The sequence below is a fragment of the Aplidium turbinatum genome, chromosome 18 (genome assembly GCF_918807975.1).
Source record: "Aplidium turbinatum chromosome 18, kaAplTurb1.1, whole genome shotgun sequence".
Classification (NCBI taxonomy): Eukaryota; Metazoa; Chordata; class Ascidiacea; order Aplousobranchia; family Polyclinidae; genus Aplidium; species Aplidium turbinatum.
In genome coordinates, this window is record NC_137489.1 from 2,415,438 (window position 1) to 2,559,616 (window position 144,179).

The 144,179-nt window shown below is 37.8% G+C and overlaps 7 protein-coding genes, 2 long non-coding RNA genes and 1 pseudogene across 10 annotated transcripts; 5 read left to right on the forward strand and 5 right to left on the reverse strand.

Moving 5' to 3' along the window:
- The first annotated feature begins 1,351 nt into the window (after positions 1–1,351).
- LOC145787778 (uncharacterized) lies at positions 1,352–7,800 on the forward strand. Its single transcript, XM_082599605.1, has 7 exons — positions 1,352–1,376; positions 2,062–2,159; positions 3,594–3,763; positions 5,391–5,509; positions 6,455–6,553; positions 6,957–7,072; positions 7,533–7,800. The coding sequence occupies exons 2-7, from the start codon at positions 2,157–2,159 to the stop codon at positions 7,701–7,703; spliced, it is 678 nt and encodes a 225-aa protein (XP_082455731.1). The 5' UTR covers positions 1,352–1,376; positions 2,062–2,156; the 3' UTR covers positions 7,704–7,800.
- Positions 7,801–12,317: 4,517 nt separating this feature from the next.
- LOC145787596 (uncharacterized) lies at positions 12,318–17,573 on the forward strand. The gene is made up of 6 exons (XM_082599367.1): positions 12,318–12,410; positions 13,795–13,964; positions 14,836–14,954; positions 15,562–15,660; positions 16,049–16,164; positions 16,621–17,573. Exons 1-6 carry the CDS (start codon positions 12,408–12,410, stop codon positions 16,789–16,791), a joined length of 678 nt encoding a protein of 225 aa, XP_082455493.1. The 5' UTR covers positions 12,318–12,407; the 3' UTR covers positions 16,792–17,573.
- An 8,698-nt stretch (positions 17,574–26,271) lies between these two features.
- LOC145787346 (uncharacterized) lies at positions 26,272–39,002 on the forward strand. Of its 2 annotated transcripts, XM_082599071.1 has the most exons (12): positions 26,272–26,477; positions 27,468–27,549; positions 28,776–28,944; positions 29,634–29,778; positions 30,522–30,659; positions 31,369–31,717; positions 32,701–33,068; positions 36,045–36,183; positions 36,707–36,805; positions 37,366–37,519; positions 38,215–38,411; positions 38,718–39,002. In XM_082599071.1, exons 1-12 carry the CDS (start codon positions 26,386–26,388, stop codon positions 38,853–38,855), a joined length of 2,070 nt encoding a protein of 689 aa, XP_082455197.1. In that variant the 5' UTR covers positions 26,272–26,385; the 3' UTR covers positions 38,856–39,002. The 2 variants fall into 2 exon arrangements, with proteins under 2 accessions (XP_082455197.1, XP_082455198.1); XM_082599072.1 differs by lacking the exon at positions 26,272–26,477 and having other exon boundaries at positions 27,468–27,564.
- A 290-nt stretch (positions 39,003–39,292) lies between these two features.
- On the reverse strand, positions 39,293–44,222 carry LOC145787348 (proteasome subunit beta type-2-like). Its single transcript, XM_082599073.1, has 4 exons — positions 44,070–44,222; positions 42,677–42,870; positions 40,488–40,697; positions 39,293–40,039 (listed from the first exon to the last, which is right to left on the reverse strand). Exons 1-4 carry the CDS (start codon positions 44,158–44,160, stop codon positions 39,929–39,931), a joined length of 606 nt encoding a protein of 201 aa, XP_082455199.1. The 5' UTR covers positions 44,161–44,222; the 3' UTR covers positions 39,293–39,928.
- A 4,513-nt stretch (positions 44,223–48,735) lies between these two features.
- LOC145787692 (aquaporin-like) lies at positions 48,736–56,455 on the reverse strand. The gene is made up of 6 exons (XM_082599492.1): positions 56,263–56,455; positions 55,416–55,520; positions 52,490–52,616; positions 51,488–51,681; positions 50,871–51,011; positions 48,736–49,870 (listed from the first exon to the last, which is right to left on the reverse strand). The coding sequence occupies exons 1-6, from the start codon at positions 56,400–56,402 to the stop codon at positions 49,735–49,737; spliced, it is 843 nt and encodes a 280-aa protein (XP_082455618.1). The 5' UTR covers positions 56,403–56,455; the 3' UTR covers positions 48,736–49,734.
- A 10,937-nt stretch (positions 56,456–67,392) lies between these two features.
- On the forward strand, positions 67,393–67,773 carry LOC145787799 (large ribosomal subunit protein eL36 pseudogene; annotated as a pseudogene).
- Positions 67,774–73,091: 5,318 nt separating this feature from the next.
- On the forward strand, positions 73,092–94,425 carry LOC145787489 (uncharacterized). Its single transcript, XM_082599240.1, has 13 exons — positions 73,092–73,353; positions 73,809–73,879; positions 75,536–75,627; positions 76,237–76,604; positions 77,729–77,848; positions 78,102–78,373; positions 82,348–82,621; positions 83,139–83,288; positions 84,011–84,140; positions 84,443–84,525; positions 87,336–87,467; positions 89,633–89,737; positions 91,658–94,425. The coding sequence occupies exons 1-13, from the start codon at positions 73,191–73,193 to the stop codon at positions 92,164–92,166; spliced, it is 2,469 nt and encodes an 822-aa protein (XP_082455366.1). The 5' UTR covers positions 73,092–73,190; the 3' UTR covers positions 92,167–94,425.
- A 2,221-nt stretch (positions 94,426–96,646) lies between these two features.
- LOC145787701 (uncharacterized) lies at positions 96,647–124,420 on the reverse strand. The gene is made up of 27 exons (XM_082599501.1): positions 124,231–124,420; positions 123,420–123,490; positions 122,342–122,433; positions 119,565–120,523; positions 118,204–118,323; positions 116,465–116,736; positions 115,863–116,196; positions 115,251–115,400; positions 114,887–115,016; positions 113,265–113,347; positions 112,367–112,512; positions 110,569–110,687; positions 109,003–109,096; positions 108,682–108,834; positions 108,070–108,210; positions 106,787–106,924; positions 106,104–106,182; positions 105,535–105,686; positions 104,005–104,123; positions 103,476–103,569; positions 102,868–103,020; positions 101,440–101,583; positions 100,818–100,955; positions 100,526–100,604; positions 100,256–100,378; positions 99,382–99,458; positions 96,647–98,050 (listed from the first exon to the last, which is right to left on the reverse strand). Exons 1-27 carry the CDS (start codon positions 124,391–124,393, stop codon positions 97,955–97,957), a joined length of 4,419 nt encoding a protein of 1,472 aa, XP_082455627.1. The 5' UTR covers positions 124,394–124,420; the 3' UTR covers positions 96,647–97,954.
- A 7,975-nt stretch (positions 124,421–132,395) lies between these two features.
- On the reverse strand, positions 132,396–136,022 carry LOC145787963 (uncharacterized). The gene is made up of 3 exons (XR_014291462.1): positions 135,726–136,022; positions 134,573–134,710; positions 132,396–133,974 (listed from the first exon to the last, which is right to left on the reverse strand). It is a non-coding gene; the product is annotated as an uncharacterized LOC145787963 (long non-coding RNA).
- An 861-nt stretch (positions 136,023–136,883) lies between these two features.
- Positions 136,884–137,529, reverse strand: LOC145787330 (uncharacterized). The gene is made up of 2 exons (XR_014291386.1): positions 137,382–137,529; positions 136,884–136,991 (listed from the first exon to the last, which is right to left on the reverse strand). It is a non-coding gene; the product is annotated as an uncharacterized LOC145787330 (long non-coding RNA).
- Positions 137,530–144,179: the final 6,650 nt, after the last annotated feature.

Sequence of the window (144,179 nt, forward strand, 5' to 3'; positions counted from 1 at the left end):
CTACAATGTTGAGTGGAACATCAATGAAAAACATGTACTGTAACAGAAACCGTCACCATACATCCCAGACAGCAAATCCGTCATTTTTACATTGATTTAACATCTGTCGACGTTCAATCAATGTAAAAATGACGGATTTTGTTGTAGTGGTCAAGAATGAACTTCAATTTTAAGAGTAGCTAGACTCTAGCCAGTGCCGGTCTTTGGGGTGTGCAAACCGTGCGATCGCACAGGGCCCGCAAATTAGGGGGCCCACAATTTACTTAGAAGATGCAGTAATTTTTGTCATTTTCAATGGAAAAATTCAACAAAAAAATTAGCAACAAGAAAACATAGAGACTCAACGGGTGCAACCTATTTCGTCCCCTAACATTTCGTACCCTGAAAAGATCGAGAGAAAAAACAACAGAGCCGAAGTCGCTGATCGGAGTTGCCGCAAACATTTTAAAATTTCTCTCGATCTTTTCAGGGGACGAGATAGGTTGAAATTCGATTTTGTTGACAGCGGACAGCACCATTTAACAGTAATATTCATACCCAAATTTTTGTTGAACATGCTCTCAGAATGCCCCAAATTCAAAGTAATTGTTTAAATTTTTCTTGGGGAAGTCCCCCCAGACCACCTGCCGCTGGCTGTCGCCTTCGGCAAACACGCCATCAGGCATCGCCCGCCAACCGGCAAACCACCCCCTCCCCTTTCAAAATACCCAACTACGCTACTGAATTGGATCATTGTCATTGGGGCCCGCAAAGCATATTCCGCACAAGGCCCGAAATACTCTAAGACCTGCACTACTCTAGCTATGAGCCACTGAAATGCCACTGAAAATGCCACTGAAACTTGCGACATGAGCCACTGAAATGTTACGCTACTAAGTTCTTTCTCCGTTTGATAAAACTTGTGGGATTATGCGTTTGCGCCGGTTGAAAGTGCCTCTAGCAGCTAAAGGCTCATGTCGCAACCCTTGAGCAATTTCTGCTTGGTGATGACGTAGCTGCTTCGTGAAACGAAGGTCGACTTCTTTATCTTTCTACAGTCCTAGCCTGGATACGACATGAAAATAGCAGTTTGCCAAGCAATTTATAAAGAGGACAGCTAACTTCGGTGCCTTGGTAACCGGCGGTTATATTTAAGGTTTTAGAAAGACACTCACATTGATACTATCATTATGCTTCATTTGTTAAATCTGCACTCTAATATTGGCCTAGCCATGGCCACCTTGAGATGCGGCCTGATTTGTCACATTTTGCAGATTTTGATTACAGCTGCTGCTAGTGTTTGACCGACATATTCTGAGATTATTTTACTTTTTACTGTCTCCTAATGATATAAAAGCTTTTTGTTGCCTTGGGGAAGCAATAGCAAATGAGAAAAAGTAAGTTGAAAAACGCCGAATCAGACTGTTATTGAAAAATTAACAGTCTGACTAAAATCTTCGAAATCAAATTTTCTTTGCTTTTCAACATGTGATGATGTTAAAACCTATTGTATCATCTGGAGAAAACAGTAAAGAAAGCGTAATAATAAAATTTTTGAAAAATTTATTTAAACATTCACCCAAAGTTAGAAAAATGTGGAAATTTCTGCAAAATGTGACAAATCAGGCCGTATCTTTAGGTGGCCATGGCCTAGCATAGATGGAGATTTAGATAAGGTTGACAAGGTAATAAATAATTAAGCTTGGTTTTTTTGGTTTGGTTGAATCTTTATCCTCGGACTGACAAAGCCTTGATAGGTTATTCCTAGCAGTTTCGCATATTTGTAGAGGTTTTGTAGCAGGGCCAGTTACCGAGATTAACAAAGTGAAGTTCCCGATTGTTGAAGTGTTGTTGCCGGGAAATTATTCCATTCATTAGATGCCGCTGAATGGAGAGCAGTCCTTAGAATGCGTTGCTCAAGCACACACTCCGAAAGTCGAACCAGCGCCGCTTGATTTTGAAGCTTCTTCGTTCACGAAGTCACGCGCTACCAGCTGAGCTATCGGGGCAGACATGGCATTCTTGTCAGTTTATAGTTCCAAACTTCCAACATTTTTACGTAAGTTTATTTGTCTTTTGCAGGACAAATTACGGTATTTTACATCTATTGTCACTTCTGCAAGGACTTTTGCATTTGATCTCTTCAACTGTAGTTAAAAAAAAACAATAGCCTGGAAATGGTAAGTTGCTGTAGGCTACCACAGACAGCAAAATCCGTCATTTTTACATTGATTCAACGTCTGACAAGACAAGCGTGTGCAGATGTTTAATCAATGACGAATGTTGTTGTCTGGGACATCTCAGTGACGACAAAACAATGAGAGTGCAGTAGTGGTCGTGCAATCGCGGATGATTTCTACAAATTTATGCTGTTTCTTGTAAAGAAAAAAAACATCGTTGAAAAGTTGATCCTGTCAGTTTCGTGCCAAGAGTTGGGTACCCCAGGTTGATAATGTAATGCAGTGGTTCTCAACCTTTTCGTCTTGGCGGACCCTTTTTGGCACCATGCTTTTTTGATGCATTTTTCAGAATTTAGCTTGAACAAGGCTTTAACTTTGAACTGCTGCATTCTGAGAACGGCAACTGTCAGAAAAAATCAAAACATGGAAGTTGTTGTATTTTTAACTGTCTTTACAAATTTTGTGTATTTTTTTAAAAAATGTCCTAAATGACTAAAATTTTTGACAAACTACAAAATTTTGCGTTTTTTTATTTTTTTTTTGTTTTCGTTTGGACATCTAAAAAAAATCTTCAAACTGCGGAAAACTTCACCGCTAGACGTCGGGCAAGTGTCAGGCTTTCCACACAAACGTCGCCACAGTGATGTCGCCACAGTGATGTCCATGTCTTATGGGAAGAAAGAACCGAATAAACTTCACATTGCAAAAAAATTATAATTTCTCTGTAAATGATTGAAAATTGCAGAAAAAATTCAAAGACAAACCTAATAGTTTTTTTCAACTTTAAGAAAATATAAGTCTTCCTCTTTCTAAAAGAGTAAGATCCATGCAGTTTGGCAAACAAAGACCAGAGTTATGGTGATTGGCTGATTGCAATTGCAAACTAACAGGAACTACGTTGTTTGATTAGATAATTGTCGGAATATTCATCCTCGGACTGCGAAAGCTTTTTGCAGAGCTTAATCCTGGCAGTTTCGCATACTTGTAGAGGCTTTGAACCACTGACGCAGGCCCGGTCACCGAGATTGGATAAGGAAAGTTTCCGATTGTTTGAAATATTCCATTCACTGGATTAGTGAATAGAGTTGCCATTGACGTGTTTGCGTAACTGTATGCCCAGAGAGTTAAACCGATCGCTTTCAATAATTCTTAGTTTTGAATTTTAGTAGCATAGTGCAATGAAGAGATTCGTTATTTCAAGCAATTAGTATAATTTATAGTATGGTACTTGTTAATTTGTCACAATGAAGTTCATGTAGTTGACCATTTGAAATGTTGTTTTTCACATCTGTTGAGACAGTTTGGATTACGTTTTCAAAACTAGTGGGCCTAATGTCGGCCTAAGTCAATAATAAGTGGGTCTACTTTATGTAGAGATAAGTCTTTACTGTTTATTCTCCAAAATTATATTAGATTGTTATGCATTCTTTACAGAGCAACTTGACTCCTCTTCCCGATCGCTACTTTTTCTTCAATATTTTTGAACCTCCTCTTCAATTGGATAAATTTAAATCAGGTTTTAACAAAGCAGCAGACCACGCGGCAGCGAAGAAAGGGAGTTTCATCAGCACTTACTTGCACCATTCCAGCGCGCCAGACGCAAAGTTAGTACGCACTACCCATACAGCAAAATCCGTCATTTCTACATTGATTCAACGTCTGTAAGAGCGCTGTAAACGATTTTACAGAGCCTGAAAACTGTTCAGAGAACTTAGAAACAAATAAATCATATTTGCATACAATAATATACTGTATTGGCATCCAATCCTTTCTTTACACAGTTGCTAGTTTGAGGAAAAAATACAGCTCTCTTCAAGAGTCGTGTTAATTTGAAGATCGAATATTAATTAATTGGTGCCCAACTTAAATTGTTTTCCTAGTCACCCTGCATTATAATACTACAAATATAAAAGCAACAATTACTAAATGCGCAAGCCACGTGAGCTGGTCGAGACGATTACAATCAGTTACTTGTGGCATCTTTGATACAAAACGATGTTTTTGACGAAAATATAAACAATAAGCAACGTTGTTATTACTATTTGTCACGGTTCTTTCTATCTCTTACCAGGAAAGAGTCTTGGGAAAGATTAATGACGTAGTTTAATGGGATATCAACGTAAAACAGTCAAATAAATGGTCGAATAGTTCTAATTGTGAGATGACAAATAAAAATATTTGAAGAACCTTAACGAATGGCTAAGCACTTCCAACAAATAATCAAAGTAACTGTGAATACCCATAGATTCCAACACCTGTAACTCTTATATTTGACTTCAACGTACTTCACTCACTGCTTCTCATACAACTTTAATCTCGATCACAACTTATAATAGCACCAACCCCGTCCCCATCTACTCGCATTCAATAACTTCAATTGAACTCTCAATCAATAATCATCTCAATAATAACCTCCATCTCTATGTGAATTACGCAAATTACGCCACTATTTATAGCAGGTTTGTTTTGACCAGAAACTTCCAGAAGGTACGATAATGTTACGTCATAAGGACACATTGTTCTGGTTAAGTTTTACTACCCGTAACATTTTTGTGACGTCATAACAACCTACCACCTGACAAATTGTTCGATCCAGTTGGAGAACCTTCTAGTCTTGCACGTATGCAGATTCTTCTCTAGAAGTACATTACATAATAAAGATTTCGTAATCAAAGGTCGCTATAGGAAAGTAACCGATGATAATATTTTGTAAGAATTATACAATTAAAACAGTACGGTTAGTTAAGACACATAATGTAGTCTGTCGTGAGGCTTCGCAGATTGATTGTGACACTATTATTACTAGTATTATTATTGCTATTATTATTAGGATTATTGTTGCTATCATTACTAGTATTATATATTGGTATAATTTTTCATATTATTTATTATTATTATTACTATGGTCATTATTTGATTTATCGGGCTAAAACCTTGTCCAGCTTGCATTATGCTGCAGCCCCTGGTAATCACATTTTCAAGCTAATACATTGTACGAGCTTTACTGTCAAGAAATATTAGTTTTTTTCAAGGTGTTTTATATTTTGCAAATATTTGAACAATATCTACAAGGAAAACAACTTTGACAACATGTAGAACTTTGTTTTCATTTATTTCCAACTGCGGTTGCTGTAAATTTGCCTTTTTACTTTTTTTGCTTGTGTTTTCGATTCTGTATTTAAAGTTGTTTTTTATGTGAAGTGTTTCTTAAGATGAAATACGTTTTTTTAGATTTCCATACTGCAACTTTGCTGTCACAAGTTCTCCTGACGGTATACCCTTCTACGGTGATGAGGACTTTGACAAACTTACCCGCCAAGCCATGGTGGGGGTCGCGAAATCGTACCCAGGTAGGTTGATGCGCCACCTAGTGGCCAGAAGTCTAGCTTTTGCAAATGAATACAATTCAGTTTTGGTCAATTTTCTACACAAGTCTGTATCTTAAAAGTCTTTCAAGCGTATATTTGAAACACTTTGGGAAAATTTTGGGGACTTAGTGGTCCTCAGTTGGTTCTCCATTGGCTGCAAAGATATTTTGGGGGTTGTTTTGACCAGGGATACCTACTAAGTCCAATATCCCTAGTTTTGACAGAGACTAACGGGAAAACAAATTATATACACAGTTTTTAAACAAACTTAAGTCCACACTGAATCAAAGTCCTAAATGTTAACGACTGGAAGAGTTTTCCAATGATAGTGACTTGCTTGAAGCAGAAACGAACAAACAGTAAGGCATTTGATGGTTCCCTAACAGATGGATTGAATTGTATATGAATAGATTGAATTGTGATTGAATACATTGAATTGTGATGGAATACATTGCTACGTGCTGTCTTTTGAGGATGAAAATCAACAAGGACATACAAAGAGAAACGTATTAACATTTTTACAAATGAAAGCTAAAATTCTTCTAGTTTCCACCATCTTTCAATGTAAATATGTAAATGTTTGATGTTTACGTCATGTATGATTACATCACGATCTCGTCATCATGTATAGCCAAGTTGGCTGCATGCATAGCCTACTCACATAGCTTTGTCGGCTGCATAGCCGAGTGGTGAGAGTACTGGAACGGCAGTCGAAAGGGCGCCGGTTCGACACCGCTCAAGAGCATGCGGCTGTGTCTGTGGCAGCACGTTTAACGGCACGCCTGAAGGTGAACACAAAAATTGGCTTCCTTGCCTTCCCGTCCACTCAATCTAAATCTTCAACCACCGGGTGTAAGCCTGGATACGACAAACAACAAAACAAAAAAGCAACAAAACATCATGTATGACATCAATGTTTTGTTCTAGCTGGGTTCTTAGAGATTGCGAGCTACACTGGCAAACCACTAGTTGCTGACAACAAGGACCCTCCAGAAACATCCAGCTTCTTCATCACTGTGATCAAAGGTAGGACATATTTAACAAAACTGCTTGTCTCAGATGGACTGACGTATTCGATAAAATCATAATGCCTGGTAAAACTATTTATTTAAGTTTTAAAATCAAAGCCTGTTGGTTGATTGCGAGAATTTTCATCCACTGATTGCGAGAGTTTTCATCCTCGGACTAAATAAGATTCTTTGGAAGCGTAGTCCTTGCAGGTTCGCATACTTGAAGAGGCTTTGAACCGTTGACGCTGACGCGGTTACCGAAACTGTCGCAGTGAAGTTTCCACGTGTTCAGCAAACGTTTCGACAACTACAAAATTTTTCCACAGCACTGGAAAGGAAACTAGTTTAGTTTTGGAAACGTTTGCTTAACGAAAACAGTCTGTTCCATCCTTTCATTCAGCATCATATTCCTGTTCCAGTGAAGGACGAGGTGAGCGATGAAGATTTTGACGCCAATTGGAAGCAATGGTCTGGAGCAGATTTACTTCGCCAAAAAATTGACGACAAAAATTTTGTTGAAAGTTTTCTGTACAAGGTAATATGAAAAATGAACGGGTATAAAATATTTCTTCAGTTTGTCCGTAGATAAAACCACAGCTTTATGTAACGTTTTTATCGAGTAATTTAAATTAGTTTACTAAAATATTGCAATTTATTGAATATTGAAAAATAATTTGTCTTCATCATTTCAAATCGTAGTGGATCGCTTAAGAAATTTTTCCATTTATTTGGAATCCTTTTGTTAAAACAGAAAAGTTTCTTGACGACTCTTAGATTTCACAAACGTTAATTTCTTCTTCTACTCTACAGGCAACATTCTCTTCGGTTTTTCTTTAACTTTGTAGGGACCTGATTGATTGAACAAATTTAAAATGTCATTCATATCAACATTTTTGTTTTAGTGTCTGTGGGGAAAAATCACATCACAATTACATTGAAGGGATTTTTAATTTAATTAATTGAAGTAGTTCATTCATAAGAAATTGAATTTTCAGCGCTACACTACTCATATGGCTCCAGTGTTCCGATACACCGTGAGAACAGAAGTACAGAATTTATCTGAAGCTTCCGGTCACGTGATTGCCAAAGAAGCAAATAGTCGACAGTTTCCCGACGGCGTCGAAACGACAACCGCCTTTTACAACATTGCTTTTTGTCGAAAGTAATATTGACTGCACACCAAGCAATGAACTATCAATAAATTGATGCAAAATCAGTGTTGTCTTTGAAATTGCATACTGCTAATAAATACACGAGTGCATTTTGAAGAAAAAAGTTTGTTGACATTTTTGTTGCTGTTGAAATATAAAGTTATGGCTGCTCAAAACAATAACAATTTTGACAACATTTCAGAATTGCCAAATATTTCGTTTCGAAGCAAAATTCCTTGTTTCGTTTCGAATTAACTTTCTTGGTGAAAAATTCCCTGTCGAATTTCAAATCATTCCACACAAAGCGAGAAGAACGAAACATGTCGCCTAAGACGCTTTATAAGCAACTGAAGCTTTCAGTAATGCGAAGGGGGTCTGGGGGGCGACCTCCTAGAAGTATATGTGATGCGATAATCCAATAAGCCCCCTGTCGATGTCAAAACATCGTTCCCGCCCCTGCTTAAATTACCCCCCCACGCTCAGGAAGTGACCGGAGCCCCTGATTGTATGTATCAGTAGCTTAATGGCAACAAAAAGAAAAAAACACCTAGGCCTATGATGGAATGCTGTCAATCGTCAAGAAGTTTCCTCCTCTTGGGAGAAATGTGAATCATTTATTCCTTTCTGATTGGTCAATTCTGCCTAACGACAGTAGGTTTGACAAACACGAGTCAGGCAACCAGGGCCGGATTTAGCTGATGGGGGGGCCAGGGCACTTTTAGATCGGGGAGCCCCCGTGCACAATTTTTTTCGCGCCGTCGAAAAACCACCTCTACGTCTACAGTAGCATTAATCCAGCACTGCACAGCATTTTGCAGAAACTTCAAAGGCTAAAAAAAAAACACAAAATTACATTTTTTCAACGTCGGGGGCCTTTAAAAGGGGGCTCCGGGGCATCTGCACCCTCTGCCCCCTAAATCTGGGCCTGCAGGTAACAGTCCCGTTGGTTTAATACGAACCAAAAATCCAATTATTTCAGCAAGCAACGTAATATATTGCATGTCTTGATAAAGCGTTAGAAAGTTAATGATGGAATGATGGAAGATTGTCTTCCATCCCAGCATCAAGATCTTCCTTTCCATCCTTGACATCTTCCATCCCAAAATCTGTCTTCCATTCCATCCCATTCCCTGCCAGCCGGGGTGATTCTTTACGTCCTGAAAACGGAAATGTTGAACTTAGTTGATCTTCCTGTCACGTGAAAGCGAATGGCCAACAGTTTTCCGACGGCGTCGACACAATAATTGCATTTTCAAACATTACTTTTTATCAAAAACAATTTTATTTTAATATTAAACAATTACTTCATCGCATATTGATCTGACAGCTATGAAGTTGAAAAATCGTCCGCCCCGATAGCTCAATTGGTTAGCGCGTGACTTCTAGAACGAAGAAGCTTCAAAATCAAGCGGCGCTGGTTCGACTCTCTGGGTGTGTGCTTGAGCAACGCACGGGACTGTTCTCCATTCAGCGGCATCTAATGGATGGAATAATTCCCTGGCAACAAGACTTCAACAATTGGAAACTTCACTCTGTCAATGTCGATGACCGGCCCTGCGTCAGTGATTCACAGCCTCTACAGTCTACAATGTACAAGTATGCGAAACTGCCAGGTGGTCACAGCGGTAAACCATAATCTCTTCGTGGGAAAATTGTACATAAGATTCCCGGATCCGTTCGTCTGTATGTAATGACCGAAAAAGAAACACTCCTTTGAAACGTCTATTCAAAAAGTGTATTTCTGTAAAATTAGCCTCCGGCTATCGAAAATGGGATGCAACGCGATACACCACTAAAAACTTGTCACTACAATCCAAACTACTTAGATAAAGACGGAACTTTCGTCCAGCTGGCACGCACTAACCAAACAGTTAAATATGCGACTAACTTTCAAGCAACCATTTTACGAATGACTAGAATACATTGCTATATATCTCAAACTCACGTACGCAGTTACTGTGACGTCATAGTGAAACATTGTGAAGCAATTCTCAACAGGTGTGATACAAGTCTTACGAACGATGGTGCAATCTTGGCTCATTTTTAGGAAAACTTCCATGACGTAATACGCTAAGATTCAGTAGACCTGAACGGCTTTATATGACGTTTGATTTGGTGAACCATTGTCGGGAACACCAGGATTAAGCTCTTTAAGACGCTTTCCCAGTCCAAGGGTAAAGATTCAATCAATCAAAATGATCTGGAAGGTGTTGCCGCATTTAGCGACATTCCCACTCAAAAAGAGCATAGCCTACTTCAAAAAGATTGCGAAACTACCAGGAATAACCATTCAAGGCTTTGTCAGTCAGAGGAAAAAGATTCAAACCAGCCAGATACAAATCATTCATGTCTTTCATTCAGTTGGCTTCCAGCACGCACCAATGAAAGTGTTTATAACTGATTTATCAAACCTGTTAGTTTAACTGACTTGAGGTATGGTTTTGAGCTTGATGACGTGTAATAGGCCTATTGAATCAGTTTTAACATTTTGAAGATGCGAACAAAATTTTCCTCAATTTCGCATCATCATCAATCATCATCATGTTATCAAAAGTTTTATTTTTGCAAAAATATTTTTAAAAACTCAGCAGTTTGTTACATTTTTTCCAAATTCGTTTATTTTGGAGCAAAGGAGCTACCACTCCCTCTGCAATCTCACCTCCTATGATGGCCGGTTTGACAAAATACCGCAAAATCATAGCAGATCTGTGGCTTGAGGTTGCCCTGTGGCATTGAGCTGTGACGTATCGAGACCTCCAAAAGCTATTCCTTTGTGAATTATTTATTCTTGCCAACAAAAGCCTCAGAATGGAGTGATTGCTTGAAAAGATTGAAGATAGACGTTGTGTAACCGCTCACGTCTTATCTATCTTTATATCTAATACAAATAGAGCATTTTCCAAAAATCAAAAAAGTTAGCAAAACGATTTCATGCGTGACGACTCTGTGAAATATTGCGACGACGTTACTAAGTTCTTTAGCATTACCAGGGATGCAACTCAAACTTTCATGGTGCCACTAGTTTCACGAAAATGTTTTTACCACGATCGGCTGTGCACGTACGCAGTGATTAATGAAAACATATGGAAGTTGGGTTAGTTACCAACTTAATCCTATTTTTCATGCAGTAAAATTTGTCATGTGTAATCAAAGTAGAAAACGGTTGGTTTTCTGTCTGGGATCTATTTTTTGTGCGAGATTACTTTGGCCACCATGCTTTGGGGCATGCTAATTGTGCATTGTGCAAGGTAGATCATGTTATAAAATCAGCAAATATTCAACGTCTGTTTATATCAGACAAACAAGATGCTGTTTTATAAATTGAATGCTTTGATTAATTAGTTTCATTTTACAAATAATTTGGCGGGTTAGAAAAGCAATGAACGGAAAGAGAAAATGCAAAAGAAATTACGAAATAAGTTTTACTTTACTGCTTAGGCTGCAATGCAGTTCAGTTTGTTTTTTTATTTCTGACCATCACAACGAAAAACAATATGTAGCCTTTATGACAAACATAGCAGAGGTCTAGAAAAAGGTAGAAGCGACAAATGCACTAGCGATGTTGATGAGAATGCAAACAGCATAAACAAAGCTCAGCAAAAATGTAGACTACAGCCAAGTATTCAAATTCATACTCAGCTTGGTGTTGTACAATGTTGAGTTGGAACACCTATGAAGGTCACGTGACTGAAAACCGTCACTATCCATCCCAGACAGCAAAATCCGTCATTTTTACATTGATTCAACGTCTGCAGACGTTAAATCTAGTGACCTGCGTCTGCAGACGTTAAATCTATGCAAAAATGACGGATTTTGTTGTCTGGGGTGGTCAAGAATGAACTTCTATTTTAAGACTAGCCGGAGGCACTTCCAACCGGCGCAAACGCATAATCCCACAAGTTTTATCAAACGGAGAAAGAACTTAGTAGCGTAACATTTCAGTGGCTCATGTTGCAACCCTTGAGCAATTTCTGCTTGGTGATGACGTATCTGCTTCGTGAAACGAAGTTCGACTGCCTTACCTTTCTATAGTCCTCGCCTGGATACAACATGAAAATAGCAGTTTGCCAAGTCATTTGTAAAAGCGACAGCTAGCTTTAGTGCCTTGGTCATCAGCGGTTACATTTAAGGTTTTAGAAAGACACTCACACTGTTACTATCGTTATGCTCCATGTGTTAAATCTGCACTCTAATATTGGCCTCGCATAGATAGAGATTCAGATAGGGTTGGCAAGGTGATAAATGATTAGGCTTGTTTTTTGGTTTGGTTGAATCTTCATCCTCGGACTGACAAAGATCGGTTATTCCTAGCACTTTCGTACACTTGTAGAGGCTTTTGTAGCAGGGCCAGTTACCGAGATTAACAGAGTGAAGTTTTCCGATTGTTGAAGTGTTGTTGCCGGGAAATTATTCCATTCATTTATTAGCTGCCACTGAATAAAGGAGCAGTCCTTAGAATGTGTTGCTCAAGCGCACACCCCGAGAGTCGAACCAGCGCCGCTTGATCTTAAAGCTTCTTCGTTCACAAAGTCACGCGCTAACCAACTGAGCTATCGGGGCGGACATGGCATTCTTGTCAGTTGATAGTTTCAACATTTTTATGTAAGTTTATTTGTCTTTTGCAGGACAAATCACGGTATTTTACATCTATTGTCACTTCTGCAAGGACTTTTGTATTTGATCTCTTCAACTGTAGTTAAAAAAAACAATAGCCTGGAAATGGTAAGTTGCTGTAGGCTACCAGACACAGCAAAATCCGTCATTTTTACATTGATTCAACGTCTGACAAGACAAGCGTCTGCAGACGTTGAATCAATGACGAATGTTGTTGTCTGGGACATCTCAGTGACGACAAAACAATAATAATGCAGTAGTGGTCGTGTAATCGCGGATGATTTCTACAAATTCATACTATTTCTTGTAAAGAAAAAAACATCGTTGAAAAGGTGATCCTGTCAGTTTCGTGCCAAGAGTTGGGTACCTCAGGTTGATAATGTAATGCAGTGGTTCTTAACCTTTTGTTTTGGCTGACCCTTTGTGGTGCCACGCTTTTTTTGATAATAAGTGGGTCTATGTAGAGCAGAGGCGTGCAACATACGGCCCGCGGGCCAGAGCACGGCCCGCGGTGCCCATTTACATGGCCCGCACATTCTTCATCAAGTAGCCCATTATTTTGAAATACTTTACACTGTTAGATCGGAGGATGTTATTTGTTAACATATTTCCTCATTTCAAGCAAAAGTACAACTCTTTCGATCTCAGTTGAGCAAAGCATCCCTGACTCACTTTCCTTGTCTGGAAAGTAGACGCGTTCAAATTCAAGACTGTGAAAAATATGTTGGAATGGTTGAAAAGTTAACTTCGGCATTTGAAACTCGCTTTGAAGATTTTCGAAAACACAATCCCGACTTTCAACTTTTTGCTCATCCATTTGACCTGGTTGTGGGGAATATTCCATCCAGCATTCAAATAGAATTACTAGATTTGCAAGCAAACGTCGATCTCAAACGAGCCTACAATGAAAATGATTTGCTTACTTTTTACTGAAGCTACGTGTATAGAAATTACACAAATCTAGAAAATCACGCGAGAAAAATGATCTGTCTTTTCGGAAGCACATACTGCTGTGAACAGTTCTTTTCAAAAATGAAGCTGTTCATAACAAAATGCAGGAATCAGCTTACAGATGAGCACTTGTCCAGTCAACTTCGAGTTGTCACTTCTTCCGTCAAAGCTGTTAGCTGACATTGACAAGATCTCTGGACAAAGAAGATATCAGACATCTCACTGATCACTCACTCAATGTGTAACTTGATTGTGTGTACTTTTCCATTAAATAAATTGTTCATATAAATTCATGTGTTATTCGGTGGACTGGCCCTCAGCATCATTATAATTGTACGTTGTGGCCCATTGCGATAAACAGTTGCACGCCCCTGATGTAGAGATAAGTCTTCACTGAAACGTCGGATATAAAAGCCAGGTATCATCTCATCAGGAGGTAACCTAGTAGCCTATATAGTCACCAGAAGAACGCAAGTTACTTTAATTACGTCTTCACTATTATTCTCCAAGATTATATTAGATTCTTACACATTCTTTACAGAGCAACTTGACTCCTCTTCCCGATCGTTACTTTCTCTTCAATCTTTTTGATCCTCCTCTTCAATTGGATCAATTCAAATCAAACTGGAACAAAGCGGCAGACCACGTGGCAGCGAAGAAAGGGAGTTTCATCAGCACGTACTTGCACCATTCCAGCGCGCCAGACGCAAAGTTAGTACCCAGACAGCAAAATCCGTCATTTTTACATTGATTTAACGTCTGCAGATGTAATATAAAACTGACGGATTTTCTGTGTAAGAGCGCTTTGAACAATTTTACAGAGCCTGATACTGTTCAGAGGACCTAGAAACAAACAAAATAACTGCGTATATTTACACATATATATTACCATCTAATCATTTTTTTAAGACAATTGCTAATTTGAAGAAAAAGAAAACAGCTCTCTTTAACTGTTGTGTTAATTTGAGGATCGGATATTAATTGGTGCCCAACCAAAATTGTTTTCCTAGTCACCCTGCATTATAATATTGCAAATATAAAAGCAACAATTACTAAATGCGCAAGCCACGTGAGCTGGAGGTAGAGACCGTTACAATCAGTTGCTTGCGGCATCTTTGATACAAAGCGATGTTTTCACGTAAATGTAAACAATAAGCAACATTGTTATTACTATATTATTAGTATTATCATTAGTATTAATGTTAATATTATAGTTACTATTATTTTTATAATTTTTTGTATTTATTATTGTTATAATTATCATCATTTGATTTATCGGGCTAAAAACTTGTCCAACTTGTCTTATGCTGCAACCCCTGGTAATCACCTTTTCAAGCTAATACATTGTACGAACTTTACTGTCAAGAAATATTAGTTTTTTTCAAGGTGTTTTATATTTTGCAAATATTTGAACAATATCTACAAGGAAAACAACTGTGACAACATGTATAACTTTGTTTTCATTATTTCCAACTGCGGTTGCTGTAAATTTGCCTTTTTACTTTTTTTGCTTGTGCTTTTGATTCTGTATTTAAAGTTGTTTTTATGTGAAATGTTTCCTAAGATGCAGCACGTATTTTAGATTTCCATACTGCAACTTTGCTATCACAAGTTCTCCTGACAGTATAGCCTTCCACGCTGATGAGGACTTTGATAAACTTACCCGCCAAGCCATGGTGGGGGTCGCGAAAGGGTGCCCAGGTAGGTTGATGCGCCACTTAGTGGCCAGAAGCTTTTGCAAAGAAATACAATTCAGTTTTGGTCAATTTGCTACACAAGTCTGTATCCTAAAAGTCTCAAGCGTATATTTGAAACACTTCGGGTACATTTTGGGGACTAGTGGTCTTCAACTGGTCCTCTATTGGCTGCAAAGATATTTTTGTGGGTGTTTTGACATAAGCTAACGGGAAAACAAATTGCACAGTTTTTAAACAAACTTCAGTCTACACTGAATCAAAGTCCTAGATGTTAACGACTGGAAGAGTTTTCCAATGATAGTGACTTGCTTGAAGCTGAAACGAACAAACAGTAAGGCATTTGATGGCTCCCTAACAAATAGATTGAATTATGATTGAATGCATTGCTACGCGCTTTCTTTTAAGGATGAAAATCAACCGGACATATGTAAAAAGAGAAACTTATTGATATTTTTACAAATGAAAGCTAAAATTTTTCTGGTTTTCACCATCTTTCAATACACCATGAATGCAAAACTGTGGATCTCCGCCTGAAAACAGTTTGATGTTTACGTCATGTATGATTACATCACAATCTCGTCATCATGTATGACATCAATGTTTTGTTCTAGCTGGGTTCTTAGAGATTGCGAGCTACACTGGCAAACCACTAGTTGCTGACAACAAAGACTCTCCAGAAACATCCAGCTTCTTCATCACTGTGATTAAAGGTAGGGCATATTTAACAAAACTGCTTGTTTCAGGTGGACTGATGTATTCGATAAAATCATAATGCCTGGTAAAACTATTTATTCAATCTTTAAAGTCAAAGCCTGTCGATTGATTGCGAGAATTTTCATCCTCGGACTAAGTAAGCTTCATTGGAAGCGTATTTCTGACAGGTTCGCATACTTGAAGAGGCTTTGAACTGCTGACGCAGATGCGGTTACCGATTCAACTGACACAGTGAAGTTTCTGCTTGTCCAGCAAACGTTTCGACAACTAGAAAATTTTTCAACAACACTGGTCTGGAGAGGAAATTAGTTTAGTTTTGGAAAAGTTTGCTTAAGGAAAACAGTCTGTTCCATGCTTTCATTCTGCATCTTATTCCTGTTCCAGTGAAGGCTGAGGTAAGCGATGAAGATTTTGACGTCAATTGGAAGCAATGGTCTGGAGCAGATTTACTTCGCCAAAAAATTGACGACAAAAATTTTGTTGAAAGTTTTCTGTACAAGGTAAATTGCAAATGAACGGGTGTGAAATATTTCTTCAGTTTCTCCGTAGATAAAACCACAGATTTATGTAACGTTTTTACTGAGTAATTTAAATAAGTTTACAAAAACATTGCAATTTTTCAATATAGAAAAATAATTTTGTCTTCATCATTTCTAATCGTAGTGGATTACTCAAGAAATTTTTCCATTTATTTGGAATCCTTTTGTTAAAACAGAAAAGTTTTTTGACGACTCTTAGATTTCACAAACGTTAATTTCTTCTAAAAGCAAGATACTCTTCGGTTTTCTTTTAACTTTGTAGAGACCTGATTGATTGAACAAATTAAAAATTTTATTTATATCAACATTTTTGATCTAGTATCTGTGGGAAAAATCACATCACAACTACATTGGCATTGAAGCGGTTTTTAATTTAATTAAATACAGTAGATAATTCGTAAGAAATTGAATTTTCAGCGCTACACTACTCACATGGCTCCAGTGTTCCGATACACTGTGAGAACAGAAGTACAGAATTTATCTGAAGCTTCCGGTCACGTGATTGCCAAAGAAGCAAATAGTCGACAGTTTCCCGACGGCGTCGAAACGACAACTGCCTTTTACAACATTGCTTTTTGTCGAAAGTAATATTGACTGCACACCAAGCAATGAACTATCAATAAATTGATGCAAAATCATTGTTGTCTTTGAAATTGCATACTGCTAATAAACACACGAGTGCATTTTGAAGAAAACAGTTTGTTGACATTTTTGTTGCTGTTGAAATATAAAGTTATAGCTGTTCAAAGCAATAACAATTTTGACAACATTTCAGAATTTCCAAATACTTCGTTTCGAAGCAAAATTTCTTGTTTCGTTTGGAATTAATTTTTGTTATAGTGAAAAACTCCGTGTTGAATTTCAAGTCATTCCACACAAAGCGAAAAGAATCTCAGAAAACATTAAAAACTCACATTCCGTACACTATCCAGTATCCATACCGTACATCTTGGTTTTGAAATATCGGTATCTCAAAATAAGCGAATGCACAATATTACTATCCAGTGTAACAGTGCAGTGCAAGTGTTATCGAGGTCTAAAGATGGTTAGGGTTGCCAAATCACTAATTTGTCAATTTCTGGATGCACTTTAAGTAACTTATAGGGGGATACATCAACTGAAAAATTGAATTATTTGATGATTTCCACAAATTATATGCAGTCGATTGCAAAATTTTGGCTTTATAATCCAAGCTTTACTAACCTCTAGTCATGGAAGTACAAGGCAAACTTTCTATGTCAAAAACACCTGAGGGTTGAGTTGAAAATCAAATCATAACGTCGGGGACATGCATAACGTTTTTAAAGTTTAGTTACGTGTTTTGTCATTAATGAGAATAAATGAATGCTGAAAAGTTTGGGTGTTCATCAGAATTATTGTCTTTTCCATTAGTAATTAAGCTACGACGTTCACCTCATAAATGCGAAAGCAAAATTAGAAACATACAAATTGTTTTATTGCTTCACTAACGTTTTGTGCACCATGGCAATGCGCATTCTCAGAGCAAATGCCGTACACAAATTTTAAAATGATACACTGCAGAGCAATTAAAGGTAAAAAAAAAAATCAAAAACGGTGAACAAGGGCTGCAACAGCGGTTGTACGCTGGATGAAGTAAAACCTTTGAACAATTAAGTACAGAAAAATTCTTGAATACAGTTTAGTACTGAAAACGATTGAGTGGGCTACAAGCCGACGGTTTACAAATAAAATATTCGAGATCACATTGAATTAGGAGGATGTTTCCAACTGTGCCAAAACAGGTACGAAGCCTGTCCGTCAAGACAATAAAGAGATTTATACAATTTCGGAAGCAGATTGCCATTGTTGTGGTTACGTACATTCGTTGTTTTGTCGTAATGTTGTTGAAACAACTTTCTACTGTTGTGCGTTAACAATAGGATAATTTGTTTCATTTTTTCTAATTTTTGTTTGTGACCAGTTTATCATGTGAACTTCTTTGAGCATGTGCGAACAGAGAGCTGACTGTTCAAACTCCTTATTTTTGACAGTTCTGCAATATTCTTTTACACAGGAATTTATAATAAGCTGACGTCGTCACATTCACTGCACGGAATTTCGTAAATAACATCACAAATGGGACTGACTCATAATAAACGTGATGTTGATGAATCTACGTCCAGTAAAACCTGAGCTAAATTAGCCATCATTAAAAACGATTGATTGAAAATTGATTCATTTTTCATTGTAGCCACGTTAGCTCATTGGTTAAGCGCCCGACTCAAGATCAGGCAACGCTGGTTCGGCTCTCGGGGTGTGAGCTTGAGCAACGGATTTTCAGGATTACTCTTGATTTAGCGGCATCTAAGTAATGGAACCCTTCAATAATTCCCCGGCAACAACATTTCAAAAATCGAAAACTTCACTTTACAAATTTCGGTAACCAGCCCTGCGTCAATAGCTTTCCAATAAGGAAACACCATAAAAGTATCTGATGTCGAAGATGTCTCAACTATTGTGGGACTCTGCATTGAATACTTCGTTTTCGAATTATCCTTGCCACCTTACGGATTTTAGATTGACTTCGTTCCAACACTATTCAGTGCGAAAGACTTCTTTCATTGCAATTCCTTTGGTTTCAAAGTCTCATTTTAGACTTGTGACAAATTTCAACTTTATGGTTTTCATTCGTACACTGCTCAGCATGGAACACAGATGCGCCTTAGGACTTTTGTTCTAGAGCACAACCCGCGAGACTCGTTTGTGTGGTAGCCTACGCTTGCAAACCAGAGAACTAATTCAAGGTGGTCGAGAGAAAGGAACTGGCCACCGTAGCCTACTCCAGTCAGTACCGAAACTTCGGTACAATGAAAACTCGATGCTTGGTGTCAGGTGTGGAAACCACCTATCCCTTGACGATGCTATTACGCTGCTAGTGGCGTAACCAAATCAATTCTACGGAGGGGCAAGGCTTTTTTCCAAGGGGAGGGCAACATTTTTAGTGAAATCATAAATGGAGGCGATATAAATTGCTCTAAAATTAAGGTTACCGTAACGTTAAATTTTAACTTAATTCAATCAATCATTGGCTTATTTGTCGGATTAATTGAATTGAAATTTAACGTTAACGTCAATTTTAATTGACTATGAAGCTTAATTTTTTCAACTTTGGAAGGCTTTTTTGAAATGTTCATGCTTTGGGTCATGCGTAGGATAGCCAGCACAAAATCCCGGGAGAAGAAAATAATTTAACGCGAGGGGGTCTGAGAGCCTTAAGAATTAGAGTAAATTCTATACAAGGGATTTGCACATGTCGCAGAGGAGAAAGTTGCACAGCTCTTACGTTTTGGGCTAAGCAATGTACCAGTTTTCATGTGACAGCACAAAGTCTACAAGGGATTTGCACATTGCACATGTCGACGAGATTTAGAAAAGAAAACACAGGCTAATCGATAAGGTTAAGATGAGTTCCATACTTGATCCAAGCATCTGGGAGATGAGAAAATAAGGTTCTCATTGTACTGAGCCTTCGGCACTAACGAGAGTAGGGTGGCCAGTTCTACACCTACCCAATTTATTACACCCTGGGTAGAGGCGAGCGGTGTTTTTTAACAACCAGCTTAAGCCGTGAGTCGAACCAGGATTGCATGATTGCAAAGCGAGCGCCTTATCCGCTGCGCCATCCCACCAGTTAATCGATAAGATAAATGCCAAAAACATAAGTTGAAAAACGATGTTGGAAGGGTAAATTTATCTTAATACAGTAAGTAAAGATTAAACAAGAGCAAGGTTGAGGCGAATGGGCAGTGTTAATGAGCAATGGGCAATGAAACGAATGGGCAATCTTATTGTTTCAGTTGTTTGTTTTAAAAGAGTCTCTTTCAAAAACTATTGTAGCTTACTTTTTATCAGGCACGTGTCGACGAAAGGCTATTCCATTTATCTGAAGCGACGTTTTTTCAAACTTAAAGTGCCCCTGACAGGTTGGATCCAAGTATAGTAACTTTTTAAAGCATTTCCTAGCGCAGAATTACACTTAGCCAACTTTTTAATCTTAACCTCGTAGCTCGACTGGTTAGGGCGTAATTTAATCAAACGACTGCTCCGCAGCGCCACCACAGGCGAAACTCCATATTTCACTGCTCTGGGACGACTTTGGTGGTATTACGTCATCCTAAGTGGACGTCGTTAGCAACGGATGAAACAAACGCTTCCTAGATGTAATTGGTGGATCACAGTTTGGTCGGAGTTGGTACAAGCGGTTGCTTTTTTCAAAGATTTATTGTTTTTTGCAGTTTAATAAAACTGTACTGGATACGTTCCTACAAAACCTAAAATATACTTGAAGTGAAAAATGAAGAAATCGTACGAATCATCATTCATATTTAATTCATCATCACTATTCAAAAATAAATAAAAGTTCTCTCTCTCTCTCATAATGTGCCTTCAGTTGGCCATTGAAATCCTGTGTAACGGCCATCTGGATCAGGAAAATTGTTTCGGATTCGCCAAACAATGCATGACGGCAGCACAATCCGGTTGTTGCTTCCGAGAGCATCACCTTGTAGTATACACTCCAACACATGCCTGTAGGCATTTTTACTTGAGTGGTATTAACAAAATCATCTTCAGTGAAGTGAACATATAAGGTTAGTTTTGAAACAATGAAAACTATTAATACTACAAAAAGTGCTCAATGACAAGCAAAAAGGCAAAGCAGAGCGAATTAAATCAAATATAGTTATTACTATCTGAAGCCTTTACAAATTGTTTCACCTAACGGATCATCTGAAGGTCTTATTCAAATAGAATTTAAGACTAGTTTTGTATGGTCCATCCCACTTTCGAACACTTGAAGAAAAAAATTCAAAGAAAATGAAGGGGTGTACCAGCAAACATCTATAGGATTGGCCCATGATACAAGAGAAGGATCCCCAGAGGATACAAACTGATATGAATGAATCAACAAGTGAATAAAAAAATAACAGTTAACCTCTCAAGTACATGTAGCTCCACACAGAGTGAAATTTACATGCCTTTTGACTCTTTTTTATTTCTTTAAAAGTATTATTGACTCAAAAAGAATGTCTAAAAAGACATTACGAAAAGTAACTACGGACAAAGGCCAGTGTTTCGATCTTCCGATCTCTTCAGCGTAGTAAAGTGAAAGTAGAAAGTTGTCTTGAACTTGAAGCGTTAGTTGAGATGATGATTTGAAACTTGAGTGATTGTTGTGAGACAATGAGCCTGGATTTAAGTTTTAACTTTGGACCTCAGCGAAACGTAGTTTTACAGCCTATTAGCAGGTGTGATTTTTTTAAGAGAATTTGTGCTTAAGAAATGGCAGGAAACTGTTAAAAATAAAAACTGGAAAAAAAGACAAGAATTTGCAACTGAGCTAGGACAAAACAATCATCTGAGATGGATCTAAAATACAAGAAATTAGATTCTAGCGGCACATATAAGCAGTGATGTACGCGCATACAAAAAATATTGACGCCGTCAGCGCAAACGCAAACGTTCGAAAAACTATACGCCGCATGCGTCAACGCAACTTGTAAAAAAAGTTGGCGGCGTCAGCGTTAGCGCATACTCTAGCGCAAACTCATTTTGTTTGCTAGGTGCCAAACATTCACACGGTATAAACCACTCGAACCAACACACTTTTCAAGCCACTTCGCGATTTCTCGTTACAAGAAATTATCTTTTTGGCCGGAAGGCACATCTGGCATTGAAAATATAAGTTTTTGCCTTTCGAAGAAAAGCTTAAAATACTTTTCCATGTAGGACTATGGATTTGTATTATCATGCTCCATTTCACTTGGAGATTAGTATTACCGTAAGTTATTCCCTGAATACAATAGTGTAGTGTAAGAAACTGTAGCATATGCCTATCAAGAAAATTCTAGTAGCCTATTATAGGCTACTAACTGTCGCTCCTTAAAAATCCATTATAAAAAACACTCTTTTTAAAATAATTCCGTTTGAATAAGACTAATGTTGCTTTTAATGCCATAATTCTCTCAGTAAGCTCTATGCTTTTTTCTGATAAGATTTTTAAAAAGTGGGTTAATGGAAGACAAAACTGCCAGACACAAGCAAGTTTAGATTCTGAACTGCACAACTCTTTGTTATTAGCATTCAGGGATAGTTAGCATTACTAGTGTTATTAGCAGTAGGCTACTCAAAAGCCTCTCACAATTGGCCCCTGGATGCATGTTTTGCTAAACTGCTCATCTGCTCATCAAGTTACAAAACATATATAATTACATACTTACGCAACAGAATGTATAAATTGTCAAGTAAAAATTACCTTAGCTTGATAGCCTACTGTATGTAGGTCTACACATTACTACGCAGTCTACGCTACATAGCCTACAACAAGAATAACCGGCTAAGTAATGTACTACATATAACATACAGAGTACAACATCATGCAAGCAATCACGATCGGAGACCAAATATTTGAGTTTGTTTAGATACATAGGCTGCACTGCTCATTGCCTGAGAAGTTTCTGATTTGCCCCAAAATGCAAGACTTAACTAATATAAATTAAAGTGCTCACAATTACTTACAAACGCCTTCAACACTGCTTGACTAAAAAAAAACTTCACACTACGAAGCCAAGTCATTGTTTACATTTTACATGGAGCGGCATTACCAACCTACCTACTTGCTTGCTTACATTACATTTCTGTTCTGACCCGTAATTTCTCAGTAGGCCTAAGTTGTTTTAACTAATTCTTTTATTTTTTCTGCAAGACTTCAGTCTCCACGTGGGACTCTAGCGTCAAAGGCAGTAGTGCGATATACAAACAAACTCCAGCTGACTGAACAATAGATGACACTGTGACACAACACTAGAACAATGGGCAATTGCAAGACGTTAACATTTCGCAGTTTGACAAAAAAAATTGCAAACAACAACTAAGACATTAAAAAGTATGCGTTGACGCTATGCGCTAAAAAACCGCGAAAACTTTACGGCGCATCCTCAAGCGCAAACTATCCAAAAAAATGTGGCCGCAAGCGTTAGCGCACACAAAAAGTCTACGCCGCATGTATGCGGCGTAGAATTTGCGGCGCATACGTACATCTCTGCATATAAGTATTAAAATTCAAAGAAAATGAAGGGGTGTACCAGCAAACATCTATAGGATTGGCCCATGATACAAGAGAAGGATCCCCAGATGATACAAACTGATATGAATGAATCAACAAGTGAATAAAAAAATAACAGTTAACCTCTCAAGTACATGTAGCTCCACACAGAGTGAAATTTACATGCCTTTTGACTCTTTTTTATTTCTTTAAAAGTATTATTGACTCAAAAAGAATGTCTAATGCTATGAATCTAGAATCTAATTTCTTGTATTTTAGATCCATCTCAGATGATTGTTTTGTCCTAGCTCAGTTGCAAATTCTTGTCAAGCGTGTAACTTGGTAGCCTGTTGATATTTTTTACAATTTGCTGGTCAGGGAAGTTTGTTAGTGTCATCTTTTTGGTATCTTAGATAAATTTAGCGAATTTATTTACCTGTCAGAGGCACTTTAAAGGGATTCCGAGCCAGACCAGTCACATTGAGTTAATCATCGATTGTTCGGAAACTTTAAACGCTTCGAACAATAAAAGACCTGTGCTAATAATAACACATTGTCCTGGACAATGAAACGACAAAGGAACTATTGCCTAAGGAGAACAATGACTTCATCTTTTGGAAATCATAGCTCATAATAAAAGGTTTCGTCTTTTTTATAACAATTATAGAATTAGTTTATTGAATCAAAGAGAAAAGTAAAGATATTGAAATAAAATTGGTTCAAAAGAATTTTGTAAAAATAATAGTTGTACCGGTAGCTTAGCCTACAACTTTTCCAGTTTCAGGTAGACGGTAGGCTATATATAAGGCAGTTTGAAGTTGAAACAGTTTAACAAACAATTGACAAGCCTACTACAAAAGTCAGCCTAAACAATTGTTTCAATTTGATAATATTAATTTTATCAGAATATTATTATCTCAACGTTGAACTGATATGGACAAGCTTTTCAAATCAAATGATTTTGAACTGAGCTGAAGCTGTGAAGAGTATCAGGGTGTTGCTTGATGGGTCAGATTATAGCTCAATTGAAACCCTGGTGTAGGGTATTCAAGGAACAAGAAATCCCCTTGTATTCTTTGGATTTTGTGCGTTTTTATTGGAATTGTTGATTTGAGGCCCGATTATCGCACGGGGGTCAGGCTCAAAATACTCTCAACTACCCTGCCTCTACAAGTATACAAAATTGCTAGCAAGAAGCTTTCTCAGTCAGAGAAAACAAATTGCCAAAATTGATCATTATCTGATTAGTGGTCTGCTGTTATTGCTATGATTTTCAGTGTAATCGCAACTATCAAATTGCGTGGAAACATCAAACGATTCCAATGGGACGCCACGCATAGCACTTAGAGCCATAAATCTACTTTTTGTTCAAGAGGCTGTAAACAAACACTTGACTCCACTTAAGTAAACGTTAGATTCATGAAAGCCAAAGCCAAAAAGGCCTTTGATGAAAAAATTGCTTTCACTCTGTTTGTCCAGACAGCTAACTTAGTTAAACTGGTTAGAACTACCGTAGGCTTCGAAGATGAAGTTTAAAAGACCTCCATTGTTTTAGAATATTAGCCTACGAGACAATTTAGGCTACAATGGTCATATTTTGCTGCCTATCCAATTTAAGTTCTTAATATGTCAGGTTACCTAGATTTAAGAAAACAGAAAATTATAGCAATGAAACGTTGATATTATACATTTGCAAGATAGAACATCAAAAACTCAAGGTTTATTAGTTTACAATTTACGTTATGACTTTTGTAAGATATAATTCAGAAACAGTTTACAAAATATTGGGTAGCCTACAGGGAAATTAGGAACGGAATCAATCTTTGTAAAAATAATTGGGAATCCCCGAACAAATTCAAATGTCAGGAACAAAATGTGCAAAAAGTTTTAAAAAGCGTATTGCTTTGATCCTGCGCTGTGTGTCTATCCAACTGACATAAGTTTCTTGGAAGTGTTGTCGGCTAAATGTCAGTAACTTTCATGAACAGACTGTTGATTGGGAGGCAATCTATTTCAGGGTCACTTATACTTTTTTGATAGTCTGCAACTATAAAAAAAATGGTTTCTACGCTGTGAAGTTTCAACGGTGCTGGGAGAAGTCAATCCTGACGTCATTTCTGCGTCACATTGACGTCAAAGATGGTAGAAGAATTGAGGTAACGTCATAATAACATTAGTAGACACAAAACAAACGTTTCAAATGTCATGTGAAAACGATGCTTTAACTCTGTATTTGACAAAAAGTGAAACCACAAAAGAAAGCTTCACATCTTGGTCGCCAAGACATAACTGGGCGACTGTGTTGGTTTTGCATTGTTAGACAACCAATTGATATTTCCACAATCGGGCTTTGTCCCTCACAAACCACCTGCGCATGGCCTCCTATGACGAACCAATGTAACAATAGTTGTCAAACAAAGCGCAGGTTCTAAAGTCAACAAGGCCAAAGCTTCAAACGTTGTATCGTTTTTGCTTTCCAAAAGAATTCCATGGATATTAGTAACTCTACACAAGTGCAGACTGCTTCAAAAACGGTTGTACGAAATAATCTGATCAGAATTTGCCGGACAAGAAAGTAGGAGCATGTATAGGAGGCTAAAATGCCTTAGTTTAATAACATTTATTAGGGAACATTTTCTTGCAAGGTTATTTCTTATTTTCCTTTTTTTGAAATTATTATAATTATAAATTTGTTATACTCAGTAATACGGCGCAGTGGCTAGTCAAGGCCAGAGGTAGGCTAACTCTTCGTTGGCATAGTTACTGTATATTTTCTGGATATGCTAATTAAAAGCCACCCAAGAAAAAAAAAACAAAAAAACTACAAGACTTTTATCCAAGATGAATAACTAATTAACTACAAATACATGACCAATTATCCGTATGAGAAAAACTTGAATGCTAGACAGCTAGACCCAGCGTTACAAAGCAATTATAAAAATCTTGCTATTTCGTAATATTTACATCTGTAGCGTCATAATGCATTAAACCAATTTGGATAAAAAATAGAATTTTCACCTAAAACTGCCATGTCCAAGTAGGGACTATCATTTCAAGGGGCTTTTGCCTCACCCCACTTAACTTAGGGAGCTTAAAAACTAGTCAGGAAAACTCAACAAATGTTAACACCGAGTGGACGATTGCCGTCGAAAGATGTGAACCGAAGAAAAGTGCAATTCGACGGCAACAAAAATAAAGAAAAATTAAAAAGGTACAAAAGTTTGTAACTGCTGTTGGACTAAAACAGAGGTGACGAACCTGCGGGCCGCATGCGGCCCGTCAAAGAATTTTGTGCGGCCCGCAAACCAATTTGACATTCGCTTATGCATTAAGGACAAAAGACATCTCAAAGCTGTTTTATGCCTTCACTGGTAGGCTACACCTTTCCCTTGCTATTTTCTTGCCCTAAACACTAACTTTCAGGGTTTAATGCTTCAATGTTATTTTTTAATATTTTATCCTTCAATGCTGCATTAGATAGCTTCAGCTGTATGATTCGCATGGGCTTCTGTTTGTTGTTTGAAAAAGAAATTTCATTAACTGATGTGTTGTTTCGGAGCATAATGGTGGAAACATTTAGTCAACTTGAGCAAAAAGGATAGAGCCAAAAAAGAAGAAATCATACTCATATGAAAGCAAACGCTTCGAAAATTAAACTGTCTTCATTATCAGTGCAAGTAGGCTACTGTTGCTCTACCTTTTTGCTCAAGTTGATTTGTTTTTATTTTTTACTGTTGTATGTTTCGATTCTGCGTAGGCTAAGAAAATTTCAACTGTGTGGGTTTTATTACTTTCATCTGCCGTTTGTTACTTTTCATGAATAATATCTTGAGTGGCTTCTAAAAGATTTCATGGTAGGTTACGATTAAAAAGTTGTGTGGCCCGATAACTCATGTTAATTGGCAAAGTGGCCCGCGACCGCAAAAAGGTTCGTCACCCCTGGACTAAAACATCATCGCCGTCAATATTTTATTTTTAGCACCACCATTATTGTTTTCATCATTTTAGCCCTGGGACTTCAGCAATACAACAACTAAAGTCCGATGTAAGACAAGAAAACCTGTCTTCTTCTTTGTGTACCATGACTAATTGACTGTTCCAGGCTTGGGCGTTCAACAATCAACCTTATTATCGCTTTAATGAACTTTCGTAGAACTATGTAGAGTTGTAGACCAAAGTTTTACTGTTTGCATTTTTGCAGCATAAAAAGCGAAGAAGATGCCCCTACTCCTTCACAGAAAAATCATGCCCACAAAACCGCTAATGGCGTTACAAACGAAGAGGTACGATTGTGACAGGTGATGTAAAGGAAATCGTAACAGCAATGTTTTGTAATCGTAATAAAGGTTGAGTCGTAAATTTCCAAAGACCAGGTGCCGTTCGTTCTACTACAGAAATAAAAATAAACAAAACACTGGCCACTGTCCGTAGTTACTTTTAATAATGTCTTTTTAGACATGTACTTGAGAGGTTACTGTTATTTCTTTATTTACTTGTTGATTTGTGCATATCAGTTTGTATCCTCTGTGGTTCCCTCTCTTGTATCATAGGCCAATCCTATAGATGTTTGGTGGTACACCCCTTCATTTTTTTTTAAACAAAACACTGTTTTACCTTTTCGCGAGCCCTTCAATTTTTTTCATACTAAGTTTGCCAGGTCGTTACAAATTATATAATCAGAAACGAGTATGATTGATTGATTGATTTCATCTTTGTCCTCGGATTGAGAAAGCTGCTTTGAAAGCTTAATCCTTGCAGTGTCACACACTTGTAAAGGCTTTGAATCACTAACGCAGGCCCTGTCACCTAAATTGACAACGTAAAGTTTCCGATTGTTGTTGAAGTGTTGTTGTAGAGGAATAACTCCATCCACTTGGCTTAAAAAAACTGAAAAGGTTCTCTTCTGGGGCCAGTGAAGTCACATGGAAGATTAAGCATTGATATTTTTAAAACAGATCACTAATGTTTTTATTTGCGTTCGGATTTTATAAAAACTCACTTCCATGAAATTTTACTTGGCAACTATGAAAAGTGCAAGGTTGGGAATTGAGTTGTTTCATAGCTTCCCTCCATCGCAAAATTTTAAACTCATTTGCTCGATCAGGAACTGCTCGATCAGGAACTTATTTTTTTGTTACCGGTCTAACCGGACACAAATGCTTTATTGTTTCTTGAATTTTTAGACGTGACGATTTGTTATCTCCTATAAGTTACTGACAACTTTTGTGAAATTTTTAAAAATCTAGAAAATAAAACTTGGTTGAAGTATGACAAGTTATTCGGTTTGTTGTCGGGATTTACTTGATGATATGGCCTGATGCTACGATATGCTCCTAGCACAGCGAACCCACAGAATCAGGCTAAACATGTCGTTAGTATCTACATTGGTGATGTAAACGACAATCATGCTGCTAAAAGCGAAGTTCAATCTAATGCATTGTTAAAAAATTATGCGTTCAAGAAAGAAAGCTCTGATTTCTTTCTTAAATAAATATTATCTTTGTTGCAGTCATTGCCTCCTCTCGAGATTACTGGGAGAGGAAGAGAAGCAACGTCCTCAGAGAGCAAAAGATCGTCTTTTGATCAGAAGATGATCAATCCTGAAATCGTATTCCAGACACCAAATGGCAGCAAAGTCAATGTAGACGACATGGAAAAAAATGGAAACGAAGAAAAAGGTGAAAAGATCAACAACGTAGCTTGTGACAATTGTTTTGAATTAAGTCTTTATATTATTATGTAACTATAAACCAGGGCTACTCAACTGGCGGACCGCGGTCCGAATCCGGACCTTCTGGGTGTTGATGATGGACTTTGAGCTTTTGGAAGAATAACCTCATTGCCACGTTTCAGGGCTTCTTTAAACAGATTTCTACTGGGAGGAAGCAATTTTTACTGTGATTATCCTAGTTGCTGGGGGCTTCGACCCCCGGACTCACCAACACGTTCTCAAAAATTCAAGTCGAATTACATTTTACCTAAAAAAGTGGTTTGGTACAGATGGTTTAACTTTCGTGGTTGCGTGTGAAATAACTTATTGACCGGACCGCTAAAAATATTCAACTTGTCAAACTGGACCTTTATTAAGATTAGTTGAGTAACCCTTCTATAAACAGACATAACCCAGCAACAACACTACATTTAACATTATAAAAACAGAAAATAAAAACAAAAAGCTAAAAATATTTTTCTTTTAGGCTTGAAAAGAGCTGTATGACTAGCCAAAAACGTTAGCTTATTGTTTTTGTTTTTATAATGTTAAATGTTATGTTGTTGCTGGGTTATGTTTGTTTATGATTTAAAAAAGTTACCTCTCTACCCAAATTGTTTTATATAAATATCTACAAACAAAAAATATGGTTTTCAGACAAAAATATCAACCAAGAAATTTCTGATTCAAGCAACGCAAAACTAACAGTCAACACAAAGTTACAGTTTTTGAGGGAGATTCTTGATTATCCTGTTGTCAAAGAAGGAACCGACATCGAACGTGTAAAAAGACCAAGAAAAAGGTAGCCGGGATCATAACACAAAATACGATCAATTATGTGTATTACGACACAGGTAACATCATCACCAGTTAATTTTCTGTCTGGAGACATCATAATAACTAAAATTAAACTTTTCAACTTGTTTGTTGAGAAGATTAACTAAAATTGCTATGAAGCGATTTGATTTGTGATCTAACAATTGGAGACGTTTGCATCACTGGAGAATAGAGCATCGGTAATTACAATATAAATTTTCATTTTACTCGATCTGCTTTGTCACAAAGAGACCAGAAAGTGGATATTTGCCATCTTTGTTCTTTTCTGCAGTAATTCGTCTTTTTCAATTTCAAGGATGGTTAAAAGTTTTTAAAATCTAAATTAGCCATGCGCAAAACCAGAATAGTATGGTTGGAAGACAAGTGTTTGTTTCTTTGATCTGGTGTCCAAAATACTTTCTTTTGTCGTTTTGTATACGACTCAGCAACTTAGGTACGATCCTATAATTAATATTGCCACGAGTATATTATCAGCATTAGTGCTTACAGTTCACATTTTGTGCAAGTTAGAAAACCGATATAAAGCAAATAACTTGTGGCTTTGCCAGTTACAAGAATTTTTTAAACAGCTTACGCTTAAGTGAAATAAATTATTATTATTGACCTCATCTGGTTATTATTGTTGTCATTTTCCATTGTGGCATGTTTGTATTTTGAGTTTTAGATAAGCGATTTTCGCTTTTTATATGCTGCAAATTTCTCTTTTAGATTTATTGACCTTGCGCGGAAGAAACTCAAAGTCCTCCCGGAAGAGCTCTTCCTCTTTGAGGAGGTGGAAGAACTTCATCTTGAACACAACGAAATTGAAGAACTTCCGTCATCAGTGACGTCACTAATTAACTTGAGGTGCACACCAATACTATCTTATGGGGTGAAAGAGAGTTTGTTGTTTTTTAATCAACTTTCAATTAGGTTGGTTGGTTTTCTTTATCCTGGAACTGATGAAGCCTTGATAGGTTATTCCTGGTAGATTCGCATAAAGGTCTTCGACGCAGGGCTGTTACCGAGATTGATACGTGAATACGTTGATAAGGGAAGCTTTTCGATTGTTGAAATGTTGCGGGGAATTATTCCCCGGCCATTAGGTACCACTGAATGGAGAGTAGTCCTCAAAATGCGTTGCTCAAGCCCACACCCCGAGAATCGAGCCAGCAGCGCTTGATCTTGAAGTTTACGCGCTAACCAACTGAGCTATCGGGGCGGGCTAAAAACGTAACTTACATGGATAATCGTTTGGATAGCCAATAGCATAAACAAGGATTCCAAGGGAGACTTTGGGACCCGTGATGATATGACCACCACCCGTTGTATGGAAGCAGAGCGTTTTTCTTAGAATTGTCTTGATTTAGGGTCCAAATATCTTATTGGTACCGGAACCAAATTATTTTCTCAACAGCCTTGGAGATAGCTGGCCTCCATATCTGTTGTAGCACAGCCACAAAACTTATTTATTTTGATTTCTGCCTTTAATGCACCGAATTGTTCGTGCCCCTTTTTAATGATACTTTCATTATTATAGATAAGACATAACTTTGATTGCTTTTTTATTTTTTAGGACATTGTATATCAATAGCAACAACCTCGTCCACCTCAGTACTGCCATTTCACGGTTGCTTAATTTGAGATCGATTGATTTGAGTTGCAATCCTGTTGTTCTGCCAGTGCCAGCAATTTCAAAACTGGCATATTTGACGGAGCTGCGCTTGTACGCCATCTCGTTGAAAAGTTTTCCTATTGAATTCTGCCGCACGATGATGGGATTAAAAATAGTTGGCCTTTCAAACAATCAACTCCGAGAACTGCCAATAGAATTCAATAGGTTGCAAGAACTTCAAGAGCTTCACGCAGAAAACAATGAAATGGAAGAATTTCCACTTTGCATTGTGTCCTTGCCAAAGTTAAAGGTAAAAAATAAAATTAAGAAGATAATGTTTTTATATCTCCAACCTTAAACTGCCACCCACAAGATATCGCGTGATGAAAAAATTTCGATTGCCACCACTCGACATCATAACACCCCAAACAGCTGTGCCGCCAATTTTGAGGTCTGTCAGGTTGATTCAAACCAAAACCAACAAACGTTGACAATGACGCTTCAACAGCATTTTTTAGTGACCATGGGGACAGGTTAGTTTGGTTTTTGAATCTTTATCCTCGGACTGACAAAGCCGTGATTGGTTATTCCTGGTAGTTTTGCATACTTGTAGAGGCTCTTGACACAGGGCTGATTGCCGAGATTGGCAGAGACAAAATCAAAAGGGGCTTACCACAAAAACAGCTCAAAAAGTGCCTGCATAGCCACCCTCATGGTTACGTAAGAAAAACCACGAGTAGCCAAACCATTTTTAGTGACCCTAATCCTTTTTGTAAGCCTACCGCACACAAAAAGTCTGGTTCAACAGAAAGTTCAACTCACAATACCGAAAGCTCTCATCTTTGCATCTAGACAGGTAACATTGCCAAAATTTTGCGTAAAGATTGATGAGGCTCTTAGCCTACTGGGACCATAAACCTAGACGTGACATAATTAAATGTATTGTAAAAATTTAAATTTCTACAAAAACATGAGAAGAGAAATATTTTTCACATAATTATGCTAACTTGCTGGAGAAGGATTTAACTTCCTTACAGAAGGGCAACATTTACAATTACAACGTTCTCTTGTCCTGCAAGAATTTGTAAGCCCTCAAAATATGTAGACTGTCATTTTAAATCAAATATAGTTATTACTATCTATATCATATTTGATTTAATTCGCTCTGCTTTGCTTTTTTGCTTAGCATTGAGCACTTTTTGTAGTATTAATAGTTTTCATTGTTTTAGGCAATCATTTTTATTTTTGAAATTGCAGAACTTACGCATTTCAAGTAGCAACTTACTTTTGCAGATCGTCGACTTAGAAGGAAACAAATTGCGTCAGATTCCCCAACAGTTAGCCGACATGACGTCATTGGAGCGATTGTATCTGGCGCGCAATCGACTGACGCATTTGTCGGACGCCATGTTTCTGGCGACCAATCTTCAAGTTCTTGATCTTGCTGATAACTTCCTAACCTCACTCCCGTGCACCATCGAATGGCAACACAATCTCAAAGAATTGAGTCTCAACAACAACCGCTTGGTGGCACTACCGCACATGTTTTATAGAGTCTGCAATTTGGAAGTTTTGCACGTGCGCAACAACGCACTGCTCAGTTTACCAAAACGGATTTCCAGATTAAAACTGTTGAAATATATTGACGCCAGCGGTAACAGGTCAGCATAGTATGTAGCGTATAGTCTAAACTCTAAACTAAGATGTGACTCAAAATGTGCCATCTAGTAAATCTTTCCTAAAGCATAACCTACAAATTTTTAATTTAGCCTACTCTATCATAGGCTATGAATATTGTAGACCGAATTTGTGCATATTTTAATTTTGTTTTAAATTTAGTAAACTATAGTAAAGCCACACCCAAGTATTCACCTCAGGACACAGGCATATGATGTGGTAAAGCAGTGATTCCCAACCGGGGGGGAATTCCCCACTAGGAGGGAATTTTGCAATTATCAGGGGGGAATTTGGTTTTAGGATTGTAAAGCTTTTTAATCCTAGTAAGTTGGCCTAGAGCTAGACCAAACCTTTAAGGCGTTAAGGAGGAGCCCTTAACTCCCGATTGTTTAAGCAACTGTGCACTGACATGGATGCAAACCATCACGTAGGCCTATACTTCTTTTTAATGCAAATACTCGATGGCTTTCAAGAGGAAACGTAACCAACCGAGTGTTTGAGCTCAGAGACAAGCTTAAAATTTTTTGATCTTTAAATGAAATTGGAATTTGTTTTATTGCTGAATGACGACAGATGGATTAGATTTCTTGCTTATTTGTTTGGTCCATTGAATAAACTGAATCTGAAAACGCAAGGGAAAAACACCAATATACGGTAAATATTCAATCGCCATCTCCGTTTGAAGCAGATTGCGCATCAACGTGGGTTATCTGTATCCATGCCCCATTGACATATTGATACCATGTAGTAGTAGTACCCAAAAACCTGGCTCCTTTGTTCCTCCATCGGACTTTCTGTAAACAGCAAACATCTACCTTCCTCATTCTCAGCTCTTCACTCACCTCAGTACCTCTACAATGCAAGCTTCCTACATTTAGACTTCCCAGTCGTATCCCTGAATTTTTAACAGAAATGTGAGACAACCTGGAGATTCTTCGCACCCCCTGCCCATTTAAGGGTTGTCGGGGACTGGGGGCCATTCCTTATTTAGCACTTACCATTAGGGTTTTTGGTGCATGTTTTCTACAGGAAGCATGCCTTTGCTTACCCCCAACCTCCATTTAAAAACCGGAGTGGTCTTGATGTCAACCATGGTTTGACTTAAGTTTTCCTTCTTGAATGATGTTGCCATTGTAACTATGTAGCTATCCTCTGGCTACGCCTCCAACCTGCCTGGCATCAATGTACTTACGAACTGTACTGCTTACATGCTGGCTCAAAGCAGATTGGAAAAGAGTGATTGATTTATGTCATTAGGAGATTATTTTAAGGTGCTAGAAGGCTCTGCTCTCCTGATCGCGTGGGGACTACGTTTTGTCTGGCCTCTACCTTCCGACCAGCCTGGCTTTGGTGGCCCTTTCAGGAGCAGACGCCAGTATCGCTCAGCATTTAAAGATGCTTTGGAAGCTTTCACTAGCAAGCTTGATGATTAAAAGAGAAAGTTAGAATGAACAATTAAACATGTCACCATATTTAAAAAAAATATCATCGGTGATGGTTGTTAACGGCAAAGAACAAGTTCTTCCAGAGTTGAAAAAAGAATTGATTTTGCAACATTTCACAGCATTAGAACTGGAATTCATTCGATATTTTCCTGAAATTTATGACGATGAGCTTGATTTAATACGAAATTCATTCACATTGTTGATGGAAAAACTTCCCAATAAATTGCAGAATGAATTTTTAGAACTTAAAACGGATTCTTGCACAAGAGACTTATTCAGAGAAAAAATCAGTTACTGGATTTTGGCCATTAATCGTGTAATTCCTATCTCAAAGTGGCAGAGAAAGCTATTCGAAGTATCCTTCCGTTTGCTTTCACTTAGCCTATCTATGCAAACCAGGTTTTTCACCTCTTGAAGATGAAAAGAAAACAGAGAAACAGATTAGACGTGGAGAATGATATTTGTTATTCTCTTTCCAATACTCTTTCATCACATTCATGCTTTGTCGAAACAAAAAAATCACAAGCTTCACACAAACTGTTAAATTTATTGACTCTTATATTTTCAATGTCGTTGGCTCTAGCTCGTGCCCGATCGAATTTGGCTTTGGATGGTGATGTCATATGTGGCTTTGGTATCCCAGTCTATGATAGGAAGGACGTGGGAAAAAATCACATTGCATAGATGGTGGGGGACGTGGTATTTTTAGTTTTTTTTTTCTAGTGTTTTGTTTTTCATGGCCTTTTTGTATCCTGTTTTTTTTTTCGAAAACTTTCGTGCCTTCCCCACTTCTTTTCCTCCAGAGTAATCTGTCACTAGTTGTTCCCATGAATCCAGAGCAATGTTTGCATGGTTGAGGGAGACTTTCAGCTGATCTTTGTATCTCGTTTTTTTTTTTTTTGAATAAAATACTTTTCAGCAACGTTCTTCATTAATTAAATTATTTTAGTATGAAAAGGAATATTACAGGCTAAAAAGCTTATTACTAGTGAATATTTTGTTTATCTTACAAAACTTAGATTAAAATATTAATGTAAACAATTTTTTAACAAACTAAATTTATAGGGGGGGAATTTAAATTTGAATATTGACTAAAAGGGTCCACCGGATAAAAAAGGTTGGGAACCACTGTGTTAAAGTATCAATTAGTGGAGACAGCTGTTAGAACCATCACGCTGCTCCACACAGGGGTTAAGCGAAAATACTCTATTTACTGTAGCCATGGCCTTTGAACACCCTGAAGTGTATGATTTCCCAGATTAAGTTGCGTTGCTAAAATGTTTGTAAAGAAATCAAATTATTGCTTTTTTCAAGTTAAAAAACATTTTTTAACAATTTTTGTTAACCCTATCCGTCATGAGCTTTTTCATCATTTTCTTTTTTAATGTCGCCTGTGCTAGTTTTAGTCTAAACTTTATAAAAAACTGCCGAAAATTTTTTCAAATGCATTAAAACGTATCTACCCCACGGTAGCCTACTTGAAACAGTTTCTACAATGTTAAATCATTGATATAGACTGACACAGCTTCCTACCAACATTTGCGCACTGACAAACCTCACCATGTTGGCTCTTGATGACAACAAGATTACAAGTCTCCCCGATCATTTTGGCAATTTGGTGTCGCTCAAGATATTAGGAGTTTCCGGAAATCAAGTAAAACAACTGTTTGAGTAGATTTTAGAAAACGTAGCTTACCTTATAGGCTAACCAGTTTAGAGCTCACAGAACATTCGACATAGGCTATCCTATAGGCCTAGCCTTGGATAGACACCTCTGCTACATTTTTATAATAATGAGATATAACGTAATTTATCTTCACTCGAGTTGGGTTAAAAGTGAAGTGGTTAACTTTTGTCTACAAACACTGTTTTCCGCTTTTCTCATGCAAATATAATTTATTCACTTGAGTCATGATAGAATAGCCCATGTTTTCACAATGGATTAATTTTTTTATAGAACAATTAACTTACGTTTATGCGACTAAAACGTTATGTCGATAGGAGATAGCCTAAGCTTACAAAGTAGTGCACGACTCTACATAACAATTGGTGTATCCGCGTCTATTTTCAGCCTAGACTTTAGCGCTTTTGCTACAACAGTCCTTATAATTGCTTATGGACAACCAAACTGGTTTAGACTGATTTACTAAAATGTTAACTCACTGAACACATTGCAGTTTGATGATTTTCCAATGCCAGTATGCGCCTTGTCCGAACTCGAGCAGTTGTACCTGGGGCAAGACAATGGAAAACCCTTTACTCAACTTCCAGAGCAGGTAGCTTATCTAGGATCACGGAATTAGAAGGATTAAAGTGCTTAAATACGGTAGGCTACTTTTAGACCAGGGTTCATTTTATAGACCAGTAACTTTTTCAAGGGGCCGGAGAACTTAAAGAAACGACAGCATATTCTTTGGATATAGTGCTCTTTTATTGGAACTGCTGTGTTGATTTGGGTCTTCACCAGAGAATCTCATTGGTACCGGGCCTTAAATACCCTCTCAACGAGCATGTTTGTTGCCTATCTACAGAGTGCCTGGCTGGTCGTGAGGCTGTGGTAACTCTCTTGATAGCTTCGTCTATATTTAGAGAGTTTTGCTGCGGTGACATCATCAATCAGGCCACTTGAGAGGCTAATTTTCTCCGGTTTAAAATACCAGACAGGGCTAAAAAATGTATTATGGCGTATCAAAAAATCTATAACTTTTTTGAAGTTTTCTTTAACTTTCTGGGCCTGCTGGACAGGTTTCGGGGTCCTAAATGTAGCCTATTCCGAATCTAAAAAGTACCTCCTATCAACGCAACTGATGCAACGCAATATCTTGTGCCATTTCAGATTCAGTTCCTGGGGAAATTGGAACGGCTCCACCTGGACAATAACTTGCTGATCAGTTTACCTCACACGATCAGTCATTTGACTAAGTTGAAAACTCTGGATGTTTCCAACAATCGTCTATCAACCCTGCCACCAACTTTCATCCAGTTGTCAGGTGGGTGAGACGTACACCGGTACACGTCGTTATAACAGCAGCCACGTCTACGGGTGAGGCCGCTACTATGAAGCAAACAACGGGCACAAGCAATCTACTTGCCACGTCGCTCAAAAATAGTTTTCCTTAGGGAAAGTAGGCAGACGTTGAATCTATGTAAAAAGGATAGATTTTGTTGTCTCGAGTAGCCTATTAGAGCTCGCAATCGTTTATTTCATCAGTTAGCCTTATTTGTCACATTTTGGAAGGTCCCAGTAGAAGTGGTCATAAGTTTGACTTGATTGCATTATTTGTCACTTTTTTGTAATCCCCTTGAGGTGAATTTTACTGCAGGCTACTTCAGAAACAGTTGTTTAAATTTAAAAAAATCTCAACAAACTTATCAACCTCCACGTATCAAGCTATTGTTTTGAGAATCGACAACATGATATAAATACAACTGGCAGAAAAAACATGAACTGACTGGATTTTAAATTTTTACTCGTATTTCTGCTTGGCACTGAGTAATGAAGTGGATTCGGGTAATAATGTACTCAGTTGCGCCTCTATACGGCTGCATTGACACTGTCTGCTTTGTAAAGCGCTGAGGAGCAACGCATTCTGCGATGGATACAGCGCTATATAAAAACTAACATTATTATTATTTCCACATTTTGTTATTAATTCACTGACAGCATTGAATTTTGCGTTTTCAGAACTGCAACAACTCCATCTCCAAAACAACGACCTCAAAACTTTTCCTGAAAATATCGACGTACTAAAAAATCTAGTGGAACTCTCACTCCAAGGAAACTCCCTTGAAACACCACCTCAAGAAATCTGCGACCAAGGTTTGGAAATCCTCCTGAACCATATCACAACGCAGAGAAAATTGAACCAATCAGCAGTTAAGGTAAAGGATTAGCTTTGTGTCGTAATAGAAACACTTTTTTAGGCTACAGCGCAGCATTGGCAGAAGTAGGGGTCCGTAAACGTAAAAAACCACCCGTATTCTTTGGATACAGTCCGTTTTTCTTGAAGTGTCTTCATTTGGGGTAGGAGGATTTGATTGGTACCGGGCCCAAATTATCTTCTTAACGGACCTGCATACCGGACCAGGGCATCACTAAGCTCTCCGGAAAGTCATCAACTGCACAGTGCACATCTTTTTAAAAAGAAACCAAAATGCATAGAAGGCTAAACAAGAATTTGTTTGCAGATTCAAGCTTGGTGGAGAGGTACTATGGTACGCAAAGGATTTGGGCCTTACCACACTGGAGGAAAAGGAAAAAAAGGAAAGAAAGGGAAAAAAGACAAAAAAGGATCTGCTAAAGGCAAAAAAGGAAAAAAGAAATAAAACAACGGATGCTAGTCACATGACAAGCTTTGCTGACGTCAACAAAGGCCATTTGTCCGACCCACATGCGCGATTCTGAGTCAACTTCTTCAAGTTATGCTTAAACTTCAATGGTTTGCTCCATAACACGAGAAACTTGTTCTGCAAGGCTAAGATCTCACACTCACGGTCAATGCTTAGTGTTTAACGCGAGCGCTCATCCACTGTTACTTTGCTCGATTGGGACCGGTAATCCTTAGGTTGATGAGAATTCAATTGTTAAAATAACAAGTAACTGATCAGAGTGCCACCACCACCACAGTATTAATTAACATATTGCACTTATTATGGTTGAAGTTAAAACATTTGACTCATCGTAATGCGTCAATAAGTGGCTGAGATTCGAACTGGCCGCTCCTTAACTCGCTGAAATTCAAAATATACGCCTTCAATTGTTCTCCTGGTGGTGAATTTATATATAGTATAAACAAGTAAAAACAAACAGAAAAATAAATAAAATAAAGAAACATCACAAGAAAGAAAGTTTAACAAAATTTGAGCAGTGAGCAAAATTGAGCACATGTGTCCATATTTACGCTGTTGGTTGTAATGAAGCTTTAAGACGGTGGAGTAAATTTCTCACTTTAGTAAAAAACATCAAGCAAATAGATTAAACCATATTAGAGCCAACATCTTTACTCACACAAATTATCTCTTGGTATGGTGAAAAGGTAAGAGGGAAATGCTCCTCCAGAGTACAGAATAGTCCTTTTCAACAAAATATATGAATCGTTGGAAAATTAACTTCCCACAAGCCGGAAAACAAGATCACCTAGCCACTCACTCTTTGTCATTGAGTGAACATTGAGTCAAAACAAAAACATTGAGTGAACAATTAACATACGGTACCGTCAAAACTTGTGTTATGGAAGCTGATGTCACAATCAGGTTTTCCAAATGTGTAAAGTAACAACTACATGCTCGGGTTCATTATGTCATTGGCAGTAATTATGGCGACCCAGTAAAAAAACAAGGGCAAGAGGATAACCTAAAGTCTGGCTTTGCAACAAAGTGCTTGCGACTAAACATGTCGATCAATCCACAATGTAGTCTTCCTCATTAAGCGTGGGCATTGTGTGGATTCCTTCTTTACTGACAAGTTGAATCGTCATTGCTGGTAGGTTCATCACAAACCTCTTCTTTAACTGAAAGGACAGCAAGTTGTAAATTTAAAGTTGTGCGTGTTAAAATTTGCGAACATGTAAGATCATAGATCACCAATCACATGATTCGTGATAATAAGCCTTCACAGCAGGGACGTAGCGACGGAGCAATCGTCCCCTCTCACAATTTGTATCTTGCCCCCCGGAAAAATACTATTGCAATGTTTTAATGATATTGTATTACATGTTGAATAAAGTTTCTTAAATGTTTGCAGCATATTTTTAAACAAAATCTTTATTTCAAACAATAAAATAATTACCCTCCCCCAACAGTTTCTTTTGCTCTGCGAAAATATCCAACAAACAAAAACTTTTTGGAAAGTTATTAAACAAATATGATAGGCCAAAGTAAAAAGAATAAGCACCGTGCTGCAATACAACACTTTTGCAAAGTTAGATTTGTAACAAGAGAACATCCGAGAAGTCTAACCTCTGCCATGCACTTTCTCAGTAAATAAATGGCCTCCTCTTCAGACAAATCTTTTTTGTGCCAACGATCAAGAAGAGAAAGAACAAAATAAGATCCATAACCATGGCAAGCAAATGGGACTTGAACGCTTGATGCAAGGTAATCAAGATAATAAAGTTTGCAACCTTTGTCCTCATCATAACCGCCAATAAGGACATGAACAAAATACGGCTGTAAAGAATAATTCTTTAGAATGATTGTAGGATTGCAGCTTAGATTGACATTCGTCTCACTAGCTGACTTTTGTGTACAAAAAAAAACCTAAACATCATTTCATAGGTCACTTCACAATGTAGATATTAACGAGCTGTTTTAGCCTGATGCTGCGAGTTTGCTGTGGTAATAGCGAATTGTACTAGTTTTCCTAACATTGTACTATGACGAATGGTGTTGAAGTCAGCGAGTCGTTGTTTTATGCGGCTCTTTTGTTTGACTTGAGGCTGCTGTCTGTTCAGTTTCTGTGTTGTTAGGCGTTATTGCTGTGAAATTTTGTAAAATCAATCAATACAAAATTTCACAACAAAACGCCTAACAACACAGAACCTCAACAGAAAGCATTTGCATGTTTGTTTGATTTGCAGAAAGATGGTCCTGTGTTTTGCCATGCTAGACAGGTAGTCACTACCTGACCTCGGAATGGCCCGTTTCGGCAAGTCCGATTCGGAGAGTTCCCTATTCGGAGACAGCCTTTTTCGGAGAGTTCCCTATTTGGAGATTGTTTGAATTTTTACATTAGGCGCACCGGCTTATAAGGCGCACGATCAATTTATGAGGAAAAAAGGATTTAAATTGCGCCTTATGGTCCGTAAAATACGGGTATTTTAGTTATTGAGAAAATTCAAATTCTAAAAATAAGTTTCTGATGAACCAAAAAATGCTTGGTAGAACGATGAACAATTTGCACAGCCAACTGAAGTACAAGAATTTATTCCAACAAGCTTTTTTTATGAAAAACTTTTGCCATCAAATTTTGCCTGACAGGTCGGTATTGCCGGCCATTAATGAAAGTTCAGGCGGCCATGGCCGCCAGCTGTTTCAAGGCCTGCATATCAAAATGGTAACAACTGCTTTTATATTTTCTAAATAGCCCATAGCCCAGGTAGCCGACCAATCGACCATTCACTACATAAAAATATTTTTCTGGGTTTTGACCGGTTAAAACCAGGTTTTGACCACTTAGAGATCGGGTCTGCTACTATTCGGTGAGTCCGATTCGGTGAGTCTGATTCGGTGAGTTCCTAACCTCTAAATCCTAACCCTAAAACGGCAATGATAATTAGGCTATGGTACCCAATAATTTAAAAAAAAAATTGAAAAAACGGCAAAATCCGTCATTTTTACATTGATTCAACGTCTGCAGACGTTCGAATCAATGTAAAGATGACGAATTTTGTTGTCTGGGTTTGTTCAAAATATGTGTTTTACATCAAAACAACAGTTTTCATGATTAACAATAGGGGTTAATGAGATAAAGTCTCAGCGAATACGTGTCAACTAAAAAAAGACAGACTTTGCCAAATAGCGTTTGCCATAAAAGATGAAGTTAAAACCTTAGTGGCAGTTTAGAGTAAACCTATAATTTTTAAATAATTAATTTTTAAAATTAATAATAATTTTTAAAAAAAATTTCAAAAAATCTCCGAATAGGGAACTCTCCGAAAAAGGCTGTCTCCGAATAGGGAACTGTCCGAATCGGACTCGCCGAATAGTAGCAGACCCACCTGACCTAGCACCCTGAAAAAGCAAGTCGTGTCTGAATGACGAAACATCGGAATCAAAGCAGATGATAATCTTGTTATACATCTTGTAAATTGTGATAGTTCAGCATAGTTTGCACCAGAAGAACGCATATCATGTTGTTTAAAGTTGTGTTTTGGTAACTTATCTATGTCTTGATTATTTCAGAGAAGCAAAAATAAAAATTTTGTTCCAACATTTAAATTTTACACAGATTGTTAGTGCAAAAAAAAACAATCGTTTTTTTTAAACAAGCACAAAAAAATGACTCTCATCTCTAAATCATTCATAACTACGTGTTCAATTTATAGTAAATTTAAAACAATTAAAGAAACCACATAATGATTGCAATTTCAATTAAGAAAAAAAATGTAATGCAATATAAATTATATATATAGCAGTTGGATGCTTACATTATTTCGAAGAGATTCAGCAAGCGCCTTTCTTGTGAAATTAACCATTCCTTTTGTGGATACCTCATAACCATTCCTTATTTTATACAACTGCAAGTTTTTCTGAACATACTGAGAAAATTGGTTCACATCTCCAGGTTCACCACACATTGACATCACGGTGTGGTCTCCCAGGGGGTGGATTTTGTTTTCATCTAAAACAATTTGAAATAAACATTTAAGCTATTTTGAACGTAACACCATTACAATTTTACAGGGTAAGTCAATAAAGCTCTTAATTTGCCTTTTATAATGGCTATAATACATGAACACATATATTATTCTGTCAGATACTGATGTGAATGTGCTTTGCAATAATAAATACTGTAGGTGTAAAAAGCAGTCATGTATGTTACTAACCAAAATTCTTAATGCAAAGTTCCTAGCAGAAATGCAAAAATGAAATGCAAAGCTGCTTTGCAACATGGTACGGTGTCGGTATGATACAATATCATAACCATATCTACCAACTCAAAAGGTAAGAAAATTTAAAATAGAGCATTAAATGAATAGAATAATAGACTATGAAGCAGTATATATACATATACTTCTTCAAACTTTACAAATGTGATTGACAAAATCCCACATCAGACAGGAAAAATGGTGTTCGACAACATTAAAATGATGCAAAAAAACATATGCTGACTGTGGCATACGGGTGCAACCTAGTTCGTACCTTGAACCATTCGTACAGTCAGTTCGTACCCTGAAAAGATCAAGAAAAAAAATTAAAAAAGCCGAAGTCGCTGATCGCAGTTTAATAGCACAAAGCCGAAGTCGCTGATCGAAGTTTCCCCAAACAATTTGAAACAAACTCGAGGGTTAGGGTTAGCGGAAACTGCGGAAAAATGTTTGCGAAAACTGCGATCAGCGAGGGTTAGAGCATAGATTACTTTATGGTTAGAGTTAGGGTAAGCGGAAACTGCGATCAGCAAGGGTTAGAGCATAGATTACTTTATAGTTAGGGTAAAGGTTAGCGGAAACTGCGGAAAAATGTTTGTGGAAACTGCGATCAGCGAGGGTTAGAGCATAGATTACTCTATGGTTAGAATTGTGGTTAGTGGAAAAATGGTTGCGGAAACTGCGATCAGCGGACTTTGGTTTTGAGCTATTTATTCTCTCGATCTTTTCAGGAGGGAAATTTTAAAATGATTGCGGAAACTGCGATCAGCGACTTCGGCTATTTTTAATTTTTTTCTCTTAATCTTTTCAAGGTACGAACTGACGGTACGAACTGTTCATGGTACGAACTAGGTTGCATCCGTGGCATACCTACTCCTCCTTTAAAAGTGCAATAAAGAAATCAGAAAGCAAGACATTAGTTTAGGCATACACCATTCATTTTCATGCTTACCTTTCTTGAATAGAACTATGCTTCTGGCAGATGCAGTGTCAGCAGCAAGTAATACAAAATCACGACCAACAAACCCTATAGAAAACTCCATTGCAAAGTATACTGTATCACCTAAGCCACCGTACTGTACACTTATCTTGACAAAAATGTGGCTGTGCTATAATAACAACTTATTATCAAAATAGACAATATCCGAGTAGGCTACTGTGCATTTAGTTTTCATTGCTACAGAGAGTTCACAATAAATCAAAAAGAATAAACAATATATAAATGTAATACGTAAACGTCAGCACAATCAAAATGTGCGTAAGGCTACTAGGCCAAATATGTGCTACCGGTAACAAAGTGGCTATACAATACATACATATTCACGGCACTGGTTGTGATTAAAAAACATTGTTTCATAAATGGTGTTGCTAAGATTAGGGTTTTGGTTTCTGGCCAAGAAGTCCTTCAAAATTTCCTACCATAAATCACAAGTTTTTGTCTTTGACAGCTTTAAAGTTTTCTCAAAATAGGGCAGAATTCCTTATCTGGCAACACTAGTGACATAGATATACTAATATAGCCACGCATATATTCATATGCCGAAACTGGGTTTTTTCATACAATTACCGGTACTTCTTTAGAACTATTTGCTAGGCTTATAGGCTATGTGATACTTTTCTACAAATACATTAGACGAGAGTGTGAAGTATTCTTACTACTATATGTTTATAGGATAGGCTAATAAATAGCGCAATCTGCACCATTTTATACGGTAATTCTTGGCATGATTTGCCGGTAATCGAACACGGGCCTGCTAGCAGTAGATTAATTAGCCAACCATTGAACTGGAATCAGTGTCTTACTGAGTATTGTATACTAATGTCTTCTGAGAATTCTGAAACTGAATTGCTTTTATAGCCTATTGAAGGAAAATGTAGGAGTCCAAACTACATCCAGTTATCGTGTTGCACTTGCACATCGCAATTTCGGATATCAAATCGTCAAAACTGAGCCTTCTCTCTAGCACCAACTTACTGTGCGTGCAGTTGTTCTCTTACCTTATATTGTTTACTGGTAAGTGGTACCATAATTCATTATTTTTGCATTTGAATTTGAATCGCTTTTGTTTTGAATTTGAGATTAAATTCTTTGCTTGGCGAGTTTCCACAATTATTTGGCGATATTTATTTTCTGAGAGGGACACTTTTTTATCAACAGTGTTTATAACTATACGAAGTGGCTACTTTCCCAATTGCATACAGTTGCGGACCCCTGCTCTAATTTTAAATGAAATGAACTGCAAATGAACAAGCTAAATCTTCCTTGAAATAATCCTATCTAAGTATTACATACACCAAACATATTTTATTTTGTCCAGCAATGATAGGCCAATGTGTGTAGATTTATTAGCAAAATAGTAAGGTTGTAAATACTCCTACTGGCTTTCTGGTTCTTGTGTTTTTTGTCCACAGAAGTTCTACAGAGTCTGCAGAAGTTTTTCCATCCTCTTTGACCTATCGCCATCTTTCGTTGAAGCGGTGGCTATGTGTTCCAACCAGTTGTTTTATATCAATATCTTGGACTGGATCGTCATGCTATTGTCTGTTTGTTTATCTAGCCTATTTTTCTAACGTAAAATGACGAATTGTTTTTTTTACTTCAATTATGATTTAACTTGTAAAACATACGGTAACCCAAATTTCTCATATTACTGTGACATGCCACTACTACATCCCAGCTAGAGGTGCCTGTCATTTTTGCATTAATTCAACGTTTCTAACGCTGGATCGGTGTGGAGGTGACGAGTTTAGCTGACTGGAGTATAAAATTATCGCTTTATCAACGCAACTATATATCAAAGCACGCTTGATATCTTCAAGACATAACTTCTCTGGGTATAATTGAATTTCCGCAAGATGATAATGTTGTTTTTGCGTGTTTGTTTTAGTCATTGTTTTCATGTCGTCAAGTTATTTATAACCCATCTATTTTGTGAGTCGTGCAAGGCCTGGTGCGTTGCGCTTGAAATGGCTTTGCCCGTAGCAGGATTTCTTTCTGGGGTTTTCTTTGCCTGCCTTGCTCTTCTTTGCTATGAGCTAAACGCATCAAGACGTGTTCCCCTCACGACCATCAGCACTCTTGATAACGTACCAATGGCCGATCTTCATAGCAACTGTCCATACAAATCTTAATATATATCAGCTAAAGCTATGTGGGCTAATAAAGCTATAGCCTAAATATATGTTGTTTATTTTTTATTTTTTTGTAACATTTTCTTTTTTTTATTTTCCCTTTATATCTTAAATTTTTCTGAAGGTGTTGCGACCGTGCCAAATTTCTCAACCCAATAACTTACTTCGGTCACAAGCACGTTTTAACGTTCGCGTTTTGACGCTTCTACCTTTTTCTCGACCTTTGCTATGTTGACGTGTATTGTTTTTGATATGATGGTCAGAAATAAAAAAACAACTGAACTGAACTGAATTAACTACAATTTATCGTAATGTAGCATCTGCATGGTAGAGTGGTGAGAACGATTGCGCAACGTTCTGACATCTGATTGAATGGCAGTCCAGCTCAATAAAACACAGAAAACGCTTCCTCTAAGCTTAGCCTACAGCAGTGATGGCCTACATCAAATATAGTTTTATAACCATTATCTATAGCCTATTGTTATTCCAAGTTTGTTTAATTAGACAAAATAAACGAGCATGGTGAATGGCTTTCTTAAAGTTATGTCCCTTTAACAAGGCTTAATAGCCTACTCCAGTTGATTCATATGGTCATTTTATTTTTGTTTGGATGCGAAACGTAGCCTACATAAAACAAAGACATAGCCTACAGTGTGCATCCAATGAGAGAGTGCGAAAGACCGTAGGCTATCCCTGAAGGCGTAGGAGGTCGTCGAGTCTGCACTTTTTCAAGTAGGGTGCAAGTATATTCAGTGCAAGTAGGGCATAAGTGATATCCTACATTGCTTTCACAAAAAGCAAAAAAGGCTCCAAACGTAAACTTAACTTACTTAGCCAAGGCTACTTATTGTAGCAAATAAGACAGTGAGTAATTCTCATTTATTATGTTACGAGAAACCCCGTTAAAAAACTTGCTTTCAGCTGAATTACACTGTGCAACAAAATTCCGACATAAAAAAATTAAGAACTAGCAACGTTGCACTTTGTAAATTCAGGGGTGCTGATTCCGAATATGGGTTTATTTTTTTTACTAGGCTATCTCGTAAAAAAATTTTGAAATTTTTTTTTAATTATTCCAATATTGTGCTTAAAAATCCATGGCTATAATCAACAAAATTCAAGATCAATCTAATGAAATCGCTTGGTTATCCTTGCAAACCGGAATGTGTTGCTGCAAAGAAAGGCCTACTTAATTAACTTCCATTTTAAACCAAATCTTGCAACTTTAGTTTCTACAAAAATTTACTTATTAGTTATCGAACCCGGGCCGGTTGTGTGAGGTGCTACTCCATGCCCAATGCGGTTGTAGCATTTTATGAGTTTAGTGAGACTTCTCATGTGACAGCATCAATTATCGAACCCGGGCCGGTTGTGTGAGGTGCCACTCCACTAACCGCTACGCCACTCCTTGCCCAATGCGATTGTAGCCTTTTATGAGTTAAGTGAGACTTCCTGTGACAGCATATCGAACCCGGGCCGGTTGTGTGAGGCACCACTCCACTAACCGCTACGCCACTCCTTGCCCAATGCGGTTGTAGCCTTTTATGAGTTTAGTGAGACTTCTCATGTGACAGCACCAAGTATCGAACCCGGGCCGGTTGTGTGAGGTGCCACTCCACTAACCGCTACGCCACTCCTTGCCCAATGCGGTTGTAGCTTTTTATGAGTTTAGTGAGACTTCCTGTGATAGCACCAAGCAGGCTATCGAACCCTGGCCGGTTGTGTGAGGTGCCACTTCACTAACCGCTACGCCACTCCTTGCCCAATGAGATTGTAGCTTTTTATGAGTTTAGTGAGACTTCCTGTGATAGCACCAAGTAGGCTATCGAACCCTGGCCGGTTGTGTGAGGTGCCACTTCACTAACCGCTACGCCACTCCTTGCCCAATGCGGTTGTAGCATTTTATGAGTTAAGTGAGACTTCCTGTGACAGCATATCGAACCCTGGCCGGTTGTGTGAGGTGCCACTTCACTAACCGCTACGCCACTCCTTGCTCAATGCGGTTGTAGCATTTTATGAGTTAAGTGAGACTTCCTGTGATAGCACCAAGTAGGCTATCGAACCCGGGCCGGTTGTGTGAGGTGCCACTTCACTAACCGCTACGCCACTCCTTGCCCAATGAGATTGTAGCATTTTATGAGTTAAGTGAGACTTTCTGTGACAGCACCAATTATCGAACCTGGGCCGGTTTTGTGAGGTGCCACTCCACTAACCGCTACGCCACTGCATGCCCAATGCGATTGTAGCCTTTTATGAGTTAAGTGAGACTTCCTGTGACAGCATATCGAACCCTGGCCGGTTGTGTGAGGTGCCACTTCACTAACCGCTACGCCACTCCTTGCCCAATGCGGTTGTAGCCTTTTATGAGTTAAGTGAGACTTCCTGTGACAGCACTCAGTATCGAACCTTGGCCGGTGGAGTGAGGCACCACTCCACTAACCGCTACGCCACTGCATGCCCAATGCGATTGTAGTCTTTTATGAGTTTTAAGTTCTACGGTCACATATGCAATACAACAGACAACAGGAAGCCGCAAAGAACGTAGCCAATCAGAATTCGCTGCATAATTACAGAACACAATGCAATCAATGACAATTGTAATTAATACAACTCTGCTTTATATCTATTCAATTGTAGAGCAAATTCTACGTTAAAAGCATATGTAAACAAAGTAACATCAGAATAAACAACTAAACCTATAAAAATATAAATGATAACTTAAAACCAAAGAATAAAACTCGGTGATGAAACAATCACTATTCGCTAAATTGTAAATAATTTCAAAACATAAAAATATATAGGCTACTGCATTCTTATTTATCAAAAACTGACCTAGATGTGATAACACCGAACTAAACTATCGTAGCCTGGGTTACATGATTAACTAAGTAGTCTAAGCCATTTTCCTCAAGATTTGCAATGTTTACCAAACGTAAATGCCATGAAATGAAATATTTGTTGTTGTTCTTTTAAACATTACGTGCCAATCGTAACTAACAACAAAATTCAAAACGAAAAATCTTTATACGAAATGTATCGATGTGTGGAGCATTGAGTTTAGATGGGAAATCGCTTTTCAGGAGTGGACGGAGCCATTCATTTTCAAGTGAGTTATTAGCTTTTAAGAGGGCTTTGAGATCTTAGGTGGAATCAGTTTTGGTTTTCAGAGAGAGGACAACAAAATAAAAAAATGTAAACAAATTCAAAACACGCGTTTTATCATCATCTACTGAAGAAGAGACTTTGTCTTGTAACTGGCTGCAATCTTGGTCCAGCTTGGTCCAACAGAACTAGCCTAAATTTTGTTTCCAAATTCATGGGCCTTATGTTGTAGCGTAGTAGTAAGCTGCTTAGTTTTAGATGTTAGCTAGACTAAAGCTGGAAGCGAAATGAAGTGTAATGTTAGGTACGGTATATCAAAAAGCAACCAAGATATTGTTTGCCATGCATGACATCATGTCATTGACATGGAAACAGATCACAGGTCACAGGTTGGTTCCCCTTTCAAGTGTCTTTTCAATTAAAACATTCTCTCTTCTGTGATCATGCTTCATCGAAGGATTGAAATATTTTCTCTCCAACTTCATAAGCCAACATTGCTTATTCGGAGCAAAAACTAACCTGAAAATAAATGTAAAATTATTTTTAAACCTTACTATCTACAAAATACCGATAGATGAGAAAGCAAATGTAGAAAAGGCATGAAACATAACATTTTAAATATAGAAAACATGCATTGAATGACAATGCCTAAAATATTTCATTGTTTCACTGTGATTTCATCTGCTGTGACAATATGGATCCTCAAAACCATTAACACAAGCAAAAGCCTACTACAAAAATTCTAATTATTGCAAAACGCATGGCCTTGTTAACCGTCTTCCTACCAGTGGCCGGACAGGACCCCCGCGCTTTCAGTGTTCACTTATGTTGACTTTTTCAGCGTTTTTCGGTTATTTAAAAACATATAAAAATACTCCAAAAGAAGCTCGATATTCATAACTTACGTCACACAAGGCGGTGTTAACCATTTCGGAGTTTACGAAATTTATTTTTTGAATATGACTCGAGCTTGACTTCAAAATCAAGTTGTTTATAAGTTTCAATTCAATCAGATATTGAAAATATTTGAAAAGAAGTTTTAGTTGTTTGCAAATAAAATAATGATAACTCGACTTACACCAAAATAATTGTTTTGATCATTCATCAACTAAAATTTTAAACAAAACTGACATGACATTCAACATTAACTTTAGCCTACCACTAATTGCCAAAGTTGTAGGCTAGGCTTATTGACGGCAATTTGTTAAAGCATATTCATACACATCAACGTTAAGGAGCTGTCCATAAAAGACGTGTGCAGTCAAGGGGAGTGAAAATTGACACTTTTTTTATGACATAGTGCGGAGATTATGTGGATATGGAAGAGAGAGGGGTTATATTTTAAAAATTTTATGAGAATGTTTTTTATGGACAGCCCTTAAACAAAACAAAAAAATGGCGTGTAGCCAAATAGAAGCCTATTAACTGTAGGTTAATTCTATCGACTACCTAGTGCAACTGCAAATGGCAACCTGTTAAATTATAACCATATATTAACAACAGAGCTAAGCAAACTAACATGTAATAAGAAGCCGCAAATGCTGCTCCTGCAAGATCAGCCAACCACAGCAGCCAGTGACGATTCCATGCAGCGCCTCCAGTGGCCACAGCAGGTCCAATGGCGCGTGACGGGCTCAAGCAAGCGACTCCGACCCATTGACTGTTAAACAAAAGGTTTTCAAATGAAAAAAAAAATTTAAGCTAATCTAGGCGATAATTTTCATGGCACCAAGACATGATGAGCTGCATGTAACTATGTAACCTAAGCTGCATGTAACCATTTATAGACCCTTGTTGAAATTTTGACTACAAAAATTCAAAATTCATGACAAAAAATATAGTTTTCTAGCCTCTCTCATGCCTAGTTGCTGATAGTCCTGGTACAAATTGTATGCAAGACATCTGTCTACATCTTGCCATTTGTGGCTTTTGCGATTTTCATAATAAAGTTGATTAGTAGGCCTAGCTGTTGCAAACAAATACAAAAAACTGATATAATCTGCGTCAGCCTTCCTTTACAACAGAAACTCCCCAGACAACCACTTATATACAACAGAAACTCCCCAGATGTTAGCCAGATATGGAACATATAAACTGGCTGTCTGGGTTTCAATAAAATAAAGGTTATAAACTCACGCAGAAAGGATGCCTTGGAAGATAGTCAAACCTATGGCTAACGGTCCAGTAGCTTGGTCGTAAGACTTGTCTACTACCATGGCAACAGCAAAGAAGACAAGAATTCCGGTGATGATAAATTCATTGAAAAATACGGCAGCACTGCTGGCGTCGTCAGGAACAAGAACGACTGCTGGATCCGCCTCTAAGATTGCCTGGAAAATGAAAGCGGATCGGGATTCCAGTTCCAGTGGAATGATATGATAACACGGCCTGAGCCACAATCAGAAATGTGCGTTAAAATCAGAGAATTTCGGCTATTGGAAAGTTTCCATCAAAAGTCAATCAATCAATGGTTTATTTGTCAGTAACAGGATTATAGTACTGTACAGGTTTGAAATATGCAAGTAATATACACAATGCAAAAGTTGCACAAGTTCCCACACCTACAGGGAGACAACGAGGCGACCATACGGTCTACTGGTCAATTGTCACCCTACGGAAATGACGACTTTGCCATTTAAAAAACAAGAGAAAAAAGAAAACATTAAAACGTTTACGCACCAAAAAAAAGCATATTTAAGATAACGTAAACACAAAATTCCAAGAAGCAAACAGAGATTACTCAAATTTCCGACTGAACATGTTATATTGCATATGAAACTGACAAGTTGATTTCCATAACTTGTCACTTACGATGCACTGTAGCTTTGTAAAATTCACGTTTTAATCTCATTTTTGAAAAAAAAAGTAGCAATTTTTTGCTTCAAAGTCTAAAATATGACCAACCATCGAACATTTTTTATTTTAAGAAAACTGATTTTATAAAAATGCAATACCTTTTTACTGCTGGATTTTAGATAAGTTATCTCCTACACCTGATGCAAACTTATGGATATATCTTGAGTGTTTTAGAGTTCGACAAGCTCAAAGTATAGTAGGTTACTGGGATCGAACCAACCTCCTCGCGTTCACAGGTCTGATAGCCAAAAAAGCTCACAGGAAACAAGGTTAAAGTTTTACCTTTGCTATGAGAGCTGCAACTATGGATCCCAGACATTGAGCGGCTACATAAGGCACGAACATAATCGGTTTTAAATGACCGGTGATAAGGAAACCCATCGATATTGCAGGATTGAAGTGGGCAACACTGAAAATAACCAATGTTATTTCAAGCTATTCCAGAAAATTCCAACTGCAGACTTGAAGAACCGAAGACTTGGCAATTATATTAACTTTTCATGAAGTCGTGTCACTGGTAGCCACTAGAATTAATATCTTTTTTAACTTTTGCAGGTATAAGTTTATACTAGCCTATCAAATAGGCTATGAAGACTGCACGAAAAACAGCAAATTATAGTTATACGATTGATAGATAAATTCCTAGTAAACTAATTAGTCGTAGTTTTTTCACACAGTGATTCACAACGTATATAAGCAGTCACAGGCTTCTTTCAAAAATAATGAACTGTGTTGTTTGGAATAAGCGAGTTGGGAATAAGGTAGTAATTGAAAAAATGAGTAAGGGAGGATCATGGTGGGATCAAGACACATTGAAGCGTGATCTGACAACGATAAGCTTAATAATTGAAGATAGCAACGACAGAGAGAAGTGGAAAAGTCGCTGGAGACAACTGGTCAACTTTGATGTTTTAGAATCAAGACCAGGCTTCTATGAAGCAAAATTGAGAGGAACATATCGAGGTTAACGAAATATTTGCGGGAGGCCCCACTCTTGAATATGTGGTGTTTGGAGCTTATAACTTACAACTTATTATAAAATTGATGTAATTAATGTTCACGAACCCCTTAAACTTTTTCATGGACCCATTGGGTTTCCATGGACCAAGTTAGAATCCATTGCTTTAAGATTGTGTAATGATCACAAACGTAACTCATAGGAGGCGACTCGCCTCTCTTCTACAGCTTGTAAAAACAAGGGACTTTGTCAGCCGGTTAGCTCAGTGGTTACGCGCATGGCTCAAGATCACGCGGCGCTGGTTCGACTCTCGGAGTGTGCGCTTGAGCAACGCATTTCAGGACTGCTCTCCATTTAGCGGCAACTGGTGAATGGAATAATTTCCTGGCAACAACACTTCAACAATCGAAAACTTCACTCTGCCAATCTCGGTAACTGGCCCTGCGTTAAGAGCCTCTACAAGTATGCGAAACTACCAGGAATAATCTATCAAGGCTTTGTCAGTGCGAAGATAAAGATTCAAAACCAACCAATCAACCAACCGACTGCTAAAAAAAAGAGCGTCGAAATGCGCTGTTAACATCATAAATATATTGATTGATTTATTTGATCTATATCTTCAGACTGGGAAATCTGCTTTGAAAGCTTAATCCTAGCAGTGTCACATGCTAGAAATGTCTTTGAAGCACTGACGCAGGCCCGCTCACAGAGATTGTTAAAGTGAAGTTTTCCGATTGGTGAAGTCTTGTTGCCTGGGAATTATTCCATCCATTAGGTGCCGCTGAATGAAGAGCAGTCCTGAAATTCGTTGCTTAAGCGCACACCCCAAAAGTCGAACTGGCGCTGCTTGATCTTGAGGAGGAAGCGTAATCACTGAGCTAACAGAACTATTAAGTCAAGTTCAGTGTTTGCCCTCCACCACAATACTCAATTTGCGTCATTTGTAACCATTTGCTAGTGACCTTCACACTAATTTTGTCTGCACCAATCGTTGTCATGGCCAAAAATAGATAAAAGTTCAACCATAACCGCAAAATCTAGTATTTGCTTTGAATGTTCAATGACAATGTCCTTGAAAGTGAACGCCAATATTTGCAGACCACTGAAAATTATGTTGTGAGTAGATAAATCAAAGTAGGATGTGTCATAGTTTGTTGACTTTGCATAAGCTTGGCTCTGAACGTTATTTTAATTACGTGTGCACAACTACAACTCGATATTGAAGAGTTTTGTGGAATAGTCTGCTGCTGGGATAAATAGAAACACCAGAGACGAACAGTGTTCTCTTATAGATCGCTAAAATTCCTTAGTTTTGTTTAAATTTCCAGCCCCCCCCCCCCTTCCTTAAGTAAGCTAGTTATCTCACTTAACAAGCAACTGTACAATGATGGACAGGTTTAAAATCCAGTAGTGATTAAGGTTATCCAACCCACTGGTTTATTAACTTCTCTATGCAGTCTGTTACTGCCCGACTGCCTACTCAGGTGCGCCACTACCACTTGGGTTTGTTATAGATACGTCACTGATTTATCAATGCTACAACGATGAGCTGTCCAAACTTTAAAATTGGCTTGGTTGATTTTGAATCTTTATCCTCGGACTGACAAAGCCTTAATAGGTTATTCCTGGTAGTTTTGCATACTTGTAGAGCAGTGGTTCTTAACCTTTTTTCTATCAAGCCCCCTTCAATAATGGTTATGTGCCTCGCGCCCCCCTAGATTTGAAATAAGTATCATACCAAAAAAATTGCATTTTTGTCTGTTTATTGCACATATCAGTGAGATACTTGACACTGCTTCTTAGCGACTAGATTTTTAATGCGAGGTTTAACTCCAGAGAGTGAACAACGCAAGTCTCCTTTAACTCTTAGCCGTAGAAATGAAGCCGTAGAAAAGTAAAAATGAAGCAGCGTCAAGAAAATTTGATAAATCTGAAGGAGTTCAGCGCAAAATAGTTTTGTAAAGTTCTGGTCTAACTAATAAAGCAAGAATTACTGAATACAATATAAAATAAGATAAAATACGGAATATGACGAACAGCATACATCCTAGGACATTAAAGTAATTAAAAAAATTGAAATTGTTGTAGAGCTCGCGCCCCCCCTGAGAGATGCTTCACGCCCCCCTGGGGGGCGTGTCCCCCCGGTTAAGAACCACTGTTGTAGAGGCTCTTGACGCAGGGCTGAAGGTTAGGTAGGGCTTGGAATGATTCCATCCTCAATTTGTACTCCCATATACAGTCATGATGCACCTGATTTTCCAAAACACGACGATTTGCATCCACACGGAGAGACCGGCTTGGATCGCGGGAACAAAAACTCCTTGGAAGTAATTGTCCCCTTCTGCTGCAGTAGCACTGTGACGCAATAAGCACAACTAAGTTAAATCATAATACAACGTTACAAAAAAAGGCTAGTCAGCGGAGTGATACTAATTACCAATCGCGGCTGCGATTCGATTAAAATTCATAACGCGTCATCTTTCGTCTTACACTAAAACTGTACCAATATTCAAAGCAACAACAATGTCTCAAGAAATAACGAAACAACATTAACACTGTCGCCAATAACTGTCGGATAAGTTGTGTAGCAAAAGTAAACAGTCAAAAGCCTTAGAACATTCTTATGCACCGATCCTGCGTCAGTGGTTCAAAGCCCTTTCAAAATCACAAAGCAGGAAGTGAGAATGAAAACGTCTATTACTATGAAAGTGCACTCGAGGATGATGTGATGTGATGGACTTAGTGATGCTATAAAAGTATAAAGTAGGTAGTCTACTGTATGCGCATGCGGAACTATCAGGAGCTGCATCAAATGATGTCATAACATTTCTCGCACCAGTATAGCGTAGCCGTAGATAATGGAAGATTATGAACTCTAGAATCTAGACCCATTTTGAAATCTGTGTGACTTTACGATATTTGGATCAACAACAATAAATTTAGAAGTATTTTTCATTTTATTATCGTGATGTCAAAATAAACTTAAAAGATGGTTTTGTTGATAACAAGCTGTTCTCTGGCTAAGCTACTGCTAGTCAATCGCAGGTCAAAAATGGCTGAAAAAAACATAAATAAATCAAACAAACACCGCACTTACTTATTTCGGTCGTTTTGAGGAACATAAGGAGGAGATGACATGACACCCCAATATGTGTGAAAAAACTGGGCTGTGAATTCGGTCAATAGCGGAATGAAAACATCTTTAAATATGATTCCACTTTTTGATTTTTCTCCCATTTTTCAGATGTACTTGTTTGTCAGTAAATTACTTGAATCTATTCTCAAAACGTTCTTATCTCTAGCAACGAAAGCAAGGTCACGATATTCATTTTACGCAGACAAATGATACAGTGGCGGATATAAGAGCGGGAGGGGGACACTTGGCCACGTGCCTCCTTAAACAAAACGAGAAAAAAAATGCCAGCTTTTGCAAAGTTTTCATTTTTGCTTTTCTCATTCAAACACATTTTATTAATTTAATCTGTTGCGTTGTACAAGTATGTTTCCAGCAGTGGGTTGTATGATATTCCGAAGTAAACCCATTTTTCACTCAACCAGGCAACAATTAAATCAATTTATTTCAGTGTCAATAGAGAAATGCTTCTTGTACTAGGTACTAGCCAAAATAAGGGGAGCAGCTGACTCGAAGACTATATGTCACTTCGCTGCTTCCTGTCGTCTGTTGTATCGCATCTGTGATACTGCATGTCATCGCAATGGGCGCAAATAAAAACACGATTATTATTATTACTTGTACAGTGAAATGTTCTCAGTTGCTTCTCCATACGGCTACATTGACACTGTCTGCTTTGCAAAGCGTTGAGTGCAACTCACATCTACGATGGATACAGCTCTATATAAAAACTTATTAGTATTGTATACGTTCATGTGGGGAAGAATGGGACACCCCAGACGAAATTTAGAAATTATTCTGAAAAATTATACAACATTATAAAAGCAAATAACTAAAGTATTGAGATCCTTCTGTGGTCAGAAATATTATTATCAAACCTAACTGAAATATTTAAATCAAACTTTATAGCTCCAAGCCTCCAATTTGGACTCATAACAAGGTAAAAGTTGTGAGAGCAAGCCCTTGCCACATTAATGTATTTGCTTTTGGGAACAGTAACTTTTACCTTATCCATTTTTGTGGGAATTTTTGCATGGTTAAAACTCTGGTGCAAATTATACATATCATGAAAATATAAATTGCTACTCTTCTAAAAGTTTTTACTAGGCTACTGGCAATTTTTTTGCGTGATGGACTCACTACCTGAAAATATGTACGAAAATCAATCAATCAAAATGCTCCTTAACTCAAAACTGTTCAAACGAGATTAAAAACGTGCGGTCTGCTCTTATTTAGTTTCGGAAATTTAAAACAGTTATAAAACCTACTAAAGTATTGTCCTTCTGGTGGTGGAAACTAACTAACTAAATCCTAGCAAGATTCACAAGAAGCAAATTGCTGTCTTCATATCCCATGTCTATTGCAGGCATAGGTGCAATAGCAGATTAAGGGGTGGCTCTTGATTACATGCCCCTCAAAAACCGATGAAAAAATGCGAATTCTTTTCTGTTTTTTTCAAAGGATCTCTTTCTCTCCACTCTAGTAATTATCTTAACCAAACTGGCGCTATGGGATAAGCATGTTTTCTGCGGTGGATATAAAAGTAGGTCTTTTTCACCTTCCCAAATTTGAGAAATTTATGGAATATTCCAAAGTAAACACATTTGCTCACTCAACTATTTAACAATTAAATATACCTGGTCCAGTGCTAACAGAGATGTGAAATATGCCTTTTTGCCATATAAAATTAGGCAGAGAGTGATTCCTCTGAGAGATTTTTGAAATCTTTTTGAAAATATTTGACATTTTGCCAAAAATATTCATTGGACTCTACATTGCATATGATGACCTACTAATCATGTATATTAAATAACCTGCTGATGTATTGTTACATATGAAATGCTGCTGGAAAAGGCTATAGTTTAAGGAATTCCTCTTTTGTTTTCATTGAGAAGGACATGTTGCTAGACTTTGTTCAAAGTACAGTACTGCACCTCAAAATAATAAAATATGATTTTATTTATTGTCTCTCTAGAACGGCCATGGTCTTTTAGCAAAAAGACTCATGTTCAATATTTGTACCAGATTTACAATGCCAACACATTGATACCCGACTTATTCTCACTGCGTAATGCAAGAAAGAACACAATCGTTATCGTTTTTTAAGTCTGCGGTCTGACCCCACCTGGAATCGAGCTCAGACCTACCATTACTAGAGCCGAATATCGTCAGACTAATAAAGTAATGGCGTAACTCACTTTTTGACGAAATTGAGATATTAGTGTTTTGTAGGTCCCTAAAATGTAGCGCATCTGCCATATAATTTTCCAAGACCTACGTTAACGAGAAAGTGGTATTTTCGTAAAAATGTCAAATGGCCTAACTGAAACGCATGACTTAGGCCATTTTACAAATCTTTTTAATCGTTTGCTGGAAATAAAGCTTTCCTCCAACAGAGCAGATGGTCAGAAGACGACGATCTAAATTGTATAGAAATAGAGCTTCCACTTCATCACAAGTCTAGACAATTAATTTAGCACAAAATAATTATGTTTTTTTCTATTGTATGTATCGCAATCTTGGCCATTTCCAAGTAACTACCCTACTTAAATCAATCTGTTTCCTTTCTGTTCTTTTGAGAAGCTTCATTTTCCTAGCACTCTGATAGTTTGACTTATCACCTCACACTGTGATACAGGTCAGATCTTCTCAATGCACCGTTTTTCGGAGTCTTCTTGCACCCATGGCAGGTTTTTGTAGAAAGCCATTGTTGGATATCTTAATTAATTCTCAGCTTAATATCACACTTAGCAACTTTATAAGCTCATTGCTGGTTCTTCGCCATCATTCTTGAGTTTCACTGATGGGAGGAGAACATAGGAAAACATGGATTTCAAAACGTTTGAATTGATTTTTATGTGTAAGTAAATGCGCTAAAATGGGAAAAGAGGAAAATCACCTTTTCGCGAAATTCCTCAATGACTTGCTTACTGTAGATTCCCTTTACTGTACAAAGGTCACAACGTACAGAAAGAAGAAATTTTTGTACTTTGGAACTACCATAGTCCAACGTCATCGGCAATACAAAGAACTTGCTGAATCATCAGAAATACGATCATTGAGCACAGCCTATTTTAGTGAAGTATTTCATAATGAGAACTTCTCCGTCTTCATCGTCGGCTCCAGCTCGTGTCCGAGCATTGGTTTGTCTTCAAATTGAGTTTGGCTTTGGATGGTGATGTCGTATGTGGCTTTGGAGGCCCAGTCTATGATGGAAAAGACGTGGGCAAAAGGCACTGGGAGACAATCATCATAGATCCGCCTCCAATGTGTGAAAACGGGCTGGAGGCTTCCAACTCTTCCAAGCTTGCCCCCGTTACCCGTGATATCATCGCCATTGGGCTTTGTTTGGTCCAGGTCCAAATTGAGACAAAGGCCATTCGCTTGTATGGTTGTTTAAGGTGGTCGTAACTACACGAGGGCTACGCACACACTCTTGGCCAGCTCCATGTCCTATGCGGTCCAATAAGATCGAAACGTGCAGCTTCAGGGGAACTGGTTGCAATGGGCTGCCGGGTGCTCTGTTCATACCACGTAAGGATCAGTGCGACGTGTGTTTCATTCAAACACAGTAATATTACCAAGGAACAATAGAATGACCATATCAAGTTGAAGAATGAAGCTTGAGATGAGGACGAAAGACAAAGAGTCTGCTAGCACATTAAAATCCGTATGGACAATGGATTCACAGGCTGTACTTCTGTGTCCCAAAACTAAGGCAAGCAGTACCGGTATGTACTATAAAACGAAGCTGCAGGTGCACCAATTTTACACTATTCAATCTTGAATCAAAAGATGCTTATTGCTCTATTTGGAATGAAACAGAAGGTGATTTACGCAGTGAAGTATTGGCTTTCTTGCAGTTTAATCATTTCGAACGGATAATTTCTGGAAGCCCCGGTCTGGAGGAGATAGTTATTAGGAGTGATGGGTGTGGATATCAAAATAGAAACTCTAATGTTTCTAGTGCCTACTGTGGCCTTGCATGGAAGCATGGCATCACTATTACTCAGAAGTACCTCGTGGCTGGTCACACTCAAATGGAGTGCGATAGCATGCACAGTACTATCGAGCGAAAATTGGTAAACAACATTTTTACGACGAGAGATTACGAAATTATCATCCAGAATGCCAGGATCAGACCGCATCCCAACAATGTACAGAGGATTCAACACAGTGATTTTATGAAAATCGATGGATGATGCTTGTTGAGTATCAGGCCTGGAAAGAAAGCTGTAGATTCTACGGTTCATGATCTTAGACTTAGAGGCCTGGAGCATGAAAGCAGTGGAAAGGTATTGTACAAAGTCCCATTATGTGAGGCTGCACAGTGGGAGGATCTGCCACAGCGGTCACAAACAAAGTTAGGCGACACTACATAAATTCCTATTTTTTCAAGCCATCTTCCAATGAAATTGAGGAAACACAATGATCTCCAATCTATGAAACATGTTATGCCAACAGGGTGCCACTCTTTTTTTGACAATTTGCCTCATCATTGATAATTTATTTAGCTTGTCTTGCCAACTCTGAACTGTTTTTAGGCAAAATATGCAGTCTAGCATGAAATACAACTCCTATCCTTAGATTGGAATTGCTATTAGGGATTTTCCTGTTAATTCTAGTTGTATTATTACTGTTATTATGTCACCGTTAGAAAACTCATATTGATAAACTCGAAATATCAAATGGCCTAAGTCATGTCTGTGCATTCGGAAAATGGCCTAAGTCATCCCAGCACTTTATGGGATGCAAAATGAAGCAAATCAAAGTATACATGCTCATTGTACTTGTGTCTACATGCCATTTTCGTTTAACTGTACAATAAATACGATAAAAACAACTGTGTATACAGTTTTTTTCGATTATCTCAAAACAAGAAATAATGAGTTACGCCATTACTTTAGTAGTCTGACGATATGAAATCTTTCAGCTACTGAGCTATTCACTGCCCTTCATTGCAAACTTACATAGTTATTTATTGATTTTTCTACTGCAAAACCTGATGAACATTATTTATATATGTCACTTCTACTTCTCACTTTGCAGTGTCGAGGCAACGCAGCTTTATGACTTGATAATGCCTGAGGCTTCACTTCTCAGAACGTAACGACTTCTTTTCAAATACAATGTTTTCAAAATAAATAAAGATTAACTTTGGATTTTAGCAGAAAATCTGCGCTAACGGCCAACTGGCAGATTAAGAGGAAAATGGTAAGTTGCTTCGTATAAGTAACTAAACCGCTAAAATTGATCAAAAATCTGCAGCCCACATTTTTATCTAACTACAACCTTCTACAAGAGTAAAAGCGAAATTTCGTAAGTCAGTTATTGCGTTGTAACTTATCCATCACTACAATAATCAAACAGTCAGTATACCATTGAACAACACACGAAAGCTTTACTCTCTACTACGCACAACTTAATCAAGTATCACTTTACTGAAGTTGATTGTCGTATTGTTTGGCAACAATAAACTTCTTGTGTAACACTTTTCCAAAATCAAGGAGTATCATTGTCAACTTACGTAAAAAAAACGTTATTTGAAAATATAACTAAATTGGCATCTTTACAAAATTTAAACCGACTTTGTTCAATCAGTTACTTCAGGCGAATTCACACTGACAAACTACAACGTAATGATCGGGGAATTCCCGAGTGCCTCCTGATTTTGATAAAACATTCTGACGCCACAATGATGCGCGCATTCACACTGCACTGGAACGACATCGCTGATATTTGCAATTGTGCATATCGCCTTGCAATAAATATAAGATGTCTCATAGACATTTTTTTTAAAGGCTGAATATGGTGTAGTTGCTATAGTTTGTGTCTGTCGAATATTTCAAGCCGTTCATATCACCATCGTATCTTAGTTATTTCCGACCACAAAAGCAAAATAATGAAGACCATATTCACGACACTCTGATCCACCACATACAGGGCCTGATTAAGGCTCACGAGGGCCCGAGGCACAGCTAAGTTTAGGGGCCCCTATTGGCAATCGCTTTCGATGCAGAGCAGGAGTGCTCAACTGTTACTGCAAAATCGTTACACAATTTGAAATTGTAACTCAAAAATAACAGTGCACACACTGGCACAACAACTTTCACTACCTACGCCTACGGTAGGGGAAAGTGCTATAAAGTGGACCGGCTGATAATTTGGACCACTGCTGTTTTTTCAATGAATGAAGTAAATAATTTCATGGTTTGTGAACAGCTTGAATTAACCTTTCTTACTGACCTAGTTTTTACTATTTCAGATTCAAAGGATTGAGCTGGTTCTTTCTTGTTACTAGAGGTTTTGGGAGTCTGCGATGTTATTTTGCTGGTCTAAACTATTGAGAATTTTTCAAATATTGCTACAGTTGTTACAAAAGTAATCTGCAGGAGAGGCATTACTAATGACTATCTGCCAAAATCTTGAAGAAATGTCCACTGTTTAATTCTAAATGACACCAAGCAACATAAGATTATATGCTAACTGTAATATGGACCACCTAACTGTTTGGTAATATGGACCAGTGGTCCACGTTATGGTCAATTGGTAGAAATTTGTTTCTCAGTAATGAAGACAGGCATAGAAATGAAGTTCCATGAGATTTATGCATTTTTTTCAAACTTTCTAGAGTGCATTATAAAATATATTTGTAACTTGCTTTCTTAGCCTATAGTGATAAAAGCTACTACCAGTAATTTGCATAATCACTTTGATATTATAAACAATTTAATTAAGTTCTGACGACATGTCTAAGCATGGAAATTGGATTTAAGATGGATTTAAAAGAGCAGGAACTTACCCCATTAATCCTCTTGTATTTGATGAAAGTGATTTTCACTCAGCTGAAGTTACTGACAAGCCTCATGAAGTAGACACCTCTCCAATCAATGTATCACCGCTGATAATTGATGATCAAGATATGTCTACTCAAGATGCAATTTCTCGAAACATTTCATCTTTGTCACAAGATGTGGTAAACATTGAGAAAGTGGAAAAAAAATTCTATCATGTCAACAGAATTAAATGCTGGAACTTTAGCTGATGCACCATATGAAGCAATCTTACAAGCACCAGGACCATCGTCATTGAGTGTTAAGAACTTACAACCTTGTTAATGTTCAGTTAGCATTTCATGCAGGGTATCTGTCGAGGACATAAGCCCACTTCCAAAAAGTTACAAAGGAAAGAAAACGTAGAAAAACTACAAAGGCTACTGTGCTGACAGGTATGCCACACAAACATAAAATCAAGTTCACAGAAAAAGTTAAACCAGCAAAACAAGTGAGAAAAGGCTTTAACCTTTAAGTCTTCAAAAAAGAGAGTTATTCCAAGCAATGCTGCTTCTGCATGCACTTGTCTTGTGTGTGATGAGTCCACTGATGAGGATTGGATTCAGTGTTGTCAGTGCAAGAAATTGGCCCATGAAAGTTGTGCTGATATATCAAATGCTCATTTTTACTATTGTGACAATGTACCGACGATCAATGATTTAAAACTTGTTTGAGATGACTATCATGAACGTTTCAGACTATTTTTATTTATTGAGTGTTTGTGTTCTATTTCATGCCTTTGAAGTTTGACTTCCTTGATATATTTACTTTCACATGACAACGGTCCATATTACAGTATGGTGGTCCATATTATGAAACAGGGTGGTCCATTTTAGAAACTGAGTTGATAATAAGGACCACTATATAAAAAAAAATAATACTGTAGTTTTCTTTGTTTGTGTTCTGTTTTTTTTGATTGGAACTGTTTTTGCAAACCAACTAGCCTGTAACTAACCAAATAAAGTTAGTTGCACCCCAATGTTGTGGATCTTTTTAAAAATATTAAGATTTTTCAATAGGTGTTCTAAATTATAGTAGGCTACTTTCCCTAGTAATGTAAAACAAAATGGGGGCCCCCAAAACCAAGGGGCCTGAGGCCTGTGCCTCGTGTGCCTCATGGTTAATCGGGCCCTGACCACATAGTTCAGTTCAGTTGTTTTTATTTCTGACCATCATATCAAAAACAATACACGTCAACATAGCAAAGGTCGAGAAAAAGGTAGAAGCGACAAAACGCGAACGTTAAAACGTGCTTGTGACCAAAGTAAGTTATTGAGTTGAAAAAAATTTGGCACGGTCGCAACACCTTCAGAAAAATTTAAGATGTAAAGGGAAAATAAAAAAATAAAATAAAAAACATAAATTTAGGCTATAGCTTTATTAGCCCACATAGCTTTAGCTGATATATTTAAGATTTGTATGGACAGTTGCTATGAAAATCAGCCATGGTGCGTTATCAAGAGTGCTGATGGTCGTGAGGGGAACACGTCTTGATGCGTTTAGCTCATAGCAAATAAGAGCAAGGCAGGCAAAGAAAACCCCACAAAGAAATCCTGCTACGGGCAAAGCCATTTCAAGCGCAACGCACCATGCCTTGCACGAATCACAAAATAGATAGGCCATAACTTGACGACATGAAAACAATGACAAAAACAAATAAAACAAACACGCAAAAACAACATCATCATTTTGCGGAAATCCAATTATACCCAGGAAAGTACTTATGTCTTGAAGATATCAAGCGTGCTTTGTTACAAAGTTGCGATAATTTTAGACCCCAGTCAGCTAAACTCGTCACCTCCACACCGATCCAACGTTAGCAAACGTTGAATTAATGCAAAAATGACAGGCATCGCTAGCTGGGATGTAGTAGTGGCATGTCACAGTAGTATGAGAAGTTTGGGTTAGGCCTACCGTGTGCTTTACACGTTAAACCAAAATAAAAAAAAAAAAAAATCCAATTCGGCATATTACGTAGAAAAAATTGCAGACAAACAGATAATAGCATGACGATCCAGTCCAAGACATTAATATAAAAGAAAACAACTGGTTGGAGCACATGGCCATTGGCCACCGAATCTGCTTTTGTGAGATTCAAAATAATAATTACACAAAAGAAAGCAGCAGCAACTTTTTTTCTAAAAAGATAGTGCCACGATTCTTTCTATCTCTTACCAGGAAAGAGACTTAGGAAAGATTAATGACTTAGTTTAATGGGATATCAACGTAAAGCAGTCAAATAAATGATCGAATAGTCCTACTTGTGAGATGTTAAATGAAAGTTCTTGAAGGATTTTAACGAATGGCTCAACACTTCCAACAAATAATCAAAAATAACTGTAAACAGCACTAGATTCCAACATCTGTAACTCTTATATTCGACTTTAACGTACTTCACTCACAGCTTCTCATACAACTCTAATTTCGATCACAACTCATAATAGCACCAACCCCGTATCCATCTACTCGCATTCAATAACTTCAACTTCAATTGAACTCTCAATCAATAATCATCTCAATAATAACCTCCATCTCTATGTGAATTATGCAAATTACGCCACTATTTATAGCAGGTTTGTTTTGACCTGAAACTTCCAGAAGTTGCATTTTTCAAGCCGCGTTAAGGTTAGATCTATCTTTTCTATGTAAAATCTACAGAAAGCAGTATTTTACACGTCAATCAGAAAAACGAACCTTCGAATTCCGTCCATTCGGACTTCCTCTGCCCCAACCAAGTCAAATTGATATGGACTTAATGTGCGTTCAACGATTGACGAATAGTTTGCAGTAAACCTTGCAATGTTGCTCAACTGCGCACACAAAGAGTTGATTTCATTTATTGCTTTTAATTAAAAGAAGAATGACAGTTGAGTTAGCGCTTTCGGAAGATTCTTTGCACATTATAAAAAGTTCAAAAAATATTCAAAGATTTGGGTCTTGCAACCACAATTAAATTCCTGTCATGCTGAATAAAATTTTTTGAAAACTCGCAAACTCAGCTACCTACATCTCTATATGGCGCGCTACCACTGTCTGCTTTGTAAAGCGCTAAGAGCAACGTGTTTCTGTATCCATCGCTGTATAAAAGAAAATTTTATTATTATTAACGCTATCCACACTATTATTTTTATTATTACTTCTCCCGACACGAAAAATGTTTCAGTCATCGGACTACTATTTATTTGGCTTTTAGGAAGACATCAGTCCACTCTCTATTTTAATGAGTTCAATAGGCTATGTACAATGCTTAATATGTGGTTGGTTATTAATAAGTTAAATATTATTTTGCTTGCACAAAGCATTCTTGATATTGAGAAAACATCAAATAATTAATTATTACAAGTTTGCTTTTGAACAAAGCAAACATAAAATGGAACTCTTTAGACCAGGTTCAACTTTAATTAAGTCAAAGCTGAGAATGTGTACAAAACATATAATCAAAGAAAATATATTTTAAATCATATTTGTTCGCTAGGCATGGGCTTCTTGAAAAGTTACTTTGTGGTTAGGAGTGTTTACTTTGATGTACAGTAAGTTATTTAAAAGCTGAAAATTAGATTCGCAGATACGCCAAACGATATCAACCCACAATAGCTATTTGTTCAATTGAAGCCTTGAGGTAAAACTTTAACATCAAAATACGACTTTTGAGATGAAATAAACGTTACCTAAGCGCTTAGAGCCGCAAAATTTTTTTATGTGGGGAAAAAACTTACATTCCTCATTTTAGCAAAGAGTAAACAACTCTTACGATTTTTGGAAAAAAAATGGTTATTAAGCTATGCCAACAATAGTATGCCGAACACAGTATCGAATTTACAAAAAAGCTGGGGAAGGGTAAGAGCCTGAACAAAGCAAAATTTATAACATAACTGAACAATGAAAAAATTAATTTTTGAAAAAGAAAAACTGAAGTTGGGTGTGGGGGGTTTGCCTTCCTGAAACTTTTAACAAATATAACCCTGTTTTGGTCACTTTTAGGCATTTTTAGGAGCAATGATGTTTTTCTTTAATCAAGCTGCACACTTTGTACGCAGTTTAAACAAATTCATCAAAACAAAATTGGATTGAGATAGAAGTCTTGGGTTAAAAATTACGTCTCACGTAAATAACGAAAAAATTATCTTTGATTCCCTCACAAACCGCCTAACGTGACACAAAAGAAAGACTTTGTTAAACTAATTTCCGCTAGCTGGCGAATGAGTTGAACAGAAAAACGAAAACTAAAGATGAAAATCTCTTTCTGCTCAGTGCTCATCACTGGACGCAAGTCAGGAATCATGGCGGTAATACATGATATGTGTGTTGGCCTAAATAAAGGCCACAAAGTAACAAAAAATGTTCAAAAACCTCGTCACTGTCGTCGAAGAGAGATGTTGACGAAAAAGGAAAAGTTCGTCCGAGATCTCATTCGAGAAGTGGTTGGCTTTGCACCATATGAGCGACGTATTATAGAATTGCTCAGAATCGGCAAGGACAAGCGGGCGCTGAAATTCGCTAAAAAAAGGTTGGGATGTCACCAGCGTGCCAAGAAGAAGCGAGAGGAGATGCAATCCGTCATCCTGGCTCAAAGAAAAGCTGCACAACAAAAATAAATTGTGTTCTTTTTTCTATTCGAATTATAAGCGTCTGCTCTAAAAAAAAAAAAAAAAAAAGATGAAAATCTATTTCAATCTCATCCTTTTGGCCTAGCCATTAGTGGTCTATTTGAACGAAGTTTAGGATTGACAGGAAGATGTAAACTTTGAAAGATACTTTTGGTCCCGGACCTGGAATTATTTTAAGAGTTCCAAATTTTTCCAGAGGAGGGTACACAAAGAAAACTTCCCATATTCTATGTATATTAGTTCTTTCTTTTCTTTTGTCTTACTTAAGGCACCCAAGTCTCTCATTGGTAGTGGTCCCAAATTACCTTCTCAGTGCCCCTTTTTTCTAGACGTTGTGTCATGTAAACAGATTGGTTCTTACTAACTGGGCATTGTAGAATGAAAAGCGCTGAAAGAATTTTGGTCATAACAGCAACAAAAAATACAGATTTACATATCAAACTGGCTTCAGAAAAAAAAAAAAACTAAAAAAGCCCAAACGAATGTTTTTAAGGTTTTAGAAAACGTTTCGAAAACTAAACTATTCTCATCATCAGTGCAACAATTGCTGATGAAGAAATAACTCAATTATTATTTACGTAATAGAAAAAAAAAAGACTTTGAAAGTAAACAAAAATGGTCAAGTTTCAACAATAGCTTTTTTACTGTTTAAATTTTGATATGATGGAATGAGTCCAAACTCCAAAGGAGAATAGTTTTCCACATCTTCCTGTGTGAATTGTCAACTTTATTCCATGCATGTTTCCTTGACCTAAGAACTGAACTTTTGCTTCAAATTGTGGAGAAGTTTTGCAGCTATTGACTTTTAACAAGCTCAACTACACCTCTAAAAAACGGAAACTGTTAATTTTGTAGGCTATACAAACAAATTTCGACTCAATCTTTTGACAAAACCTCTACATTTTGAAAAGTCAAGGAACGATTTTCTAGCTTCATTGGTGTCGCCAGCAATGTTGGCAGGTAATTCCGGAGGAATTCGACAATATTATTCAACTGAATACTGAAAAGTTTAGGAGTTCATCAGGACAATTATCGTTTCTAGCACTAGTTGCAACGTTCATCTGATGAAATTGAAAGTAAAAGCAACAACAAACAAGATGGTTTATTGTTTAAACAATTCAAATTATTTTTTATTTCTCGGAAAACAACAGCAATGATAAAGTTACAAATACTGAACGGGAACAAAACCAACAAAGAGAAAAGGTGGCAAAACCACAGAAGTTTAAAACGTGCATGCGATGCAGATTGAAAGGTTACGTAGATGAAAGTAATTTAAGCACGGCCACCAAACCTACCAGTTTAAAATGGATGAATTAGTTGAACGAACCAGTTCGCTCCACATATCTAAAGCAACTGGAGGTGTGCCAGTTTATGAAGCCATGCCGGGACAACTAGACTTTACAACCAATACAAAAAAGAAAAATCAAAAACACGAGCATTTTAGAATAAACGTGCGGTACTGAGCTTATTATACAAAACAAAACTATGTACAGTGTTTCGTTTTAAATCTATTAGTTTGCAATTCAATTTTTTTTTTGCTGCTGGCGCAAACATGTAGGCTACAGAACGGCAAAGTAAACATGCAAACTTTACAATGTAGATATTAACGACCTGTTTTATCCTGATGCTGCCAGTTTGCTGTGGTAATAGCGATTTGCACTAGCTTTCAAAACACTGTTCCGTAGCCTAGTCATGTGCTGATACCAAACATAACTAGGGAACTGTGTTCCGAAAACTAGTGAAATTCGCTATTACCACAGCGAACTCGCAGCATCAGGCTAAAACAGGTCGTTAACATCTAGGCTACATTTTGGGTAACGTTTAGAACATCACACAACTAAGGCGAAAAAGAAATTGAAAAAAGAAAACTAATCGGGAAAAAATGATGGTTTGCAAAAGAAAGTTTTTTTGGTGCTAAAAGTAATTACTTTCAATTCTTTCATTTTCGCAAACCATCATTTTTTCCCGATGCAAACTTCAATTCAATTTTCTCTTTCGCCTTAGTTGTGTGCTGTTCTAGTTGTTACCTACATTTTGAAGTAAGCAACGATCATGTTGTTAAAAGCGAAACTCAATCTATTGCATAAACATACAAACTTGACACCAACAGAAGGGAAAGGTGGCAAAACCCAAAGGTTTAAAATATACTTTGATGGCAAAACTGCAAAGGTTTAAAATATAGCCTACTTATGAATGAGTATCCGTCTACGTATTGTGATTTATTTACAAATGCTTCATCTATTCATCAGCATAACACAAGATATCAAACAGGCAACAATTATTTTATAAACAGATCAAACACAGAATTTGGCAAGAAGTCCATGCAGGTATTGGGACCAATGCTCTGGTCAGAGGTTCCAAGCAGGCTAAAAAACTTATCATTTCATTGTTTCAAAAAAGAGATCAAAACGTTAATTTTACAAAGCTACAGTGCATCGTAAGTGATATGTTATGGAAACCAACTTGTCAGTTGCTTCGGAAACTTTATTATTCTCTGCTTGCTTCATGGAATTTTGTGTTTTGGCCTACGTTATCATCAATATGTTTTTTTTTTGTTTTTTTTTTGTGCGTATGCTGTTGTTGAAGCGCGGGAACGTTTCAATTATTATTTTTCTCTTGTAAGCTTATTTTAAATGGCAAAATCGTAATTTCCGTAGGGTGGCAATTGACTAGTAGACCGTATGGTCGTCTCGTTGTCTCCCTGTCGGTATGGGAACTTGTGTAACTTTTGTACTGTGTATATTGCATATTTCAAACATGTACCTATGTTCCTGTTACTGACAAATAAAACATTGATTGATTGATTGATTGATTGATACTTCGATAAAACAGTGCTACCACAATCTTAAAATTGTATAGCTACTAGAAAAAAAAAATTTTTTTTGTGAAAATAGTCCTACAATTATCACTTGTAAGACGTGCAAGAGCAAATTAAACTTTTATTACGCAAAAAATAATTTCAATAGTTTACCACTTTCCTTGTATTTTACTATTTTCCAACCCCGACCTTCAGGGTTGGGTGAGGGTTTCGGTTGGGGTTAGAAAGTAACTTAGTAAAGCAAAGGGAAAGTGGTCAAAACACAAAGCAGCTACTTCATCCTATACTCTTGATTGATTCCAATTTATGACGTATGAACACTTGCAACAACAACGACAATAATTTAAACATTTTAGGACAAATTATGCAAAATGTTTTATTTATGGTCCAGCACTTCATTGACATCACAGAAATTAGACCTTTACACCAACAACATGTCCTATTGACCTGCTAGCCGTCGGACACAGTATATAAAATAAGGTTATTTCATCATTTTTTTGTCCGAAATTTAGATCACCTGGCAATTCTGGTCGCCACATGTACTGCAATGAACATAGCCTACTCAAAACCCCTGCAAAATTTCCTTCTCAGATACCTAAGCATGACGTCATAATTGTCACTTCCTCATCACTCACAGGCATGTAGTCTAAATAAAGTTGCCAAATCCAACCATGGAAATGATTAAGTTCGATTAAAAAATGGCAGAAAAGATTAGCATTTGTGGATTTTTGGCTCAATTGAAAACCATATTTTTTTTTATCTCAAGCTATTTGAAAATCTTAGCCTAATTTCAAAATGCAAGAATAGAGCTCTTCTTCTGTTATTTTACTAAAACCTAAAAAGCTTTGGGCAACACTGGCTGCGATTAAAACTTGTCAATTTTTCAAGAAAAAATAAAAATGTTGGCCTAATGCTGGATTGCTGGCATTGCGTACAAGTTAGCCTTTATTTTATTGATTGCCGGGATAAAAAGGATAGTACATGTCATAGTTCCAGAACAGCCGTCACCAGCCTATTGTACTCTGTAGGCTATGATTTCAACAGTCTCACTAGAAATAGCATAGGGCATTTAAGTAGGCTATGAAAGAAGCGAATGCTTGCTGAAGCTCTTGCTTCGAATACAGTAGGCTACGGTATATCCAGAATTTTGTCCCTGTAAGTTCGAAGATTTTTGCTGTGTCAAGCTTTTAACAAGTCAAAACTTAAAGTTTCTTTGCTAAGGCATTTAATTTTATGAAGGGCAGCAATGTGGCTTATCGCCTATTGCTAATAGATGAGCAGGATAAAGTCTTCACATCTTTGCCTCAGACCCTGATATCGATCTCAACCGATTGCTATGTGGTTGTAAATACGTAAACGACAACCGTTGTTGACTAGTAAAAGAATATTCCTCGGTTTCACTTTCAAAGGATCTAACGCTGAAGAAAACGAATATTAAACGTACTAAATGAGGTTTGTAAAGGAGTGCATAAGACAGGAAAGGATGCGCCAGTTTGAAAACATCCTTCACACCAAAAACACGTTTCAATTGTAAAAGTATTGTTTGTTTACAGTGTAGGAGCCTAAATTATATCCGTTTTGAGAAAATTAACCAGTTAGTCGTCTGGAAGGAGATTCAAGCATCTGCCAGTCCAGTGTTGTACGCGTCAATGAAATGAATTGACGGCGTCAGCGTTAGCGCGAATTGCCTGAAAACTTTACGGCGTAAAGTACTGCGTAAGCTCTTAGAGAAATTGACGGCGCCAGCGCTGATTTCTAGCGCTATTTTAGCCAGGGTCTCACAAAACGGAAGTATGCGACTTCTAACGAGATTGGTTTTTGAGACTGTTTCGAGCTGCGAAAGACGATTTTGTCTTTTCTCGACCGAGATTAACCCAAGATACGATAAACAAACTTGAAACTGCATAATTGGATAGACGAACAGCTGCCACAGAAAAGATTGTTCATTGCTATCAGTCTGAAAGTCAAAACGTCAAACAAAATTTAACTCTCATTGTGAAACGAGATTTACCATGCAAACGAAAAATGACGCATAGCGCGTGACGCTTAAAATCGGCAAAATAGTTGACGGCGCTATCACTTCGGTCAACTAAAAAATAATCTGACGGCGCTAGCCTCAGCGTCAACGTACAACACTGCTTACGTCTCATCAAGCCAAGGTTAACGTTTTTTCAGCAATTGCCATGCTGATGGATGGTGGATTCCAATACGACAAAAGTCTGGTTTTGTCTGCTTGCGTGAATGATGTAGAAAGTGTAGATATCATACTTATCGGACAGTTTAATTTCTTACGATTGAAATTGCAAACGTTTGCTCATCGATTACCCAGACAGCGAATTAATCGTTGGTTACATTAGTTTAACGTCTGCAGATGTTATTTATATATAAACATTTATAGCACTGAAGATGGAGACAGTATAATATCAAAGTTTTTAAAACGTTTGTTTGCTGAACATGAGTTTACTATCGACATCTCGGGCTCTTTATTTTTTATTAGAATATTTTCAATCTTTCTTGACAAGTAGGCCCAATTTTTCTTAAGAATTTACCCTAGCAAAATTCCAAGCAAAGATTGCCTTCACAAATGTTTTCCCATAAGTGTGCAAAAATTGCTATTTTTGTATTAGTAACGTTATGTTGTCGTCATCCATCACATGTTTCTTATTGTTGATATCATTATGGATCAAAAAAGCTGACAGCCACGTAAGGTTAACGTTCCCACCAGCGAGGCAACACGCGTTGGATTACATTACTAATGTCCAGACAAAGGAACCTTGTGGAACACCACAGTATCCTGGTGAGTACAAGTTGTCTTCTTGGAGTCTTACAATTGACAGGAACACGCTCATTTTGCATGTTTTTGCGTTTTTAAGACTAAAAAATTTTACGAATTGTTTTATGAAAAATATGGTCTTGGGTTATAGAGAATTCTTAAGCGAAGTGTTTAATAGAACATTAATCGCTAACAAACAAACAATGTCAAATCTTCTTAAAAACTAAAATTTCCTTTTTAAATAAATACACGTCTGGATAGGTGATGTAAGATAATGGATAGGCCTAATCTGTTACTTTAATTGTATAACAGAAGCTTTATATCGGATGCAGTTCTTTAAATGGGCGCCAAATCAAGTTTTGAAGGTGATACTGAAAAACACATAGACTTGTGCCTTCACCAATTCAAACTTATTAAACGCTAGAATGGCTAGATGAAGATAGAATTATCCGTTATAATTGGTTTACATGTTTTCACAGGCGCTCCACGAACCAAATTGATTGAAGGAACTGTTGTAAGAGTAACATGGGATCTCGCTTTCGTCCATCGGGTAACTACATGCAAGTTCAATTTGAAACAATTAATCCTAAACAGTTTTTATTTCCTAAAGCAATTCCCATGGTTTACGGCTTTGGCCGAACGATTACTCTAGGAATATGAAAAATCAATATTGCTATATAGAAATTCGTAGTGTGGATATAATATTCCACCAAAATTTCATCTACCATAATCTGTTAGTCTCAACTGCTTCAATTTTCTGTTTAAAGTTGAAAATTTTACGTTATCTAACGTGGAAAGTAACCGCTCTTACATCTTTGGTCAACTGTTAAAATAATGTGTGTTTCACTTTTTCTCTTGCCTTCAACCGCACTGCAGTAGGCTGTATAACTTCGTAAATTTTATTTTGTGTATTATTCGCTCTGAGGATGCGCATTGTCATGGTTCGCGAAATATCAGTCAAGAAATAAGTCAACTTGTTTGTGTTTACTTTCACTTTCATCAGATTAACGTTGCAACTAGTGCTAGAAGCGATTATTATCCTGATAAACACCTAAACTTTTTAGTATTCGGTTACAAAACTTATTGTAAGACAGGCTATTTCGGTTAGCCTTCGAGTTTTTAAGTAGCCTATCCTTAGTTTTTTCAATAAAACTTTTGTAAAAGTTTTTAGTCTTTAAGCTTATAGAAATGAACGAGATTTTCAATTATCTTATTTATCATAAATATCATGAATAAACGACAGCTCACTAAACTATAGTTATTAACTAATAATGTAGGCCTACAAAGTGTAGTCCTTCTGAATCTGAAGTGGAGCTTGAAAAAAACGTTCCAGTTCAGTTTGAATTTTCTTTGGCAGTATTTCGAAAAAAGATATCTTTTTATGAGTTACTAAATAAGAAATAACACAAATAATAGAAAGAGGGAGACAGAAATTTGTTTCAGATAGATTTTGCATGTTTGTTTTTCTATGTTTACTATATATTCGAATCCGCATGACACTGGCCGTTGGTAACTCATCGAACTCAAACTTTGATTGATTGAATCTTTTGGGAAAGCTTCTTGCAGAGCTTAAGTCTGGCAGCTTCGCATACTTGTAGAGGCTTTGAATCACTGACGCAGGCCCGATCACCGAGATTGACAGAATGAAGTTTCCGATTGTTAAAAGTCTTGTTGCCAGGAAATTATTCCATCCATTAGATACCGCTGAACGGAGAGCAGTACTCAATGTGCGTTGCTCAAGCGCACACCTCGAGAGTCGAACCAGCGCCGCTTGATCTTGAAGCTTTTTCGTTCCAGAAGTGACGCGCTAACCAATTGAGCTATCGGGGCGGACATTGAAGATGTAAATACTTTGTGTGCATAAATACAAGTTGGAATCGATCTTGCTTGTAGTCTTTGTTTAATGTTTCAGGTGATCTAATTCAAGAACTGATTCTTGCTAAGTTGTCAAATTATGAACGACAGATTTAGAAGCGTTATCAATGACTTTTTTGTAATAGAAACTGTTTTATATAGTTTTTTCTTATATAAAGTTATTTATTTATCATCCATTTTGTTTAAATTACGTCCATAGATCAACCAAGGTATTTTCTTGTTTCGGTTAGTTTTTAGAGTAAATGGGTGGTTTCACCTTGGTGCGCGCACCTATCATTGGACAAAACACAAATGTCAACAAGTTAGAAGTTCTTTGTTTATATTTCTCCAGGGAGGAATTCAACTCCAATTCATCAAAGAAAATCCGATCAAAATTTTAGTCAATCTGACAGGGGAACAATATCTTTTTCAAAACGACACAACGTGAGTCTCCATTCTCAATTTCTCGTTCAAATCTGTCTTGTGTAAAAGCATCTAGACCACTGAAGCTGTTTCTATTCGGTATTCGCGTACCATTTAGCAGTTTCATACAGTGTTTGTGTGCCACCGATATCCTGAAAATCTCTAAAATACTCAGTGAAAAGCAAGGTAGTTTATCGAATGCCACCACAGGGCCCCAAGGCAAAAATATTGTTAATATTAAACTAAATATAAGTTGTTTAGCTGTCGCATAAGTAGAATACAATTTTGGTAAAGAGGTGATTTTTTTGAACCATAGACAAATAAAACCTAACAACCAGACGGCATTTGATATAATATAATAATGCGGGCGAGGGTGACTAGTCCTCACACCCGTTGGTAGACGTTGCCTCACATGCGAGAGTGGGAGCTCCCGATGTTGGTTTCTCAGCGAAGGCAAGTCGACCCTTGTGTTCTACCAGAAACAACTTAGGTTTTGAAAATAAAGTAAAAAATACAAACTTTTTTCGCCTTCACTTCGAGGTGCCACAATTGCCTTTGCCTCTAGATTGACTTTGCATTCCCATCTTATTGATTGTTACTGTACTCTAAATTAACCTACAATGTCCTCAGACGACTGTACGCAGATGTAGTAATTCCAATCAACTTAACGTGCGTCAATTGTACGCTTCTACTGCGCCGACAAGCGTTTGAATGGAGCGCAAGTTTTCTATACTGGAGCTGCGCTGATGTCACCATCTTCCCCCACCCAGCTGCTGGGATGACACCTTGTTCCAACGATTCCACGGTTTCGCAATCAAGCGATGATGCAGATGGATCAACTTTCAATCACACGACTGAAAATGCTTGCTTCCCTGTGCCAGCTCTCCAATTCAATTCGTGCTATAGTGGGAAGTGTTTGAATAGTGGAACTTGTGACAGCGCATCAGGAAATTGTTCGTGCTTGAGACTTTTCTCTGGCCACCGATGTGAATTTTTTGGTGAGTTTTCTTTTTTTTTGCCACCATAGCAATGAATCGAACATGCTAAAGATAACGTACGTACAGCTTTTCATTGACCGATTTTTTAGCGAAATGTCCGAAAAAATGTAGTCAATTCGGTCAAAATGTCCGAAAAAAACAACGTTTCTCAGCAAAACTTAATGTTGTAGCTAGTCAGGAAGTGCAAATTTTGGTTTGTATCAGCTACTTGAAAGGAAATATTTTCAACAGAAAAAATGACCGAAATAAATAAAAAATGAGCGAAATTTTTCAAGTCATTTCGGACAAATGACCGAAAAGTCTCAGCAAAAAAAAACAGAGTATAAATTATGTTTACGCTTTTCTATCCAGATTCATGGTAAGTGCAAAGACAGGAGTCAAACAAATACACACTTTTTGCAATCACCATAACTCTAGTTTTTGTTTGCCAAACTGCACGGGTCTTACTTTTTTAGAAAGAGGAAGACTTGCATTGTCTTAAATTTGAATAAAATTACAGTACTAGGTTTGTATTTAAAATTTTTCTGCAATTTTCAATCATTTACAGAGAATTTTAATTTTTGTGCAAAGTGAAGTTTATGCGGTTCTTTCTTCGCATAACGCATAAACATCACCGTGACAACATTTGTGTGGAAAGCTTGACACTTGCTTGACATCTACCGATGAATTTTACCGCAGTTTGAAGGTTTTTTTTTCAGATATCTAAACCGAAACCAACAAAATCTAAAAAACACCAAATTTTTGTAGTTTCTCAGAAATTTTAGTCATTTAAGGCATTTAAAAAAAAATACACAAAATTTGTAAACACATTGTAAAAGACTGTTGAAAATGCAACAACTTTCATGTTTTCATTTTTTTCTGGCAGTCAAATCAAAGCCTTGCTCAATCAAATCAAAGCAATTGCTCAATCAAAGCCTTAATTTTGAAAAAATGCATCAAAAAAAGCGTGGCTACTTCATTGAGCATGGTATTACAAGATTCGTAACAGAAATGTGTAGGCTACTGCAGATTTATTTTGTTGATGAAGAAAAACGATTTGAAACGCTGCTACTTGGTGTTTCTTTGTGACTATGATACTGTTACAGTACCATGACCATTTAACCTTAGTGTTCCTTTCATGACAGATCGTTGCTGGAGCGATTTGGATTGCCACAATGGAACTTGTATCGATACAAGAGGCACAACACATCCTCGCTTGTTTTGCTACTGCAAGGAAGGATTTTTCGGCGATGACTGTTTTAATGGTACGTCCGAGTCTTTTCTAATCGTATACGTTTTTGACAAAAACATGCATTATAACAATGTGATGGATGTAATTAACTGTTAAACTAAACGTTTTTCTGTCTTGGAAGTTAGTTGTTTTTTCTTTTTACCAGAAAAAATAGTGAAAATATATTTATAAAAATAATATCACTTGAAAACGATACTAATTCATTTAGCTAAAACGTGACGCGAATTTATTTTTTTGTTCATAGCTTTGCTGAAATCTTTTCACAGAGTCCACTCTCGTTGTTCAAGATAATTATGAAAACAACTCGTTGTACCTTAGCCGGGTTCTTAGTCCTGTGATGACGATTTATTGGAGGATAATTGGTGATGTGATAGAAATTGTCTTACAAGCCAGAACGATGAGCTGGGTAAGCTTGGGTTGGAGACCTATTAGCTTGACGGACAAATGCATGGCATTCCCTCCTGTAGAATCGGCGTCTCAGATTGACGCCGATTTCTTGAAGTTTGTTGACAGCCAGAAAGGTCGCAACACATCTGGGGTAAGCTGTTTAAAATACTGTTTGCCGATCAATTGCATATTAGGATGTCATTTTGCAACTGGATACTTTAGCATGCAGTTCAGAGTCTCCACATCAGAACGACGACGACGACGACGCCTAACAATGATTGCATCTCAGTTCAGCAGGCCATAGCCCTAAGCGTCGTAGCCATTTCTCTCTAGAGCAGCGTACTGTTCATAATCATGAGAGAAATCAATTGCTACGGTCAAAGAGGTTCCAATCCGCAATCAACGGCGTGCCTTAAGTGTCTTACTAAAGAAACATGCTCTTGAGCGGTGTCGAACCAGCGCCCTTTCGAACGTCGAACCAAGGTTCTCGCCACTCTGCTATGCAGCCGACAAGTTATTGCATCTACAAAATCAAAGACTTAGTGTGGGATGCACCAACACCAATTAACTTAAACCAGGGTTTCCCAAACTGTGGTCCGCGGACCATTGGTGGTCCACGACGACTGCACAGGTGGTCCGTGGCGATGTGACTAGAAATTAAAAAGTCACACATATACGTTGTACAGTACGTACCCTGTAAAAGATAATTGCCGCAGTTCTTTACAACTTAAATGATTTGGAAAGCTTTTGCTATCCAGTATCATAAATCTTACTTGTTGCACCTTCGTTGCAGTTAAAAAGTTGTTGACGAAAAATTCTCGTATTCAACATTCTCATTTAACTTGCTTGGGTTAAATGAGAATGTTGATAAGTTGGCGAAAGCGAATGAAATGAGGTGGTTGGGGCATGTTTTGAGAAGAGCTTTGGAGTTGCAAGTGGAGGGTCGTAGAAAACAAGGAAAACCTAAGAAAACGTGGAAAAGGCAAGTTGAGGAGGAAAGCAGCAAGGTGAGCTTGACAAGAGAGGACGCGTTAGACAGATTGATGTGGAGGCAGGGTGTGAAGACGATTGTGGTACTTGGAGGTGAATCCGGCCACCCTCGGTAACGGGGACATCACCGAATTAAAACTGGACTAACTAGTAAAATTTGTAGAACGCGTATTTAAACTGCGAGAGGAGCTTTTAGTTTTCCTGCAAGCGCACACTGCTGACTTGGCTTCACTAGTAGCCGATGAAATTTGGCTTGGGAAACTTGCATACCTGGCAGGCCTTTTTAACCTTTTAATCTAAACCAATTGAACTTGTCACTTCAGGGAAGAGATGCAAACATTTTACTTATTCAAAACAAAATACCAGCATTCATAAAGAAACTCACCATATGGAAAACAAGGATAAATGATAATATTGTGGATATGTTTCTTGTTCTGTGTGACTACATTACCAACAAACCCTTTACAGAGTTGATTTTCTCTGACATTACACAACATTTGGAATTGCTTTCTGCACATTTCATGAAGTACTTTTTAAAAGAGACATATGAGAATTTTGACTGGATTTTACACTCTTTTGTTGTTACAAAGACTGGTTTGTCAGGACGCGAAGAAGAAGAATTGGGCGAATTATCATCTGATCGAACTGCTTAGTTTCAATCAAACAGCTATTGCATCTTTCTGGTTGAGTGTTGTGGAGGAATACCCATTGGTATAGCAAAAGGCAACTAAAATTTTATTGCCTTTTTCCACGACCTACATGTGTGAGACAGCATATTCAGCTCTTACCAACATGAAGACAAAATACAGGTCCAGACTTTCCGTGAACCCTGACTTACGAGTTAGCCTTTCACAAATAACTCCGAGAATTGATGACTTATGCAATAAGAAGCAATCATCCGTCCCATTGATGTCAGTTTTTTAAATAAACAAAATTCGGTTTTATTCATTTTTACCTTTGTATTGGGGGTCCGCAAATAAACAGATTCACAAATGGTGGTCCGTGGCCCCAAAAAGTTTGGGAAACCCTGACTTAAACAATGATTAAAGTTAATCGTTGTTTGACTAAACATTGATTAAAGTTAATTCGTTGTTGGTATGCACCAACAAAATTTTGTTCATGATTAGTTGATCAATGATTTAATCAGACTGTTGATGGTTTTTGCTGAGTCATAACTGTCGCAATGAGTATTTCTTTGATTTGTTATGGGATTCAGTACAGTTCAGTGGCAGAAAAAGGTGCATGCATTGTTTGTTCATGGCAATGGCAAAAAGCGTTATATTTGCTGATAAGTTATTTGTAGGGGGGTATGTTAAAATATAAATTTGGATTACAAATTCTGAGTACCCCCAAAAATAATGCCACTGGGAGTAAAAAAACATATCATGAAAAAAATTTTGGGTTGCCCCGACACAGTAACTCCCCGATACCGGGGGGTTTACGAGAGATTGTCAAAATACATGGGATTAGATATCTAAAAATTGAACTGATGGTCATAGAAGGTTGAGACTAATCTCAAAAGTTTCGTTTTGAAACTTAGTTAAGATAGGAATGTAACAGTTTCAAAAATATCAGGAGTATGGATTGGCCCAGACAGGCCCATTTAGGTCCGAAATGGCCTATTTGGCTTATCGTGATTGTATGAAATTCAAAATTTACCTTAATAATAAGGGGATACTTTTTTGTTTAAAACGTTATGATTCGAATTAGTACTTTCAAATGAATCATATGCAATGCAATATGGATTATGCAATCAAGATTTTCTTTTTTCACTCCACCCTACTGCACATATTGCAATATAACAATTTCTGCTATTCGCTTTTAGCCTACGGTAATTATCTTTCATTTTTGCCTCAAAATGATATTCACGGCACAAAATTCTGCAACATAGTAGGTTACATCATTATAACATAGCATGATGCCCTTCTTTGTATACCCTACCGGACACTTGTATCATTACTCGCTAGTGAACTGATAGATGAGCATTTTCGCTATAGCTTATGTTAAAACTGTTAAAAAAATGTGCCTTTCAGCAACAAAAATGCCCTTTTTTCATAATCCCGCTCCCCCTCCAGTCAAAGTCATTTCGGCGCCCCTGGCTACAATAGCCAAATTTTGGTAAGCAACGCATAACCTCAACTATGGTACAATTTTAAATCAGTTGCTGTCCATGAAAAGTGAAGAACCCTTTACAATTATAGTTTGGTCATTCTAATCCAATCACACATCACACCTTCCATAGTTCAAAAGGTGCAGCCTGATGTTGCAATTACCAAGAGCTAATACAATACCAGTACTAGAAACCTTTGCTGGTAAGTTAATCAAGCTTTCTACTCTGGAGCTGTATTAACTCTGTTACTTAACTTTCCTAGTTAATCACACTTTGATCATGGGTTAAACAGCCCTTGGTGTTGGTGCATACGAACGTCTCACTTAATTGTAGTTTAATTCAAGGTTAAGTTAATTGCAGTTTAATCACTGTTAGTGCATTCGACCCTTAGTGACAATTAAAAGTTTAATTTAACTCATGATTATTGATTAGTAAATAGTCAAATTAAACTTCTATTTTGCACTTTCTTTTTGTACATCTTGCATGTGTAATTGTTATTAGGCTATTCCTGATGTTATAATTTGGGGTAGAAAAGTTGCTTTTTTTCGACCATAAACAGACATAGCTGAGCGACACCACAACATTTAACATTATAACAAACAACTTCTTTTGTGTGAGAGGATTGTTCAAAGTTCTGGGTAGGTGATGGAAAGCCAGGTGAGTGTAACTTCTTTCAGTTCTGCCATACTTTGCATTCCATTTAGCACCTTGCAAATGGGGCATTCAAGAATGACAAGCAACTAATGAGGACACAACGATGTGTTAGAAACGTTTTAACGTTCGAAACCTTATTACTTGTGTATTTATTTTATGTTCAGTAAATACTTATCGCGTGAACAATAACATAAAAAGTATGGTACACCCGTTGACGTTACAAACTTCTACCCGGTGTTAATAAAGTTCTGTTACAATTTCAATTAACAAATGCTTGAAAGTTTGCCTGGACTTTGTGAATACCCTGTCTATCTCTTCCTTATGAGTCTACAAATCTTGAAGAGTTCACATCACCCATGTATCCAATGCAGCCTTATGCGAGTGTGGATCCGGAAAAAGCAATTGAAGACGCCCTTGAGAGCAATATAGAAGCATTGTGCAAGGGAGGGAACAAATCAGTTGGTAGAATGATGCAACAAGCAAGTCCCACAGGAGAACCTTCAAGCGTCAATGCGGAGTCCAACAACACCAATAACAAATCCAACATAAAATCAGCTCCCGGACTTACAGGAAGGGCACACAAGGACGGTAATCCTTTGTCTCATCTCATGGATTGCACTGACATAGTGGTCGGATCAGTCAAAGGTATGTTGATGAATTAAGAAACCTCTACTTTTATAATATGCGAAGCTTTATGCGTCACATTTAAAACAATACAACATATCAATCTTTCAGCGATGTTGTCGCTAGATAAAATGTTGGAGGAAAGGGAATAGTTGAATGCTTGACTGAGCAAATTCTTCAATTGGTTGGACATTCATTCATTAATTCTTTATTTTATTTTATTCTTCAATTGTCCACTGAGACCCGGCATCGATGGCTTGGAATGAATAATAATTTAGTTCGAGATTTCTATTCTATATTGTGAAAGAATACGGTGCGATACTGTGGCAAGAATATGGTGCGATACTGATGAGCCCAGCCTCATAGGCGAAACACGTGTCTATCGCTATCCATTCTTGCTACAAATCGGCTGCCGAGAAACATTTCTATTATATATTGTATGAATAATTGTTTCTGCTTAACTTGTTTCAGATGAGTTTGTCTTCTAACATACCATCCCCATTTATAATTCAAACAATATTATAACTGTCTTCCATAGGTGACCTTCATCGTGTGGAGGATATGTACACTAAGGACAGATCCACACCAAGACCTGACTTTGCTTATAACGGTGAAGACGATCTAACCGGGACCGCAGGGTCACAGGTCAACGGGGTCACTACTATTGCATTTAGAAAGAAATTAAACGGTAAATTAGACACTGCAAATGAATATCACTGATTGAAAGGAATGCCCATCAGTTATCATTCTGCGTTAGTAGCAACTGCTTGTTGATCATTTCTCAGAGATATGTCAATGTCGCCTTAAACTATTTGTTATTATTCTAGTGATTGCCGGCTTGGCCTTTAGAGTTACGGCTAGCTATGTCGCATTTTGTGAGCAAATCTTAAACGGCCTACTTTTGTTTTCTTTATCTTTTCAAAAGTAAACAACTGTAGGGTTTGCTGAGGTTACTCACAGTTCGGGAAACTAGTGAGTTTTAGTGATTATACCATGCAGGAAGTGTTTGCGGGCCCCACAAACGCTGCACGCGGCCCATGTGCCAGGGTTTGGACCAGCCTGGTTTAATTTATTGTTTGGTAACAATAATTGTTTGTGACATTTTTGTGTGAAAGTGGATCTTCTCCACTTGCAAGTTTGAAGACAAACTTAACTTGCTGTGAATCTGGCATTCGATGTGCGTTGTCTTCAACTAAACAATTAGCTTCGAAAAGCTGCTACATCTCCTTCTTATTGACACCATCAGGGGCGCAGCCCAAAAGGTTTACAAGCCGCTGCTTTAGAGGCAAAACATGTTACACTACTTTTGCCAGAACTGAAGAAAAGCAAACGTTTGACATTTCACGCTTTTAAGCCCTGCGATCTTTGACATAAACTGCTATTTGTTTTACTTAAAACGATTTACTTTAGCTACCCATAACAGTGACCACACAATTGGCAACGAGCCGATGACAGTGATATGGGCCATTGGTCAAGAAATTGACAACTACGTCCACGTCCCAACGTCTGGACTTGAGGAGTGTACGGCCGTCGACGTCAGGTTGCATCCCAGTTATGTTGTCTGCATATATACTAAGCATTGTTAGTTGACTGGGTTTTGTTATTGTTACTTGTATTGTTGCCCTGTTGTTGAAGTGAGGGTTGAAATAACACTTCCATTGGAGTCTAGTAAGACTTGACTAAGTCATTTAACACAATTGAGAACCGCTGAGACTTTCATGTTGTGATATTTTTAAATGATTTCTCAGTGAATCGAACCAGGGTTACATGTTCAAGGCCTGCCAGCTGATTCCCACCCATCGTTCCTCCACTCATGAGTGTAACCAGCTTCATTGTAACCAGGTTCTATCGACACGATGAACTGAAGTATCACGGGTCCAGTTCCAACCAGAGGGGAACTGCTACTATCAACTTCATGCGTGCCAGTGAGTGAGTATGACGTAGTGCTTCAGTAATGTATAGCGCTGCCAGACTTTAGTAGAAATGTGATTACAACCCCAATGTCCATTACACTCCAAGCAGTACATGTTAATATGATAAGAACATTCATATAGCGCCACATCCACACTGAGTTCATGCGATGACCTGCAAATCCTCAACTCGTCTCAACATGGGAAAGAATTCTCAACCATTAAATCTGGTCATTTCGGCGTGCATTCAGTACTATGTTAGTACTAAGTAAATTTTGAACAAGTGTTAACCATAGAACTACCATACTGGTCAATTGACCGGTATGACATTTTGTTTTGTTCTGCAAGTGGTCATATATTTAGCTAATATTTCGTCTAATCCTGGAGTTAGGTATGCTCAGTTGCATTTTTGCGTTCTTTTCTCAGTGTATAAGTATGGCGTGGCGTTTTACATCACATTAGGTGAGTAACAGAGTATACTACCAGCTCAGTGGCCGAAGGGTTTCGACTCTGGTGCTAGTAGATCTGAGATCGATTCCTGGTTAGGTCAAACCAAAGACTTTAAAGGTCGGATGCACCAAACGTGGTTAACTGCTGGTTAAGTTAACCAATCGGTTAACTTTCATTTAACCAAAATGTGATATGCATCAACGCTGACAATGAGTTAACCGCAGGTTAACTTGGCTGACTTAACCGAAAAGTTAACCCAACGGACGATGTGGGTTAACCATTGGTTAACTTGATGAAAGCGTATGTTTCTTAGCTGTTTTGATAGCATTGGGAAGGCAGTACTTGGCAAGCTTATCTTAACCACTTTTCACTTTGTCAAATAGCCTATGTACATTGTACAGTACTGATGGTTAAAGTAAAGTTCACCAAAAATAACAACTTAACAAGTCGGGTGTGCCATCGATTGTCTTTCTTTGAAATTACAAGCTTTTGTCGTAGCGCAACAGTAAGAAATCAGGCAATCTTATGTTATGTTGCTGTTCGATGTGGTGTGTTAGATTAATAGGGTGAAACTTTAGTACAGTAGTTAGGATCTACGGTACTGAGTTTGTGAGCAGGGACATTGACAGGATTTTCCAGGCCGTGCCAATTCATTTTCTGGCCCCCTTTATAAACAATGCTAATATGAAGGTTTTGTATATTATGGACAAGATCTTGGCTTGCCCTACCTCCCTGTTTGTAAGTGTTTAAAGACATGTATTTTGCATTGCTGTAGTACTATAATGTTGTTGCATTACGGCTTCATACAAAATTAAGACTACCGGTACGCTCTGAAGTTAATCATGAATGCTCTTCATGTTCTTGATGTTGTTGACATAGCAGAAGTTAATGACGTTACAACCATCATACGACGTGTTATACGGGATCGGTCAAATCCCATGGAAGATTTTGATGCAACTGAGTTTTTTGAACGATTTAGATTCAGCAAGAAATGTAGGCTACACTGAGTATTTCACACCTTATTGAATGCGATTTAAAGTTTGCATCCAAACGAAACAAGTTTGTTCCTTCTATTTTGCAATTAATCACTACGTTCCGCTTTTACGCAACTGGTAATTTTCAAAGGACAGATGGAGACTTAGTGGGGGTTGAACAGTCAACTGCATGTCGGATTGTTCACAGAGTGTCTAGAGCAATTGCCAAACGTAAATCAAGCTTCATGATATTTCCGAGTGGTGAACAGCTGATGGGTGTAAAGCAAGATTTTTTCCAAGTTGCAGGCTTTCCCAATGTGGTCGGATGCATTGATGGAACTCATGTTCCAGTTGTTTCTCCTGGTGGAGAGCAAGCCGAACTATTCAGAAACAGAAAAGGCTATTTTTCTGTCAACGTACAAGCTGTATGCAATTATCAAACTAATGTAAAGCTATGAGAAGTGAACGCCTTAAGTCTGCTGTGCAAATGAATTAGCCTATTGTTAAAGCTACTACATCATGTTAAATGTAAGAACATAGCCTACGGTATCAAACGGAACGACTCGCTGCCATGCTTTCTTGTATTTGATAAAAGTGACTGCGTAACCTTTAAAATGATATTAACAAAACACGTAATGCCTCAAAGAACGCAATAACAAACTGTTTTCTGGTTGACTGCTGCTGATGACTCAGCAAATTCCGACTGTTCGCGCGGTTACTTAGGCCTAACCAGCGGTTGGTGCATTCGGTGGTAACTTTAACCGGCGGTTAAGTTAACCGGTGGTCAGCTAACCACCAGTTAAAGTTAACCGCCGGTTAATTTAACCACGTTTGGTGCATCCGAACCTAAAACGGTACCAATTATGTTCTTTCTTGCATAACGCTTTGCGAATAAATCGGGTAATAATGTGGTGAAATTATAAACCTTGATATGAATAATATCCAGGTCGCTAAAAGACCTTAGCTGCTGTAGAGAGACAAAAAATAAAACCATAACATTATTATTATTATTAGGTGAGTCTACTACTGTAGTACAAACGGTTAATATTAATATTTGACTTATTCTATCTTTTGTTGATAGAAGTCTGTAAAAATACAACAGACTTAATTGGCAGGATTCGAATCTACGCCAGCAAATCCCGGCCAAACAACGCCATGCGGCGGAGCAAATTGTCAGACTAGAACATCACCACCAGTCGTGGTGTGATCCATCACCAGATGTCGGCTGCATATCCGAGTGGTGAGAGCGCTAGAACGGCAATCGAAAGGGCGCCGGTTCGACACCGCTCATGAGCATGCAGCTGTGTCTTTGGCAGGACACTTAAAGGCATGCCTGAAGGTGGACACGAAGATTGGCTTCCTTGCCTTCCCGTCCACTTAATCTAAGTCTTCAACCACCAGGTGTAAGCCTGGATACGACGACATCACCACCAGGAACAACATCAACAAGATCAGACCAAATTGCTCCAGGAGCAACTAGGAAAAGTACAAGCAAAAAAATCGAGATCACAGCCAATAGCAATGCAATAGCAGGTATCATTGTCTAACTTCACAGTGTAGATTCTAACGATTTGTTTAAGCCTGATGCTTTATTTATTAGCTTTATCATTATCTAAGTTCGTAGCATTCGATGCCACCACTGAACTGTGGGCAGAATAAAGGTAATCGCTTTACACCAAATTTTTTTGTAGAAATAATAAATAAACCTAGAACTATCATACCGGTCATTTGACCGTTTAATGGTAAATGACTAAATTTTTCTTGCAAATTTTATTAACAATGCAGAGAAATAAGAAAAAGTAAGTAGTGAAAATTGAATGAGGCTGTTCACCAGGCATTAAATTAAATGATATGAGATGTTCTACTGGTGCAAATTAAGCTAAACTATCACAAGATGTATACAGTGACAATCTGCTTTTATTCCGACGTTTCGTCAATCAGACACGACTGACTTCTTCAGGGGGCTAGACCAGGTAGTGACTACCTGTCTAGCATGGCAAAACACAGGACATATTGCTGAAAACAACTAAACATGCAAAATGAAAATTCAACTTCTGGACAAAAACTTATCGCGCGCAAAGTTTGAAATAAGTTAGAAAAAAGGGGGACTTAATTGCGATCAACAAGAAACTTAAATAACAACAAGATAGGAGAGTGAACGGCATGAGTCATGAATCGAGTTTTGTACGCACTACTGCACAGTTTTACAATCAGCATGAAACCAATTTAAAAAAACGTCAAATCAGCACTTACAATAGTTTTTTGTAGATAGCGGGAAAAGAGATGCCATCATTGCGATTCATTACATGAGGCTTTTGATTGATGAACCAACTTTCAGAAAACATTCGCTTTTTATAATCACTTTCAACTTTTAGAATTTTAGAATTGCTCCAAGTTATTTTATGATCTGAAGTTATGGCATGCATGCAAGGAGCGGAATGTTCAGGGCGTTGATATTTGAAAGCTCTTTTGTGTTCATTAATGCGAGATTTGAGATCTCGTTTTGTTTGGCCAACATAAATTAAATTGCAATCATCACAAGAAACTTGGTACACTAAACCTGAGATTTCGCTTTGATTCAAGGGGTCTTTTAAAGATGGCAAAAATTTACTTATTGTCAAGAAAGGTTTCAAAGCGACTTTTACACCAATTTCATTTAAGATACGCCGAATTTTTTCAGAAACTCCCTTAACATAAGGTAAAGAAACAAAAGACTTATACTGGGTAGATGGGGGTACTAAACTTTTAGGTTGTCGTTGGCAAGCATGCTTTCTTGGAAATCCATTGAGGCGCAAAGTATTGTGTAATGCTTTGTTCTGTCGTGAACGTTCATGCGGATCTGCGACATGTGTGTCAATGCGGTCATACAAAGTTTTAGCTACAGTAAGTTTTTGATGTTTGGGATGGTGTGAATTAAAATTTAAATATCTGTCAGTGTGTGTGGGTTTTTTGAAAATTGTAGTGGTCAACGTGTTTGTGGCATTGTGACGAATAACTGAGACGTCTAAAAATGATATGGAGTTGTTTTTTTCATGTTCTGTTGTGAATTGAATTGAAGAAGATATGCTATTCAAATGTTGATGAAATTGGTTGACCGCAGACTTTTTTATAATGCAAAAAGTGTCATCTACATATCTCACCCAAAGTTGCGGTGGTGTATGGAATGAAGTGATGGCAGTGCGCTCAATGTATTCCATAAGTTGAATTTTCATTTTGCATGTTTAGTTGTTTTCAGCAATATGTCCTGTGTTTTGCCATGCTAGACAGGTAGTCACTACCTGGTCTAGCCCCCTGAAGAAGTCAGTCGTGTCTGATTGACGAAACGTCGGAATAAAAGCAGATTGTCACTGTATACATCTTGTGATAGTTTAGCTTAATTTGCACCAGTAGAACATCTCATATCATTTAAAAAGTAAGTAGGTTACAGGGCTACACAAGGTCCAGTCAGCAAAAGAAGAATTAAAAAGAAACAATTGTACAAAATGAAACCAGATATTTTAATTAGTTACATATTTTGTTTGTGGACGTAATAATGTGAAAAAAGCAAGACATGTTTGCAGATGTATTGAAAGTTTCAACACTTGCACGAAAATGTTTTGCCGACACCATGGCCTTCAGAGTTACGGCTAGCCATGTCACATTTTGTGAGCAATTTCTAAAAGGCCTACTTTCTAAAACCCCTAGTTGTTGCATTACAGCTGCGTCAACATCGAAAATTATATTGATCAGTGCGATTACTTCTGTAGTGGTGTTTGTCGTGCTTGGATCCATTACAATGATTTTCATGGTCTACTGTTCATGTGGTAAGTCAACGATAATTTACTTGGAAATTGTTTCGAAATGTAGCGATGATCTTAAGCGGCGTTTTGGATTTGCAGAAAAAAGTTGACACACCAGATAAGGGATCAGCTCTGTTTTAAGTCCAAATGTTTTGTTCTTGCTATTTCCCTACTGGTTTCATTACTGATTTCAAAATGAATTGACAAAAGGATTTAGTGACTGCTCGGGCAAAATTTCGCTGCTTCTAGTCAGGGCCGTTGAGAGGATATTTGAGCTGGTACAAATAAAAACCTTTGGGTCCAAATCAAGACCTTTTTAAGAAAAACCGCATTATATCCAAACAATATTATTGTAGTTTCTTCATCGGGGCGGCCCCTCGGAAAGGTTACGGCCCCCTAAAAACATGTCGGGCCTGGGTCCAAACTTACCCTACTCTTCCAACGCCACTGGGTCTGGTTGTCTCAATAACATCAAATAAATGTGACTTCCACCAGATCAGCTCATAGTCGCAGTTGCTTCCTTTCTTGCAGTTTTTTGTTTTTCCGTACTTATTGCATTTTTTCCGTATTTATTATACGCAGTGAAATACTCCATGTGGAGGCACTTCTTACATAATCGCGTGGTTTTTTGGTGCTTCCATATCAATAAAAGTAATATATTATCTTTTTTGCTTTTGGAAATTGAACTAATGGTGGAGCTATGCCGAAATAAACTTGATTGATTGCTAGTATTTTTAAGACTCAAAATCTAGTAATTTTACTATAATGACTACAGTAACTCCTCAACTTACCCACATTCGGGGATACGAACATTTAATTTCGTACCGTTTATATATTTTTCCACAAAATGTTTTCGTAAATGCATCTCTGGCGAGTTAGATTGTGTTAGAAAAAGTATTATTATTTTTTTGATAATCTCCATATCTTCAGTAGGTTACTTACACGGAGAGAGAGAGAGAGAGAAATAACTTTATTTGCCAATCAGATTCTATAATAGTACGATACACAATAAGCTTACATCACAATAACAAACAGTTCATGAACACAGAGGAACGCATAAGTACGCTCAGTGTTAACAAATTCAATCTGATTAACCAGGAGCAGCGAAAGACCATTTGGTCGTCTAGTCAGCTGCTCCCAACTGGTCATTAATGAAGACAGATATAAAACATCCTCGGTAGGTTGTCGTAATCAACAGTGACCATTCTCGCAAAAACAATCGCACAATTGTTTTTTCTTCAGTAGGCCGGTTTTCCGCTCAGCGGTATAGCCGAAAGGTAGCGCCCTACTTGGCTCCGCCCTTGTTTCCTTAATCTTGCGTCTTGGCGTCGCGGGGAGGACGGAAACCTCCTGCGGAGCGAAAGAACAAAAGCCCGCTCCAGAAAAGTCACCACAGAGATGTGGCTTGTGGTAGCCGAGCGTTCATAGTGACGTTGTTTTTTGATTCTTCCATCCCGCGCGCCAGGCGGAGAGTCGTCGCGACAACTCAGCTCAGTAGGCCTACGAGAGAAATCGCAGGTTTGAGCATTTGGTAGGTACGTGCGTTTGGCCGATCGGCTATCGGCGCGAATCTACCGTCTGCGGGCTTACGATTGAATGCCGCAAAGTTGGAATTTTTCACGACAAGCAACAGTTTGTTCACAATTGTTTGGCCGTTTGAATGGGTTGTAAATACGATGATTTGAGACATTGCCTGTTGTGTTTTGCTTTATTTCTGTATGTTTAGTATAAGAATGAACTTTAGTGTATGTTGCGTACGTGATGGACGAATGTCCAGTGGACCTGCCTTTGTAGTTCTTAAGCTACACTAAGTAACACTATAGTTTGAACTTACGAACAATTTAAGATCCGAACGGCTGTTCGCAACGCAAGTCATTCGTAATCTGAGGAGTTACCGCATAGTTCTTCGTTCTTTCGTTTCGCTTATACCTGATTTGTTTTCAGATACATCAGCAGCGCAGAAGCCAGGTGGTACTGTACAAAAAGTGAAGCGTATCAAATCCCTCATGTCAAGAGTTCGGCCAACACGCCACACTTCTGTCGCTCCTTTGCACAATGCGAGTAGAAAATCCACTTTAAGCCAAAAGCCAGTGACGCAACAAAGCGAAATTGACGCAACACCAAGCCAAAATGCAGTGACGCAACAAAGTGATAGTGACGCAATACCAAGCCAAAATCCAGTGACGCAACAAAGTGATAGTGATGCAACACCAAGCCAAAATCCAGTGACGCAACAAAGTGATAGTGATGCAACACCAAGCCAAAATCCAGTGACGCAACAAAGTGATAGTGATGCAACACCAAGCCAAAAGCCAGTGACGCAACAAAACAATACTGACGTAACACCAAACCAAAAGCCAGTGACGCAAAAACGTGATGGCAAGGCAACACCAAGCCAAAAGCCGCCAGTGACGCAACACCAAGCCAACAAGAAAACTCCTCAGGCTCGATGACATCCCCAAAGCCTAACAAAGAAAACTGGAAGTTTATCTTCAATATTGTTCGATATTCGTCTGTGGCAATAGAGCAAGGAAACTCATGGCGTGGACGTCGCAATAATAGCATCTGGTGTGGAAGCCAAACGCTGCCGGACAAGATGAGGCCAGAGAAGGGTTGCCATATTGGTGATTTCAACGCGTAATATGACATTTTTTTTAATGCGTTTGGCAGACTATTTTGAGTTAGACATTTTGACATAGGCTAGTTTTGGTGTTTTTTAATTTGTTTTTAGCATTGGAAATAATTTTAAAAACTCTGTTTTATCAATGCGCAGTAGCCTATTTACAAAACATCAGGTTTAAAAAGGCAACTTTTCAGGAATCTTGATGATGGTTTTCATAATATTGCATCTTGGGCTGATTTTGTCAACAGCATGATTATTACCATAGCCTAAGACAAGGATCTCGAATTCGAATTGCCCTGAGGACCAAATGAACATTTGTACATTAACCCGAGGGCCACGAAAGACAGTAAGAAGTTAATTAAACAAAATGGCACAGTTAAAACGCAGTAAAAAGGTAGTGGGAACACACCAACCGTATACTTTAACGTATAGTAAAGTATTATTTTCTTTTCATGATAATCTCCATATCTCCAGTAGGTTACTTACAGAAGAGACATACAACTACCGTCAAAATGACACAATTAAAACGCAATAAAAAAAGGTAGTGGAAACACACCAAGAACTTTAGATCGCAAGATAAATTAGTAAGAACAAAACGATGGAAAAACACTTTACGAACGCAAAAAAAGCAAAGGAAAAAGAACGCAAACGAAACGACGGACTTGGAGAGTAAAATTGTAGCCATCAACTTTCAAAAGCGCGGAAAAAACTAAACCCCTTCAAGAACTGACTTTGTGGTAAATACCAAGGTTGCTATTGCGAAAACGACACAATTAGTGAATAAGCAATGTGATGTGACAATACGAGTTTCTCGCTTAGCACAACAGCAGTGCTAAAAAGTCGTGTGAAGTTTGATGAGAATTTTCAAGTTTTATGAGCTACCTTAAAGTGCATTTTATCTTTCTAAATCTATAGAAAAAAGTATGTAGGCTGCTGTAATTTTTAATTATTTTAAAGTTTAAAAAGTCCTTGCGGGCCGCGTGTTTGACCCTTGGTGTTGGATTTGAGACCCCAACCTAACGTGTTGCGACCGAGCCATATTTATAACCTGAGAATCCATTAAAAAAACACGCTAAATTTAGCGTTAAAATCGCCAATATGGCAATCCTGTCTTGGCCTCATCTGGTCCAGCAGCGTTTGGCTTCCAGTCGAGATGCTATTATAGCGACGCCCACGAACATGTTTGTTGTGTGTTGTATTATCTTTTGCGACAAAAAGACGTCAAGTGATGTAGATAAATGGAAACAATATACATAACTGAGCAACAACACAGCATTTAACATTATAATATAAAAAGTAAACCTTTTGGCTGTGCTAAAAATAATGCATTTCATAGAAAAATTATTTTACATTGTATGGAAAATATCAGAGAAACATACAGTAACATCATCATTCATTATCCGTTTGTTCCTTCTTTACTAGATGAGACCTGGCGTTTGTCCCCTGTAGCAGGGGTCTGCCAGTTTTTACAGCCCTTTTGTCATGTTTCCCTGTTGTTAGGGTCGATTTTGTCCAGGTTACTTTGCACTGATATCATCTCTCACCAACCCTAGCCATCTTTGTTTGGTCTTCCTACTTTCTTTCCCTGGACAGAAATCTTCTTTGTCATCAGACATACGTTCCACATGCCCATACCATCGCAAACGGTGACTTCTAAGGAACTCAGATGCATTCTACTTCTGTCATATCTCGATTCAAAGTTGTTTTTTTTACATATCATTCGAAGCATTGTCATCTCTATTGTTTTCAACCTGTTTAAATCTTCCATCCTCAATGGCCCATCCTTTAGCTGGGTAACACATTGTACTTCCTACGAAAGCACTCCTCCATACAGAAGTACTTAAAGATGATAGGAAATGTATGCTTTTGCATTTCTGGTCGTATTTACGATGTGAACATTTAATAGGGGATGCTCTTTTATGTCTTTTTTGTGTTAAAAGTGATTTTTGGTTTATTTACGTTTAGGTCGAGGGAAAGCTTATACAAAACTTAGGGTTTTAACCTTCTGGAGAGGGTCAAGGGGGGCCCCTTTAAGTCCCGTTGCAGTTTTTCTTAAATGTGATGTATCCTCTTTGTTTATTAATAATGAATAAACAAAAAATGCACTTTGATTTTATTGTGAAGGATGGCACTTTCGACAGATGCAAATTGATCACTTTGAAGGGTAAAGAGCTTTCTTACAAGAGATAGAAATATGCCCGAGGCCCCGTATATCTAGCGACTGTGATACAAAACGTCACATTACAAGGATCTGTCGACGAGCGTGTGTCCTGTATGAGGATTGCGAGCACAAGCAACCACTGAACGAGCAAACAACAAGCCGTCATTTGCAGGCTTACGCCCAGTAGTTGAAGATTTAGATTAAGTGGAAGGTAAGGAAGCCAGTTTTTGCCACTATCGTCAAACAAGCATTTAAGTATCTTTCCAATTGCTCCTAAGCGGTGTCGAACCGGCGCCCTTGTGAATGTCGAATGCTGCAAACAGCAAATGTTGTTGTCATAGCCTTTTAGTTTGCCTTCACAGCTTCAACAGACTAATCAACACTTAGTCACTTACTATGCAACCAGCCCAGATCTCGATTGCAACTCACAAAAAGTCAAAATAGCACAAACGCGCTTGGAAGTCGTCAATAATATACCGTTCAAAGTACAATTACAAAGTATACGCGTCACTCGAACTGCTAAACACATCCATCCCATACAAACACTTTATCAGGCCCAGATGAAGTGGTAGTCTGGGATACGAGATTGGTCAATCTCAAGGGCTACGTCCTGATCAAAAAACACTTTGGGTCTAACAGTGCACAAAAAACGATTAAACAAACTAAATTAAGTCAAAATTTTCTAGGGAGTAAGCCTCCTAGATCCCTGCTAAACTTTTTCCGACCATGATTTTTACCTTGTCTAGTGTCTACACTACAGTATTTTATTTTACGAATCTTGCTTCAAGTAGATGCCTAACTTTGTTTTGATGTTTCCGGTCCGTGAATCTATTTTCATTTTAAAACCGGTCCGTTTTAGAAAAAAAGGTCAAAACAGCTACCGTTGCACCTAAGAAACAGAATTGTTTTCAAAAAGTGTAATACAAACGACCAGAATATGTAGCAGCACAACTTGCAGCAGCATTGCGCTTTAAAGAGTTAATTGAAAGTTTTTTGTTTCATTTTCTTCACAAAATTCAATCTACTTTCCCAAAAATCTTTGTTGTGCTTTAATGCAACATGGAGCGCTATGGGGTTTTAAGGACAGACTCCAAAGACGCTAAGATTCTATCTAACTCCACTACACAGCCATGAAGAATAATCACTTTCGAAATAAAGAAAGTTTATTCTCAACAAATTCACAAATAAATCTAACTAAAAAAAATTGACAAACGATCAAGCAACACCAGTGGTTCAAAAGTCGACTAGGCATGGATCGTTGTGAATACACTCGATGAGCAAAACAGCACTTTTATGACGTCACATTTTTTGCATAAGCTCTGTAAGCAAAACGTGATGATTGTTCATGTGATGTAACTTGTTACGTCATAACAACGTAGCAATTACATTCAGATGAATAATTACGTCACACAAGCAATTTCACAACAATATAATGGTTTCAATAAAATAATACTAGAATCGGCCGCAATGCTTATACCCAGAGCAATACAGCAGGAAAGTTACGTTAGCTGGATAACTTATGGTGGCAATTTTTTGATTCTTTCATTTTGGCTCTACAAACTGCTGAGGTTAAAAAGACTTTACTTTTTCAATGTTGCATCAGATCAAGAACTCATCGTTACCCAGACTCTGTGTGTATGACGTGGTGAAGACATTGCTTTCACTTCTAGTGCTTGTCAGCTGTGGTCGACGTTACTTGAAGGAAAGGCCACGTAGAGGCTCTCTTCATCTTATGTTTCCTTAGTACAAGAAAGATCACAATCGGTATCATTTAAAACCGTGGTCTCGCCTGGATTTGAAAACAGCCCTGTTAGAAATAAAGGCAGAGCATCACACCGAGCTGTCGACTATACTGACTTCACATCTTTTCGTTTTGGCCATGTGGCTATGTACCAACCCAATGGGAGTGTTTTAAGTTCTTTCGACCTCTACTCGAAACAAGGCCCACTCAAACTGAGGCGAAACCAATTTTTCACCGTGCTATCCACTTACAGCAAGCAGATAAGTGTAAAAAAATGACACCCAGCAACGCATTATGAATGACATTAAAAACGACATTCATCGCATCTTGAACAGCAGCTACCATGCGTCCTTGTTCTTGAAAGGTATTGAAAAGTAGACACAGTGCCACGAAGAATCACTGCACGAATACAATGATAGATTCCATTCAAACAGTAATTTGTACAGCGTTACCACAGATATACACAACATGCAATAAACTTTTAAATCAACGTGTACTAAATAATATCAACAACATTCCACATAGGCTAAAGCAGAAGCTAACATGGCCTACTTAACTACGTACTAATAAGGCAATCATTAAATTTCATTTTCTTCAATAAATATTCACAGCACATTGTGAAGTGAAGTTCGCACCGCTTCACACAATACAAATTAGTGGCTCTTAACCAAGGGGCACGTGTACCCCTTCGGGATGTAGAGTAGAGGTACAAAAACGAGGCTAGCCTAATTAGGCGGCATATTTATGAAGAAATAAATTGCCAATAAATTTTAATCCATTATGACTATTAATTTTTCACAAGTGTTCTAAAATTTATGATCCAAACACTTTTTAGACCTACTCTACTTAATATGGTCTGCACATATGTTATGAATACATCGTTTTAATTCGCATAATTACGATTTCATCCACTTTTGCCGATCGAAGGGAACGAGAAAATTTTAGTAAATCTCATGGGGTCAAGCACAAAAAAGGTTAAGAAAACGTGCGCTGAAAAGTTCACAACGCAGTGTGGCTATACAAGTAATTTACTATAGAACAGATAAAATAGTTAAAATTGGGCGGTTTCAAGAAGTTAGTCGAAAGAAACTAATAAAGAGTAGCCTAGAAATAATCACGCTGTAAAAATCAACAACACTTTGCAGCAAATATTACAATGCATTGTTTCACAAAAAAACACTGAACAATAATCATCGTTGTGCTGTGTGAGATGAAATAGCCTACTCAATAAATTAAAGTATTACAGAATCTCATGCTTTGTAGGCTACATTGCGTATCACAGGACAGATAATTCATTTTCAAACATGCTGTGGAGAGCTGCACTTTATATTATGAGCATTATCTGTATAGAACATACAGTATGACCTACTTGGCTGCTAAAACCCCTGACCTGTTAAATGTAATAATAATTGTGGGGTCCTTTGCATATAGTTTGCATTACATGAGAATCATAAGCAGAACCAGAAACATGTCTACGACTTCGGAAAACAAAGAGAATATTCCCTGCAAGTGTGATTTGGAGCTTCAAAGCTTCAACCAGTTTCAGCTATTCTTATCTCATTAAATACAAATAAATAGAATTGTCTGAAAAGGAATGTCTGAAAACAGACAATAAATCGTGGCTTTGTCAGAGTCTTATGTCTCATTACGTGCAGGAGGCTCAATATTATCCCAAGAGTCTCAGTGATCCTTATGAGTGGGAGAGGATCCAACATCCTAGGAAGCTTCCTCTTCCGGATCCTCGACATCTTCAAAACTATCTTCATCAGGTTCTTGCGTCTCATTGTACTTGGAACTGTTTTGATTGACTGACTGAAAAATTAGGAATATTATGGAACTGTAGTATGGAGATGTTAAATCGAATCTATTTGAATGAGGTCAAATCAGAAGGACCTTGAACTCAGGATCAACTCCCTCTATCAAAAAACCAAGATAAATTGTTTTCTTGCTATCAATGGCTATAATGCCTGTAGTTATAGGCAAAAAAGTTTCGGTCGGCAATGTAAAACTCATTGCGGTTCGACACTCTTAAAAACTACGCCATCTATCTTTTCGTCGCTTCTTCACGGATTGGATCAAAAAGGATCCATTTAGTGCGTGCCAAGCAGGAGAAGGATTCAGTGCCATATTTATGACTCGACAGGGCATCGAAACCATGCCCATAGATTCAGAGGATGACAAACTAACCGCTAAACTATCAGGATCAGATGGGGTTTATTACCCAAGCGAAAACAAAACACACTTGAAAACTATCAAAAGGTAAAAACGATCAAAATACAAAGACAATTAAAACCGTAATGACATACTGATGGTTTAACACCACCATATGATTAATAACTAAAATCACCATTATTAACTATCATCACCATTATTAACTATAATCACCATTATTAACTATAATCACCTTTATTAACTATAATCACCGTTATTAACTATAATCACCGTTATTAACTATAATCACCATTATTAACTATAATCACCATTACTAACTATAATCACCGTTATTAACTATAATCACCATTATTAACTATAACTACCATTACTAACTATAATCACCGTTATTAACTATAATCACCATTATTAAATATAATCACCATTATTAACTATAATCACCGTTATTAACTATAATAATAACCATTATTAACTATAACCACAATTATTAACTATAACTACCATTATTAACTATAATCACCGTTATTAACTATAATCACCTTTATTAACTATAATCACCTTTATTAACTATAATCACCGTTATTAACTATAATCACCGTTATTAACTATAATCACCATTATTAACTATAACTACCATTACTAACTATAATCACCGTTATTAACTATAATCACCATTATTAACTATAACTACCATTATTAACTATAATCACCGTTATTAACTATAATCACCATTACTAACTATCATCATCATTATTAACTATCATCACCATTATTACCTATAATCACCATTATTACCTATAATCACCATTATTAACTATAATCACCGTTATTAACTATAATTATCATTATTAACTATAACCACCGTTATTAACTACAATTACTATAAAATAATACGGAGCGGAATAGCAAAAACTTATACTGCAGTCATGAAAAAAGTTTTTTCCATAAATTTGTTCAGCGATATCGCTCACCTGTTTGGTTTGCTTAACATCTGGTTTATCCTTCATATCAACTGGTACCCTTGGCGCCCAATCGGCTTCTCTTGCGGCTGCAGAAGCAACACAGCAGCAATAAGCATCGATGGTGGTTACTGGTTATCACGTCACAATAAAAATAATCAATACTAATTAATTCAATTAAAATTAAATAATTCAAACTGAATATTGGTTGGGTACAAAGTTGAACATATTCTTGCGGAAAATTTCATCCTCGGATCAAGAAATCTTCTTTGGAATCTTATTCCTGGCAGTTTCACATATTCTTGAGCCACTGACGCAGGTCCAGTCACCGAGATTGACAGATTAAACTTTTTACTTGTTGTCGGTAAGTTACTCCATCCACTAGGTGCCTCTGAATAAAAAACTGTCCTAAAAAGGGTTGTTCAAGTGCACACCTCGAGAGTCGAACCAGCATTACTTGATCTTGCCCTGTTATTCTTTCACAAAGTCGGCCGCTCAGCCTCCTGAGCTATCGAAGAGAGCATAGAAACATAACACGAGAAGACCATTGAACAATGTTCCTCGTAACATCGATATAGGGCAACTGGTCACGTTCATTTAAATTCCTGAGACCACCTCAAGAAGCTTAATTTTGAACAACTGTCGCTAAATCCTTTTTGCTAATTCCTTGTTCCTTTTGCGATATTGAAAACAAAAAAGTTAAGAAATCATTGAAAGGGAAACATAACTATAGGCATTAAGAGAAAGATCCACAATGCTGAGCTATCATCAAGAAATTTTATTTATAATTTTCGACAATCTAAAACTGCGCCTATTTACTAAAGATTACATCCACATTCTGAATTATTATTATCAAACATTGGTCGCATCTTCATTCTTGGCCTACCTTTAGTTCTCCTGAGATATACAACAGAGAGACCAGCGATACTCAGAAACACACCCACCATGATAGCCGCGGAGACGACAATAGCAAACAACTCTGCAAGCACAGCTGCGCTATCCTGGTCAACTGTAACGCAACAATGAAGGATTGTCAACATCAAAATATTGCATCAGCGAAAATCATGGCTATGACACAATAATGCACGCCATGGCAACAACAACCTAGCAACCATGAAATCGTAAATGTAACTGAAATTTTGAACGAGCAACTTACATGAAATTGTGGCAGAATATTTTCCTAGTCTTCCCCCATTGTCGTTAACTTGTCTCAACAAACCTTGCTTCAGAGCCGCCTGTGTATATTAGAAGTTCATTAATTCAAAGAAGACAGCACTTGATATAAAATATGGAACGGGCACGAATATTTTGACACACAAAACCTGCTGAAATATGGTCCATCCCTTGCAGACCAATGGCCGACACAGGTCAATAGCAAGAACATGACAAAGCAAAAATTTACAATTTTTTTCTTGAAAGCATAAATTACATTTTCTTACTATCATTACCTGAACAGTCTCATCGACTTCTACTGCTTCGTTGAAGGCATACGTCACAGTGTAGCTGACAAGGATGCTTCCCGATGCAAACCCGGTCACATCAACCACCAGCGAACGGCTAGCCTCTTTTTTCAATGCGTCGTGGAGCTGCATGGATATGACGTCATAAGTGACTGAAGAACTGATGGACAATCGACATGCTAGAGATGAGAGAGACTATTGAACAACTTGCAAAGGCAAATGACGTAAGATGGGAAAAGAAAATGGGGACGTCTCAAAAGAACAGGTGAAAAATGGCCGAATTAGAATGAGGTAAATGAGGCAGACAAAGTTGGAGTGAAAGAAAAAGATGCGATGGACAAAACGAGATGCAGAATAGGAGTGAAAGTAACCGCTGCAAAGACAGAACCGGCCACCCCCACTAGTGAAGACAAAATTGAATTTGGATGATGATGAAGTGATACGCTCAAAGAAGATTGAGCAAAACTCTTCACATCCTTAAGTCTTCTCAAACTACCCATTTGAAAAACAAAGCATCAAATATTTACAAAGCAATATTCTGTGGATCCATCTCTTTTAGCCACTTTTGATGACGTCACCAACGTTTATGTCGTATACTCTTAAGACTTACAAGGCTTTCTGTTTCTCCTTTGAGGCTTTTATAAGCGGGTGAAGTTTCATCGTAGAGATCGTTCGTGAACGTTCCATCAATCAGGTTGAGAGTTCCAGAGAAAGATCCTCTCCCCTCCTGGGAGGAGCAAGGCTTGATGCAGATCTGAATATGTAACAAAAAGTTAAATAAAGGGTTTGTACTTCACTACTATCGCAAACTTAAACTTATCAGTTGAAAGCTGTCATAAGCCACATGTTTTGTTTTTCTTACTAAATAAACTTTTTCTCAATCACAATTTTAAAAATTTGAGTTAATACTAAAAATGTTCAGTTGAATGATTAAAGCATTCCACTCCAAAATTTCGAAATCTTGGGACTTACCTAATAAGATAATACAAAATGATATTTGCTTGAGTTGAATGATAATGTTGACAAGTTGGTTAAAGCAAATGGAGAGAGGTAGCATGGGCATGTTTTGAGGAGAGATGAAGATAATGAATCGAGAAGACCGCTGGAGTTTGTTTGTTTGTCTTATCTTTACCCTGCATTGCAGGAAAGCGGACTTGAGCGCTATGCATCGGTGTACGCCTTCCGACGTACACCTGACCCACGCTGCACCCTACTGCAATGTCTGTTTCCGGTTGTCTACTCTACTTATGACTTAAATTTGGTACTACCCATTACTCGAAATCGATCACTGGGTAGAGGCAATTATCGCAGTTTCTTCCCCAGAGAAACAACAGCAAGTACGGGTGGCTGGAGTCGAACATGCAGGCTCTCGACTGCGAGACGCAAGAAAACGTGGAAAAGGAAAGTTAAGGAAGAAAGCAGCAAAAGTCGGCTTGACAAGAGAGGATTCATCAGACAAGTCGATGTGGAAGTAAAGCGTGAAGTCGATTGCGGCGGCACGTGATCACGATAGCGGCACGACAAAGTAATCCGACCACCCTCAGTAACGGGGACGTCACATGATTCAAGCTAGACGACTGGACGTACAATCGTACATGCACAGTTTGTCTGCAGTTAGATTCATACTTCATACATATACAGTAGGGCAGGGTTTCCCAAAGTTTTTTTCGTAAACAATTTTTCGTAAACAACTTTTTAACTGCAACTAAGGTGCAACAAGTAAGATTTACGATACTGGATAGAAAAAGCTTTCGAAATCATTTAAGTTGTAAAGAACTGAGGCAATTATGTTTGACAGGGTAAGTACTAAGTAGCCTACTGTACAACGTATATGTGTGACTTTCTAATTTCTTGTCATATCGCCACGGACCACCTGTGCAGTCGTCGCGGACCACCAATGGTCAGCGGACCACAGTTTGGGAAACCCTGCTGCACTGCAGGGTACTGACAATCCTTCATATATTATACAGTAGCCTATACAAGAAAGGTCCAACAGTCTCCGCCTTGTGGTACGCTTCACTGTTGAACATCTCCTCACCTTTTTTGGACTGACAGTTGGAGTAGACGAATGCTTTTTAATGTCACTCCAATCTTGTTTCAAGGGTCCAGTAGCAAAGAAGAAATGATGGCAGGTATCATCCGCGAACGAGACATCGTGATTTTTGTCGGGTGGGTCTCGAGGTTTTCCAAACTAAGACATGTATGTACCAGTGGCGTACCGTGACCATCTTTTTGGGTTTTCACATTTTTTATAAAGTTTCAAACACATGCTTGATATACAGTACACTTATTCTTCAACAGATTGATCATGTTTGATCAGCTGTGATTTCCTATGTGAACCGCCTCCACTGTGTTCTGTCTTTTGTTTTTATTAAGTTAGTGCTTCCGGTCATGATATGCACAGTGGCTCTTTGTATCATGATCATATGACATCAGTTTATTTTGATATAATGTGATATGAATAGTTATTGAGGAAACTGCAAACCTAGTGTTTAAAGCCCGCTGAAAACACCCAAAGACATGGTCACCATGCGCTACTGGCATGTGCAGTAAGTATGCAAAGATCACATAATCAATACTAAAAAAATGTACATAACAAACTCTTGTTCTTAACACTCAGATATGATTTTCATTGAACAAACTTACTTTGATCGTCATAACCCCATTGACGTAGCTCCCACTTACAGACTTTAGGTTGTCTGCTAGGTCAACTGGGGGTAAGGAATACGCTGTTACCCACCTGAACATGAATGAAAATTACATTGACTTAGTGAATGCAGAAAAAGTTTTAAAATACGCCTCTTGGTCATGGTTCAGTATAATCACTTTCTCTGGAGTCAGTTCAATTCTATAAAGCTAAAAAACAAGGAAAATATAACTGCTAATCTCCTAAAAACCTTAACAGTCTGTTTCACCCATACTGGGGTTCGCAGAGGTGCTTGTTCAAATAAAATCTATTTGAATAAGAACGTTAAGAAGATCTCACCGGTGGGGAAACAAGCATACTTTATATTATATAGGCTACATTACACGTTGTGCAGCAACATATCTGGTTGCAATGGGCGGGACATGTAGCAAGAATGACATACAACAGATGGGCCAAAACAACCACAGAATGGACACCAAAATATGCAAAAACAACTAAAGGAAAACCGAAAAGAAGACGGCGGAATACCTATCCTTGGCCACTGCATTCCCATATCTACCAATCCAAGCGGTGACCGCGTCACTATTCAACATCCTTCGATCTGGACTGATGCCAAGTCCAATCCATCTGTTCTGTGCTTGTTTCGACTAAGAGGATAACAAAAGTTACAAGAAATAATCCACCAATTACGATCGTCCTCTTGTTCCTACTTGGTGCAAGTAGCTACTAAAAGATGACGCGGTTGGTTGGGGATGCCATGTACTATGGAACACACTCCTAACACCAACACCCACCCCACTGGCCGGTTGTTGTGGACACTGGACACCAACTCAACAGGCCTGTTGCTGTGGACATTCATCCCATTGGCCTGTTGCTGTGGACCCCCATCCGATTTGCCTGTTGCTCTGAACACTCACCCCAATGGTCGTTTATCACATGGACCTTTCCAATCAACCTTGTAACAATGGGAGTAACATCCCCTCTTTATAGAAGTGTAACAATGTGGAGCAGATCATGTCATTAACGAATGCATCGTTTTTCATCCATCAAATGGAGTAGAATGCCTCCGTGTCTTGGATGTAGAGATTCTTTGGTCGTCCACATGGATTACGCCCCTACTTCCAGCGACTGAACCTTTTTAGGCCAGGAGCCCTCTTCCATCCTTTGCACGCGGCGTACCAGCGGAGTCTCTTCCACCGTACGACCTTTTCTACTTGGTGGACGCGAAGCCTTCTCAATTCTTCACTTGATACTCTCTCTGCTAGTCGTTTTGAGCATATCCATTTCACCATAGCGTTGTCATTAATGACTCAAACGCTTGATGTCCTCCGCAGTGACTGACCACGTTTCACTGGCATAAAGCATTACGCTTCTGACACACATGTAATTAGAAAGAGGATACTGCTGCATACCAAAATTGAAAGGAGCTATCGGAAATTCTTCCATGCGGACCTGATTCTAGCTGTGACAGCGTCCCTATATCCAACTGACTGACTGATCATATCACCAAGATAGCAAAAGGCATTAACGCATTCATAATGGTCTTGACCGAACTTCAAGTGTGTCATGTCATCTTTCAAAGGAGGAATTTCACCACAACATCTCTTGCACATATAGGTTGGAATCTTCTTTAAGCTTGCCGCTAACACCAGAGTATTTATGATGAACCCAACTTTTGCAGATGGTGCCAGGGGCGAGTTTAACTGACGGGGGCCCCGGGGCACTTATAGATCGGGGGGGCCATGCAAAAAGTTTTACGCGTAAAGCGCGAAAAACTTAACAAGGTAACTTGAAAGTCACCCACACCGTTGCTAATGCCTTTACGCCAAGCTCAGTCGCAACCATTTGACTAAAAATTAACCTTGATAGAAAAAAGAGGCGTTTAAAAGAAACTTCAAAGGCTTCAAACTTCAAATAATAACAATAACACAAAATCCCATTTTCCACGTCGGGGAGCCCTTCAAAAAGGGGGCCCGGGGCAACTGCACCATTCGGCCTGGATGGTACAGAATAACAAATTACTCCCAAAATGTAATAATCAAATTTACCCATTGTTACCTTAAGAACGATCTCAATATAATCACCAGCTTCATTGTAACTGTACGACATGTAATAATCGCAATTGAAGCCGCGGTCTGTGATGTCACAATTCTTAGGCTCATGAAACTCCTCTTTTTTACCACAAGTATCATCGGCAGAGGAAGGTTCATCTGAACACACAAAAGTTAAGCGGGCTGGAGAACAAGAAGCAACTTGCCCAAGAGAGTCATGGAACAAACTTGCTGCCCCAAATGCGAGAATAAAGAAGCAATTTTTTCTAAAATTACTCGTTCGCTCAATTAATTATGTTGCATTAACCTAGCCAGCGACATTTTGAACTGTATGAAGAAATTTTCTCATGTGCGCCTCAAAACTTAAAAAAAAACTAGAACATGTATAAAAAAATATTATTGTTATGAAGTTACATACAGTTGTCATAATTTACCATACAGCGGTTAAATAAAGGCTTTTAACCTAAGAAAGGGAATATATTTGTACAACTCAAAACATGCTGCTTCTGCAAAACTGGTAACACGATTAAATCATACAGTATCATGCACAGATTAATTGATGAAGTAGTAGCATACATGCAATCTCCACAGAATATGTTCCTAAACGTCCTCCATTATCTTTGACTTGTTTGAACAAGCCTTCCTTTAGTTCTATCTGTGTATATAAAAAAGTCCATTAATTATTATTTATGCAGCAGATAGGGTACACAACAAAAATCAAAAGGCAACCAGAACCCATTGAAATGAGGCCTACACATTGCAGACCGAACCTCAGAGTCGGGTGAAAATAATTGCTAAAAAGAATTATTTTTAGCCGAAATGTCATTATTAACTGAGATGGTGCAGCAGATAAGGCGTTGGATTTCCAATTATGCGAATTTGATTCGACACCCGCTTGCTGGTTGTTGAAAAACATCACTCACATCTACCCAGTGTGTACTGGCCACCCTACAACAAAATGACTTTACTTAATGACTATATCCAAGAGAAGTAGCGGTATGGAATTTTTTCAGGTTATTATTTCTACTGCGCTAAGTAACCTGGACTAATCAAAACTATTGCTATAAACCACTTTGGATTATTTGTAAGCTACAGTTTTTTAAATTTTGAGCTCGGTTTCACTAAAAAAGTAATGGTTTACTTTTCAGCTAAGTTATACAAAATAGGAATTTGCATCAAAGCTGAAATAAGTTCTGGCAACTCTTTTGTATAAGGCACGTCATCAAGTTAAGGTGCCTTCTTCATTTCTCTGCAATTACCTTAACGTCCTCTTCATCTTCCGTGTCAATGTCGAAGGCATACGTCACATTGAAGCTGACAATGACACTTCCGCTTGTAAACCCGGTCACTTCCACCGTCGTCGAGCGGGTGTCAGCTTTCTTCAATGCAGAATGAAGCTGCAACAAAAATAACGTCGTAGACAAAAAGCACTCCCGCTGAAACAAAATCATACCTTGAACAGAAAACATTAAATTCTTTAAATGAGGATTCAAGCGTTTTGTGATGGCTTTACCATTTGATGAGGTTTTGACAACATCATCTGGATGACATGAATGTTTGAATCTCGATACCCAAAGGTCTATCATCTCAGTTTGGTGATGACTTTGTAAATTTTTTTTTTGTCTTATTTTCTGAAAGGCGTAGATTCGACACTGCTTTGTAGTCTGGAGCACGCGGCTGGGGCTCGCAAGACTTTGACACGGCAAAAATGGAAGCAGCTGACTCGATGACTACATGTCTATTCTTTGCTTCTTGTTTGCATGTGTGATCGCAGTGGACGATCATAAACATGATTATGACGACAGAGTACGCTGAAAAGTAACAGTAAATCTTTATTTACGAAACGTTAAATCAGGGGTGTCCAAACTACAGCCCGCGGGCCAACTGCAGTCCAGTTTTTATTTGCAAGGAGCAAATTTTGCAGATATATTTGAACATGACCCGCACAAGAAGCTTGAACTCAACTCTGTTGCACTTCTCAATGTCAAAACTAGATAAAGGCAGCCATGAAAAGAATGATTCGTGACTGTTATCGCTACTAAACAAAATAAAGCAAAGAAAAAAAATTACCGCAAGTCACCATAAACGGTAGCGCCCAAGAAACGAAAATTAGCAAGTGAGTGTAGAAAATTTTAGACAGGGTGGGAAAATATTTTTTTCAAAAAAATGTAATTTTGCCGAATACATGCGGGAAAAACAAAAACCGTAAATGACAAAAACCATTTTTAGTGGGAGGGTGGTCCGTTTGAGCAAAGTAATGGCCAGATTAAGTGAGGAAAATTGTACAAAAAAAATCAATTTAGATTCGAGACCAGCGAAAAATGGTCCGATTAAACGTCGGCCAATTAAGCGAAGTTGATTGCATATATGAAAACCTTTCATGAATGCCTTCCCTACAATATACAGTCTTGAAGCTAAGAATAAATATGAGTGTAAAATGTAATATGGCCAGCAAAAACTCACGATTAGCAAAATGCGACCCATGGCTAAAAAAGTTTGGTCACCCCTGGTTTAAACAATAACGTTTATTTTAAAGGCTAACCAAAGTTTCGATTTCTTTTTTAAAGCTTTTATAAGCGGATGAAGTTTCATCGTTGAAATCGCTCGTGAACGTCGCATCAACCAGGAGAGTTCCAGAGAAAGATCCTCTCCCCTTCTGGGAAGGACAAGGCTTGATACAGATCTGACGATGTAGCAAGAAATTAGAAAAAATCCTTTTTTCCTGTTTCGCTTTACCAACCTACATTAATTCTCTACTGATGTCCTGACGCCTGAACTTAAACATTCAATTCTTCTTTGGTTTCATCACTCTCTTTGACAAGTTTGTTTGGATTGTTCAAGAAACAAAATTATCATGAATTTATCAAAATTTTAAACTACAAACATTTTCGGCCATACTCAAGTTACCCCTTCTCATGTAACTTGAGAAGGGCTAACTTGAGTATGGCCAAAAACGTTCGTAGTTTATAGTTTTATGTTCACTCTAATTGTATGATGTCAAATGCCGTGTGGTTGCTTGGTTTTATCTGTCTATGGTTAAAGAAAGTCACCTTTCTACCAAAATTGTATTATCAAATTTGGAGAACAAATAAAGTGAGCCAGTTGAGGTTTTGGTCCATGGTGATCACAAATAAAACAATGATGTGTCTCTCACCTTCTTTGGACTGACAATGGGCGTCGACGAATGCTTCGTGATGTCACTGCCGGCTCCGTTCAAAGGTCCAGCCGCGTAGAACATGTAGTGGCAAATGTCGTCAGTAAAAGAAAGATCATTAGCTTTGTCATTCGATTCTCGTGCTCTTTTAAACTGACAAAGACAAGCAAGTACAATAAGCATGCAGTACAAGAAAAACAAATTCAATGAGAAAATGAACACAACAAGCTTAGGCTACATACCATGGTCAACTAGAATATCCAGCTAATAGCAACACAAGACACCAAACATTCGGGCATTATTTTCAATAAACAAACTTACTGTGATCGTCATAACCCCATTGACGTAACTCCCACTCACAGACTTTAGGTTGTCTGTTGGGTCAATTGAGGGTAAGGAATACCCTGTTATCCACCTGGGGATTAACTGAAGTTTAAATGTTCAATTAGTGAGGTAAAAACAATACACCAGCAAGTGTTTGGAAGAGAGCAACAGCAAAGTTTTGAAGTTGCTGTTTTTTTTTCTTCTCTTCCTCGAATGAACCTTCTTCGCCGCTACAAGGGTTGAGGGACCCTGACTTTTAACACCCTTGAGCAGTTGAACTTGTTGAAACAACAGTAAACAAAAAGCTTGTCAAATATATGGCAAAAGGTTCCTTTAAAGGCATACTAAAGGAAAATTTCAAACCGGAATTAAGCATTAAAATGAGTAAACTGAACATTCAAGAATACATTTCAAAAACAATTACCCAAAAAAATTTGTTTTCAATGGCGCTGGCAAGGCCCAAAGTCCAGTGCTTCATTTATTTTCATTTTTTTCAAAATGACCAAAACGTGCAAACACAGCTCAAGAATACGTCATAAAGTCCAGCAATAACAAAAACCACGTTACCAATCTGATGTTTTGAGCAAACTGTCTGCTGTTTTGATGTCAAAATGTGCTGTTTTGATGTAAATACATACATAGCCTACAGTCAAATCGCCCGCAGTAACAATTATTGCGTGATCGGTTGATTGCTAGACTTTATGACGTAGACTTTATGACGATCTTTACAGTCGCACGCTTCGTTGCTCAGGCCAATCTCATTTTGAAAGCTCTGACAAAAGCACGCGCACAATGGTGGTCAGACCGCAATGGGGCAAAATTTTATTGAAAATCGTTTTATGGTAGCATGTTAAACACAAAGAACGTGGAAAATCGCCAAGTCAGGTTTTTCCTTTAATACCCCTTTAAGCTGTAGGGTAGCCTACAGCTTGGCTAACATGATAATTTTATCGTTTCTAGCACTAGTTGCAACGTTCATCTGATGAAAGTGAAAGTAAAAGCAACGACAAACATGTTGATTTATTGATTCACCGACGTTTTGCGCACGATGACAAAGCGCATTCTCAGAGCGAATAACATTTTGTATGTCAATGTCATGGTGCGCGAAACGTTAGTGAAGAAATAAATCAACCTGTTTGTCTTTTCTTTTACTTTCATCAGTTGAACGTTGCAGCTAGTGCTAGAAACGATAATTGTCCTGATGAACACTCAAGCTTCCCAGTATTCATGACAATTTTATTTGAAAATCTGCAGGATTCCCATTCAACACTGCAATGATTGCCACTTCCAAATGATTCTACGTCATTCCAATTCCAGCTAATGAATCCAATGCCTACCAGAGTAAAACCCGTCATATTTACATTGATATAACGTCTGTAGACGCTGTCTGGGCATCGACAATGACATATTTTATAAAAGATTTCAACGTGAATTGAACAATTTATTTCAAAACAAATTGAACAATAGCTTTCATGCGTGAAGGATATACATCACGTTTTAAAACAATCCCTTTTCACCTCATTTTGAAGCCATTGATAACCGAAAGTTAAACTGTTGTCCCACCTATCCTTGGCCACTGCATTCCCATTGGCATCGATCCAAGCGGTGATCGCGTCACTATTCAACATCGTTCGATCTGAACTGATACCAAGTCCTATCCATCTGTTCTGTGCTTGTTTTGACTGGGAAGATGAACATGTTGACAAGAACAGCCACTCTCTATTTTATCAATGTAATATCAGTATCAGTTTACACGAAAATTCTGCATTATGTAAAGTGCTTAGCTTCACTTGGGACGACCTACTCTTCGTGTTTGCTCAAGTTTATCAAATCAAAACTGGATTTCCGTAAAAGTTTGAGTGACAAGTTTTGGTTTACAATGGAAGTTACGTTATCATTTCTTTTATGAACACAGAAGGATTTCAATAATTTATTTTTTCAAGGTTTATTTAGTGTTGTGTTATCTTTTAGCGTACAATTTCAAAACACATTTTTCCCTCGCATCTTTATAAACAGTAAAATAGGTCAATTTAATTGTTAACTAATTGAATGAGCTATATTTCGGAATAACTTATTGCAATGTTGTTATAGTTTTTGAGGAGTTCAGAAAACATTTCTACCCTTAAATCAACTGTTCATGAAACCCTGCGCACCTAAAATGCCTCGACGGGCTTGATTGAGCAAAGCAAGCGAAAAAAATTTGCAAAACGGGAAAGGAATGGACCTGGAAGGAGAGGGGAACATAGCCAAGTGCCTCCATGAATTCACTACTAACTCCACCGTGCAAGTCAATCAGCCATGAGTAGCTGATGTTTACAAGAGTTGAAAATGATGTATGCAAAAGAAATTGGTGCGAGCAAATAAAACTTGCTTGGTAGGCTACAAATCAGATTTAAGCACTAAATATGTGCTACAAATGGAAAAAAATTAAATTGTCGATTGCATAAAAACAAGAGCATGAAGAAAGAAACTGATTGTAGGTTTGGAATCAACATTCATAACTTATGCAGAATCCGTTAAAAAATCTCATGCAAGAAAAAAAAATTGTTGACCTGTGATAATTAATTAACACATCTTCACGGCTAATTGGGTTGACTATGACGTTCCTTTCAACACCTACCCTACATTGGCCGGTTACTGTGGAAGCATCGTGGTGCTCTATCACATAGGTATCGGAACATTCCAATCAACAATGCACCAATTCCTGGGAGTGCATCCGCTTTTTCTAGGAGTGATTGATTGATTGAATCTTTATCCTCGGACTGGGAAAGCTTCTTGCAGAGCTTAATCCTGGCAGTTTCGCATACTTGTAGAGGCTTTGAATCACTGACGCAGGCCCGGTCAGCGAGATTGATAGAGTGAAGTTTCCGATTGTTGAAGTCTTGTTGCCGGGGAATTATTCCATTCATTGGATGCCGCTGAATGGAGAGCAGTCTTTAACGTGCGTTGCTCAAGCGCACACCCGGAGAGTCGAACCAGCGCCGCTTGATCTTGAAGTTTCTTCGTTCCAGAAGTGACGCGCTAACCAACTGAGCTTTTTGGGCGGGCAACAATGAGGAGACAGCAGATAACGTAAAAAACGAAAACATTATTATTTCTTTAGCCCAAATCGAGAAGGAAGTCTGCCTGGTTTGAATGACCAAAACAAAGATAGGATTTTCTTTAATATCTTCATTCTGAATAGAGCAAAAGCTATCTTTTGTCTAGTACCTAAGTGTTGAAAACGTATAGGATGGTGACAAGATATAGATGGTTGCCTAATCCGTTCCTGTAAGTCTAGTGGTAAGCTGCTTTAAACAGTGCTAGTCAAATCTTAGCAATTTTGATTTTAAACAATCTCTTACAAAATTCAACAACCTACCTTGAGAACAAACTCAATGGATTGATCTGCTTGTTTGTAACTGTACGACATGTAATAATCGCAATTGAAACCGGCATCTTCGATGCGACAATTGCTCGGTTGCCGAAACTCGCCCTGTTCATCCGCACAAGTTGGAAGATGGGTATCTATACAAACCCAAGTTAAGTAAATATAATGAACACAAAAACCTAGGCTGGGATCATGGCTCGTTGCGCCGAGGGTGTCGTCAGTTAAATTTAAAGTTAAGTCAGTTAATTTAATAAGAATGCAATATGCAACACAACAATTTATTCACTTTAATTTTTTTGGTCTGTACGATATCTGAGCTTGGTTGAATGAGCACAAAGATGATACTCGGGCAGGAATTGCAGACAGACAAACTCTTGCGATTTTGATTTTCGACCAGTGTTCCATGGAACACAAGTCAAACTAATACATATTTTGTAAAACATTTGACGATCTTTCACGGAGCACTATAGTGTACCGCAGAGCACGGATGAAAACCACTGCTGTATGAGACACACAGTTAAAAGAGAATACACCGGAACGCAACTGTTGCATGGCAAAAATGTGGAATTTCAAAATTGTACTGTACAAAGCACAGAAGGCACGATGGCTGTGACGTTTCAGTGCCCCTATTGGTCACTTCGAAAACATCTTGTTCCTTATGGTAGAACTTAGCATAGAGGGATGAATTTGGGTTAATAATAAACTCTTATGGAATATCAAACGTAGGCTCAAGTATGGAAGATCCGATGCATTGGGTGAGTGCTTTTGATGTTCAATCAATTCATCTCAGTTAAACATTGGTAAACAAGATTTTGTTACGACAGTTAAGCATAAGAAAGAATAGATGTAAGATTAATAGAGTACGCAACATCACGCTGCAATCACTCACCGGGAGGCATGAATTCGATGCTGTCCGTCCCTCTTTGGCTAGAGCCGAACCCGTGATACTTCAGTTCATCGTGTCGATAGAACCTGGTTGCAATGAAACTGGTTACACTCATGAGTGGAGGGACCATGGATGGGAATAAGCTGTGTGGCCTTGATCATTTAACCCTGGTTCGATTCCCGGGAGAATTCATTGCTCACAAAGTCACTGAATAGGCTATCCAGCTACTGGCTAATATTCTTTCATTTGTACGGTAGGTGAAACACGATGAGATCTGTATTCTTATAAACATTTGCAAGCAATAGCTACAGGCGGCGTATTTGAAATCTGTAGGTCGCTGCAGCAGATGCAGTATTTTAACCGGTAGACACTTTAACATAGGACAATTTTCTCTCTGAACCAGCTGAATGCAGCATTGTGAGCCTTTTTAGCACTCAGCCAGAAAGTTGATTCTTGCTTTGAACTTCTTTTGGTAATTACAGAAGAAAAAAAGTAATGGCAGGGGTGGGAATCGAACCCACACCATCGAAATGACTACGTCCTAGCTCTAACCCGGTAAGCCCGACTGGCGAAGGCGAAACTTTCATTTGATTTACTTTCTAAAGTGCTTCAGTCGCATGACTGCAGTTAACTAACTTAAATCTTGCCTTCCAAATGGGTAACAAACCTCATCTACTGCAGCGACCTGCAGATTACAAATACACTTACAGTAGTTGTCTTAATATTAACAATATTAAGCTGTATGCAAAAAGATATGACAAGTAATTGAATAAGTTAAGCCGTAATTAAACAACGGTAAGTTGTGAATGAATCAATAGCCGGTAAAATGAAGTTTAAATGTACAATGGTAAGACACAACATCTTAATTTAATCACAAATAATGATGTCAGTGTGATGTAACTGCCAACAATCCTCTCATCTGTCGGTAACTCAGGACTGAGGGAAATAAACGAACCACACGTAACACATCCGATGAAATGATGTTAAAGGGCGGGAAAACCCAAATTAACTTTGCGAGTTTTTTGTTTCAGCGTGATGTCATTGTGTACAACATGCGTTTTAGTAAAAAAAAATCCAAATTTTGTTGCCCTCGTCTCGCTAAGGCCGCTTTTGTTTGATACCCGTTTGCGAGGTCTCTCGCGCATCAAGCTGTGATGCTGTTCCCTGTGACGTCACAATGTACATACAGTTGTGGCCAAAAGTTTAAGACCAGACTTGATTTATGACCATTTTTGCATTACTTCAAAATACTGCATCATATATTGTGTCAGTTGCATCATCTTTATGCATCATCTTATATCTGATGCAGTATTTTGAAGTAATGCAAAAATCGTTATAAAACAAGTGTGGTCTTAAACTTTTGGACACAACTATATGTACCTTGTGACGTCACAGCGAACAGCATCACAGCTTGATGCGCAACGAAACCTCGCAAACGGGTATCAAACAAAAGCGGCCTTAGCGAGACGAGGGCAACAAAATTTGGATTTTTTTTGCTCAAACGCATGTTGTACACAATGACATCACGCTGAAACAAAAAACTCGCAAAGTTAATTTGGGTTTTCCCGCCCTTTTAAAGGCACAAAGGTAACGCACAACAGGTTCAATGCAACTGCCCACATTACTTGAAATCGGGAGCTGTACACGATTCAAGGCCAGAGTGCGGGTTATGGATGTACTGGTCAACCCCTTGGCCCACGGCCCATATCAACGACATTCTTTGGTTGTCAATTGTGTGGTCACTGTCATGGGTCGCTGTTGGAAAACAATCAAAGCAAAAAATATTGATTAGAAAGTTACAAATTTTAATTGAAAAATAAATTACTATGTGAGTTTAGACGTCTTTACTAAACACATTCAAAATTTATTAGAATTAGGCCTATTAGCAATAAATGGTAATATCAAACAGTGCAAAATAAAGCACTTGCTAAATCTTCAGTCTGAAGACCTGCAAACACAGATGAGTTAACTTCACTTTGCCAAATTTACCTTTTAATTTCTTTCTAAAAGCAATTGTGGTGACCCCGTTGACCTGTGACCCTGCAGTCCCTAATAGATCGTCTTCACCGTTATAAGCAAAGTCAGGTCTTGGTGTGGATCTGTCCTTAGTGTACATGTCCTGCACACGATGAAGGTCATCTAAGGAAAGTAAGTGAATTGTTTCAACTATGGTTATCAAAGCAGATTGAATGTCCAGTCAAGTGAAGCAAGAATTAGGCTTTAGATTCGTTGCATTTAGTTGATTAAATGACTTCACTTCTGTGATGAAATGATTCACAATTTCATTGTAATCTAATCGCCACGCTGTTGTGCAAGTTGTCGTAGTCTAATATACTGTGCTGGGCCAGCGGATGTTTCTGTTTGTTCTATTAAGCCTTGCTGGATTTGTGCATTGCTCAGTTAGTGATGATTTGCAAAAATATCAGATTAGTTTCTTCAGTATGGTAAGTTTGGTTAAAAAAATACTGAAAGCTTATTTTGTTTGGTGCCATAATTAGGTGGCTTGTTGAGGTCCGACTACAATATGAGAAATACTGCAAGGGTTCGGCAGACTTGCAAAGGTTAAAAAACACTGGTGCATAATTTAATTCACAAGCCCACCTTTCACAGAGCCAATCACCATGTCATTACAGTCCATTGGGTGGGTAAGTGGTTGGCCACTTCTTCCCAAAATTTCTCTCTCTGTCTCTACTTTGGGCTCCGGCTCAGGCTCGCTTTGTAATTCTTGATATTCTGGTTCCGGTCTTGTATATTCAACAACCTCCAGTTCAACCACATATGGTTCTGGCTCTTTTGCCCCCCTACCAAATGGCTCTGGGGCTGGGCTTGGTTGTTGACTATTATGTAGATTTGTTTTTCCTCCCTTGCATAACTTTTCAATGTTACTTTCAAGAGCGTCTTCATTCGCCTGTTCGGGGTCTTCCCGAGAAGAAGGCTGCATTAGAAACATGGATGATGTTTAAGAAGCAATTTCACTTTATAAAGAAAGAACCCGGAAGGAAACTCCGTGCTGCATCACTTACGAAACTCACAGACTGCTTCAACCAGACTGACATGATCAAGTTTGAAAAATTTCCTTCACTTTGCAGTGTATCCACACAAACAAAAAGCGTATAGGCTATGGCCGTATTTCACTGCTTTCGTACAAGCGACTTTGTAACGTTCAATATATTGAAAAACAAAATTTATTTTAAACAGCTTACCGCAGATGTGCCGCGACCTTTCTGGTCATCAACAAACTTCAAGAATTTGGCGTCAACCTGAGACGTCGAGTTTACAGCAGGGAATGACTTGCAGCTGTCCGTCAAGCTGCGAGGTCTCCAACCCAAGCCTACCCAGCTGAGTGTTCTGGCTTGTAAGGCAATTTCTATCGCATCCCCAATTATTCTCCAATAGATTGTCATTACTGGACTAAGTACTTGGCTTTTGTAGAATGGGTTGTTTTGGTAATCACTTTGGACAGCGACTGTGGACCCTGTGAATACACTTAAGTAAAGTTATAAACAAAACTCAACTGCTGAAAAAATAAAGAGCGGAAATTGAAGATACTAAACTCATATTCAGCAAATGTTTCGAAAACTAAACTGTTTTCATCTTCAGCGCTAAAAAAACGAATTAATAAAATGGTTTTAGGTAAATAAATTATGGTGTGAACGCAGATGTGAAGTTCGCACTTCTCATTGGCTACATTTCATACAAACTTTTGTTATCTGCAAAAAGCAACTTTCAGTAACTGAAGTGTGAAATTAACTGGACACTTAAGCCTAGGACACTTCAAACCATGCATAGAATTTGTTTTTCAAACGTATCTAAAAATTCAAACAAAACTTTATTATTACTTGCTTACTTAGCTTACTATTATTACTTTGCTTAGCTTGCCCATAGTAAAATAGATCTGTAAACATGTAAACTACATTTATAATCGTAATATTAACAAAAATAGATGAATCATGGCTACATAGAGGTACACGGCTTGCTTTGTCATATTCTGCAGAATTTTCTAGATTTTTGCCAACTTTTAAGAACTGTCTGGATGAAATTATCAAAAATGATATTTTAACGTCTCCCTTACTGTCTTTCCAGGTGACAAAATGGGTTGTAACATCATCAGGTGTTGAGAAACAAAGATAATTTGATTCATTAAATTTCAGTCGCATAATAAAAGTCCGATTGGACATATTTTAAAGGGGTACGAAAGGAAAAACCTAACTTGGCGATTTTCCACGTTCCTTGTGTTTAACTTGCTACCATAAAACGATTTTCAATAAAATTTTGCCCCATTGCGGTCTGATCTGCATTCCGCGCGTACTTTTGTCAGAGCTTTCAAAACTAGAATGGGCCTGAGCAGCGAAGCGTGCGACTGTACACAGTCTACGTAATAAAAGACGAGCAATCAGCTAATCACGCAACAGTTGTTACTGCCGGCGATTTAACTGTAGGCTATGTATGTATGTACATCAAAACATCAGATTTCAACATCAAAACATCAGACAGTTTGCTCAAAACCTCAGATCTGATGTTAAAACATCAGATGTTGTAACGTGGCTTTTGTTATTGCTGTCTTTTGTGACGTATTCTCGAGCTGTGTTTGCACTTTTTGGTCATTTTGAAAAAAAATGAAAATGAACCAAACATTGGACTTTGGGCATTGCCAGTGCTATTGAAAACATTTTTTTTTCGGTATTTTTTTTTTGAAATGTATTCTTGAATGTTCAGTTTACGCATTTTAATGCTTAATTCCCGTTTGAAATTTTTATTTAGTATGCCTTTAACTTACTTTTTTATCTACTTCCTACAAAAAGCTTTTATATTATTACAAGTCAGCAAAAAACTAAAAAAAAAATATTAGAAAATTGCATTCAGATAGTAACAGCAGCGGTCATCAAATCTGCGAAATGTGACAAATCAGGCCGCATCTCCACGTGGCAATGGGTGAACGTACGTTTAGAGCAGTCATCACCGAACCATCCATCCTGGCAGTAACACAACAAACGAGGGTGAGTTGTGCTTCTTGTGTCGATGCAAGCTCCATTGGGGCAATCCGAATCGCTCCAACAACGATCTGCCAAGTAAGATACGTTCCAGAGATAACTCTTCTTAAGAAAGTCAAGACCACTAAACAACAACTGACTAATTTCACAAAATGTCTTGAAAACAGTAAGAGGGAAGAATTGAAGAAAATGAAATATGAGAATTCGTATCAGCAAAACAGAGGTCGTTAGACCACTTGGCATGCGACTTCAGCTACGCCAGGTCAGCAAATGAAATTTGCTTGCTCAATCGGATTTGGTTGGTCATCGGCTGCTAAACTGAATTTGCTGACTTGTGACACGCCAAGTTTCGGCTTGCTCAGGTGTTACGTGCTCATTTTCAGTTTCACCATTTGCCAACTTCAGCCACTTTGCTGAAATGCCATATCATGGATATACAGCAGGGAAGAACAGTCGTAAGTTACATGGCTTAGAGATTAGCAACTCTACTTCCCTGCTAGGCAAGGAACACTTTTAAGTGATATCGTGTTGCTGCAAGAACTCAACAAGCAGAAATCTGTTAAAGTCTGACTGACAATGTTAAACGGTGGCCTACCATACACATGTCATGCCAACGTACAAGCTTCAAACTTAACTGGACTGATCAATATCGAACATATATATCGAACATAATACCTGAACAATATCGCTTGATATCAGTCAGACTAATCTTAGTTGATAGTCAATCTGATAGTTGATAAATAGAGTCATTGTTGATGTTTACTATGATGTTCAACTACTTTTATGCTATTGCTCTCATACAAAGATTGGATTGGACGTTCATACTTGTGTTGGAACTACGGTAGCCTGCATAAAAGCGTCTCGTAAAACTGGTAACAGGAAATGATTTCTCATTATTCAGCGGTCACACTTTGAAAGTATGGTTTCTCATAATAACTAACACTTTTAGAGATACGAAGTAGCCTACATTTAGCTTGGAGAACAAAATCAAAATTGCATCAGCTTTTAGTCGTTTTCATAGGTTCACAAGTTGGCAAGTCGTGCGTGTGGGTCGCCGTAAATAGAACTGCATATATTTGTATTAGGTAAAAAAAAGTAAAAAAAACAACTTATTATTTCATATTGTTTTTTGTGTGAAAACGTTAATGAATTACGGTACTTCTTAACGATTTTCAGCATTGCCAAAATTTTTCACATTTAAGGTTTTAAACAACGATAAAATAGAATGTCAAACTAAAACCTTTAGTACAACAACTCTAACGTAAATACATAAGTGATTTAGGTTATCATCAATTAAAAATATAAAACTCACCGAAGACTTCACATCTGTCGCCGGAGAAAAGTCTCAAGCACGAACAAGTTCCTGATGCGCTATCACAAGTTCCACCATTCATGCATTTCCCATCATAGCACGAGTTGAATTGGAGAGCTGACGCAGGGAAGCAAGCAGTTCCAATTGCATGATTGTTAGTGGCGGCACCTTCTGGTTCTGGCTCTCCAGCTGGTCCGGGTTCTGGAGCGCCAGTTCCTTCTGGTTCTGCAGTTCCTTCTGGTTCTGCAGTTCCTTCTGGTTCTGCAGTTCCTTCTGGTTCTGGAGCTCCTGTTCCTTCTGGAGCTGCAGTTCCTTCTGGTTCTGGAGCTCCTGTTCCTTCTGGTTCTCCAGTTACTTCTGGTTCTGGTTCTCCAGTTGCTGCTGGTTCTGGTTCTCCAGTTGCTGCTGGTTCCGGTTCTCCAGTTGCTGCTGGTTCTGGTTCTCCAGTTGCTTCTGGTTCCGGTTCTCCAGTTGCTGATGGTTCCGGTTCTCCAGTTGCTTCTGGTTCTCCAGTTGGTTCCGGTTCTCCAGTAGGTTCCGGTTCTCCAGTTGCTGATGGTTCCGGTTCTCCAGTTGCTTCTGGTTCTGGTTCTCCAGTTGCTTCTGGTTCCGGTTCTCCAGTTGCTTCTGGTTCCGGTTCTCCAGTTGCTTCTGGTTCTGGTTCTCCAGTTGATTCTGGTTCCGGTTCACCAGTTGTTTCTGGTTCCGGTTCTCCAGAAGCTTCTGGTTCCGGTTCTCCAGAAGCTTCTGGTTCTCCACTTGGAATTATAACACGAGAAGAAACGTTGGAATCATTAGAACACTGGGTAGTGTTGCTGTTAGGATGGTGAATGATGGTCACATCTGCGCAACTCCAAAACCTGTAGTTGCTGCCCCACTCGGACGCTTGCCGGAGAAGTCGTAGAGTGCAATTGACGCACGTCAAGTTGATTGGAAGAACAACATCTGCGTATTGTCGCCTGAGAACAATCATAAACCGATGCCGAAAATAAATCAACTTTTAATAAAACAGATGCAGCAAATTTTCAAATAAAAAATATGCATAAATTTATTTGCTAACATAGCGGAGTATTTGGGCCTGAACTAGAACAACAAACAATAAAAATCATGAATTAGTGGTGCGATACTGACGAGATTCATATTTTAAACGATTTTGTGCTCTGGTGGCATTGCAGATGGTGCTGACAAAAGTACTCTTCCGCTGAACTTTGCTTTCCTCGCTAGAGGTGGCGAGTGAGAGCGCTATCTGCCCATCTTTTTGCTAGTCTTTTATAATTTTTCTTAATACGGTAGTTAGCTAGAAAACCAAATTACGAGTTTATAAAATAGCCTAAGTCAGCTAGATCAGTGGCTCTCCCTTGAAGGAAACCACTGATTTAGACGAGTAGTAAGTCTTTTTTCCCTCCCTAGCTTTTTTTTCAAAGCGGCCTTTTCCCTTTAAGGGAATTAGGTGTTTTCCACGAGTGGAAAAATTACAACTTTTAAAGTTTGGATTTCGGTAAGTCTGTTTAATTGCATTTACTATACTTACCAAACAAACAACTTCTTCATGGGCAACTCTAAGGCCAATGAGTATAACTACCAAAGAACTATGGTGGTGCAAGCTGAAAGCCAGACCTGGCTTGGCGTGAGCACCTTCATAAGCTTCTTTATAGAAGGCGGTTTTCTTTCCAAGTATGGGAAGGAGCTACAGCAGTGGGTGCCAAGTGCCTGCGGCAAGACATATTCCTTGTGAAATTCTCTCCCTCCGAGGATGAAACCAAGTCCTTGCTCATGGAACAGCTGGCGCAAAGTAATCACTTTATATCCAGTGCCAGGCGAGTGGTCACTGGATTTAATAAACGAATTTGCTTGTCAAGCAAATTTTAAATCTTTAGCTGCTGAGAAGCTGGATAATTTCCTTTCCAAAACACTGGAGTACAAGACGTCGACTCCAAACGAGCCCTTGAACAAGCGGAAATCGCTTACTCAACCAGTATCTCCCATGGCGACGACTCCAAAACACCACGACTCATCCCACGACGCTCCAAAGATGCGCCAGTTTCAGTTGACAAAGACCACCTGTCAACTGACTCGGAGTCCGCTTCTTCGAGAGAGTCTCCGTGGGCTGGATTGCCAGCGACCTCTCCTCACCACCGAAATGTTCGATGGATGAGCTCGAGTGGTTCTCAGCCGCCGGTCCGCGGACTGATGCAGGCCTGCGTCAATTTTCCTGCCGGTCCGCCAAATATCTTACAACTTTTTATCTCAATTGCAAAATGCAAGATGTTGAAGGCTTGTCCATTGATGAAAGAAATAAAAAATCAAAGTGAATAATTTGGTGTTGTGTTGTTTATTTTATCTAATCAGTATAAAATTTTGTTTGGTGTTTTGCAAGATTATTTTAATGCATAAAGTGTTTAGAGGCTCAAAACAGGTGAAAAAACACTGGTTTACAGGAACATCCAAATTGCAATTACTACGTCTGTTCTTTACTAATCGCAGGACACAGTCCACAACAGAGTGCAGAGAATTCCAAGAAAAGAATTTTTTCATTAATGCATCTTTCATTTCTTTACATTAACAAGGCACAATAAAAAGTAGGAGAAAAAGACGGTGGTAAAAATGGTCGGAACTGGGAAGTTCTATGCTTGTCAAAATACTAAACTTATTCTTACCTAAAGTAAGCACAGCTAAAAATATCAATTTACTTGTCCTGATAGCTTGAGGTTTTACAACGAACCGTTTTCATGACCAATCCCCGCGAGAAACTCGAAACTTTGATTGCACAAACTTACGTTGAATCATTTTGAAAGAGATAGTGTCCGTTAGTAAGACTAGCTAGAACCGTGGTCGGATTTTCTTCAATAATTTGTAATTGAGCTCCTCCCTGGAAAATATAATATAAAAAGCAAAACAATAAACTACCCAATGACCTATTTTTGCCACGAATTTGGTGTAGAATATAAAATATAGTGGTAGGCTATAGTCTGTTTATTAGAACTAAATACCTCGAAACAAAAAAACCTGTTGGCACACCTGGTTTGAGTGCTCCTCTTGGTGTCGAGACATGAGGATTTGACTCCTCATCCGGCCATACCAAAGATCTTTTAAAAATGGCACTGAACTTCATTCTTGTTTGGCACTCATCAAAAGAATGGGTTTAGGGTGCTAGCGCATAAACGTACTTCCCCGACGTCGTTCGGAACCGTTGAGCACTCTGCTCTCAGCCTCGTCGTGGGAAAAAGCTCGTTTCTGTGCGGGTTGTACAACTTGCGATCGGCCAACAAGGTGGACTCCTTCAACTGACGCACATCTGATCTTTCTAAGCACCAATCCTCCAGAAACGTGGGATGTCGACCAGTTGTTTGCAGTGACTCCTCCATTTGTCTCTGTCGTGGCATCTTCAATTTTATGTTTCTTTGTTTCAGATCATCCACAGAGTCTTTCAATGTTTTCTTTAGTCTTCCTTTCTCATTTTTTCTGTTACTTCATTATTCCAAACTCGCTTTGTCAAACTATTCTCATTCATTCAAGATGTCCAACACATCTCGGACGATGTTCACGCAAGTACTCCTCAATATCAGCCCATTCATTCAAGACAGCATTTCTAATTTTGTTGAGAAGTATCATGCCACACACCATTCGAAAAATTCTCATTCATGTCGTTTGCATTAGCTTCATATTTATCTTTTTCATCACACAGCATTCACCTCCATAATACATTACGATGACGGACATTTGACGACAGGGCTAAATGCCCCGTCTCATCTGTTGAAGACGGTAAGAACGGATGATCGACACGCAAAAAGTTGGCTCTTACAGAAAAGTGACGTTTTGATTCATGATTAATTTTAAACTGAGTGTTTCGCTTACCCTGTGAGCATATGATAGATGCCAGGTCACTCTCAGTGAAGTTCCTTCGACTAGAGTAGTTCTTGGAGCTCCTGTGATAAACGTTGGAATTTTTAACATAGGAATACTTTGAAGTGCGTATGGTTCGTTGATTACACGAGCAATGTGCTTCTATATATAACAGAACGTTTAATTACTTTCCTGAAAAGAAAAAGGCACTGAAGAACCTAATTTGGTAGTCATGAGAAGTTTCCAGGGCAAATTCACATTCAAAAAATATTATATATTTGATTTAACTTTCTTATGAAGAAGCGTCCTGAAGAAGAAGATGTCAACAATAGAGAGAGATGATGGAGGAGTCGCTGCAGAAAACTGGTCAACCCATTGTTCGGGATAAAGATCAGACTTCTTTGAAGCAACATGGATAATGATGAAAGGCATTTGTGAGGTTTTTTACTGTAAATTTGTCTGATCACTGAAAGTGCATTGGGCGCACTATGAGCTATTGAAAAGTTTGAGTTTGACTGTTTTTAGAGTGAAATGTTTGGTTTTGGCTTTATCAAAGTTCGTGGAAACAGTAAACCTTGAAAAAGAACAGAGTGGATCGACATTGCTCTTGATTGAAGAGGCGGACTCGATTGGGCGAGAAAAGATGTTCTTGGCTCTTTGTACGGCTATGACCTGCCGAACTTCTTAGAGTCAAATCATTCGAGTTTTAGCCTATCTGATCCACAGGGAAAACAAAGTTCTTGCAACAACTAGCCTACATATTTTACATAGAAGTGCAGTAAAATAAAAATGATAAGATTTTCTCCAGACATCTTGTACTCACCAGAATATGGCGGCGCTCCACAAGGTCCAGTGGTCCGAGCATTATCAAGAAAATCTAACGCGTACTGCCTCGCAGGTGGGAACGTTAATCTTACGTGGCCGTCAGCTTTCCAGGTCCATAATGACATCAGAAGGAGGAAACACGTCGCCAATGACGACAACATGACGGAGTAAACACAAAGTAAGCAATATTAACGACAAAACACGCCAGTGTAGCCTACTAACGTTCCTAAACACTGTCCCAATATTTTAGGAATGGTATCCCAATTCCTTGTTCAGTGGTGTAAGTCAAGATTGCCAGACGCCCACCAGTATTTTTTTTAATACCACTCCAAAATTTTCATAATTGCGTTCGTATTTCTAAAAATTTTAACTCATCGAGGTGCGTTTCAAAAAAACAAAACAAAGGTCTTCAACTTTTATAGACTGTGTTGTTTGATTGACATTGTTCTTATCGTATATACATATATACTGAAACAAAATAAATTGACTTGACTTATCTATAAAAACAGCTCCTTTTTCATTTAAACAGGTCATTTTTCAATTCAAAATGCGCGTAAGATATCTTAAAAAAACAATAAAAAAATGCATGTGTTTACCTACTTAATGCCTGTGTTTTTTTACGAAGAAGTAACTATTTCAGCTTCACCAAAAGTGCTACATTTCTCATAACAAACAAAATATCAATATGGCAACTCTGATGTGGGGTTTGTGTGATCTTGCCAATATGAATGTAATTTTTATGACGTCACAGTTAAGGTTTCAAGCAAAACATTGCACCAAAACACGTTTGGTTTTGCTAGTTTTCATTTTTTACCACCTTGCAAAAACAATTCCCATCCAGAATAGAGGTCTAATAAAAACGGAAAGTGACAAAACACAACCTGACAGCAACCTCTGTAATAATGACATTGTAACTTTTAAAGGACGAGAATTTTTTTCAGAGAATTTTCTTAGCATGCACAAAGTCATAGTAGTCAAGTCGCTTTATTTTGTTTCAATTTTATTTTTCATTGCTTGTGCGGACATGTAGAGAACGATAAAGTAAACACACAAATTTGGCACTAACAAAAAGAAAAAGTAACACCAAACGGTTTAAAACATGTATCAATAAAACACCATCTTAAAAATGCACAGTCACCAAGCCTAGAAAAGAAAGAGAAAAAGAAAACTTTTATTTCGTTGATTGAAAAAATAGGCCCGCAATCAACACTTGCAAGTTGCAACTTGCAAATGTAACAAAGGCAATTTACATTTGACAATACACCATGGCCTACTCAAGGTATTCTCGTATGCCAATAATACACAAAGGAAATTCTAAAAGTGACAAGTTTCTCGAACTTTTTACTTCGAGAGTCTCGCATTCAAAAACTTGGTTGTCATAAAACATACAGCAAAACACTCATTTCGATAGTGCCGCAACAAGCAGAGTAAACGAAAAGTGAAAACAATTGTAGCTGGCGCGTGCAACTTTATCTGATGCATATCTTTACCAACATACAGTGGCGTAGCTAGGGAATGTGCCGCCCGGGGCGGATTCAGGTTTTGCCACCCCTTCAAGAAAAAGCATGTGAAAATGAAATGCGTTTTTTTATCAGATTATAATCAAAATCAAAAGTCGTAGTCTGAAAGTGCCGCCCCCAGACGTGCCGCCCAGGGCGGTCCTGTCCCAGGCAGGAGATTCCCTACTTCCTGATCATATTCATGTTTTCGTACTTTGCTTTGACCATATCCAGAGCCGCTGAGTAAATATTTCAGGCCGGCTACCTATTAGATCCTCGGGCCCTAAATCCAGACAATTCCGAGAAAAACGCACCCCGTTCAAAGAATACGCGATGGCTTCTTCAAATTTTAGGGCACTTGGAAAAGTTACCGGCCACTAAAATCATGGCTGGTTTAAAAGTAGCATTTGGACCTTCCTCCCTGCCAACGTTATTGACTCTATCCAAGCCTCTATCACATCGCAGTTATGAGATGAAGCAATGCAGATATATGGTTGCTGGCAGTGATGTACGCGCATACAAAAAATATTGACGCCGTCAGCGTAAACGCAAACGTTCGAAAAATCATACGCCGTATGCGTCAACGCAACTTGTAAAAAAAGTTGGCAGCGTCAGCGTCAGCGCATACACTAGCGTAAACTCATTGTGTTTGCTAGGTGCCAAACATTCACACGGTATAAACCACTCGAAACAAACAAGTTTTATTTTGAATTTCCACGAAGAAACACAAGCATCTGAAACTGTTCATCTGACCTTTTGCTGTGTTTTGGTTCCAATATGTCTTTGCCCATTAAAAACATTCTTTCAACTGCAGCGCTGGAAGGTATTGGCGTGTTGTAGCGAAAAAAAAAAATACATTAAAAAGTATGCGTTGACGCTATGCGCTAAAAAACCGCGAAAACTTTACGGCGCAGCCTCAAGCGCAAGCTACCCAAAAAAATGTGGCCGTAAGCGTTAGCGTAAACAAAAAGTCTAGAATTTGCGGCGTATACGTACATCTCTGGTTGATGCATCTCTACTGTCACCGTCGCTTTGTATTCGGTTGTTGGTAAGCGTAACAATTGTTTTCGTGTTCGAAGTTTTTGATATTTCTTTAAGTCAATATTCTTTGCTTCCTTTTATGCATTTGAACTTGTTCATAGCCTACTTCGTTGACTTTCACAGTCCTTCCCAATACCAACACCCACTTGGAGCAGAACTACCCCGGAAGGAATGGGTGAAGCTCAATCGCCTGCGGACTGGAGTGGGCCGTTTTAGCACCAACATGTTCCAGTGGGGCCTCGCCGATTCACCATCTTGTGCGTGTGGCTCAATTTTTCAAACTGCACGCCACATTATCTATCAATGTCCTGTATACCGACCACAAGATAGACATGTGGACCTAACAACGCTCGATGAATACACAATCCATTGGCTGCTGCACCTGGATGTAACAACGTGATCTGTGGCGGCCTCAAACGCAAGAAGAAGAAGCGCGATTGAAGCGATTGCACCTCACTACAAAAAAAAGAAACACAGAAAAATAACTTTATTCACGGTGCATTTGCAAGATCGAATTAACGAAGTCGAATTAAACCTAAATATCATTGTTTTGTTTAAATCGCTTTGCTCAGGCCACGTCTTGCTTGCCACTACGCTGGTTCTGCCAGCATCTCTGCTGCACACTGCACAGGGACAGTAGCGCTTTTGAGAGCTTATGGTTTAGCATGGGACAAAAATGTCCGGTGCTTCTCAAAAACAAAGAAAATAATGAAATATTCCGAAGTAAACAGATTGCTCACTTAACTAGCCAACAAACTGTTTCAGTTTTCATAGAGGTATGAGATGACACATGCTTTGTAAAAGCTGAATACCGGTAAGCAGGGACATCTTATACTGATTGTCGAAATTTTAGTAAAACCTACACAACACTATATAGCCTACAAACCTTCAACGACTAAATTATTAAAATATTTTTGTGGTCGTAAATAGAAAAAACATTTTAAACGCGCCAATTTCCACTTTTGAAGAATTTGGTCAAATGCAAGCTGTGCTTCTTGATTAAAAACCATTATTGGGCTTAATATTGCACAAAAACCGTCAAAACAAGATAACTTTGTTAAAAAAAAATTAGGAGGCAAGGCCCTCAGGCCCCTAAAACTTGTTTTTTTACCTACACTTTTGCATTGTCTAATTTATCTTACAAACTTTACTTTATTGAAACTCTGGTGCCACCATTTTTTTCTGGATCTTTACTTTGCTGGGATCTAAAAAATTTCATTTTCTTGTTTTAAAAGTAGCAAATTAGTGAACCTGAAATAAATCGAAAAATTTTCGAGTTTTTGGAATTTAAGATTTGAATTTGGGCTTGGAAATTTTAGAGTTTGACAAAACGACCCAGGCATCCAGGTCTAGTTTGCAGTCTTGAGACTAATAGAAACACTACGAGGGAAAATTTCCACGGCATTTTCATGACTGTTTTTGAGCTATGGCCGTGTCTTTTTATAAGTCACCAAAAAGTCCCTTCACAATCTCCCAGATAAATTGATCCTTGCTGGTTCGAACAATCAGCTACTTCCCAAACCGAAAATCATCTAAAGTTTATGTAATTGTGACTTCGAATGTTTGTGCTTGTATTGGCAACAAATCTCCATCATTTGACATTATTTCAATCAAAACATATCAATTGCTATAATTGCCGCAAGAAACGATAGTGCAGCCAAAGCTGTAATAATCGCATTACCACAGAAGGGTTAAAATGTGTAGGCCTACAAAAATAGTTATCAAATTGTTTTTAAACATACCAGTTATTTTATGGCTGATTTAGCCTTTTGTCCTTGATGGCTAAGGGAAGTTTCGGTCACCCAGTCAGCAAATCAGTCCTTCTACATACGTTGAATCAACGTAAAAAAGGCTTATTTACTGAGAAGTCACAAAATTTAATCAGCTGGAACCGCTGCTCTGCATTCCAAAGTGCACACGGCCCCGACTCATCGCAATCTCTGTCACGCCACCTTACGAGGGTCGTGTGCAGATTTTGAGGCTTCATTGCGTGCCAAGCATACCAGATCTAGGACTGCAAAAACAAAACTAACCGACTTGCTGACAACATTGAAAGACGTTATTTGTATGTGTGTGTGCGTTATATTTTTTTAGAAGTTTTGTGTCCAAGTCTTAGAAGTCCTGCTCCTATAGTTTTGTCTTAGAAGTTAAGTGTTTATGGTTTTTACCTTTTGTTAGTATTTATAGTTAACAAAAACAAAAATAGATAAGTCATCTGCAAAGTGTCTTCAAGATGGCAGAAAGGATGCCGGATTCGTAACTACCATCACCGCGCAGTTGTTGGCATGTTTAGAAATGGAGACGACATTGTCATTAGACGAATTGCTTTCTTTCGTCATTCAATCCGAACCAATTGTTTGGATATGAAAAAACCATAAAATGAAACGAACGAACATCTTGTCACGAACTCTTCATTATTGTTGGTTTTGACATATCAGTGTTTCGGTGATAAATTCGAGTTGCTGTGACAAAGTTATGTTAACTGGACAAAACAAGACTGCAGTAGCAAGCTAAAGAAACTTAGTGGTTAAAATCACACAAACAAGCTTTGTTACGATGTTTTATTAATTACATTGATTACACCAGGGCTTCCCAAACTGGGGGTCGCGTAACGAACTTCAGGGGTCGCAGGAAGTATACCAACTTGCACAAGGTACTGCATATTATCACTTCTGTGCGAGATGCTGTGACAGTAAAGAGTCGCGCACTCAATAGGCTGCCCGTATTTTTGAAAATTTATGAGGTGAAATGGAATCGGAGTTAAAGACTCTTTTACTTCATCGTGAAGTGAAGGTGGCTTTCAAAAGTCAAAGCTTTAAATTGGCTAGCCAATTAACGCTGAAAACCGAAATCGTGATTTTTCCAACAGAATAAAATTCAGTCTTGGTCCACCATTTTCGCAATAACATCTATTCTATTTCTTTTGAAATTATGTCAAATTTGCTTGAAAAACAAAACGAATTTAATTTGTCCCCCTAGGAGAAAATATCAATATTTTGCATTGAAATCTAAAATTGATGCGTTTATCAAAAAATTGAAGATTTGGAAATTAAAATTTCAAAATGATTTGTCTAAAATGTTCTCACTTCGCCTACAGTTCCAGCCTAAGCAACATTGAAAACGCCTTGAGACTAGCATTAACAAACACTGAGCCACGGCTGGACTTGCTTTGTGGCAAAGTGGAAAGCAGTCACACCCATCACCCTGAATAAATGTGTTTGCTTTTTTGTTTTTTTTCCAGTAGGCTGCCCATAGGCTTCGTTGTTATGGTTAGAAATAAATATAAACAAACTGAGCTGAGAACGGTAAATTGTTTTTGGTTTTCGTTAGATTTAAGCTTTTCAATAAATATCACAAACGTATATTTCGCACTGTTCGTCGTTTTAATCGTAAGGGGCCGCGAAGCATTTTAGGAGATTGAAAGGGGTCGCGACCAAAAAAGTTTGGGAAGCCCTGGATTCAGGGCCCGATTAACCATGAGGCACACGAGGCACAGGCCTCAGGCCCCTTGGCTTTGGGGGCCCCCATTTTTTTACATTAGTAGGGAAAGTACTATAATTTGGACCACCTAATGAAAAATCTTAATATTTTTAAAAAGATCCACAACATTGGGGTGCAACTAACTTTATTTGATTAGTTACAGGCTAGTTGGTTTGCAAAAACAATTCCAATCAAAAAAAAACATAACACAAACAAAGAAAACTACATTATTATTTTTTTTATATAGTGGTCCATATTACCAACTCAGTTTCTAAAATGGTCCACCCTGTTTCATAATATGGACCACCATACTGTAATATGGATCGTTGTCATGCGAAAGTAAATATATCAAGGAAGTCAAACTTCAAAGGCATGAAATAGAACACAAACACTCAATAAATAAAAATAGTCTGAAACGTTCATGATAGTCATCTCAAACAAGTTTCAAATCATTGATCGTTGGCACAGTTGTCACAATAGTAAAAATGAGCATTTGATATATCAGCACAACTTTCATGGGCTAATTTCTTGCACTGACAACACTGAATCCAATCCTCATCAGTAGACTCGTCACACACAAGACAAGTGCATGCAGAAGCAGCATTGCTTGGAATAACTCTCTTTTTTGAAGACTTAAAGGTTAAAGCCTTTTCTCACTTGTTTTGCTGGTTAAGCTTTTTCTGTAAACTTGATTTTATGTTTGTGTGGCGTACCTGTCAGCACAGTAGCCTTTGTAGTTTTTCTACGTTTTCTTCCCTTCGTAACTTGTTTTGGAAGTGGGCTTATGTCCTCGACAGATACCCTGCATGAAATGCTAACTGAACAAGGTTGTAAGTTCTTAACACTCAATGACGATGGTCCTGGTGCTTGTGAGATTGCTTCATACGGTGCATCAGCTAAAGTTCCAGCATTTAATTCTGTTGACATAGTAGAATTTTTTGCCACTTTCTCAATGTTTACCATATATTGTGACAAAGGTGAAATGTTTCGAGAAATTGCATCTTGAGTAGACATATCTTGATCATCATTTATCAATGGTGATACATTGTTTGGAGAGGTGTCTACTTCATGAGGCTTGTCAGTAACTTCAGTTGAGTGAAAATCACTTGATCATCAAATACAAGAGGATTAATGGGGTAAATTCCTGCTTTTTTAAATCCAATTTCCATGCTTAGACATGTCGTCAGAACTTAATCAAATTGTTTATAATATCAAAGTGATTATGCAAATTACTGGTAGTAGCTTTTATCACTATAAGAAAGCAAGTTACAAATATATTTTATGATGCACTCTAGAAAGTTTGAAAAAAATGCATAAATCTCATGGAACTTCATTTCTATACCTGTCTTCATTACTGAGAAACAAATTTCTACCAATTGACCATAACCTGGACCACTGGTCCATATTACCAAACAGTTATGTGGTCCATATTACAGTTAGCATAATCTTATGTTGCTTGGTGTCATTTAGAATTAAACAGTGGACATTTCTTTAAGATTTTGGCAGATAGTCATTAGTAATGCCTCTCCTGCAGATTACTTTTGTATAATCTTTTGTAACTGTAGCAATATTTGAAAAATTCTCAATAGTTTAGACCAGCATATAACATCGCAGACCTCTAAAACACAAAACCTCTAGTAACAACAAAGAACCAAGCCCAGCTCAATCCTTTGAATCTGAAATAGTAAAAACTAGGTTAGTAAGAAAGGTTAATTCAAGCTGTTCACAAACCATGAAATTATTTACTTCAGTCATTGAAAAATCAACAGTGGTCCAAATTATCAGCCGGTCCACTTTATAGCACTTTCCCCAGGCGTAGGTAGTGAAAGTTGTTGTGCCAGTGTGTGCACACTTGTTACTTTTGAGTAACAATTTCAAATTGTGTAACGATTTTGCAGTAACAGTTGAGCACTTCTGCTCTGCATCGAAAGCGATTGCCAATAGGGGCCCCTTAACTTAGCTGTGCCTCGGGCCCCCGTGAGCCTTAATCAGGCCCTGCCTGGATTACACAATAGGCAATTTTCAAATCGCATGAGACATATCATTATCATGATGACATCACAATTAGCAGTTTAGCTATTTTTTGAAATGGATAAAACATGCGTCCATTTTATAAAATACACAATTCAATGCATGAGACACGTTTTCATGATTTTTTTTATTTTGTAGCGAACACAACGTCTTTTAAACAAATTTATCAAGGGGCATAGCATTTAACCCTGATTTAAAAAATAAATCAACTAGTTTTTGTTACAATTTTGTACAAATCACTGCTTCTCCAACTTTTTTATTCCGCAACGTTTGAGAAGCACTAGATAGAAATTCAAACATTGATAATGGAAATCTTGTCGAAAAATCATTAATAATGATGCAATAAAATGCTTTATAATAGAAAAGAACATCCCGTGAGGAGATACACAAATTTCTGCAGCAAAGCAAGGGGAAGAGTTTTGCAAAGTATTTCTGAATGCATAGCACAAGCTAGAAACAAAAATAGGCTAGTGTGCTGCAAAATATACAGTTGAAAACACTTGATTGATTAATTATGACCTCATAATTCATATGCATAGCAAACAACTACAGCTATGTGCTTCAAATTATGTCGCGATTAAAAGCAAAATAAAATAGAACACATCTTATAATAAAAAAAAAACACGAATTGTTAGCTCAAACATGTGCATTGTGTGTATCGGTAATATGAACATTTTCCGATTCAGCACAGCAAAAACGCCAAATACAGCTAATGTAGCTTATTAAACCAAAACGCTGTAAAATAACATCGTCTACTGAAACCGCACAGGCAAAAGACTCTGCTCCCCCTCAAACAGAAAGACCTCTCATTTTTCGATTGATTTAAAGTCTGCAGACATTGAATCAATGTAAAAATGACGAATTTTTCTGTCTAAGCAGTTCTCGATAATTACTTTATAATGTGGCGAAATCGTATTTTCGCTTTCCAATGATTACAGCACAGTGGTCATATAGGCTACATAATCTTAAAAACACAAGCATAGTTACGTTTAATTAATTTTTTTTACATAAACTACCGTAATAAAACGTTTGTGATACGTACAAGGAAGCCAAACAAATGTCTTTGTTTCATCACAAATGTGTTTCGGTGCATTGCATTGTTGGGTTTGATACAGCGTCACCTCTTTTGAGAAGAATGTTTGTTTCAGAGTGCATAGAAGCCAAGAAACTTTCCAGACAGCAAATCAGTTCTTTTTTTACATGGATAGGCGTGGGTTGGAAGCCTTGTCATGTCAGATCAGAGATTTTAGACCAGACATGGGCAAACGACGGCCCGCGGGCCAATTCCGGCCCGTTGGGTTATTTAATTTGGCCCGCCTGATATTGAAGGAAACGAATTCTTTAACCCAATTCATTACTATTTTTTCTGATGCACACACAATCATTCTATCTTATTTAAATTTTGTTATGTAGTGTCTGTGGTTTATTGTGTCTCTTTACGGCTGCACTGACACTGTCTGCTTTGTAAAGCGCGGAGGTGCAACGCATATCTGGCGATAGTTACAGCGCTATACAAAAACAAGCATTATTATGTGCAAAATGACTGATTTGTTGCCTGGGTTGACTTGCAACGAAAAATTCTTTGTTCTTTTGACAGGAACAGCATCAAAGTTTATTATTGTTTTAGACAAAATTTTTAATTTCGGTTGGTTCTCGCGGCGATGACGTCATGTTGAACAGTGACTTTTGTTCTGAAAGAAACAAAACTTCGGTTTAGGAATATTTTATCATGAGGAACCAATGTTTTTGGAAATTTTTACAAAAGTTATCAAAGCTTAGAGAAATGTCTAAAAACCAACAAATGAGCAAACACCGAATTGCTACCCAGGACAGTTGTAATGGCACCATTGCGATAATCACAGGTTGCATGGGCGAGTGGGTTTATACCCGGTGATTGAATATTTAAATTAAGTGAACCAGAAGACAATCTACGTGTCCACCATCAACATATTATTTGGTGTCTTGTCAAAGACACAGTCAGACGCTCTTGAGCGGTGTCGAACCGACAGCATTCTGAACATTGTACTAGGGCCCTCACCACTCGGTTCGAATGCCTAGCTACTCACAAGATGACAGGGAAGTTCAATAAATATTAAAATTTGATCAAAACGTTCTGTAAAATCTATTTCAAAACAACTTTTTCTTAAAATCAGGCGAAGCATCATGTTCGCTGTGTTGAAGCTACATCGTTGAGAAAGTGAGAGGGAAATAATTTATTATAAATATTTTAAAAAATCAATATTAAATTACAATTATTTATCTAAATTAAATCAAAGAAAAAACACTCACCTTTAATTTTTCTTGAATCTTTGTACATTTTGAGGAAAATCATCAAAAGAACAACAATGAGCATAGAGATTCCCAAGAACAACAAGGCAACTTGCCACCCCACCAAATGAAAGCCGTGAGATATCAGTTCGCTGGTGTCTGAATTAAAACATGATACTGTGGTTTAGAATACCTTTCAAAGAGAAGTGATTTTGGAATAATACATGCAGATAATTGACAACAGGTTAAAATGGGTTTGAATGGTGACATATTTTATTTACTTAATAAGATTGCCATAACAAAGGTTTTATAAAACATAGCTAAACATAAAGTAAGCACCTAAACTCTTTACAACCCTCACAACACAACTGAACAGGTTTTGTTTGTCGTATCCAGGCTTACACCCGGTGGTTGAAGATTTAGATTATTAAGTGGCCGGGAAAGCAAGGAAGCCAATCTTCATGTCCACCTTCAGACTGAACAGGTGACAAAGAGAAATGTGAACAAGAGCTTCGCGAATCACGCCAGAAGACAACACGTCGACTGCGCACAGAGCACGCAAGATCAATTAAACCCAACCAATCAGAAGTGAGAATCAACAGTTTTACAACAAATGGCATTACATACTGTAGTTGACAGTTAGTTAAAACCGTACAATGAAGTATGAGATTCCTACATAACAAAACCCGTCACTTTTACATTGCTTCAATGTCTGCAGACGCAATCTGGGATTTGTATCCAAAACATAAACAAGCTGAAAAACTATCAAAATGTAAACACTATCAAAGATCGAAAGTTATAAGAAGAAAATAAAACTGAATGGTTTGAGTAAGTTCACACAGACAAAATATACTCACTTATGAATTAGATCTCATATTGCTTTTGTTGTTGTTTTTTTTACATTGTAAATAAAACATTATAATTATATTAATACAATATTAGGATTACAAATCTATTTAATTTTTTTTTACTTTGCAATAAACTTTAATTTAGCGGCTTCGCTTAACAACGTGTGGAATATCTTCTCAACGTAACTTTATATGAATGTAATCGGCAATAAAATAAATATTAATAATAAAATAATATGATATATCACTAAGTTAAAATATAACACAATTAAAATATTAATATTTCATATAACATATTCAACAGTGAATGTACTAAGCAATGGTACCTGGAGTTAAGTTTGAAGTTTTCATTTTGGTTTTCTCAATCTTTGCTTGTCATGCAATGAAACCGACAAACTTCAAAATGGCGAGAAGCTAATCGAGCTCGAACTGACCACACCACAATTACGATTGTTCAAGAATAATGCTTCGTGGCTACTGAGTCGCTCTTATGTTGCAAGTTGGTGAGAGAGGGTGAGAAAAAGCGTTTTTTACTCTTCTTGATCCAAGAGCCGTGTGCAAAAATATAGTGCAAAGAGTTCGACGACAAATTCCTCATGAAAGGGATGAATGTAAAAGTTATTTAAACGACAAATCCCAAAACAAAGAAACAGTTTGGCTAAATGGGGACTTAGGCTATTCATAAGCTACAACAGCTAACTAAGAAAAAAAAAGAATAGACATGCGTGGCTCTGCATTGCGCTGCCGCTGTCCTAGATGTAAGTTGCTCTCAATGTTGTACAACATACTGCTATTTTGCATTCATCAAATGCTGGCATTTGCACAACAATCTAACCTCTTAGTGTTATTTATTAAGTAAGAATCGATTTCGCTATACAGTAGTTATTTTTGTATGCAATTGTACATACAAATTATGCAATTATAAAGTTTGTTATCGTATAAAAAGTGTTTCGAAATTGTTATGACAAAAATAATAGTTGGTTGTGAAAATATGACGATTTCGACTCAACGTCTTTTCGGGATCTTTGTCCTTGAGCTATATCCAAGGCTACATAGCCTATGTGTCGCGACATTAAATCATTGACACAGCAATCGCTTGCTTGTTCAAAATCAAAAGTAGCCGATATGCGGTTTAGGGAACGTTCAAATATTACGTAACGCTTTTTTTCCGAATTTTTGACCCCCCTCCCCCATGTAACGCCAACGTAACGCTTTTTTCAATTCCCCCCTCCCCCATGTAACGCTTTTTCACTACGAATTCAGCACAAAAAACTACCATTCCGTACTCGAAAGCGTTACGTAACGTTTTGCTTGAACCCCCTCCCCCCCGATGTGACGCTAACGTAACGCTTTGCATAAACCCCCCCCTCCCCCTCGAAGGCGTTACGTAATATTTGAACGTTCCCTAATAGCTAAAGAATAGAACAAGACAACTCATTACGACGGCCAGAACTCCACACTCTGCCGTTGCATCATAATTAATGGGTTCATTTGCAGGCCTTTTATTTAAGACGTCATTCAAAGCAGCAATTCATGGCCGTCACCTCTCGATGCAATGACGTTGTTGGTTGCTGGGTGGACTCGGTTAGCCTCTGCAAAGTAAAATCAAAATTTTTTCTTCAAAGAACGGTGCTCAGTTGCACTTGGCGAGAGTTGAGCTAAAGTCTCTTGATCTTGCGATTCTCATTGCAACTTGTTTTGAGCAACGAGACGGCAAGTGATGAAAAGTAGCCCTGGTTCAAACACAACAGAATTTTGGACATTTTCCTAACTGTAAACAAGTCGGAAGGGAACAGAGGTCTATCAAGAAACTTAGTCTAATTTGGATCATAACGAGATCATGACAGATAGTTTAAGCTGAAACCAAAAAGAAACAAAAATGTTTTGAACACCCTTAGTAAATTAATAGACTACAGTACTGTACCTAAAAAATTGTAAATTTTTACAATTGTTATTAGGAAGACTTGTTTTAGTAAACTCACTGTTTCGAACTTTTCTTGCTAAATAAAATTGGGCAAAAGCCATTATAAAAATGATCAATGCAATAAAACAGATCATGACCGTAGCTTGCATCCAATCCATATTGCCTTTTTTTAAATGTTAAAAAAAAAATTCCTGCAAGTAGGCCTAGCCGACACCACCGTTATAAAATACAGCAGCAATCATTACCTAAATCACAATATGACATAATAATGCATTTTAATAAAAAAATAAAGAACCCAAAATGTAGATACCAAACTCATGTTCAGCAAACGTTTCGGATACAAAACGCATGCTCAGCAAACGTTTCGAAAACAAAACTGTCTTCATCTTCAGTGCTATAAATGTTTAGCACCGAAGATGAAGACAGTTTAGTTTTCGAAACGTTTGCTAAGCATGCGTTTTGTATCGATATTTTGGGCTATTTATTTTTCGAATAGATTAACCAGGCGTTTCAACCATTTTGCTCATAATCCATTTTATTACAGAAAAATAAATTAATTATTACTCAAATCGTGCAAAAGTGCACTTTTACTAGGCTACGAATTAGATACCTCGTGGTTGTCGCTGGTATAGCAACGTCCACGGATACCTGTAATCGTGTACAGGGTTGCCAGATCCAAAATAGCTTTGAGAGAGAGAGAGAGAGAGAAACCTTTTATTTTGTCTGTTGCGAGAAAAGTATACGGTACAAAATATAGACAATGCAAATAAAATAGCACCATAACTAGAATCTACAACAGACAGGAAGCAGCGAAAGACTATATTAGTCATCGAGTCAGCTGCTTCCCGTGTTTTTAATGTGACAAATGTCAAACATCGGCATTACGTTGAAACCAAGATATGCGTTAAAATAGGATAAGCTTAAGTTCCGTAAAAAATGAAAACAAAAAGTTGTTTACTGCTGCGACAGTCAAGTGAATTGCTGTGATTTTATTCAAATATCAAAAAATATCATGCCCTACAAAAGTAGTAAGTTATGAGAAAAAAAACAAACAAAAAACTATGCATAAACAACAACTTCTAACTGCTAGCATAAAAGACGAAACAGAAACACTAAAAGTAGGCCTAATCATAGTATATAACTTTAAACCTTAACAAAATCAGTCAGTTTATAGGCCGACTTGAATACAGTTCATAAGATGACAGCCATTAATAAATAGTACTTAGCACTAGTTCGTGAGTAGTAGACCTAGGTCTACGTAGTATCAACAATGTTCAATCCGAAAAATTTGCGATAACACTCGTCAATGTTGTGGCAATAAAAACAGTCACAGACAAAGTTTTTTCATATAATAAATTTTACATTTTTTTGTGAAAGTTTTTACACTCGTAGCCCCTACTACTTCAGAAGGTAAATCATTCCATATTTTTGGGCCTAAGAATTTCAAACTGCCTTGGCCTTTTCTTGAGCTGACACTACGTAAGTGAAAGTTATTTTTTTGAGAAGCTCTAGTGCCATGGCAATGTACTTCAGTAATTTCCTTAAAGTAAGGTTCAAAATAGCTTGGCAATAGCATATTTTTAAATTTAAAGACAAATTTAGAAATTTCTAATTGATGCAAGTTAGTGATGGGAAGTATGTCGAGATCTTGGTACAGTAGTGAAAGTTTTGCTCTTCTGTTGCTAAAGGTTATTGTGCGAATGATTCGATTTTGCATTGTCGAAATTTTCTTGAGCAGTTTTTGTGTGCTTGAACCCCAACATAAAATGCCATATTGTATTATTGATCGTGCAAGAGCATAGTACAGTGTTAACATGCTTTGTTTGTTTGTGTAGTTTCTAATTTTATAAAATATTCCAGATATTTTTGCCAATCTCCCAGATAGATCTTCAATGTGATAATTCCAACTCAGTTTGTCATCAAGAAATATGCCAAGATATTTGATGTTGTTTGTTTTTTGAATTTTTGTGTTGTTTAAGACTACATTTAGTTTTGAAGTTGACCCTCCTTTTCGTTCAAGTAACATGTAAAATGTCTTGGAGTAGTTGATACATAATTTGTTTGCATTGAACCAATCAGTGATACGCTGCATCTCAATTTCAGTGTTTTGCTGCAATTGCAAAATAGATGTTGCTGAAGTAAAAAAAACAGTGTCATCAGCAAATAGCTGAGAATCGAAAGTTGTTATAAGAGGCAAATCATTTATGTAAAGCAGAAAAAGCAATGGTCCAAGTATAGATCCTTGAGGAACACCACATGTGATATTTTCATGCTTTGATTTGAAGCCATCAGCAGAAACATATTGTTGGCGGTTGTGTAAGTAAGATTTTATAAGGCCTCCCATTAAACCTCTCAGGCCATAAAACTCCAGCTTTTTTAGAAGTATTTGGTGGTTAACGGTGTCAAAACGCTTTTGCTAAATCAAGAAATAACAGGTAAACGTAATGATTTTTTTCTTTGAGTTCAATTAGTCTTTCATGAAGATTACTTAATGCTAACGTTGTAGAATGACCTTCCCTAAATCCAAATTGTTGATCATTAATCACGTTGAATTTGTCAAGAAAGCTCATCAAGCGTTTGTAAATAATTTTTTCTAAAAGTTTGCTGATATTTGAAAGCAAGGAAATAGGACGGTAATTAGTTGGATCTGCTTTTGCCTTTTTCTTGAAAATAGGAATAACTTTTGCAATTTTTAGAGCGTCAGGAAATATTCCTTGTTTCAAGCATGCATTAAAAAGTTTAGTTAAATGAGGTGCAATAATACTTTTTGATAACTTTAACATTCGAGAAGAGATGTCATCTGGTCCATCCGATTTTTTAACATCTAGTTTGTTTATTAGGCATTCGACTTCATTTTCATCAGTTTCATATACCGCACATGTTTGTTTTAAAGCAGGCCCCATGAATGAATCAAAGTTTGACTTTTGCTTTAAGTGTGAGGTTAATTTTTCGCCAATATGTGTAAAGTGGTAGTTAAGTTGGTTGCATATTTGTTCTTGTTTTTTGTATGAAATGTTTTCTGCAATAAGTTCATTGGGAAGAGTATTCGTTTTAGCTTTCTTTTTTTGAAGAAGTTCATTGATAGATTTCCATGTTTTTGATGAGTTGTGTCTCGATTCATTGAAGCGTTGTTTGAAGTAGTTTTGTTTTGAGATTTGTTTAATGTGAGTTAATTTGTTTCTATATTTCTTGTAAAAAGATACTTTTTCAGGACAATTTTTTTTGTAGCAAAGTTTGAATAATTTATTTTGGTGTTTGATTGAAACCAGAATTCCTTTTGTGATCCATGGCTTGTTGTACAATCCAGACTTTTTCCTACTGAGTTTTTTTAATGGGAAATGAGAGTTGATTAGTGTTTGCAAAATAAGTATCAATTTATTAGTGCTGTCGTTAATATTTTTATAGCTTGTGGTTAATTTTAGGTTTTCAAGTTGATCTGAAAGTTCACTCAAAAAAGCATCAATTTTATTTTCTTCAATTTTTCTTGTCAAATACGGACGTTTTTTCATTTTGCGTGGTACAGTTTTGATTAATAAAAATGTTGGTAAGTGATCAGATATATCATAAGTCAATACATTAGTTTGTGCACTTTCACTGTTATTAGTATAAATGTGATCAAGTAATGTTGACGAACTTTCGGTAATTCTGGTAGGCACATTAATCAAGTTTGAGCATCCCAAAGCAGTTACAGCTTGCAAATAAGAAGAAATTTTGGATTCTTTATTAGATTTGGCTAAATCAATGTTGAAATCACCCAAAACGAAGAAGTCACAACGTTCTTTTTGAATCATGTGTAAAGTATCACTGAATTTATCCAAGAAAACTTCATAATTTCTGTAAGATGGATGTCTGTATACAACGCCTATAATAATTTTTTTAGAATTGGTATGAGACAGCTCTATCCACATGTTTTCACAGTCTTCGATTATAAATTGTAGATCTTGTCTTTTAGAGTAAATGATTGAGTTATGAAGGTACATTCCAACGCCACCAGCATTGGTTGGAGAATCAGCTTGTATGAATTTGTATTCAGCAATATTAACTAATGGATTTTCCATTTTTAATTTTGTTTCCGTTATGCACATTATATTAGGTTTAAAATCCAACTGAGTCATTAATTCTTCTAATTTAAATTTGTTTTTTATTAAGCTAACCATGTTGAAGTGAAATATTGAGAATTTTTTTTTAGATCCATGCTTTAGTTTTGTACGTATTTCAGCAACGTCTGCATACTCAGAGGTGGTGACGATGGTTTTCTTTGACGTGTTTTCAGTGGCAAAATTTGCAGGCGTAGTAAATGTGTTCTGGTCATGAGAATATGTTTTGTTACTAGAGAGGGAGTTTTTTGAGTAAGAATTTACGTAGTCAGCAGACATTGCAAGAAAGAAAATGTTTCCAATAGACAAACAAACAACCAATGATATAGGATACAAAAGATAACGGAATGATTGTACAACAAAACAAATAAGTGAATAAACCACCAACACCTGCATTTATATCTTATAATCAATATAACAGAACTGAGAAATTACTTAGGCTATGGGTGACAAAAGAGACAATTTAATGCAAGAACTTGCAATTAATTAAGACTAAATAGAACGTACAGCAAATCAAGTCGAAGTAGTGTGAGAAAAAACTTAGAAACAAAATCACTATTAATACGTCATAATAAACAAGTTTAACAAGGAAGTTAAAACATCAGCCTTCTACCGTACGTACCAAGTTAGTGTTATTTAAGTAGAAATTTACAATAAAAAGTTAGTGGTGAACTACAAACTATTGGCCAACAAAAGAAAATTAAAGAAAAGGCAGAGTTGTAACATACAGTAGGCCGACAATGAAAAAGTCCAGATTTAATCCTTTAGAAAATTGATTTGGTAGGTCATAAACAACCTTTTTCTGAGTCAATGGTTACAGCACCAAACCTGGACAGGGTTTTCTCTTGTTCTGGGTGAGAATGAAGGTTGACAACGGTTAGTTAAAATATAAAGACGTCCGAAAAGATTTCTTGTTACTTTTCTTCAAAGTTCAAATTAACTCTGAGCAATCCAACTCAGAAAATGCAACTAACAGAATGGCTGCCAAATTCACTGATAGCTTCTAGCTTGCCTAAATCAAGGTTTCTTTATAGTGACCTCTTTCTACGAGTTCTTTTTCAATTTCGAAAGTTTTGCTACTGAAATGATCACAATTAAATACCTTTCTTATTTTGTCCGAATTTAGTTATTCACCAGGTCTTAGTTTTTCTTGAGTCCAATTTATATATTTAGACCTGGAGAGCAAAATCTTTTACCTGTATATTTGCCTGCCAAATGTTTCATAAAAACCGCCAAAAACTGCCAAATTTTTCAGGGTTTTAAAAAAAACTGCCAAAAAAAATGCCAAACTGTTAGTGTTAATAGTCAATTGTTCTGTTAATCAGAAAGGTCATACACCATACTATTTGGTGCTACATATAGCTCTGTCTGATGGTATATTGTCTTAGTTTAACTTGATAGACCACTTAGTATGAATAATGAAACACAAACTGCATGTATCAAGCTAAATTATAACAAACTTTCAAAGGTTGTACGCAGCCACATAGTTGGAGCTATTAAGCATCAACCAAGCGCAATCAGAGGAAGGTGATAAAGACCAATTGGCCTTGTAGTGCATGTTTTTACAAGTGGATGTGGAGCTATTCTGGCATCCGATGGGTTTTCACATGCATTCATAATATCAAACAGCTGTCTGAAACTTTTGCATCGCAAATATTCTGTTTGAATAAGCTTAACTGAAGGTGATCTACAGTGGCGTAGCTAGGGGGGGGGGGGGGGGGGGCGGACAGACTACAATTTTAGATTTTGATTATAATCTGATAAAAAAAAAACGCATTTCATTTTCACATGCCATATATACGTAATAGAGTGCATGTACGGTACTGGTGAAGAACTTCCGGTACCAATTCAGCAGCTCAAGTCAACGAAATTCCTGGTAGGCTGCACAGTGACCGTGTTCTCTTTGAGACAGTAGCCTCCCGTATAGGTTTATAGCCTACCTGTATATCAACGTGTTCAGCCCAGCCAGCCTCATACACAGTACAGCATACCGGTAGGCCAAATACGTTCCGGTTCAAATTTCTACAAGACCTCTGGCCTAAGCTATGCTTTCAACTCAAACGGTGCGACTGCGCATCATTAACCATACCCTGTTAACACTTACTATTGGCAAGAAAATAAATGTCAAAACTGCATCTCTCCAGCTGCCCAGTCCAACTCCAACTTTGGTTGGTGACTGGTGTGACTGGCCAGGTAACGACTAGAACATCACACAACTAAGGCGAAAGAGCCATGTCCATTGAGTCCTGTCTTTGTCATGAGTTACCAAGGGGGGTGGGGAGCTTATATACCAGTCCCAGGTATACAAGTCCCCCCCACCCCCCTTGGTAACTCATGACAGACAGGACTCAAGCTGCGTGGCTCTTTCGCCTTAGTTGTGTGATGTTCTAGTCGTTACCGACTGGCCAGTGGCCTCTGGTTTGGAGCTTCCATTTCAATAAATTAAGAATTCAGAGTTTCCAGTCAATAAATTAAAGTTTTTTGATTGACTTTCATTAATAAAAGTTTTTGAAAAAACTGTAGTGGTGAGTTGTACCGGTACCGTAATAATTACAAAAAAATGCCAAACTGCCAAACGTAATTTTCTCCTGCCAAACGCTTTCAAAAAACGCCAAATTTGTGGAATTTGGCAGGAAAAACGCCAATATGGCAACCCTGATCGTGTATGTGTATAAAATTGTATAAAAAATATGCTTTATTACTATGACGTAATAAATAAACACCTCGATTTTTAACATGAAGCTTGCTGTGTTGTCCTT

What these genes read in the sequence shown, in the direction of transcription:
- LOC145787692 (XM_082599492.1), bottom strand. Translation starts at nt 56,402, where the DNA reads ATGGGAGAAAAATCAAAAAGTGGAATCATATTTAAAGATGTTTTCATT. An exon ending in CCTCAAAACGACCGAAATAA is followed by an intron (nt 55,521 to 56,262) that starts GTAAGTGCGGTG and finishes ATTGCGTCACAG; the next exon opens with TGCTACTGCAGCAGAAGGGG. An exon ending in GTCGTGTTTTGGAAAATCAG is followed by an intron (nt 52,617 to 55,415) that starts GTGCATCATGAC and finishes GGTTATTTTCAG; the next exon opens with TGTTGCCCACTTCAATCCTG.
- LOC145787348 (XM_082599073.1), bottom strand. Translation starts at nt 44,160, where the DNA reads ATGGAGTTTTCTATAGGGTTTGTTGGTCGTGATTTTGTATTACTTGCT. An exon ending in CTGAATCTCTTCGAAATAAT is followed by an intron (nt 40,698 to 42,676) that starts GTAAGCATCCAA and finishes TATTCTTTACAG; the next exon opens with CCGTATTTTGTTCATGTCCT. An exon ending in TGAGAAAGTGCATGGCAGAG is followed by an intron (nt 40,040 to 40,487) that starts GTTAGACTTCTC and finishes CTGTCCTTTCAG; the next exon opens with TTAAAGAAGAGGTTTGTGAT.
- LOC145787489 (XM_082599240.1), top strand. Translation starts at nt 73,191, where the DNA reads ATGTTGTCGTCATCCATCACATGTTTCTTATTGTTGATATCATTATGG. An exon ending in ATCTCGCTTTCGTCCATCGG is followed by an intron (nt 73,880 to 75,535) that starts GTAACTACATGC and finishes ATATTTCTCCAG; the next exon opens with GGAGGAATTCAACTCCAATT. An exon ending in CCACCGATGTGAATTTTTTG is followed by an intron (nt 76,605 to 77,728) that starts GTGAGTTTTCTT and finishes CTTTCATGACAG; the next exon opens with ATCGTTGCTGGAGCGATTTG.
- LOC145787701 (XM_082599501.1), bottom strand. Translation starts at nt 124,393, where the DNA reads ATGTTGTCGTCATTGGCGACGTGTTTCCTCCTTCTGATGTCATTATGG. An exon ending in ATGGGGTTATGACGATCACA is followed by an intron (nt 108,835 to 109,002) that starts GTAAGTTTGTTT and finishes TGTCTTTGTCAG; the next exon opens with TTTAAAAGAGCACGAGAATC. An exon ending in CAACTGTCAGTCCAAAAAAG is followed by an intron (nt 101,584 to 102,867) that starts GTGAGGAGATGT and finishes TTACATATTCAG; the next exon opens with ATCTGCATCAAGCCTTGCTC.
- LOC145787778 (XM_082599605.1), top strand. An exon ending in TCCAGCGCGCCAGACGCAAA is followed by an intron (nt 3,764 to 5,390) that starts GTTAGTACGCAC and finishes ACGTTTTTTTAG; the next exon opens with ATTTCCATACTGCAACTTTG. An exon ending in TTGAAAGTTTTCTGTACAAG is followed by an intron (nt 7,073 to 7,532) that starts GTAATATGAAAA and finishes TTGAATTTTCAG; the next exon opens with CGCTACACTACTCATATGGC.
- LOC145787346 (XM_082599071.1), top strand. Translation starts at nt 26,386, where the DNA reads ATGTTAACACCGAGTGGACGATTGCCGTCGAAAGATGTGAACCGAAGA. An exon ending in TAGGAGTTTCCGGAAATCAA is followed by an intron (nt 36,184 to 36,706) that starts GTAAAACAACTG and finishes AACACATTGCAG; the next exon opens with TTTGATGATTTTCCAATGCC. An exon ending in TTACTCAACTTCCAGAGCAG is followed by an intron (nt 36,806 to 37,365) that starts GTAGCTTATCTA and finishes GTGCCATTTCAG; the next exon opens with ATTCAGTTCCTGGGGAAATT.
- LOC145787596 (XM_082599367.1), top strand. An exon ending in CTTCATCACTGTGATTAAAG is followed by an intron (nt 15,661 to 16,048) that starts GTAGGGCATATT and finishes TTCCTGTTCCAG; the next exon opens with TGAAGGCTGAGGTAAGCGAT. An exon ending in TTGAAAGTTTTCTGTACAAG is followed by an intron (nt 16,165 to 16,620) that starts GTAAATTGCAAA and finishes TTGAATTTTCAG; the next exon opens with CGCTACACTACTCACATGGC.